The 115031-nt window shown below is 33.2% G+C and overlaps 12 protein-coding genes across 12 annotated transcripts; 7 read left to right on the top strand and 5 right to left on the bottom strand.

The window, feature by feature from the left end:
* Positions 1–13628: 13628 nt before the first annotated feature.
* HELRODRAFT_76196 (hypothetical protein) lies at positions 13629–16901 on the top strand (the record flags this gene model as incomplete). Its single annotated transcript, XM_009015958.1, has 7 exons — positions 13629–13851; positions 14370–14576; positions 14931–15050; positions 15376–15694; positions 15877–16012; positions 16171–16370; positions 16655–16901. 7 exons carry the CDS (start codon positions 13629–13631, stop codon positions 16899–16901), a joined length of 1452 nt encoding a protein of 483 aa, XP_009014206.1.
* Positions 16902–44791: 27890 nt separating this feature from the next.
* Positions 44792–46815, top strand: HELRODRAFT_170141 (hypothetical protein; the record flags this gene model as incomplete). The annotated part of the gene is made up of 2 exons (XM_009015959.1): positions 44792–44946; positions 46668–46815. The coding sequence occupies 2 exons, from the start codon at positions 44792–44794 to the stop codon at positions 46813–46815; spliced, it is 303 nt and encodes a 100-aa protein (XP_009014207.1).
* Positions 46816–48888: 2073 nt separating this feature from the next.
* Positions 48889–50760, top strand: HELRODRAFT_76209 (hypothetical protein; the record flags this gene model as incomplete). The annotated part of the gene is made up of 3 exons (XM_009015960.1): positions 48889–49048; positions 49820–49966; positions 50576–50760. Coding segments are annotated over 3 exons (492 nt in total), but the record flags the coding sequence as incomplete, so codon positions are not given.
* Positions 50761–51747: 987 nt separating this feature from the next.
* HELRODRAFT_170143 (hypothetical protein) lies at positions 51748–55623 on the bottom strand (the record flags this gene model as incomplete). The annotated part of the gene is made up of 10 exons (XM_009015961.1): positions 51748–52107; positions 52212–52376; positions 52989–53181; positions 53277–53362; positions 53451–53661; positions 54002–54207; positions 54432–54605; positions 54792–54937; positions 55155–55241; positions 55590–55623. The coding sequence occupies 10 exons, from the start codon at positions 55621–55623 to the stop codon at positions 51748–51750; spliced, it is 1662 nt and encodes a 553-aa protein (XP_009014209.1).
* Positions 55624–56182: 559 nt separating this feature from the next.
* On the bottom strand, positions 56183–60176 carry HELRODRAFT_170144 (hypothetical protein; the record flags this gene model as incomplete). The annotated part of the gene is made up of 7 exons (XM_009015962.1): positions 56183–56394; positions 57272–57429; positions 58390–58465; positions 58859–59018; positions 59387–59552; positions 59994–60072; positions 60140–60176. The coding sequence occupies 7 exons, from the start codon at positions 60174–60176 to the stop codon at positions 56183–56185; spliced, it is 888 nt and encodes a 295-aa protein (XP_009014210.1).
* A 5174-nt stretch (positions 60177–65350) lies between these two features.
* Positions 65351–67500, bottom strand: HELRODRAFT_75716 (hypothetical protein; the record flags this gene model as incomplete). The annotated part of the gene is made up of 2 exons (XM_009015963.1): positions 65351–65503; positions 67390–67500. Coding segments are annotated over 2 exons (264 nt in total), but the record flags the coding sequence as incomplete, so codon positions are not given.
* On the bottom strand, positions 67363–68610 carry HELRODRAFT_75918 (hypothetical protein; the record flags this gene model as incomplete). Its single annotated transcript, XM_009015964.1, has 4 exons — positions 67363–67499; positions 67635–67689; positions 67904–67983; positions 68511–68610. The coding sequence occupies 4 exons, from the start codon at positions 68608–68610 to the stop codon at positions 67363–67365; spliced, it is 372 nt and encodes a 123-aa protein (XP_009014212.1).
* Positions 68611–75763: 7153 nt separating this feature from the next.
* HELRODRAFT_170146 (hypothetical protein) lies at positions 75764–76765 on the top strand (the record flags this gene model as incomplete). The annotated part of the gene is made up of 2 exons (XM_009015965.1): positions 75764–75966; positions 76543–76765. The coding sequence occupies 2 exons, from the start codon at positions 75764–75766 to the stop codon at positions 76763–76765; spliced, it is 426 nt and encodes a 141-aa protein (XP_009014213.1).
* A 1307-nt stretch (positions 76766–78072) lies between these two features.
* Positions 78073–80670, bottom strand: HELRODRAFT_76151 (hypothetical protein; the record flags this gene model as incomplete). The annotated part of the gene is made up of 5 exons (XM_009015966.1): positions 78073–78263; positions 79206–79345; positions 79563–79728; positions 79887–79997; positions 80061–80670. 5 exons carry the CDS (start codon positions 80668–80670, stop codon positions 78073–78075), a joined length of 1218 nt encoding a protein of 405 aa, XP_009014214.1.
* A 1092-nt stretch (positions 80671–81762) lies between these two features.
* On the top strand, positions 81763–84485 carry HELRODRAFT_190991 (hypothetical protein; the record flags this gene model as incomplete). The annotated part of the gene is made up of 9 exons (XM_009015967.1): positions 81763–81837; positions 82112–82188; positions 82274–82332; positions 82399–82527; positions 83056–83261; positions 83427–83539; positions 83817–83894; positions 84163–84218; positions 84407–84485. Coding segments are annotated over 9 exons (870 nt in total), but the record flags the coding sequence as incomplete, so codon positions are not given.
* A 657-nt stretch (positions 84486–85142) lies between these two features.
* HELRODRAFT_190992 (hypothetical protein) lies at positions 85143–87419 on the top strand (the record flags this gene model as incomplete). Its single annotated transcript, XM_009015968.1, has 5 exons — positions 85143–85229; positions 85298–85475; positions 85769–85889; positions 86465–86504; positions 86591–87419. 5 exons carry the CDS (start codon positions 85143–85145, stop codon positions 86945–86947), a joined length of 783 nt encoding a protein of 260 aa, XP_009014216.1. The 3' UTR covers positions 86948–87419.
* Positions 87420–107936: 20517 nt separating this feature from the next.
* Positions 107937–109288, top strand: HELRODRAFT_110500 (hypothetical protein; the record flags this gene model as incomplete). The annotated part of the gene is made up of 2 exons (XM_009015969.1): positions 107937–108265; positions 109066–109288. The coding sequence occupies 2 exons, from the start codon at positions 107937–107939 to the stop codon at positions 109286–109288; spliced, it is 552 nt and encodes a 183-aa protein (XP_009014217.1).
* Positions 109289–115031: the final 5743 nt, after the last annotated feature.

Here is a 115031-nt window from a genome sequence, read left to right on the forward strand (position 1 = left end):
TCACCTGAAAATATTTTGGAAGAAAATGTTGGTGAAACTGTCGTGAATACTGAGGAACAATGCAGTGTGAAGAATGTGGAGAATGAGTCGCCGATTGATACATCATTCGTTGCTCTTATCAATTTTGAAGTTGCCAGCTCCTCCGATAATGTTTTGGAAGATGGAGTAAATGAAATTGTCACCAATAATGTAGACACCGCAAAAGTGGAAGATTTATCTTACCTCGAAATTAGTTTTGTTTCGAGTGAGATCCCTAATCTAAACGAACACGTAATTGAAGAGGAAACGATTGATAACGTAGAATTCGTTAACGACATGATCGCTGTTTTAACTGATACTGCTCATGTCAATACATTAGACATACACTATCATGTTCTTAATAATGTGGAAAATGTCAATGAGGCTCACGCATCTGATTTGAATGATGTAATTCACGAGCAGTCTCAATGCCGAGATCAATTACCGAATGTTGTCGAGTGTGTTGGCACACAGGAGGCCGTTGCAACGTACCACACCAATGACGGTGATAATCTTGCGGTGTTGCAAGTCCTTCAACTAGGTGAATGTGAAAATACGAATAATATTAATCATGCTCGTCTCAGCAGCTGCCACGTTGATTATAACGATAGTAAGTTCATAAACGTTGAGAATGAAACGAATGAAACAAATGAAGTTGTCGAAGTAGAATCGTTTAATGAGCGCGACGTTGGCGAGGAGATGTTACGTGCGTGCCTTGATGACAACATTTCGATTCCCTTTTCAACTGCAAACTTCATTGAAACAGTTTATAATGTAGAGGAATGTAGCAGCACCATAGAATGCGACGTAGAACAAAACATGCCAAACGTGGAGGAAATTGTTAAGAAGGGGAATTATGATATTGTAGAGGGTAATTTGGACATGAAGGAAGAAGTTGCAGTTGTGAAAGAAGATGTTTTGCTTGTTGAGGAAGAAGTTGCAGTTGTGAAGGAAGATGTTGCATTTGAGAAGGAAGATGTTACAGTTGTGAAGGTAGATTTTGCAGTTGTGAAGAATGATGTGGAAGTTGAGAAGGAAGATGTTGTGTTTGTTGAGCAAGAAGTTGTTTCAATTGCCAAGGAAGATATTGCAGTTTCCAAGGAAGATGTTGTAGTTTCGAAGGGAAATGTTGCAATTGTCAAGGAAGAAGTTGTGTTTGTTGAGGAAGATGTTGCAATTGTGAAGGGAGATGTTGCAACTGTGAAGGAAGATGTTGCAGTTGTGAAGGAAGATGTTGCAATTGCTGTTGTGAAGAAAGAAGTTGTGTTTGTTGAGGAAGAAGTTGCAGTTGTGAAGGAAGATGTTGCAGTTGTGAAGGAAGATGTTGCAGTTGTCAAGAAAGAAATTGTGTTTGTTGAGGAAGAAGTTGCCGTTGTGAAGGAAGATGTTGCAGTTGTGAAGGATGATGTTGAAGTTGAGAAAGAAGATTTCGTGTTTGTTGAGCAAGAAGTTGTTTCAATTGCCAAGGAAGATATTGCAGTTGTCAAGGAAGATGTTGCAGTTGTCAAAGAAGATGTTGCAGTTGTCAAGGAAGATTTTGCTGTTGTAAAGGAAAATGTTGCAGTTGTGAAGGAAGATGTTTCTGTGGTCAAGGCGGATGTTACAGTTGTCATGGAAGAAGTTGCCGTTGTGAAGGAAGATGTTGCAGTTTTAAAGGAAGATGTTGCATTTTTGAAGGAAGATGTTGCAGTTGTGAATGGAGATGTTGCAGCGGTGAAGGAAGATGATGCAGTTGTGAAGGAAGATGTTGCAATTGTCAAAGAAGATGTTTCTGTGATCAAGGAGAATGTTACAGTTGTCATGGAAGATGTTGCAGTTGAGAAGAATGATGTTGCAGTTGTGAAAGAGGATGTTACAGTTGTGAAGGATGATGTTGCAGTTGTAATGGAAGAAGTTGTGGTTCTGAAGGAAGATGTTGCGTTTGTCAAAGAAGATGTTGCTGTTATTGATAAAAAGTTTGCAGTGGAGAAGAAAGATGTAGCAATTTTCAAAAAAGAAGTTGCTCCCAAGTTCTCTCTTTTGTCTCCAAAAGAAAGTTCAGTTGAATTGAATGGATCGTTAACATTACGAGCGTCTGCTACTGGTCATCCTCGTCCAATCATTGAATGGTATGCGAACAATCAACCAATCAGCCAATCATCTGATAAATTTCTACTTAACCGAGTTGCTGAGATGTCCAGCTTAACAATCATGAACATATCACGTCATGATGTTACATCTTCGTACAGGGTTTCAGCTGTCAACAGAGCTGGACTAGTAGAAGAAGTTTTTAAAATGGTGTTCATAGGTTGGTTATGCTTTGTAAGCCGCAATGTACCGGCTGCCCGCCTTGTTCGCTAACATGCATGTTGTTACGTTTAATATTCCAAGTATTTGTCACTCATAATTTTTGAAACATTTTTTTTACAATCGTTAAGAATAAATCTCACGTCTGATCACAACAGATCTGCTTTGTTTTTTTTCTTGTTTTATTAACCAACATATTTATTTTAAAAATAGTGTTTTAATGATGTTTTTGTTCGTCTGTGAACATAAGTCAACTATTCATTTGAAATGTTGTTTCACTTGTTAGATAACATTATTTCTCTGTTAGATTTTGAGAAATTTTTTTATTTCATCAATTTGACGTTAACGCTTTTTTTTATCTCAACACAATCACCGTTCGTTTGTTTTTAAGTTTGTCTTACGTTAACAAGTTATATCAACTTGTGAGATTTCAAAATGGTCGACTGTTTATCATGTTACATCACATTTAATGAATTCGCATGTTTTTGGTTATCATTAATTTTGTTCTTTTCATGAGTGATTGTTTTTGAAAATTTAATATCTCACTGATATAACGACAATCCTAAATTTTCTCTTCATTGAAAAATATGGATGTTTAATATTTCTTAAAATAAAATTCACTACGCTCAGTGTCACAATATTATTTATACAGCATCACACGTATGCAATGCATGCATATACTTTAGTTCACTTATCAAAGTTCTTTTTATCAGTTAAGATAATCAATAATTTTGCGTTAGTTGGTTTCGTTAACTCAATAACTGATCACTGGATGTTGTGAAGTTGTGTTGCATGACCTGGCCACTAACGACTGTTTAGTTCACCTCACTCACAGTAAGTTATGCTTTCAACTTTTAAATGTGTTTAGTTAATGTGGTTTGAAGCTAACGATTGCATGTAGCAATCATTTTATGACTGTGTCTGATTATTACGTTGTTTAAATATTATTTTGTTTAATAATTCATTAAGGTGGTACTAAAGTCTGTGAAGATTCAACAGCAAAAACTGAAGGTTTGAATGAATTTCACATTGACGTAGTTATTAAAAAATATTCATTATCTTTTGATGGGCAAACTGTTATGATTTTGGTTGTTTAGATTACATCTGCGCTTATTTCAGAATCGCTGAGTGCACGCATGCTGTATGCGGAAATAAGATAAGAAAATAGATTTTATATTTTATAGAATTAATATGCATGTGTGCATAGCACGTGAAACTATCAGACTGATAACAAAGAGTTCTTGAATTAGCTTTACTGGAAAGATATATCCTTCGGAGACGTAACGACCAACAAAACATAAATGAATGAGTTTACCCACACAGACACTCACACATATATTTTAATTTTTTTGTTAATCTATATATAAGTTCATAGTTCAAATTGCATTTTATAGATGTTAAAGTCATTATTTCAACGCTCATTTTTGCGCGATATTTCCTAAAATATAATATCTTAGATGTTATTTGAATGAACGCAGGAAACAACATCTTATTTATTGATCGTGGAAGTCATGAGAGCTTTTTCGTTACTTCTAACAATAATCCTGCTTCAAGTTCTAATGTTACTCATTCTTTGAACTTCAAGAAGAGTTTGGTTGTTTCAAAGAAAATGTTTGTAATGAATTTTTCAAAACTAACATGTAATGAAAATAAAAGAAAAATACACATTTTGAAATTGAATCTAATTTCCAGATAGAATTTTTTGCTAGCATTTTAGTTAGATTATCTTCAGTAATATGATATTTATTTTTGTTATTTTTGGACTGAATAGAGTTAATAACACAATAAAATTTTGATACGAAAATCTTGTTGTTTGTTAAACAGTGATTGATAGTTAATAACATGTTTTGTAATTCTCACTTGAAACGCATGCTGCATGTTTTAAATAGAAAAATTATTTTTTCAACGTTTTGTTGTTTTCTGTTTAAAATTAGATTAACTTACAGTAGTTTGTTTTTATTAATAGCATGCGGTTTGTTGATTGCGAAGGTATAGAAGAAAGCTGTAGGTCTGGTAAAAGACTACAGTGTTAATGATAGTAAGGACTCAATTGATCAAGATTAAAAGTTATTTTAGTTGATACACTAAGCTGAAAATGAGGTTTTTTTTGGAACGTCTCTATAATTTTGGCCAGAACTGTATATTTATTAACAAATAAATTTTGTCAATAAATAAATAGAATATACCAGATGTTAACCCACTTGACAAATATTTTGTTGTGAAGTTAATACATTCATAAACTAGGTCTGAGGTTTCTAACATAATGTGTTAACAGAGCAATTATTTCAAAATTCGAAACACTAAAAGACCTTGTTGTGAGCTGGCAGCAACGATTTTGAAATGACTGCATCACTGTTGATTTGTCAAGTAAACCATAATATAAACTATTGCAATAATCCAAACGCGTCCGAATGAACGCGCGCTTTAGAGTTTAATGGTAAAGTAAAATTTTTCAATAAATTTTATTTTACGCAACTATAAAGAACACATTCTCTAGCCCACTTCAATCATTTATAACAACGTTGGAATTATTTATAAAATAGAAAGGTAGATAGATAGTTAGATAGATAGATAGGTAGGTAGGTAGGTAGGTAGGTAGGAAGGTAGGTAGGTAGGTAGGTAGGTTCAACCGGAAAAAATTTAAAAACAAAAAGACCAGACAGAATAGGCAGATCTTTAGTGGTGATCAAACCGGTATTAGACATTTGCGAAAAAAATTTGAATTCATTTGATAGGTAATAGTATTAACGTAAAAATTGTATACGAGATTTGGAGATGAAAAAAGTAATAAAAATGAGACGTCCACGGTAGAAATAATTGCAACGACCCATTCTAAACTCAACTACAAATTTTGGAGACTTGTTTGCCATCTGAAAGGAATAAAAAACAGTTATAACAAATATATAAAATTAAAACATAAAACAATTAACGACAAGCAAAGAATTAATTATTGATTATTTTTTTTAAGTGGAGGTCGATGGACCGGTAAATGAAAAGTCGGACATTGAAAAAGCTTATAGGAAAGAGAAAAAAGATAGTACAGTAGAAAAGGACGATAGTCAAACATCTACCGACTCGTCAGGACTTTTCCAATTCATTCCAGTTGTTGAGGAAAATCACCCGATCGAGAAAATTAGAGATGAGGATGCAGTTTTGGGCTTTCGTGATGGGCTGAAATCAGAAATTTTTCATAAAGAAGGTTTGCTTTACTAACGTCATCAAATTATTTATTACCTGGAACGACTAATTACGTTAAAATTATAAATCTAACCTTGTCAGGTGGGGTATATTCGGGTTTAAGTTTGAAAGGAACATACAGAGATTCGTCTGAAACAAAGTCAACGGAAGTGTACTTAGATGAAAAGTTTGTGGTACGCAAATCCAAAATCAACGAAAATATTCCGGTAAACGTTAAAACTGATGTCACTAACGATCAGCAAATAATAAGAAAACCTAGACAAATTTTATCAACGCAACAATTAATTGGTGAAGTTCAACATGACACCCAACAATTAATTCAAATTGGCAAACAAGAGATCCAACATTTTGAACATCCTTTTGCTTTACAACATCACCCGCAACGAGTTGATCAACAACAAAAAGTTCACCAGCAAGTTGATGAACATCAACATCCAGCTGACGAACAGCAACATTTAATTGATGAACAGCAACATCCAGCTGACAAACAGCAACATCCAGTTGATGAGCAGCAACATCCAGCTGATGAACAGCAACATTTAGTTGATGAACAGCAACATCCAGTTGACAAACAGCAATATCCAGTTGATGAGCAGCAACATCCAGCTGATGAACAGCAACATCCAGTTGACAAACAGCAACATCCAGTTGACAAACAGCAACATCCAGTTGACAAACAGCAACATCCAGTTGACAAACAGCAACATCCAGTTGACAAACAGCAACATCCAGTTGACAAACAGCAACATCCAGTTGACAAACAGCAACATCCAGTTGACGAACAACAACTTCCAGTTGATGAACAACAACTTCCAGAACAACAACTTCCAGTTGAAAGACCGCAACAACGTATCGAACATCAACACTTTGATCAGCAACAAATCACCGAGCTATCACAACCCACCAATTATGAAAATGAACAAAATGAGATGGAAAATAAGTTGCAATCGGTTAAGCTAGCTACCTGTGACACGGCTACCAACACCAACAACACAAACGGATTTCTATTCTGGATGAACGACAGTGATATCTTGAAAGGTGCGTTAGGAACCATTTTTCAAAACTACCATTTGTAGTTTTGTGATTTAATTTTGCTATATAAACTGTTATCAAATTTATTGAAAAATCATTTTTTTACGTAATCATGTTCTACTCGTTTTATCCAATCTACGAACTGCAGTTCTATGCAGACAAACTTCACTGAAACCCTCAGTTCACAAACTATATTTGTTCTATAAACAACTTTATTTGTTCCATAAACAACTTTAATTGTTCCATAAACAACTTTATTTGTTCCATAAACAACCACAACCGTCGTTTATAAACCACGAAACATTGCGGCCTGTCGCGGTTTTGTGGTTTCAAAAGCAGCACAACCACAGTTGCAATATCATACTAATGTGGTTTTTAACAATATTTTTATTTCCATAACCGAAGATTACTTTTAATTTTTTAACGGTTTGAATTTAAATTTTATACAAATTTATTATCTGTTGTTAATTAAATGTTTTGTAAGTTCTGAAAATATTTCAAATTTTTTCGTATTTTCATCTCATGGGTGAAAACCAGTTAGCATGATCTTTCTTAATTATTTTGTGTTGATGATGTCATTTTAAAAAATGGCCGGTGATGGTGTTGAAGGTTTTGCTTAGTAAAATGCATATCAAAGCGAGACCATATAAGACTAAATTAAATCACCTCAAGTATATCGTGGTGGAGACATCGCACGTATGTTGTTTTGGAAAAATCAACGCATATATATTTATAGATATATATATATATATCGCAGTGGAGACGGTAGCCAATTTGTAATTCGTTAGTGCAAACGTAAAACTAGTATTATAAACCGCTGTTCCATCAAGCAATTGTCTGATGGCTTGGTTTGTTTGAACACGAGAATTCAGAGTCAGCCATACGCTCAAGTGCATGCATCTTGTGCAATGTTATTTTGTGTGATTATGTGTAGTGTAAGTTGCTTTTGACTTAATTACATGAACACCAAACCAAACAAATGAATTAACAAAAAAGGTTGGAAAATGACGTGCAAAAAAATTAGCACACCTCCTCTATAAATAAATTATGAGAATGACAGTAGATAAGAATGAAACAGGCAATAAACATAAAACATGCCGGGTGAAGGACAACAATAATGAAAAGTGTTATCGCTGGTTGAACGTTGTTGCATCTCATCTTATTATTGTTCTTCAAACAACTGTTTTATTTCTTTTTTGTAACTGATTTTCCGTTTACTATTTCCCTCTTTCTCTCTCTCCCTCTCTCTCTCTCTCTCTGCACTTTTTGTTTTAATTTTTCTTTTTACCACTGAAACACGAACCATCCTTTTGTCAAATGTTACTTTTTTCTTTACCATCCCATCCTCCTCCTCTTTACAGATTGCTAAATGTTTTAAACTAATCCATTTCGGATGAGTTTTCATTTTGATTCATATTTCTTCGTCAGCTTTTACCATTTATTTCAAACTTTAATGTCATTGTTATTACTACCCAGATTAGATAGATTAAATCTTAAATCAACATTAAATTGTGAACAACAACAACAACAACAACAACAACAAACGCTGATAGATCTGGTGTACAGATCTGCTTATCATCGCACATCATTCTTCAAGATGATTGCATTCCCCGATAAATTGATACAAACATGCAAGCAGGCATCACATGCACTTTTAAAATTTATTACAATTTTCATTTTAACTTTTTGCTGCTGATCAATGAACTGGTTCATCATTCATTTATTTATTCAGTAGCATATTTTTCGTCTGCTAGAGTACCTAACCCCATCGTCAAGTTTTAATGTTTTATCATTGTTGAGTTTGGTCTATATATTTTAACATGTCTTATTATTTCAAATTGCGAACCCGCATTGAATGTACATTGACGTTATGGGATATATAATATATGCAAAATACACACGATACTCTACAATGCATGCACTAATTACTTACTTCTTTATATATATATATTGAATTATGTATGTAAGTATATTATGTGTGTTTGAGTGCGTGCGTATGTGTATATTATATGTTATTCCATATGTTATTACTACATGCGGTGCCATATGCAATGTGCCGCACACAAAAGCACAGACATACAACGGAGAAATCATACAAATGAATGCAAGGTGAAAACATCTCCTAGTCCATAATTCCATCATTCCACTGTTTTTTGTAAACATTTTTTGCTGCTGCATCTCTTAAAAATCCCATCCACCATTGAAACACACATCCTTTTCTCGTTCATTCAGAACTCATCTTTTGCTCATTCGTATTACAAACTTCTCTATAAATATACTTGTACACAATTTATATATACACCTATTATATATGTATCTATTATATATATATATTATATATATATATATATACATACTCATTCATATCTTTTATATACACATTGTATATAATGTACAAGTACATATGATACTTGTATAACTATATATACAAATGTCTGTGTTATATACCGAGATTATTGTTTTAAATTACAATTTGTTTAGTATATTGGGATGACGTTGATGAGTTGTTTTATGTATTTGGGGTATTTATTTAGTACCATCTCAAAACAGGTTACTTAATTAATAAATTTTTATGTATTGTTTAATTTTGGTATGGGCAGTATTTACGTTCGTTTGAGTCCATTATTTCTCGTTATGTTATGTTATACTGTTTTATACTGATGTGTTGAATTTAGTACATTGTTATATCATGTTACGCCATGTTGTGTTCTGCTATTTCAAGGATTATTTTAAGTTGAAATGAATTATTTTTTGAGAAATGAAATGTTTAAAGAATGCTCCTTTTCTTTTTTGGCATTTGAATGATTTATTTTATCACACTGACTTGAATTGGTGAATAGCAAATATTATAGTTTTCACTATTGATTATTCAAATGAACAATTCTCCCAGGTGGGAAGATGAAACATTTGAAAAAGATGGAGGTTTCGTTGATATCGGGATCTTCAACATCCGTCAACGTCCCATTCACGTCGGAATCAACGGTCTCTCCCAGAGTTCAATGGATGAAATTGATTAAAAACCCAAAGTATCATTTACATGCCAACGACATGAGGCCGCAATCAAATGGATGCAAGGGCGTTAATGAGGCGAGCGTTGCTTCGGATCAGAGTGAATACCTGGTGGATAAAAATTTTGTGGTGAGACACGAAACAACAGCCACCTGTACATCCTTGCTGCTGACGAGCGTTGAGCGGCACGTTCATTCTGGACTTTATGTGGCTCAACTGCAAGACGAGTTTGGCAGATGCGAATGTCTTGTGTCTGTTCTCGTTGTCGGTTGGTAATGTTATCGATTGATAGTTTCATTTAAATTTGATTTATTAAACATTAAAGCACTCTGGAATATTTTTTTCGTTTCGTAGATGCCTGTAACTTGGTTTGATAGTGGAATAATAAACATTTTCTTCATTGGTAAATATTAGCGTATATAGTATATATCTTCATAGAATTGTTATGACTAGATGACTGCTTTCATAACTCAGTCAGAGAAAGTAAATTTAGTTTTTCATTTCTTTTGCAGATAAACCTGGTCCTCCTAAACACTTCAAGTTTTCCATCCAGAACACCTCAACCGCTCCCAGAGGGACATGCACAACACCTGGATCAGCCAGCATCCAGCTTAGTTGGGAGTATCCAGATGACGATGGTGGGGATGAAATTGTGAGGTACATGATTGAGAGGCAAGACCCAATGGACGGATCGTGGTCGTTTTGTTGTTCCGTGCCAGCTGAAAGGAGAACTGCTGTTGAGATGAGCGAGCAAGAGAGCGGGAGCAAGGTAGGATGCGATGATATTGCGGCAAAAAAGTTTCACGTCAACTTGACACCGTTGCTCTTCAGTCGATCGGCGTCATTCAGAGTTGCTGCTGAGAATGTGTGTGGTGTCGGCAAGTTTTTGGAGTTGTCTGTAGCTGACGTATCTATGCGACTGACAGGTAGGTGCCAGGAAAATGTTCTGAAATTACAATAATTTTGAAATATGTTGATATATAAACACCGGAAAAAATAACATAATCATTTTAAATTTACACAAACTGAACGTTAGTTCCAGGAGCCGGCAGGCCTTGGTTCATCCGTAAGCTTCCGTTGAAACTTGAAATTGTTGAAGGGAACCCACTGGAACTGTACTGTAGTAACGCGGGCAACATGGGCAGCAAACCACTTTTTGTAAGGAAATTGCCTCAAAAGTTTAAAGTCACCAAGGGAAACGACCTTGAGATTCAGTGCGGGGTTGATTCGATCGTTGATGATGAAGACGACGAAGATGTTAGCATGAAAAGTGGTAAATGGTTTTATAGCAATTACATTTATTTTAAATTATTCATATTTGTATAGAATAATAAATACCACGTTTTTAATACTTAATCACTACTTTAAATTGCTGTGTGAATAATGACTAAAACCTTGCTTAACTGATATTCTCAACACTTGGTTTTTATCTCTAACATTCGTCGTTATGGGCTGCGTCTTTCTTTGTCGTCAGATGTCTCCACAAGTTTTGACATTGGCGAGGAGAATGTTGAGATGTTGAAGTGCAAAATAATGAAAGAAGGCCTAAAATCAGCAGGTAGTTTTTTTTCTTGACAATCCATTCTTTCGATCATTATTTGTTTTTAACAATGGTGAACAATTGTTAAACAGTTGTAAGAATGGAGTTTTCATTGCAGGAGTCCCTTGTGCTCCAACGTCTCTGTCAATAGCTCTGGTTGACAGTTCGGCAGTGCAAGTTTCTTGGAGTCCTCCAAAGGATGCAATTCTCGCTGATTTGACTGGTTACGTGCTCGAGAAGCGAGAGGAGGGCAGCCATGAGTGGCATCTTCTGTCCAAACTTCCCCCGGACGCAAACAGCTGTGAGCTTGCTAACATGTGTCTAGACAAAGGTTATTTCTTAAGAGTCAGTGCTGCCAACTCGTATGGGGTTGGCCCATCAAAGGAACTGGAGGAACCAATCAAAATTCAAAATTTGCTAACATCTGCAGGTCACGTTTTACACGATTTTTTACAATTTTCTTTGGTTGATTTAATCTTTTTTCTATTTATTGAATTCGGAAATTGGATTTTTTTTTAAAGTAAATTTTTTCTTTGTCATGCAAAATCATTTTTACACCATACATAGTGGCTTGCATTGAACAATCGTCAATCACATTCAGTCTTTCCAGAGAAACCAAGCCAACCTTGGGTTAAAGAGTGCAACGAAGGCAATCGATGTTATGTAGTGTGGGAGACGGAGGTAAGCAGCCTTAATGGGGATGCCAATATCAGCACGTCAGAAGAACACAAAACACATAAAGCCGGAGATGATCAACAAGACGATAGCAACTTCCTTATAAACCACTCTGAAATCTTGCATTATATAATCGAGAAGCGCGAAATACGAGGACCACACAGATTAAAAGTTTGCAAAAAGATTGTGAAGAAGCCTCCAGTCTTGATTGAAGAACTTCAGGAAGGTGTGGAGTACGAATTCAGAGTATTTGCACGCAACTCGGCTGGCATCAGTCCTCCGTCTCATATGTCCAAACCTTACTTCTACAAGTCTAAAGGTCAGTTTACTTGGGTTATTTCATTTTATTCGGTTATATTTTATAATTATTTTAGATCAATTATTATCGTTACTCATTCTTTTTATTTCAGTACTTTTTTTATTTAAAAAATCATTGTTTGCATCTAAGTTAAGCTTTAAAGAAATTATGATTCATTGTTGCTTATTTATGAATAATTATTTTGAAAAATAATGCGTAGTTCTTTGTTCGTATGTGTTTTTTGTTATCTTTATAGCAAATTAGAATATTATTATATTATTTAAGTTATTTTTTTTATAGAATTTTGATATATAGAAACGGTTTAGCAGACTCTGTCCACTTAACCTGTTCAATTTTTTAATAATATGACAGATAAGTGATTTTGATGGATATATTATTTTGATAATTGTAAGATTTCAATGAATATATATGGTTTTTACGGATATATGATTTTGATTCTATGCATATATGATTTTACGGAAATATGATTTCAAAAGATACATGATTTTTATGGATATATGATTTCGGTAGATATCAGATTTTGTCGAAAAACTAATTTGATTTGACCTTTCCACCGACCAGAAGAACAACCTGCAAAGTTTGTAAGTAAGTTGAAGGATGTGATCGCAGTGGAAGGACACGAGGCCGTCTTCGAGTGTTCGTACGCTGGCAATCCTCATCCGAAAGTTAGATGGTCAGTTTCTGATTAATCTGCTTATGTAGATTCGTGTAATTGATGTGTTAGGTTGAATGCTTATGATGGGGTATTTTACTTGTGTTAACAATTAACGTTGCACTATTTAAAATTATATGTAAAAATTTCAAGTTTTCACCACGGTGTAAATTGACTACTTTTCAAAAACTGCCCAAACTTAGGTTTAAAAATTTTTGCGAGGTGTTTGACGGACACAAACACAAAATTGAATCTTCGGAAGATGACAGCCACTCCCGCCTGACGATACACGGAGTTGTGGAGGGAGACTGTGGCGAGGTGGAGTGCAGGGTCTTCAACGAGCTGGCCACGACAGCCACCAGGGCATATCTCACCATCCACAGTAAGTTGCTGCTTCGTTTGTTTTTTTCTTATTGTGATGGCTCAAAAAATTTTTTTAATAGGCTTGCTCTTTACATTTTTAGCAACATTTTAAACACTGATGATTTATATTTATTAATACATGTCAGATACCTGTTTTCTGTAAGAAGAGTTTAATTTAAACTACATTACCTAGCCACTTTGGGAATCTAATGTTTACTTTTTTTCTTCTCAAATTTAAGCCAAATGCAAGTTTATTTATTTGGAAATGTGTAATTTTTTATTTGTTAATATCGTTCTCCATTTAAAGCTCAACTTTGAAATGTTTGCATCGCTATAGTTATTTAAACGAATGAAGTTTAGAAATAAGCTATTTACTTATTATTATAAGATCTTCATACGGAAAATGAACTTTTGCGCAATATTTAATAGCGATCTTATGAGTTTCCACTTACTCCAATTCATATGGCGCAGGTTCTGCAAAACTGCGAATGACGCAGAAGACATTTGAGGGCTTGTACTTCACGAGGGGCTCGACGATGAAGGTCAGAGTTCCCATCAACGGCAGACCGAGCCCCGAAGTTCAGTGGATGAAAAATGGTACCTTGGTGGAGGCGAACGAGCGGATATCCTTCGAACAAGATGACACCAGTGCCACGATGTTGGTGAGGAACTGCAGCAGAGGGGATGTGGGCACCTACTGCATTAAGATCAGAAACTACATGGGCTTCGACGAAGCCTCCTTCCCTGTTAATGTTACTGGTTAGCAGTGCTTGTTTATCTGTCTGTTGGCGCTGCTGTGCTGCTGCTGGCGTTGGCGCGTTCTTCACGATGATGGGCTCTTTAGTTTTCAGAAACATTGTCTACTTTTATGATAATTTTGTTTGCAAATATGCTGAAAATTCTCCTAAGTTAGAACAATAATTTTTTTATTTTCATCCTTGCAATGATAACAAAACATAACAACTCATGAAATTATTATTTGCTACATGATAATTAAAATGTTTGGTACAGCAACATTGGAACTCCCACACCATTTACAAATTTTTACTAGTTTACAAATTTCAAAAATTCAAATTATCAAAATAAAAACGAACAATTTATTTATGTAGTATTTTTATTTCTATTGAACGACAGAGACAAAACAACAACAACAACAGCGCTGACATCAACTGAATGTTGTTATGATCAAACTGCAGTATGTCGAGCAACACCTGACTTCAACATAATCAGCATATGACATCGAGATCAACACAAAACCAACGAAATAATTTTCACAGATCGACCAGGTAGTGTTTCCAACAAACCTCAAGTGCTAGATGTCACGGACAGTTCGTGTGTGGTCACTTGGTCGCCTTCTTCCGACGATGGCGGGTCGCCAATTTTGGAGTACATAGTCGAGGAGTGTGAAAAAGTGGCAGGCAGGTGGAAGCTGGCCGGCTCAACTACCTTCAACAGGATCACAGTAACTGGATTGAAGAAAAATAGTTAGATTTTGTTGCTACATTTTTTAGACTAAATTAGAAACAAACACATTTCAAATTTTAATTTTGAGTAAATCTTTTATTAACTTTTACTCTACATTTTTTCAATCATATTCATGATTTCAGAGCATAGTAAACTGGAAACTTTTTAACAATCTTGTTTACTAGTTTTCCAAAACTAATAATTGAATTTTTTAAAAGGTTGTATGCTATCATGTGAACAACTTGATGACGATTTTATTTGCAAAGTTGGAAATGTTATGCAAGATGTAAAGTAAACAGTTGAATAAAGTTATATTAGTTTTGAAGTTGCATGGTCATTCAACGCTAAGCACAGCTATCGTGAACAATTTTTAGGTCAATATGCGTTTCGGGTGAAGGCGCGCAACGTATACGGCACGAGTGAGGAAAGCCAGGCTTCTGATTGGGCGAGGATTAAGATGACGTCGTGCCAGAATTTTGATTACGATAAATTTGGTTAGTTCAGTCGCGAAAGAATGATGGTGGTGGTTGAGATGGTTGTTGTCTTGAAGTAGTAATAGTGATTACTTTACATTATTACATAAAATGTCGGCCCACCAACCACAACAACAGTTACAACGTCTGATGTCGAGTGCTCGAGAATTGATGTGAACAAGTTGAAGTGTGAAACTGCCCTGAACATGAAGTACAAGATATGCGAGGAGATATCCAGGTGGTTCGATCTGATAGGGTTGATGATATCATTTGTGTGGCTGCTGGTGACGCTGGTGGTGCGTGTCGTTGTTGTCGGCTGTTTATGGTGAATTCGATAATGATAAAGGTGGTAATGATAATGATGAGGATGTGGATCATGACCTAGACAAATTGAATGCAACTGACAAAAATGTCGGTAATAATGTTGAATTCAGGGGTCAGTTCGGGATGATGCACCGGGTGATTGAGAAGTCCACGGATCGCAACTACCTCGTCCGATTCTCCATGAGCACGTCGGCTGAGAAGTTGCTGATGAGGAGGGAGGTGGACATTACGAACCTGCTAACGCATCAACACCAGTCTCTGCACCACCGACATCAGTGCGGCATCATCTACCTCCACGATGCTTTCGAAACTGATGGAGAAATTGCTTTCGTTTATGAATTGTTAGAATTAACATTTATAAATGAATTTGTCAATAGGATTTTATTTGTTACGTTAACAAACCATGCTAGATGGATGATGGCACAAATATTAACGCTCCATGGCATCTTATATTATAAATGAATGTTATTAAAATATTGTAGTTGACGAAATTGTATTGTAACCAGCTGTAATTTGATTGCAGTTTGTCAGGACCTGACCTAATTACCAAGCTGTTGAATGTGGGTCACACAGAGGTCAGGATTATCAATTACATGAGACAAATATGTCAAGCTGTCGCTTTCATGCACGTCAACGATATCGTCAACTTGGACATCAGGGTTAGTGAAGATGGTTTTGTTTAAATTTTGTTGTGATTCCAATGACAAAAAGTTGGTAAAAAAAGTTGCCAACAAATGTCAAAAATAAGGTTACCTGTTTGTGATAAAAAAAATAGTTTTTTTATTTTAATTGTAATGACTGATTTTTCAATAACCAGCCAGAAACAATTTTCTTCACAACATCGAAGTCTGAGAATTTGAAACTGACAAACTTCGGAACGTCTCAGAAGCTGGATCCAGATAGGTCGGTTCGTGTCGTTTACCCGTCAATTAGTTTTTGCCCTCCTGAACTCTTGACCTTTGAACCGGTCTCATTTTATTCTGACGTCTGGAATCTTGGAGTGCTGGCCTACTTATTGTAAGTCTCTTTATTTTGATTGTTTTTTTGTTTCCGGCACTCATCGCCATCATTGTCGTTACTATTTTTCCTACTCACTCCAAAGCTATCTCACTACTACATTGGCCACCGTCATCAGTCGTCATCAGTCGTCATCATTTTATCACCATCATCCCTGCCGTAATTATTATCGTCATCACTAATTTAAATGAAAATATTTATCGTCAGCCTTCTTTCTTTCAATTTCATTACAACATGCACATAAATTGAAATCGTCAACCCTACCAACATTATCATCCTGTCAGAGTGTCAGGAACGCAACTTTTCGAGTCAGCTGAGTTGGACGAGGCGTACAACAGAATCACATCACACGATGAGGTGGCCTTCAATGAGGACACCTGGACAGACGTCTCCAACTACTGCCAGAACTGGATCAGCAGGTGTCTTCGCAGGGAGCCCGTCAAGAGGATGAGCATGGTTGAGGCTCTGGCTCACCCCTGGCTCAATGTTCGCTCTACTTTTCTTAGTTTTTTATTTTACGATTTCATTTGAATGGTCATTTGTTAGATGTTTTTCAAGAGTTTTAAAAGTATATAAAACTGCATCAGTAAAAAAAAAAATATCGATTTGTTTCTCCTTCTTTCTCTTGAGTGTTATTTTGTAATAAATTCTCGGGTTTATTTTATTTAAGATATGTTTCTACACCTTATTTTAACAGAAAAAATATTTTGAATTTTTAAATGTTTAAACGTTGGTTGTGGGAGAAATATTGATTATCACTGCCACTATTTCAATCATCCGTAATCAACATTAGCATTGCAATCATCATCCTTATCATCATTGTGAACATCATCATCGTCGTAACCGCCATCATCATTCTTCTCATCACCATCAACAAACAGGGAGAAGCAGAGGCGAAGCTTTCGGCCGCCAACAAAATCTTGAACTCTTCAGATACGCTCATGTCCTACAACAACAAACTCCAACAGGTTGATCAGCGTCATCAGTTTTACGTCATCTTCAACATTTTATTTTCCATGCTTACTTACATTCTTGCTCCGTTATATATTTTCCTCATTTTATATGATTCTTTTGCACGTTTTAACAGTTCTTACGTCTGTCACATTTTTATTTTTTAAAGAATAATAAAAGAAAATTACCACAACGTGACTAATATCATTATTCATTTTACCATGTATCACCGATCATTTTACATGTATCACCGATCATTTTACATGTATCACCGATCATTTTACATGTATCACCGATCATTTTACATGTATCACCATCATTTTACATGTATCACCGATCATTTTACATGTATCACCGATCATTTTACATGTATCATCACCATCATCATCATCGTGATATGATCAGTTGGACCTTCAGCAGTAATTACATCGTTATTTGTGTATATAATCATATTACTCGTATGATTAATCATTCACATTGCCATCCACATCATCATCATTTACATCATCATCGTGATGAACGCCTCCACTATTCAGAAGTACAGAGAGGATGTCCTACCGATAGGCAGACTGGCGTACGAAGGGGCGGCCTTCCTCAGGGTCTCGCAAGATGGCATCGCTCTAGAGAGAGAAATCGTGATGGGTCTGTCTCTGATCTTTGTTTGTTTGTCTGTTTGTCTGTCTGTCTGTCTTTCTATTTGTTTGTTTGTTTGTCTATTTGTTTGTTTGTTCATTATTTGTTTGTTTATGTTTTTTCGTTTGCTTCTTGTATGCATCCAACATCATAATATGTTACCGTCTCTACATTCTAGTTTATCATTTTCATTTTTATATTTCATTTTTCATATTAACTTTTAATATAGGAAAGTAATAAATTCAAATTTATTGTTAACAAAGCTAAAAAAACAATTTTAACTTTGCAGCGTTTATCAGCGGCATCAGTTTTATTCATAATAACATTTCAGTACAACAAATCCATAAAAACAAATGAACGACAACGTTAACAACACCACCAACCTTTCAGAACTACCGGACCATCCACCACAGGTGATAACTGAGTTGAACAACACAGACGCATACGAAGGCACACTGGCCAGGTTCAAGTGCAAGTTCCACGGCAGGCCCGAGCCCACCATCAGATGGTTAGTTAGATGGCCATTTGGTTGGTTGGTTGATTGGTTGGTTGGCTGGTTGGCTGGCTGGTTTGATCAGTCGGTCGGTCGGTTGGTTGGCTAATTTAAGGAATGTGTTCAACCTATTATTTGTTTCTATCGACATATTATCACATCATTCGCGTGATTGTGTATGCGTCCGTCTATTCATCTATCAATCCATGTATACATTCATCCATTTATTCATCCTGCTATTTTTTTCATTCCTTTTTTTTCTTTTTTTCTCATTTCTTTTTTATTTATAAATAATAACATGCATCCACTTATTTAATTGTGAATTCATCCATCCATCCATTTATCTATCCATATATCCATCCATCCATCCATCCATCCATACATCCATCCTTCCATCCATCCATCATCGGAGATATAATTGTTGCATGTTGCATGTTTTCTGGCAGGTTCCATGAAGAGAGGCAGTTGTTGGAGACTGGCTTGATAGGCAAGTACAGTTTCTGGACACGGAACGGCCTGGCCATGTTGAACATCAACAGCGTGCAGGATGAGGATGTTGGGTTGTACGTCTGTGAAGCCAGCAACAAGTTGGGAGCCTGCAGCACCAGGGCTGATCTCAACGTGCAAAGTTGGTTGTTGTCGTTGGATCTTGTCGTTGCCTGTCTTTGTGTGATACGTTTGTGGGATGGGATGATGTTTTTGACGAGTGCTCCGTCTCTACGCTGATGATGTACTTTATATATGAAGAGAAATGCCAAGTGTTCGTATTTAATGGCTTATGTCAATCGATATGAGATAGTATATCACAAAATGAAGTCATACGATGAGATATTATATGATAAGATGGGATTGTGGTGTGGATTGATATGATGTGAGGTATTGTCGGTCTAGGGCACTTAGATAAGATTGGAGTTCATTTGGTTTTATGTGGTATAGATGCATATTGCACTGAAATTAATTCAAGTGGTTCATAAATTTGTTCAAAAACAGAATTCTCGTGGAAGAAAGGAGACACAGCAGCACGGCGGAGGTGCGTGACGCTGATCACTGCCGACAGCTGATCTTTTTGTGGCTCTTGTCGTTGTCAACGTTGTCGTTTGTTCTTGTCGTTGTTGTCATTGATGTGTTGTCATTGTTGCTTGTCATTGTTACTACGTTGTGTTGCTGAAATTAAATCAAGTATTGTTGTTCTGAAGATGTTTCTGAGTGTTTGTAGTCTACGATGTCATCATGTTAGGCTATTATTTTGTTACTTTGGGACGCCGTTATTATGTTTATATGCTATCTGATCGTGTAACTATATTCTGCAACAACATTGCAAAAACTAAACAAACAACATCCAACAACCAACTGCACACACACACACGCACACGCACACGCACGCACGCACACGCACACACACACACAACAGCCTCAGCAGAAACAATGCTTTAACGACCAACTCCTGGTTAGACGATACAAAAAACAACAACAACAAACCAACTGACAACAACAACAACAACAAACCAACTGACAACAACAATAACACAAATTTTGCCCTGAAGACCACACAACAAGCAGCAGAGTCTGCATATGCTGGTGCAGTAAACAATAAGGCAGATGAACGAAATAAAGAGATTCCAGGTAATTTATTATTTCTCGTTTATTCGCTGCAATTCATTGGATAATTTTTACGTGGGTAATTTATTTGAAGCTGTTATGATTCAAGTCGCTTCTTTGTTTAAGCAATCGAAACAGTTTCTGTTGGGTTTGTCGGATATTTTTGTCAGCATCTTTTTACATGCTCTGAAAATATATAGAAAATTTATTTCGTATAAGCATTTATCGGCTTTTAATCCATCAATCAATCTTAATTTGATAGCGGTTCTTATTAATTTTTCACATAATTATCAAATTAAGTTAATCTATAGCATTCACCTTTATAAATTCTGTAAAAATTTATAACCGTGCTCTCGCCCATGCGTTCGTCGCAGAAGCAGAGTAGTTGACATTTCGTTCGCTGGAGTGTCATAAGCGCAATGTAATCTTCGCATTAGATCACACTTAACTCTTAATTCTAATATGAACCATTGAATAAAGTTGCATCGTTTGTAAATAGAAGCAGAAGCTGACGAAGGAGATTCCATATCATCTGCATGTTCCAGCTTCGACCGAGCCAGCATGGAGGGAGGTGATGAGTCCGCCACTGAAATAGATCCACCAACAATCATCCAGAAACATGTGCAGCAAATTGGGAATGATGATGTTGATGCTGGTGGCGGCGGTGGTGGTGGTGATGGTTATGGTGGTGGTGAAAATGCAGTCAACCATAAAGACTCGAAAACTTTGGTCGATTTTGTAGAAAAATTGGAGAACATGAGATGCGTGGTTGGAGATGACGTCACGTTCAAATGTGTCCTACCCAGTGATGTTCGTGTTGTCGACGTCACGTGGTTGGGTTTTTTTTATTCGTTTGATTCTGTTGATGTTACGATCGATGAAATTATGCCTATGAAATTTTCTACATCCAAACAACATCACATCGAAAACGCCACTGCAAAACAAAACTTTCATAATTAATTTGTGTACAATCCAATCAATCTAGGTCAAAAGACGGTCTCATCTTACACAACAGCCCCCCAAGAATGACGTGTGAATCACGTGACAACATACTGACCTTGACCCTGAATGCTGTGACGAAGGTTAATGAAGGGAGGTACAATGTTGAGGTCACGAATGCAGCAAACGACGTCATTTTTTCATCTGCACACCTCTCTGTCAGCACCACCATTTAAATTTTTTATAAATTTTTTTTTATAATTTTTTCACATTAAAATATTACATGCTCTTTGACACTAGCTCATTTGAGCACAATTGACGCTGTGTGCATAATGAACTATATAAATATTTAGTAATAATAATAAGATTCATTATTATATTATTTTTATTTCTATTATTATTACTATTAGTTATTTATTATTATTTATTATAGTAATTATTATAATCATTATTGTCATAAAATTGCTATGATGAATTTATTATAGTAATTATTATAATCAATATTCACATAAAATTGCTATGATATCGCTTTGCTAAAGACTGACATGTCTTTTAGTGTAAGATTGTTTTTTTTATTTCATCATCATTTTTTGCGTTTGACCAACTTTTCTATCCACTTATAAATAAAAATTTTTATTTCATCTACATCTTTCTTGAAACGTGTTCGCCAATTGTTTTTTTTTAAACTTGAAATGATTAGGCCTACTTGTGATGTGGAGATATTGTTACTATTTCTCCAGTTTTCTACAGACTTCTCATTCAATTAATATTGAATTGTATTTTCGCAATGAATTAAAATCATGGTGTGTTAATGTAGGAGTTCGTTGTTTGTTTTTGTTTGTTTGTTTGTTTGTTTGTTTGTTTGTTTGTCTGTTTGTTTGTTTGTTTACTGATTGATTGTTTGTTTGTATGCTCGTTTGCTCATTTTAATTATTCTATAAATTAATTAATTATTAATTAATTATTGATTGATTAATTTATTTATTCATTCATTCATCTTGTATCATTTCGCTGAAGTGTAAATTAGTTTCTAATCTATTGACAATCAGATTTAATTAAATCATTATTTCACATTACGAAGTATTGTTTGATAACTTTTTGTGATATCTAACGACATTTAAATTAAATGATTTAAATAAATACATACAAATCAATCACATGTTTTTTTTCTTTTCAAATGTTCTTGTCCATTTTCTAATAATTAGTTTGGAAATCGCGCAAATTGTTTCGGACAGGTAGAAGTTCCCATTCTTCCAATAAAAATCTAATTATTTTCTTTCTGTAATTTCATTATCTGGTCTGGACGTCTGAGGCCGATTTTTTAGGAGCCCTTTGTTGTGACGAAATATTTTTTCTGCAATGTTAGTTTAGCAGTCAGAGTAATTACTCGAAATGTTCGAATGACTTGAAGTCAGCAGAAATACAAAATTGATTTTTTTTTAATGTCGAACCACGAAGAACATTCTTTCCTGCCATGTGTTTTAATTGTGATGTCATGTCTCTAACACAGAACTATATGTACGCAGCTCTGCGTTTGACAGAGCTGCTTTTGTAAAGAATAAAAAATGTTTTAAACTAGAATTTTTTGTGTTCCTTGTATTTACAAATTATTTTTTTTCAATATATGTGGATGAATATTCAATAAAACATCATCATTTGATTTCACTATAACAGAACCCCTTAGTAAGTCGTAAAAAACCTTATTAATAATTCTTTCTCAGTAGATTATTATGTGTCATTAACGCAAGCACAGCGTATGTGTGTGTGTGCGCTGAATCCACGTCTAATTTGATATTTGATTAGTCTTTTTGCATTTGAACCCAGTCCCTGCAACAGCAGGACCAGGCGCCTTAACCATCAAGCTATCTCGCCATCATATAATTTTTACATACTTGAAATTTGTTATGACTGAATGAACCATCAGCAAGTAGACACCATGCCTCATTACTTACTTACAATACAACTACAACATTATCAACATTGTTATCCATATATTGGCTGATGATTAATAACGTATTGTGCGCCTGTGTCTCCCAACGGTCATTTTAAACCATTGCATGTGATAATGCCTGTCAACAAGCACTTATCTTGAAGTCATCGCCAGTCCACAACACTTATAACTGTCCTGAATACATTTTGCATTTTTCTTATTTACTTAATTTCACAATTCAAAATAGCGTGTTTATCAACTACACGATACGTAGCCTGCAAGATTTTAATTAAATTTTCCATCTTTAGAACAGTTTCTTGACAAGGAAGCACATTAAGGCAGACGTGAACATGCATCTGTCGCAATTAAAGGATTGCAATTAATTTTTTCACTAATTAGCACACGCACTGCAGTTAAAGTAAAATCAATTAAAATAATAGCCAGTCACAGTGCTGATAGCATTTAATGATAGATATATGGTCGTTTCTAATAATTATTTTTAGTTTTGAAATTAAATTTTTTTCAATATATTTTTTTGTCCAAAATAACTTAAATAACGACATTTCAATTCTTAATGTTAATAAAAATTGCGATACAAACACGAGGGTTGTATTTATATAAAAAAAATTCTTAACGGGATAGTATGATGGGATGATATGGAATAGTATGATAGGATAATATGGAATAGTATGATGGGATAATATGGAATAGTATGATGGGATAATATGGGATAGTATGATGAGATAATATAGGATAGTATGACGGGATAATAATGGGATAAGTATTTTTCAAGTACTGGCACTACTTTCCTCGCAAAGATTTCATACTTTTTCATGTTGGTCCTGTCTTAGATGCCATCCTGTCAACGTTTCTTTGATCATGGTCGGTCAGTGTTTTTACGTTTAAACCTCACAGAAAACTCGGCTGAAAGCTCGATAGGTTTTAAATCGAATTGCATAATTGTTGAAATTATATGCTCGGTGTGCAACAAAAATAAATCACAGTTGACAGCACATTTTTTCTTAGAAAGGCCAGGAATGTGGTATGGAAATGAAAAAAAAGGGTAGGAAACGATCCGGCAGTAAACGCAGATTTTGGGAAGAGGCAAAGTTTCTTTGTGTTTATAAGAGAGTTTTTCATGGGAAGAAGAGTAGGAATGATAATGATTTCAGAAAATACGTAAGCCATAAGTTTGACAAAATTGACTGTGTGGAGAGAATATGCAACATAGCCTAGCTATATATATAAATATATATAAATATATATATATATATATATATATATATATATATAGAAAGGTATAAATTTATTTAAAAGTTTTTGGACTAAATTTATAGGAATGTCGGGAGGTTCGCCGTAAGAACTGAAACATTTAAATAAAGGATTCTTCTTACCATGGCTTTCGTTGATTTGGTTCTTTAGAGTTTTTCCTGCTTATTACATAGTCACGCATTCATTTGTACAAGCCTCTCTGTAATTTGAAAACATTCAGACAGAACACGAAATTAAGATATCGATAGCCGATGTTTGATTTGAAAGGAACATAAAATTTAGCAACTTGTTAAACTTTGCATCTTTCACTGTCGTAAACCAACCAACATCCGTGAAACAAACAGATTTAAACAATCCCTGCAAGAATGTTTAATATACACATTATCATTTTATAGTGTTGGTATCTATCCAACACATAATTTTATTTCTTTCAATTTATTTTGTTTCATTTATTCATTTAAAAGTGTCAACACTTCAACCAAACATTAATATAATGTATGTTTAATGTATTTCACGTACAATTTTTTTTGTGGAGTGATTATTGTTTGCATTATTCTTACCATTCAGCTTTCCAGTAAGCACTATGCAAATTTGGTACGTCTGTATATTCATCGTGCGTGTGAAAATATTCACATGTGTTTGTGTGTGTATGTGTGTGTGTGTGTGCGTGTGTGTGTGTATATACATGTATGTGTATGTTAATATGAATGTAGCAGAGTCTCTGTTTTAAGACTTGTTCCAGGAAGCCTTCCGTAGAACGGCCCACATTTCAGTGTTATTCGTATTTTGTATGACAAGGTATATTGTACGGTTAGTTGGAGACCATGATAGTTGGAGGTCTGAATTTCTTAAAAGCTCTTGTGTTTTAACATGCTTTCAAATTTATACCCGCAGCATATTTTCTTAAACAGACACACACACATATTTCTTGATGGAATGTTTATATCGAGTGAAAGCCATTTTCAGTTTGTTTATGTGATAGGTAATGTTTTTAAGTTGCAAAATCACAAATGAATAAACAAATTAAATTAGTGTAAATTGAGCCAGAATGTCAATGTCACATTAAACATTCACCGCCTTTGATCAAATGACATTTGTGTAGTGTTAACTTATCATTCAGGACATAGCTTTTAAAACGTCTTTATGACACGTTAAATTTGTGTCGTCCATCACCTCTAAATGTTTTTATAGGTGCAGTAAATATTTCGCACTTTTAATTAGAAACATGCTCTCTCGTCAACAAAACTTTACATGCATATTTCTAATTAGAACATAGTCATGTTCCAACATTCCATCGCCTTATCGTGCAGTAAGACATATTCAAAGATTGGACAAAGTTGTGTACTGTACAATACATACACGTACACAACACACAACTCCAATTATACAAAATACACACACACAACAAACACAAAATTCAAATGATACAAACTAACACACACAACAAACACATAATTCAGATGATAGCAGATCAACACCACAAGTAATTGCTGCAATTCAGCCGTAAGCTTTATTTATAGAAGACTACTTTAAAGAGCGAGGGAGCGCAGATAGGCATTATAATACATATTGCATATCACAACTTGTAATATAAACTGCAAATTTTTTCACTAAACATAAAAGTCACACACAAACCAGCCACACAAACCAGCCACACAAACCAATCCCACATACCAGCCACACAGACCAGCCACACAAATCAGCCACAAAAACAAGACACACAAACCAGCCACACAAACTGCTAAACAACGCAAACGTACATTTTTTCTCGCATGATTGTGACAAAGGTGAAGATGATGATAGTGAAGAAGAAGAAAATGATGATGTTTAAAATGATGAAGATGATGATTAGGTCAAACTCGGCGTTGGGCTTTGATTATTTTCCTGCACTAGTAAAGAAAACATTCCAGTAGTTAATTTAAATTTTGTTGTAGTGTACTCACATACATAGACACACACAGACACACACAGACACGCACATATATAAATAAGATTAATTTATTTTTTTTCTGATTTCTTAACTTTGATTTCAACAACCAAACATTGTCCAAAAAACAATTTTGTTGGTACATTCAAAAAACGTGAACAGACAATGTTAATTAAGGTCATGTATAGATATTGTATGCCCAATAATGAAATGTGTAAATAATTTACGCTTGAAATACGTTAGATGTAAATTCATAACACATGTGAGAGCATGTTTGCACATGCATGCCATGCATGGTTTATACTGCAGCATGAAACAACCACAATTGCCAGTGTTCACACATCATTCTGAATCCACAAACTGTTTGCTTTGAACCTAATGATGCAAATTATGAATAACTAAAGTTAGAACATGAACGACACCTTTGTAATTCCGGCAACAAAAGTGAACAGTGATGTTTCATTTCATTTCAGTTTTATTTCCACCCACCAAGCCATTCCGATCGGCATTACCACCACCACCACCACCATTGTCGCAATCGTTATCAGTCATCATCATAACCAACACTATCATCATCATAATCAACACTATCATCATCATCATCATCATCAACACTATCACCATTATCAACATCATCATCATCATCTTCATCTTAATCATCATTGTATTTATTATTGTTATTCTCGTCGTAGTCTTCAATGCAATCATCTCAATCATCATCTTAATCGAAATCTGAGTCACCATCTTAATCATCATCTCAATCATCATCTTAATCATCACTATAATCACGATAGTCACCAGATCATTCCCGCTTGTCAAGTCATGCATCGCACTCAAAATTTCACTCTTAATTTTGTAGAAACGTCATCAACATCATCAATCAACCTACCGACATTTTTAGAAACCGCCTAAAGCAAGTTACTCCACTGAACCCCAAAAACAGTAGCAGTTGGTACTTCAACGTCACCTTGTACTATTAGTACAATCTGTATTGTGACTTGTTTGATGGTAAAGCTTCCATTCCCGCATTGCGGTTACCTGGTTCGATTACATATGATCTTTCTTCTTGTGCAGGTCTGAGGCTTGTCCCTTCTTAATCCTGTTAAAATATCGCGCTAGAATTAATGGATTAAAATCAAATGTAGCTTTTACATCGTGTGTCACGGCGGGTATTGAAAATTAAATAAAATAGATCGAATTGTATTGAATCGTATTTAATCGAAGGAATCGTATAGAATCGCATTGAAAACATGCCAACGAAGACTTAGAACGCAACAAATGAACAAGAAATAATTTTTTTTAGCTAATTATACGCTAAAATTTACAATGAAGAAATGCTTCAGCGGTACGTCAGTACATGCAGTGCATACTTTACACATCATGAAACTCCTAACGACAAGTCAGCCGCGACGGGAGTGGCTGATGTTTATTGTTGCTGCCGGTGACCCGCCTCAAATACAGATTCTGCTGCCAAAAAAAGAACAACATAAATTCCGAACGAGTCGTTACAGATTTTGCTGCCTGTCTGTCTGTCTGTTTGTCTGTCTGTCTGTATGCTTACTTGCATGTATTTTTACACTTAGTGGTGTGCAATTTGTAGAGCAAAGTTGAAAGTATGTTTAACTCTCAATAAAGTTGTGTTTGAAGTTTGTGATGTTGGCTGATAAGTGGGTAGGTCTGTGTTGGAAGGTGCGTACATCACTGGCATAATGGGTACCCCAACAATTTTGAATAATAATGATTCCTTGAATATTATTGTTGGGTCCGCTACTTGTAATTGATCGTTACTTCCGCCATACACAGTGTGATCATCATCATCATCTTCATCCTCACAAACATCGCTAACATTACATCACCATTATAGTTGGAGAAGTAAGGCGATGAGGGATGGTAAATGATAAGAGACATCATTTATTAAAAATCTAATTGTTCCACGCGAGTACATTTACTCAGCAGCCGACGAACAAAAGATTGCATGAACACGCGCCGTCATGTGGATCACGCCACACAACAACTTTCTTCCATTTTTGCTCGTTTTGCTTTGTGTGTGTATGTGTATGTATGTGTGTGTGTGTGTGTATGTATGTGTGTGTGTGTGTTGTGTGTGTATCTGTGTGTGTTGATTTTTTTATTATGTGTGTGAATGTGTTTTCTTTTAGTAGCGCCATCTCATTGGGTGGCACAGCTTAAGGTTCGCATGCTATCGCGAAACGATGGTGCTGGTGCAGCCACAGCCATGCAAGGATCTTTCCATCTTTACGAGACATGTCTGCAGAGTTTAAACCGGTATAACGGTAACATATACTCGTCTGCTTTCACCATCAAATCACTCTACCTGAAATTAGTCGGAAGATTAAAAAACTTTATGTGCACACTGCACACACAACCAAATGGTGTCGTCTTTAACGATAATGGGCGAATTAATATCTTGGCTCTTTTTTATTTAATTATTATTTAATTTTGTTTAGTTAATTTAATTAATAATTAATTAATAAAAAGTTATTTTTTGCTTTATTTAATTTTAGTTTAATTGTTTAATTTAAAATAAATTTTAAAATTGCCGAACCTTGCCAAACTGATATATTCTCATGCTAATTGATAACATGTTACTTTTCATCATTTATGCTGTCACACAGTCGCATTCATAAAGTAACGTGATAGCACACACACACACCACACACACACAAAAAAAACACTTTGGTGTCACTATCAAACATTCGCAATGCAGCACTGATGCTAGATGGATATCGCATTCGCCCACAATAACATCATCCGAAATTAAACAACAACATCTTACGTCAAGGGTTAAATTTTGAAATTCAGGCACGATAGAATGTTTGTTGGGTGCATGTGTGGCGTGCGTACATAAGATCACATGCGTGAAAATGGTCTAGCCTTATTGGATGTATGCGTATGCAAATGATGCATGTGCGTCAAAGAAACTACAAAAACACAGTATTTATATCCATGCGATTTCATTGAAGCGAAGCACACGCAAAGCCATTCAGCCAGCCAACCAGCCAGTCATCAATTCAGCCATCCATCCAGCCGGCCATCCAGGCAGCTAGTCATCCAAGGAAACACAATAGCAGCCATAAAAGATCAGATGAATATTTTACTGATACGCCAGGGACCCACGTTGAAAGTTACGAGATGAGTGGCAACACTTTTATGTGGCATTATTCGCTTGCTATTCATTGCCTGCTTTCTTTCTCATTCTTTTATTTATTCTCAAAACACTTGTCCATCTATCATCCAACTCTGTAGTGCCTGACTGTTGCCTGCCTGCCTATACATGTACACTAGCGCTATACATGCATGTACACATTACGCATTAGGAAATTGCGTACAACACGCTTCAAATCAAATACACACACGCACACGCACACACACTTGATGATGGTCATACATACAAGCATTGATGTTTTGTTGTACATGCTGTGTACATCATGCTATGCTGGGAGCTCATCACATCTTGAAGAAGCGATGATATTTTCTGACATTTCAGATGAATAAACTGGACGCGGAAACGAAATTCTAAAAAATATTGATTACTTCGTGACAATAAAAATAAAACTTGCATGTGGCACATCCTACATGTTAGGTCAAATAACTTTTGCAGCTTCAATTAAAACTCTAAAAATATATGAACTAAATTAAACTTAGACTTATAAGTTTTGTATATTTAGTGAAATGCTGGACTAAATTAAGTTTTTTCACATTTGTATCAAACACGTGCACGTGTAACGGGAAAATGTTAACCGAAAAACCTGCAATGATTTTTAGCAAACGTTTATATTTTCATCCGAATTTTCATTTTTGAAAACAGAAAGAATAACTTATACTCGCCAACTTTCATTTCACACTATTTCAAATTAACGCTCAAAAACATGAAAGGGTTTGCATGAGTTTCATTTACATAAATAATAATTTGCCAGGCATGAAATATGTCGTCGTCATCGTGGGTAATGAATGTTGTTTGCAGTATTTTGAAGGCATCCACATTTCTTTTCTCGTTAGTTTTCTGTTGTTGCCTGTGCTGGTTAATGTTTAAACGATTCGTTTTGATCATATAATCTCTGATGTTGTTGTAGGTGATGTTGTTGTTGTTGTTGTTGCTGCTGTTGCTGCTGCAGTTGTTATTGTTGTGGTGTTGTTGTTACTGTTGCTGTTGTTGTTGTTATGATTATTTTGTCATTGTTGCTACCTTTTAGTTATTGTTCTCAACATTATGTCCTTTATATAAAAATACTTTTCTTAATTGAAACATCACACGGGCACGCAATCGTTAGGCTGATCATTAGGACTTTATGGCAAACAATAAAATGTCTCAGATCGATATAAGGCTATTGTGTTGTGGCGTGTTGTGGTGTGTTGTGGCTGATTGTGGTGCGTCGTGGCACGTTGTGGTGTGGTATGTTAGGTTGTGGTAAGCTTAGAGGTGTTGTGCATGGGCTCTGCATAGCAATGTCTTACCTACAGACATCAGTATTTGACGCAAAATAATAAAAAAAATTACGTTAACATCTTTACTAGAATTGTTATATCGTTCTGTATGTTAATTTTAACCTTAAAAATAGACTATTTGAAAAATGTATTACATCCTCCGGATTAAATTTGCTACTATTGTTACCTATCACCAAATGATGGAGTGAAAGTGTAAGAGTGCATGTGAGTGAAAGTGTAGGAGTGCATGTGAGCATTCTAAATGAATGATCGAATAATGATCCATTACACTTTTCTTTTTTATAATTCTTGCTATTGGCTAGTTATAAAAAATGTTAACCATGGTGGTAGTGATATGTTTGATCCCCCATTCATTAAAATGAGCAAAAGGATTTTGGGTGAAAGGAGAAGTTGTAGTAAAAACAGTATGGTCGTAATAATTGTTCACTTGTAATAGTTGCAGTAGTTGTAGTAACAGTTGCAGTAGTTGTAGTAATAGTAATAGTTGCAGTAGTTGTAGTGATAGTAATAGTTGCAGTAGTTGTAGTGATAGTAATAGTTACAGTAGTTGTAGTAATAGTTGTAGAAGTTGAGGTACATTCGACAAAGGAAGATGAATGTGTATGAAAGATGATTAATTTTCCATGTGAGCAGTTTTAATGTTCTACATTAGTCGGACTTTCTTATGCACGTATAAAAAAAACGTTGTACGAATTTACATCAGGGTGTGCCTTTATAATATCAATATATTATACAAAAAATGCATATGAGTGTATGTGTGAGTGTTTGTCTGTCTGTCTGTTTGTTTGTCTGACTATCTGTCTATCTGTTTGTCTGTCTGTCTATACTTGTCTATTATAAAACAAATAACAGCCTTACAAGATAAATGCAAACAGAGGTCTAACAGCACATATTCATACTATACTACTGAGGAGAAATCATTGGGAGAAAATATAAAATCGAAAAAATAAAAAAAGCTGGAAAGTTGGAGGGATAAAGAAAAAAATGTTCTCTATCTGGCACTGGATTTGATGGGGTTGCGTTGGAAGAAATGCATTGAAGATCTCAATGCTCTTCATTAATATTTCATTTCATCTGCTGTAATTCTGTTACGTTGACTTGCAATGCTGTCGAGTGTATCACGTACGCGTCTCACTGACTTCTAAGCAACCAGGTGTATAAACTGCTTTGTATTATGATATGATGTTGTTGCATGCTGTGTGTGTTTTTGAATGTTGTTGTTATCATTGTTGCTGTTTTGTGGTTGTTTTTGTTATTGTTTTCGGTTAAAACGATCGGTCATTAAAGATGACGACGATGATGACGACGACGACGACGAAAACGTTAATGATGGTAGTGGAGTGAATGTTATGAATGACAATAACATATATGATATTATGTAAAGAGCTTAAGTTTAAGTTTAATGGCCTCGAAAAAATGAACAGCAACTACTTTGCAGCATTTCAAGAGTGAATGAACAACAACAACCACAACAACAAAAATATCAGCTCAACTATTGCGTTATAAATAAACGACTTAATGTCTTAGAAATAATTTTAGTATCCTAATGCAATTGTTCAATTTGTTCACAACTGGACCTAACAAATTAAAATTTCAAGCAACCAACTGTGTCTGGTTGCGAGACTGTCTCGTACCTCAACTCAACGTATTTGTTTAATATTATTAAAACTAGATTGTAAACACATTTGTTTATCAAGATATCATAATTTTTTTAATTATTATTCACTCGCAAAATTTAGCTGGTGAATGATTTGTAAAATTGGACTAATGTGATCAATCTGCAATTTCTAATGTCTGGTGTATGATTGATATATGATAAATGCATAACTTTTTCTAAATAGGCGCTAAAAACACCAGAGTAGTCAATATTAAGCTTTCGAATGGATGAACACATGCATCAAAATTTAGTATGAAACCTCATGAAAATTCATCAAATTCACACTAAACATTTTACAAATATTCATACATGGCTGAAGTCGAACAATGCATAAATCATAAAGTTTAATATTCGACCCGACATAAAATTTTCTGTTGAGACCGTTCGCTCGTTCGTTATGCGCTGTTGGAAGGCTGGCAGTGTGAGAACTTCGCGCATGTCTATTCGACTTCATTCTATTGGAATGCAGTGTGATGTCTTTATGGAACACTATGATCTGTGATGTGAATGATTAAAATGAACTGCAGAGATATGATGTGAGTGGTAAGATACCAAGGCTAATATCATACGTAGTTGGTTGCTGGGTGCTTGGTGATTTACGTTGAAGCTGCTGCTGCTGCTAATCATTAACTCCATTCCATATTTGGTGCGTGCATTTTGTACTGTGATTTGTACAAACTGTCCGTAATGCATTTGTGCATAACTGAAATCAAGTTTAATTAATAAGCAGTCATTTTTATTGAATTATTATCTTATTCATTAAACTATTCTTATGCAACATGTGTCAACGCGTTAATTTTTCAAGAAATTTTATCTTTATTTTTTTGTTATTTAAAACCAAAGACAAAAGTTTGTTTGAAAGTTTCTTACTGCAAGCGAACAAACAAATGAGTCATGAATGAACGTTTCTTAGGAGAAAGATTCAGAAATCCAGGAATGATTGATCGAATTGCAGCTGGAACCTCTCACGAAAGTTTAGAAATCAAATCAAAGTAGAGCACCTCTATTTACAAAACTTAATCCTATCTTCGTTCGCAAAATCATTCATTCAATCATTCAAAAATTAAGATTTTTAATTTTCAAAAGCACGAAAACAATGATACTGGCGAAAACATTTTTTTTAGCAGTGACAATTTTCTTGTTATTTTTAAAATGTTGAGGAAAAGTCTTTTAAAACCTACTCGCTCACGTTGGTTTTCTTTCCATATCATTGCACCCTTTCACGAACTCATCTTTGTTATTTATCTTTGAAAGCATTGAAAGCACTTTGCAGATGATTCGACCTTATCGATGAGATGCAGATGCAGATGCCAGAGAAGAAATAGAAGCAGGCAGGCACCCGTAGAAGAAAGAACATTCCTCAGATGTTGGCGCTGTTGGATCTGATGATGAAGAGCACTTCAAAGCTCTTTATCTCCATTGAATATGTTTTGTATTGTTGTTTGTTTGGCTGCTTCTCTTATGAAAAATTGAGCATCTTAAAAATAACTATTATAGGCTATCGCCCACACACACACACACACACACTCACACACACACAAACAGATATTGAATTCGTATACAAACATTAAGAGAACAAACATTTCTAGCTGAAGAAGACTGGAATGTTCAATTTAATTATAATGGAAATGTGAAGTTATCACGTAGTTGTGGCCCATTTGTTCTGTTTGTGTAATGTCATCGTGACGTCATCGTGATGTTATTCGCTGTTTGTCTATCTTTCTTATTGTCTGTCTGTCTAGTTATTTGTTTGTCTGTCTGTTTGCTGGCTAGCTGATTTTGGATGGGTATTTTTAATTAATATATTATTAATATAACAGAACTTCGTTATTTGTTTGTTTGATTGTTTGTAACGAAGTTTTGCAATGTTTTGATTGCATGCGCTTTTATGTACAACTTTGTTTTGTCGCTAGTTTTTGTTTGTTGCTGTTGTTGTTGTTGTCGGTTGTTGTTGTTGATTGGTTGTTGGTTGCTGGATGCTGTTGTTGTTGGTTGATGGTTGTTGGATGCTGTTGGTTGTTGGTTGCTGTGATGCTGTTGTTGTTAGTTGATGGTTCCTGGATGCTGTTGGTTGTTGGTTGTTTTTGTTGGCTGGTTTGTTGTTGGATGTTAGTTGTCGGTCGGTTGGTTGTATTACGTTTTTCATCACTTATTAGTATTCTGTTACTTTTGTTTCTGTTTCTTCAAGGACTCTTCATTGCCTTCTGATGTTGTTTGCATCGTTAATTACCTTCATCTGTTCGTATGTTGCACGCTGTTCTATCATTATATCAATCAGTTATTTCACAATCATTCTTCAGCATGCAACTGACTGACCAAACATCGTAATGGAATTGGTGGAATCGTCCAAATTCGTAACTCTATAATCTTTCTTCTCTTCATTTAATTTATTTCACTGCCTGCATAAATTACAACAACATTTGTATGTATATATAGACAGACCAAAATATAATAAACGAGCAGGACAAAGCAGAATGAAAGCACTTTGCACATAGAGAATTGTAAAACCATGAAATATCTCTAGCGCTGTATATATATATAATATATATATATAATATATATTGTATATATATATATATATAGTATTGTATGAATTCTACCAAATTGTTGGCGGTAATCAATAACAATTTTGTCTTTTCAATATTCCTTACTAGAATTTTTTGGAAATTGTTTAATATATTGAAAGTGGAATTATCCATGAAAATTTAATAAAACTGTTGTTTTCCAAATTCATCCCGCAGATAGGCCTATTTTCAATTTTTCATAAATAATCTTCAGTCCAGCTTTGGTTTTTGTACAATAGTTTCTTTAAACAAAGCAAAGTTATTTTTTTAGCAAAGTGAGTTACTTAGTTAGTGTCGCATTCTTTTGATTTTGTGATAATATGTCCTGTCTTGTTTCACATCATCGTTGGACTTTGCTTGCATTGTTTTCCACTGCACTGTCGTCATGTTGCTTGTGTTGCTTATGAACTGCCCACGTGATTCTATCTTGCCGGCAAGTTGCAGATGTTGACGACGGTTAATTGCAAGTAGTTCGTGTATTGTTGGATGTTGTTTTTGGTTGTTGTATCTGCGTATCTCTTTACTGACCTTGGTGTTGTTGTTTCACCACGTTGCGTTTCTTCGATTATTATTGTTGTTTTGTGCGTGGTAGGAAAAGCAAGTTTGTTGTTGCTGCTGCTGTTGTTGTTGCTGTTGTTGTTGCTGCTGTTGTTGTTAGTTTTTCTGTAAAACACGCTTCAAATGCAACGATGCTACTTTGCGCTTTGTCGCTTCGCCCGTCACAACGTTTTATTTTTTGAAAATTTAATACAAACTATCCAAAAAAAACTAATAGAACACCACCAGTTAAATGCAAACATTAAATGCCATTTGATGCCCCAGAAGCCTGGAAACAACGTTGATACCTGCCTGGTGCACTTTTTAACAGATTGCATGATTGCATGATAGGAGTAGAGCGTAACAAATCTTTTGGCTGATAGCGATGCTAATGTCTTATTGGATTAAAAGAACTCTTTAAAACTTCTTATCATAAGAGGATTAGATAGATGCAATTATTTGAGATGGATTTAATTATTTAGGAATTGGTAGGTAATATGATGTTTGTGTGTGGAATAATTTAGAAGTATCTTCGTTAAGATGACATGAGTGTAATGAAATGGAGCCATTAGTTTTAAACAAGCAAACGCTAAATCGCAATCTTTAAAAGTAAATGTTGTAGCTTCAACGTGAAGCACAGGATGACAACAAATCAATCTCAAACTAAAAAACATTTGAACAATAAAAGACAGCAAAAGTCACATTTTAAAATAATAAATAATAAAAAAAATGTTTGCAAATGTGGAAGAAGTTGCCATGACAGCAAGACAATTACAACAACGCTGATTTATGGTTGGTTCGTGTTCGTTCACGCTTTGTTTGTTTGGTTAGCTGGTTGATTAGTTGGTTGGTGTGTTAATTGGTTGGTTGGTTGGCTGGTTGGTTAATTGGTTGGTTGGTTGGTTAATTGGTTGGTTGATTGGCTGGTTCGCTGATTGAATTGTTCGTCATCTGTACAATTATGGTCTCAGTAATGTCAATGAAATATTGTAGGGATACTGTCGTGATGTTGTTTGCTGTGTGTGACGTTATTGTGATGTCATGGTTTTGTTGGGATGTTGTTAAATGTTGTGGTTTTGTTGTGGTTTTGTTGTTATATAATGTTGAGATACATATTCATGGCGTCTTATGTAATAATATTATTTTACATGCCATTACAACGTTGTTTTGTCGTTGATGTAAAATAAAATGTTACTATAACAGCAACAACAACAGCAACAATAATAATAATAATTATTATAGTAGTTGTAATAATAATCATAAAACATACAGAATAATACAATATTCAATATATAAACTAATAAAAATCCAGTTATTGCTAATAATTAAGCATACGATAAAACCTTATTACTCATTATCACTTGACAAGTGAAACAATAACAATAATAAAATGAAACAAATAAAAACAATAATAATAATAACAATAATAAATCTTTTGTGAACCTTTTGAGAATAAAGTACTTGGTAAAAATGCTTTGTTTAAACGAACTTGAAAACGAACAGATATGAAACACGAACAAATGCAGACGAACAAAATAAACAGTGGCGCATTATTTACGACGCATAAATTTCCTTTGTCATTGTCATTACCCGGAATTGGCCGGCCGACACGGACGCGGCTGTCTTCTCCGTAATGCAGCCCCAACTATCCATCCATTTCTCTATCCATCATCTTAATGTCTTAACCTCCCATCATTTCTTTGTCTACGTCAGTTTTACTATTGTTTTTCTTTTTTTTTCTCACTACTCTTTCCATCTTGTTACTCACTTACTTATTTACTACATAACTTTTTCTTTACTCTTCATACCTCCTTCCTAAATAACTTCTTCATTACTCTTTCTGTAGCAGTACTACTACTGCTATGCCTTTTCAATCCAGTCTTATCTCATCGCTACTTCATTGCTTAATTTGTAATACATCACGGCTCCTATCTTATTGTCATTTTAGTTACTGATACAATATCACTGATACAATATCAATTATATCGTCACTTCTGTATATATTATTTTATTTTAAATATATATATATATATTATAAATATATATAACATAATTATAATTATAACAATAATAACTAAGGTTTGAGAGGTTTGTTTAATTCGCCGAAAAATTTTAGAAAAATGTTAAAGGTCTTGAAAACTGTCCATATTGACCTCTTTTTTTATTCTTCATATTGTTTTCTAGTAGTTTTATTTTTTTCGTAAAGTAAAACTTTATCCAGAGCCAGGTGCAGGTTAGAAAAAATAGAATAAAGTTAATAATATTTTCTCATATAGCACTCAAAAAAATGTTTAAAAAGGTTACAAAAAGAACGAAAAGTCTAAAGAAAATTGGGATAAAAGTCGATGAAGAAGATGAATGGCTGGATGTAGTGTAGATGGAAAAAAGAAACCTGATCTACTGGGAGAATGCAAAGTAGGCAATGATGTTTGTAGAACAAAACTAATTATATATAATAGGTTTATGGTGATGTAAGCATTAAATCTAATTTGCTTTCGATTTAATATGTTTAATAATGATACGATGATTACTGATAGCATTAAACATTTGATCTGATAAATTAATTAATTTAGTAATTTTTCATTAAAACGTTTCAAACCAGTATCAATACCAATAAATTTTTTATACAAGTTTACAACTGAAAAATAAATCCCAACTAAAACGTATGCTTTAAACGTATCAACTGGTGAAATGAATTCATTGCTGGTGTGTTTGTTCTTCACAATATTCTAATTTATTCTTGGTAAAATTAATTTTAACAGTGTTTACGTCCCGACGACTTCTTTTTAAACCTTAGTACCATAAAGCAATTTCTGTATCGTCAGCGTTATCAACATTATGGTGGGAGAAGATTTTGCAAAATTATTTCTGATTTTTTTTTATTATTTTGCAGTTACTTGACTGTAATGCATTCGGCATATTATTATGAGAATGCTGATCAAAATGTTACATATGTTCACGCATTAGATTGGCGAGGTAAACTACCTCTTCTCGAATGACGGTGAATCACAGGAATGAAGGAAGGATCCGCAACATCACGTCAGGTTTTTATTGTATATTTGGTTTAGTTTCTTGAGGTGACTGCATGCAATGAACTCTAGCTATTCCAGCGAAACGTCGTTAGCAAGCGCGTTACGATCGCCATCATTTCAACCACTAACGAGGAAGGCGTTGCAATTTGCATCGCCATCATCATCTCCATCATCATCAACATCATCATCACCATCATCAATAACATCATCAATCAACATCATTACCATTGTAAGAATCATCATTTCTTTGTTTATCAGCACCACCACTATTTTTGTTACCTTAACTACCACCGGTATCATCACTATTGTCACCATCACATCATCATGACCATGACCATCCTCATCACCATCATCATCTTTATCTTCACCACCATCATCATCACCATCATCATCATCACCATCATCATCATCACCACCGTCACCATCATTCCCATCCTAGCAGCAGTACGATGCTACTGAATAAATAAAAAGTTTCTGTCGAAGGTAATTGTAAGTGCGTCTGTTCTCAAAATAATTTCCAGAATAAACTTTTGGAACCCGCGTTAAATAATATTTTTGCAGGAGACAACGTTCAATAGTTAACATTCTCTCTCTCTCTCTCTTTCTGTTTACGTTCCCAAAATGTTTATTGCATTTACTTGTGATTTGTTATTGTGAACGTAAACAATACTCCCAATACTCTTCAATTAAATCCAACTCGCCCAAAATATAATCTTATTGAATTTATAAATTTATTGTACTGCGGAAACCTCTGAAATTGCAGAGAGCAAATAATGGAAAATCTAATAACATGTCCATGCCAGGCAGAAACACGAAACGTTCTCTGAAAAACAACATTGTACAAAAAAAAATGAATGAAAACCAACTAACATCAAAACATCAGCTGCTGATCGTGGTTGCACGAAACGACCGTCGTGTTGCTAGATTCGACGTAACGTGCAACCGTCTCTAGGCAAACAAAAACTTTTTATTTATTCAGTATCATCGAGAAAGATGATGGTGGGGATGATGATGATGGTGACGGTGGTGATTATGATGATGTATCACAAGCAACAAATGCAACACAACTCACGCACATGTCAGCCGGGCCAGGGAAGGCACATTTCCAACTGTTAACGCATTCCAACTTTTGTACATTACAAATTTAAAAGAAGTCAATTGAAAGAGCGTAAAAACAGTTTCAAAAAATAGCCGAACCATCTGGAAGGACAATATCACGTTTCGCAGGGAGTGCACGTTAAACATTCTGCATAATTGAATTTCTTGAATAAAGCTTTTGCTTGCAGTGTTAGAGTTTCAAATAAGATTAGAAACGAAACTGTTCATCTCGTAAACTGCTGATTATTATTATTACATGGCATCACTTCGTGTTACAATTCGGTGATACCAACACCGTAAAGACTTTACTGATTTATTGAACTGATGAGGCAGTTTTACACTTCGTTATGCATCATTGATGGAGCTGCTTTTCGAACACCCATGTACCTCATGCATCTTGTACACAACACCACCGTGACAATCCATCCATAACATCGTCCATTCCATGTTGCAAGTTGTAATGTTTCTTGTGGAGAAGATGAGTATCGCTGAATGCTATCCTTCGCTTTTAGAGCCAAATAAAAGCCAATGGTCCTGTTTATGATTGATAAGGAACATGCATAGGATTTCATCAACTGGTAATCCATCCTAACATCTTCAATTTTTTCAAATTTTTTAAATTTTGGGACGTTGGAATTCCAAATTCAAATAATCCATTTAAAATCAATCAAAATTTCGACAATATAAATCTCGGAAGATTGAGGCTGTTCCACGAAGGCTGAAATATGACTTGCCTCTCATTTTACGTTATTCTCATTTTAGTTTCACACATTTTATTATTTTTAGTCTTTATTTTGAATTGCTTATAGAATTTCAAAAATTATGTCTTATAGTGATAATAATGATAACCACTGCGTTGCAAAAATGAAAAATTCTGAATTCTGAATAAGCGCTTAAACAAATTGATGAAAATAGTTGTTTATAATTTTTTGGCGTAAAATGAATTTTATTTTTTATAAAATGTTGCAATTACAAATGAAATGTTGGAGTGGCTGATGTTATTAATAATTCTATGTGCTGTCCTTGTAGAAGAAGTTATAATTTATCGGTAATTCACGAGAAAACTTATGAAAATAAAAAATTTCAGTTTATTTCAATGGAATCGTTTCGTTTTTTAGGATTTATAACAGAAAGATTTGGATAATGCGGCTTATGAGTGCCTTTGCGTTACTTTTTAATATAAAAAAGTTCAGGGTGTCTTTTTCTAGGGTTTGTCATGGTTCATTTAACAGCTTGGAAATGTTAGCAGGGTATCAGAGTCAAATGAAAAATATCCGAACTGTGACACTTGAATGCCTCAACCATGCTCAGTGATTACACTTGTACAGTCGTTGTCATTGAAGTGCATTCACTTATTATCCATTCATATTTAAACATCAATTAAACAACAATTCTTCTATAGGTACATAATAACCAAGACACTAAAATAACTGAGAAATCAACACAATGTAATATAATTATCCATTGTGAAAAGACTGGCCAACGTAAGAAGAAATAAATAAGCTATCCTAATTGTATTGGTTGGTATGTTAGGTGTGTGTGTGTGTGCGTGTTTGTGTGTGTGTGAGAAGGAGAGAGAGAGAGAGAGAGAGAGAGAGAGAGAGAGAGAGAGAGAGAGCAAAGAGGAGGAGGACGAGTGTGACTGAAAATAAAAAAAACATGAAGATATTTAATAAATCTTTTCATGCAGAACGGCAGACATAATATCAATTAATATTTAATAGTAGTAGAGGTAGTAGTAATAAATTGTAATTATTTTTAAATTTTATGACTATAAATGATAGTAAAAATGATAATAATTTTAATAAGAAATATTATTCATTATTGTTATCGTTATAATTATTCATAATAATTAATAATAAATAATAATATGACTATATTATTATTGTTATTTTTGTTATTATTATTATTATTTGGATTTTTAAATTACAAAAATGGAAAGCCAGCTTTCCTTGACATCAAATTAATTGCTTCGTCACATTCACGCCTTTGCAGTCGATCGCAAAATGATTGAAATGTTTCAGGAAAAAGATTTGTATCCGTTCTGTTTTGTTGTGTTGTGTTGGTGTTTGTTGCTATGTAGCACAAATAATAGTTAATGCCTGTGTATTTCAACAACATTCATATCCTGTCACTTCTAAGCAAATTTTTCTAAAAACTCTAATGTAGTTTCAACAACATCACAACGCACAGCACAGCTCGGCAAAGAACAAACAAACACATCATACATACCATATATTAATAACTTTCCATCACACAAAGGAGTCTGCGGTCTAAGCAGCACATCAATATTTCAGATTTCACCTTGACACATCAGTGCAAACAAAGCAGCCAACTGTACGTGACACCTAACAGCAACAAGCTGCATACTATTTATTACTACTTACTTACAACACACGCACGCACACGCATACGCTAAGCATACACACACATATATACTAACTTGCCCAAAATGTGCACACAATTAAATACAAATTTATTTAGGCCTGCTTAGTTCAAGATGGATCTAGCACACGTTCTTCAACTTAATTAGCATACAACTTTTGTGCATTATTCTGTGAATTGTATTTGTGAGAGAAATGCATGCACAACAAATGTATGTATGTACGGTGGTTTATAAAACACACTTAGGAACTGCTTAGTTGTTGAATAACGAGCTAATGATGTTTGTGTGTGTGTGTGTGTGTGTGTGTGTGTGTGTGTGTGTGTGTGTGTGTGTGTGTGTGTGTGTGTGTGTGTGTGTGTGTGTGTGTGATTGTATGATTAGTATAATTATATATTTCACGTCATATCATATATTTAATGTATATATGCACTTTATTATTGAACTATTTCTTCGCATAAATGTTCACAAAGGAATGAAGGCGATGGTACGATGAGCTAGCATTCATTGGCATGAATTCACGATGAGATCACGATGTTGTTGTTGGGCTATTGCAGGCATTTATTGTTTATGTTTCGTCTAATACTGTTGAAATCATTTTGTAAAAATCTGTTACATAAATATTTGAAAATGTATCTATTAAAACGCAACAACACTCAAACATCTCACTTTAATAAATAATAATCAATTTAATTGCGATTGTTGCATCATAATTTGGGCGGGTCAGAATATGAGCGGGTAACAGACGAGTAGCAGTCCATTCAAGCGAACCTGCAATGAAATGAAACAGTACACAAGCGTCATACAAGCGGACGAACATGCAGACAAAGAGGCAAATAAAGATGAATGCATGCAGACGTGCGTAGATACAACCTCACATCTGCTAATTGTGCACTGCATCAAGGCAGATGTTTCCAACACGTGTAACCTCTAAATCCATCTTTACATCATACACACATATGCGTACGTACGTACTCACACGTACATACACACACACACACACAAATAGTACAATGCACATACATGCAAATAACAACATTGTACTTTCATACGTACGTACCTTACCTACAATGATTCATTCACTCTCGCTATCTTGATTGCTTGCTGGTAACATAAAATATTTCATTTTTACAAACCACTCTACGATATCTAATGTACTATCTTTTTATTTTCACATTCCAATTGACATCAATAGCTTAATGGCATTAGAGCCATGCATGCTCTGCTTCAATGTGAACACTTCATCTCAGGAAGTGCACGATGATGTCAGGATATGATAGGAATCACATGACCAATTGATCACATGATCACATGTTCACATAGTCGGATCAGTTTGAAACATTTTTGAAGGAAGTTTTAATCCATCTTTGTAGCGCTCAACAGACTCTCAAACGTCTCCTAACCCTAGCAGACACTCATCCACATTCCCTTAAAAAATACAGATTAACACGTTTGTTTGTTTGTTTGTTTGTTAATAATCTGTTTGCACATGTTTGTTTATGTTTACACATGTTTGCCCATGGAAATGCACGGTTGCCACTAACACTTCAAGTTAGTGAGAAAATAAAAATGCCCTCCGCCGTGATCGTCGTCCATGTTGAAGTGCCTACGAAGGGCACTCTCAAGCTCTCAACGGTTTTTGATTTTCTCAAATTTTTATGAGACAAATAATTTTATTTCAAAATTTCTTACAGATACTTGTTCAAAACAAAACTGAACATTAATCCCAACATCTTCAGATACACGTTAAAAAAATAAAAAACGCTTAGTCATTTCTTTGTCAAATGTTAATGTTCACCGAACGAACGTTTTTTAACCACTGCTATCTAATTATGCCTTTCAATGACTTTCAACATCTTGCATTGATTTTTAACGAACTGTTCACAACAGCCAGCTTTTTTTGAATCGATGTTATCTTCAGTTGCAAACAGAAGGTTTTAGTTAATTTGAAAGTTAACTAACGACTGGGAGATGTGTATTTCATATAGAATGAATCTGATCTGGCGACATTTAGTTTCATAACCTTTTTCAATTAATATCTTTAAAAATGATAAATTTGGACTATCGCAAAAGTATCTCAACTCTAAAATTAAAAAACTTAATCAAAAAATGAACTTGAAATACCAGCATGTACGTATGTATATATCTGTCTATGAACATACGTGTCATGCACTTGAAACATTTTAATGGACATAGAACTTCATCATAACTTCCTCTTCTAATTGCAAGTTAATAATTATTTCTCTTATCTTATATAAACTTTCCATCATCATCAACATGAGCATCAACATTAATTAATTTTAGCGGTTGTGTTTTTAATTGATAAGAAGCACATTTGCTGCATGTGCGTGCTTGAGATGTTCGAATTCGGTAATAAAGTTGTAGGTTTTAGTTTAAAAAATTACATTTCATTGATCAACGAGAGGAAACATTTCTGAGTTGATCCAGTTTATAATCATTCCAACTTAGCAACATGCCAATAAGTCTTCGTTTGATGTCAATCCATGTAACTGACAAAAATGAGTGACATGTTTTTCAATCAAACAATTATTTGATAACGAGGTAAATAATTTTTTGCTGTTGCGTCCGGGGCCCGCTGATGGTTTGATCCTATCCTAGACGCGCCGGCAATGTATGTTGGATGATGTGTGGCCGTTGTGGGCCTTGCCATCCAAACATAAATGCAATTGATGAGGAAAAAATGGAAATAGAAAATATATTAAGATAATAAGATTTAATTGTCGGTTGGCGATAAATGTAATTCAATTGTAAGCGTACATCAATGCATTCATCTGATCAGTTATGAAGAACAAACATCTCGTTATCGACGACGGACTTTGATGAGCAACAAATACATACATACATACACACACATGCATGCATACATACGTGCATACATACATACATGCATACATACATACATACACGCCCTGCCCTCGATGGAATTCTTGCCAATATGTATCGAGGTTCTCGGCCCGATGGGCCCCAACACCCTTAAATTTCTTAAGGCAATATGTAAAATGATCAGCGTCAGATCAGGCGAGAGCAGGGAACTGTTTTTCGCAACTAACCACATTTCGTGCTTGTTGCAGCGGTTCTTGCGTGTCTGTGTGCTTGAAAATATCTAACTGAATGCCGACATGTGCAATTAAAGACAAATCAAAGTGTTAATCCATTTGTTACTTGATGTTTGACGGTTCAGTGTCACTCATCATGTTTTGGTTTTAACATACATACATACATACATACATAAATACATACATACATACATACAAAGATTTAAACGACAATACGAGAGTTTTTGTTCCGATCTGTGTGGAGACATTTGGCCCAGTGGATAAACAGACACAATTATTTTTTGATAACATTGCTACTAAAATAGTTGAAAAATCTGGTGATCCCAATGATAAAATTTATATAAAGCAAAATATATCGTTGTTGTTACAAAAGTTTAATTCATTTTGTATTTTAGAGGACATTGCTAAGTGCCCTTCTGTGCGAGACCCTGTACACTAATATTATCTGTTGAGCAGGGGCGAAATGATAGTTTTTATGGCTATTGTTTTTAACCAAGGGCTCGCACATACATACATACATACATACATACATACATACATACATACATACATACATACATACATACATACATACATACATACATACATGAAGTCAGTACAAGAAGTCCAGATTTCTTTTTTGATTTCCAGATCATTTCCTTTCATTGATTTCATTTTTCTGATTTCATTGTTTGATTTGATGAAATAAAATGTCAAATGTCAAAAAAATGTCAAATACATACATACATACATACATACATACATACATACATACATACATACATACATACATACATACATACATACATACATACATACATACATACATACATACATACATACATACATAAATACATACGTACTACACACACACATACATACATACGTACTACACACACACATACATACATAAACACATCTACATACATACATCTTTCCAAAGTTTCTCAACATTTTCAACTTTCATGAGCACAGAGGTAGCGTACAGTCTGTTTAGTTTTTTTTTGACTTGAGATGAAAAAGTTTTCAAATGAAGATTTTCCAAGCCTACGGATAGAGATATCTTAATAATTTTTAAGTGGATCTGCAAGTACTACTTCAAAAGTTATCTAATTATACAAAACCCGAAAAAATGAAATAGTGCAAAACAGTAAACACAGGCACGCAAAATACGTCGTAAAAAGATGATCAAAGTGCAACTGCAAATTTCAACCATCAGTTGAACGATATTTAATCTGTCTGTCTGTCTTTTTGTACGTTTGTCTGTCTGTCTGTCTATCTGTCTGTCTGTCTCTCTGTCTGTTTGTCTCTCTGTCTACTTGCTGTGATTTGTACGATTATTTTTCTGTTCCATTTAGATGATAAGCAGCCGGCATATTTTTAGAATAATTTATGTTTGGTGGACGAAAAGATGACTGCTTTGCTGTAGAAACAGGATATTTGTGGAAGTAAAGAAACGAAAATGACAAACAAATATGACGAGCAAACATGACGAAAAAACATGCGTTATGGGTGAAGGTTCAACATAACACAATAAAGAACATGGTGCACACATATAAACACAGACAAACAAATTCGTTTGCATGCACTGAAACAGAAGAATTGGTTTGATTGTTTTAATTGGGTGGATGAATGGATGTTTTTTTTCTATGCAATGCATTTGCACCCACACAACACACACACACACACACACACACACTTACACACACACCACACACACGTACATGTTGTTTATACAAATACTATTCCACCACACTAGTGCACCTAAAACATTGGCATTCATGCCGTACAAAAATGTGGAAATGTACAATCGTGTAGTACAATGCAAACATGCTGTACACTACAGTACAGCACAGTACAGACATGAGGTACAGTACAAACATGAGGTACAGCACATGAACCCGTAAGATACAGTTATGGTAATTAAAAGATGATTAATCAGTTGCATCCTTTAAAATAATACAAATATGTGATGTGAGGTTGAAAACAATCGAATGGAATGAACGTGTGGGGATGTAACAGCGCGTACTTTAGAAACACTCTACTGCACACTCCGAAACCATTATGTGTTTATAATAGATCTATATAGTTAATGGTTTTTTCTATGTGTATATTTGTGTGTGTGTGTATGTTTGTGTGTGTATGTGTGTGTGTGTGTGTGTGTGTGTGTGTGTGTGTGTGTGTGTGTGTGTGTGTGTGTGTGTGTGTGGAATAATTTGTATTACACGGATGGCAATTTGTTTTCAAGACTGCTTGCGGTTGGAATTAATTTCCATCATGTTGGATGTATCGTGTGAATCAGGTAGCACCACGTAGCTGTAGACAAAGATTTCAGGCACAAGAACGCACTGTACACAAGTGTGTACAATACAGATGATGTTTGTACATACATAGTGTAGTAACCATTTACATACACATTTTGTTTTTTATGGGTCTAAGGTGATATGAGTATTTTTCTCAAAATCATCCACGCGTCTTTTTAGTAAGTATTCATCCGTAACGTATTTCTTTCAGTCGGACGTTTAGAGCAAAAGACATTGTGCGTGTATTTTTGGTTTATAAATTTGTATCTTAATAAATATATTGCATGTACATATGTATGTATGTATGTATGTATGTATGTGTGTATGTATGTATGTATGTATGTATGTATGTGTGTGTGTGTGTGTGTATGTATGTATGTATGTATGTATGTATGTATGTATGTATGTATGTATGTATGTTAAAACCAAAACATGATGAGTGACACTGAACCGTCAAACATCAAGTATGTATTTATGTATGTATGTATGTTTGTATGTATGTATGTATGTATGTATGTATGTATGTATGTATGTATGTATGTATGTATGTATGTATGTATGTATGTAAGTATGTATGTATGTATGTATGTATGTATGTATGTATGTATGTATGTATGTATGTATGTATGTATGTATGTATGTATATATGCATGTATGTATGTATTTATGTATGTATTTATGTATTTATGCACAACTAGTTAAGGTGGTCAGCACATGCTTTCGTATATATGATCCTCCTGTTTCTTTTCGAATAAAATTCTGGAAAAAAAAAATTTATGTATGTATGTATATATGTATATGTATATATATATATATATATACATGTACGCGTGTAAGTAAAATATATATATATATATTACATATATGTATGACATTACTCAATACTGAACAATATTATTGTACAAATTGTATGGAAGTATGTAGAGCGCCGAACTGGTATACGATATACACAAGTACATACATACGTACACACACGGCATGTGTGTTTGTATCTGCACTATGTATGTATGAAAGTGGTGTTTGTATGAAATCGTATGAGCAATTTGTATGCCAACATATGCTGTACGCCAGGCTGGTTGTGTGTACATATATGAAGTGTGCGTAAGGTTTTTATCTCTTAGTTTCCTTATATAAATTTTTGTTGCGGTGTGATTTTCTTACATCTGCGTTAGAGAAAAATTATTTTAATCAGGGAATTGTCAAATATCTTGAATAGTTAACAAAAGAGCAGTTTTAATTTTAATTTTTCCTAACACTGCTTTCTGTATTTTACATTATTATGATTACGAATTACGTGATACTGGAATAAAAAATTAGTTTGAATTAATTTAATATTTTAAAAGCTGATAGTTGATAAAATAAAATTTTTTTTAATTTTAAATAAAATGTTCAAGTTTAATTCAATATTATCAAAAGTTGTTAATTTTTAAAATTTCGAGTTTGTTTAATACTTTGGTGTGATATTCATTATAAATTTTGAAAATTAAATAAAAATCTACATTCACCTTAAACTTAAAAAACTTAAAATAATGAAAAACGACATTTTTATTTAAAAAAACAAGTTGGATAAATATTCAAAATAATTAACCATTAACGAGAATGAACAAGAAAACGTTGAAACTCGTGATGCTGGTCATGGTGAAGAGCCTTTTGTTGTCCACCATCTTGTCCATCATAATGACGGTAGATGGCACTCTCCACAAGTTCCCCTGCCCTGAAAACTGCCACTGCAACAAACAAAAGTTCATGGTCGTCTGCTCCAATGAAAAATTAACAAAAATTCCCAAACTTTCGCCCCTGACAAGAATTTTAAACTTGGATATCAACAGTCTGGATAGTTTAGATTTCGAATGGGTTGCTGAGCTGAAACTTCATCAGCACGGCAGCAGCGAAAGTGACGTTGAATTAAAATTGGATATCGTTGAATTGAGCGTCCGTAGAAATAACATCAGCTCGTCCAGTTTAAGTTCAAACACGTTTTCAAAATTTTTACAGTTGAGATACCTTCATTTGGATTTCAACAAAATTGATAGATTACCAGCAGATCTATTTTTCAATAATTTGCATCTAGAACGGCTGACTCTGTCCAACAATCCAATAATCATTAGCGACGAAGCATGCATTTCGGCGTTACTTCAACCATCGTTATTCACGACTTTGAAGCTTTTGGATCTGAGCAAAACAATCTTCCATTCTAACGCCTCAACTCTACCTTCGTACATAAGCAACTTTGCAAATTTGGAAGGATTCGCGTTCAGTTCCATGTCCATCAAAAACTTCACTGAAGAGTTCCTAATGCCGCTAACTTCCTTGAAATACTTGAGGCACGTTGATGTTTCTGATTGCTCAATTTCAGATGCAGATGGCAGTGCATTTAGAGATTCCGAAAATTTAACTGATCTCGATTTTACAGGAGTCAACATTTCCTTAGCAACGTTCGAAAATATTTTGCGCGGTTTAAACAATAGTAATGTAGAAGTTTTAAATTTGGAGCGAATATTCGTGAACGACGTTTCAAGTGAACGGCTGACACACGATTCATTCCGTCATTTAAATTTTTCTCAACTTAAAACATTGAACATGGACGGGAATTTTATGGCTTTCCGAGGTCGATTGCCAGATAAAATTTTCAATTCCTTCCAGCATTTGACAAAACTGTACATCGAATATTGTGATATATCTTCATTACCACTAAATGCTTTCCAGGGTCTACACGCGTTAGAGAAGTTGTCATTAAAAAATAACATTATAAAGTGTGCTCGTGGATCTAATTGCCAGTTTTTTCATGGAGCTACTATGAAACGTTTGAAATATTTCGATTTCTCTAACAATCGTTTGTCAAACACTGAAAACTCGATTAATTTTAATGATCACACATTTCCTAATTTAGAAGTGTTAGATTTAAAATATAACCAGCTGACGAGTATCAGTACAAGCATGTTTCAATCGCTAAAAAAGCTGCACCAGTTGGATCTTTCTCATAACCCAATTGAAGAAATTGAGGCTGATTCCTTTTTGCATTTGAGCGCATTAACAACATTGTATATTGAAGAATGCAAACACCTGTTTCGCTTGAAGCAAGGAGTTTTCAATGGACTAACCTCTCTACGCATTTTGAATCTACGCGATTCAAACATCATTCACATTCATCATTCTGTTTTTAATCATCTAAACGATTTGGAAGAATTGTATTTACGCAATAACAAATTGGGTGATAGTGATGGTCAAACAGCAAAAATTTTTTTAACAAAATCATTTTTGAAAGTTTTAGATTTAGGCGAGAATAATTTAGAATATATACCAGGTGGCTTAGTTCACAAAACGTACGACCTGCACACATTTTATTTTGATGGAAATCGCCTAGACGACTGCGATGAGTTGAATAAATTGCAGTACCTCCACAATTTGGAAATGCTTGATCTTGCTAACAATCATTTTGTTGACATTAATTCTCAATGTTTTTCATCACTCAGCAGTCTGAAGTCGCTGGATGTTTCAGGTAACCCCTTCTATTGCTCATGTTCTCTCCCGGATTTTGCCTTATGGTTAATAACTTCTGGTTTTGTAGACGAAAACAAAAATTTTCACAAATGTGCGGGACCTAGTAACTACATAGGTACATCGATATTTGCATTTGATCCGTCCAGCTTAGAATGTCCTGCGTTTAGAGAAGCATTGTTGTTGGCGTGCTTATCATTATCCTTCGCCGTCGTTTTATTTCTTTCCATTGCGTTATGCTGCGTTTATCAGGGAAGAAAATCGAAACTATCTGCTGGTAGTAGTCCTCCGAAGCGCACAACAAAAAATAATACAACGTCCAGGTACAGCCCTCTTGAGGAAGATGAATCTTCCAGAAACGTTAACGCGTTTGACGAAACAACAACTGACCATCAAACTTTTTCCGATGTAGAAAATTCGTACTTCAACGATGATTGTCTTAATGAAACATCAAGTTATGTTGGCCGTGAAAATGAAAAAAGCAGAAAAATTTACAAAAATGGTGTTAGAAATATTTTCAAAAAAAGTCCAAAAACTAATCCTGCCAAAGGTTTCCCAGCCACTAAATTAGAAAAGCAAAAAAACAGAACTCCGTATGGTCTTCAGGCTTCAGAAGCAAGTCGAGCTTTGACGATTCTGCCAGAGGGATCGGAGTCCTCATCATCCCTCCCTGAATCGGAACTGGGAATTATTGACAGAAGTCGATTGTCTTTCCAAATCACACCAGTACTAAATTCATTAGAATGTGATATTCATGTCCAAGATTCAGTTTTATAATTTAAATAAATAAAAAAATTTTACTTTTTAATATGTTTATTTAAATATTATCAACAAACAAAACATGATGCTAACAAATAATTTCATTTTTTATATAAATTATTTTGACTGTCGCTTTACAAAATTGGCAAGTGTTTCGATTTTAAAATTTTGTATTTATATAGTAAACAGAGCAAAAGGTGTTTAAAAGTTTGTTGTTGTTTGTATTATAAAGAACCAAATAAACTATACAACAATAAAGAACATGATCTTCAAAATAGTTCACCACACTAGGCCCAACTTTTTGTCGTTTGCAATGCTTCCATTTTGGTATCTTTTTGTGTCATCTGTCACGTGATTTTGAAATTTGGGCAAAAAGTTGCCTTTCAAATCTGAACTTTTATAATAGTGTTTTTCGTTAATTTGGCCGATCAGACGATTATTATCATCGATAATGTTGCCTTCTTTAGCCAGCATATTCTTTAAAAGCTTCGTGCTTCTTCCTTTATTTTCGCAATCTGCTATAACCAGAGTTGCGTACTCTTGAAAGTTCTTTTCCCTTTCCACGTTCAGTTGCATATTTTTTCTCTCCTCTTCATACTCTCGATCACGTTTCAATTTTTCTAAAGCCAAGCGCTCGTTCTGAAATAAATCATTAATCCATATTTCTTCAAACAATTTAAACTGATAGCTTTAAACTTAATTTGTTTATATAATATTTCAAATGTAAAACTAAATTTATATACCACTTGGCTTTTGTGAAAGTTTTTTAATTGAATCGCTTTCTCCTGTTGCAGCTGTTTTTTTCTGGTTTCATTTCGCAGTTTAATTTCGTCGTTTTCAGCCTCCAATCTCAAAAATGCAAGTTCTTCTTCCTTTTTTCTCAAATTTTCAGCTAGCTTTACTTTTTCCTGCCGACAAATGTAATTAAATGTGGTTTCATTTTACAGTTACTGTTTATTTTACTCAAAAGAATTATTTCAAATTCAATCAACATTTATTCCTGTTTTGATGTTGTACGTTACTTATCAAAAACCATAATAAAAATACATAATAAAAAGCCTGGCGTTCTCGTCGTACAACATTTGGAAGCTTGTAAGAAAGTGGCCAAGAAAGTGGTTTGCGTTGGTATTCACTTGTACGCGTTGAACCATAGGCAGTGAAGCATACATGCTAATGAGGTTTGCTGAATGTGGCGCCTACCCATCTCACGATTGCGTAATTAACATGCGAGTATGTATACGAATATGTGCCTCTTAGTATTTGTTTGTGGGTGCTCGCGTATAGATGAACATGCGTGTGTACTTGTATGTGTATACCTAACATAATCATGCAGAATGCCTAAACAAAACGTAAGTGCACGTTTGAATGCTCGTAAGCATCTACATTCGTTCAACGTGGGAGCGTACATACTAACCAACCAAACAAACGAACGAACTAACCAATAAACCAATCAAACAAATAACAAACAAACCAACCAAAAAACAACAAACCGACCAAACAAACGAGCAAACTGAGTGAACCTGTTCTACTCGGTGCTTTTCAATGGATTCCTTAATTTGCAATTGTTTTTCTTTCACTTCACTTTCCCTCAATTGAACTTTGCGTTCTTCCTCTTGAAGGACCCTCTTTATATGCTCCTCGTCATCTTCCGCCTTCATTTTTTGATGCTCAGTCATGTGCTCTATTATCTTCTCCAGATTTTCTTGTTTTTCTCTTTAATAACGTAATGAAAATACTCTGAAATAATCGGCACCACGCTGACTAAATTATTATGCACTGTAAGGTAGGTAGGTATTGGCAAAACAAACCTGCGTAGCTGTATTTCTTTTTCAGCTCTTGTTCTCATTATTTTTTGCTTTGTAATAGCAAAATTTCTTAAATTTTCATTTTCTTTCTGTATCAGATAAGAAAAGAATTTCCCAATTTTAGATAAATCTCATAAAAGTTATTTTTATTATTGAAACAATTATACAGTTACGCACCTCGTCCCGTTCCAACTCTTTCAAAAGTTTTTCTTTATTTAATTCCATTTGTTTCAAATTATCACGTTTTTGTTGTTCAGATGTTAATCTCTTCATTTCCTTAATTTTTTTAATTTGCTTGTTGAATGTTTCTGTTACTTGCTGCAGTTCATTCGCTTCCTTTTCCAACTCCTTCTTCTCCTCTTCAATTTTCTTCAATTTTTCTCCCATCCTTCATACAACATGGCGTAAAAAATAATTTAATATATTCACACATTTTTACTTTTTTAATTTTTATTATTAAAAAATTTCTGTTAAAGTATTTTGAATGGGTCCAAAATACAAAACTAATCTGCGCTTGCTGATCGTAAATGATGAAATTTCAAACATTAAAATTCTTAACAGAACATATGAATTCTTTGGAAGGCGTCAACGAAGTTACATTTAGTAGTGAACTTTGTAATCACTAATGAATGTAATTGCTCAGCAAATGTTTCTCATTACGAAACTTCGGAATGTTGTTCGGAATAATGTGCAACTTGGTTACATAAAATAAAATGAATTTTTCTTACTGTAACTTTTGTATTTCAAAGGTTTCTTTATTTATTTGACGCTGTAGCGTGAACTTGCTTTTTTCATTCTCCATAAATTCTTCGTATTCCTTACGCATCTGTTCGGCGCTAACCTGTTCGTGATGTTTCACATAGCAATCGAGGTTTCGTTTTATTTCTATCTGATTCTCCCTTTCTTTCAAAACTTCAGTTAGTAGTAAAGCACTCTGAAAAATTTTCGATGACATCTTTAAGTTTAATTTATAAAGAAAAATGTGAAAAATGCACAAAAAATAATAAAAATGACACAACCTTGATAGGGGGTTCTCTTCCCACAACACACGCATACACACACATACACATACACACACATACACACACACACACATACACACATACATACATACACACACACACACACAAACTCATATACACAAGAAACGCAACCTACATGTAACTTTTTGACTTTATCCGTATGGAAGAATTGTTCTTTCTTCGCTTTTTCAATAGTAATTTTTCTTTGCTGGGCTTGATACTTGGCCTCCTCTGCATCCACCTGTCTTCTTTCCCTTTCCTCATCTTCTTCTCTTTGTTTGCGAGCTTCCAATTTCTTCTGTCGCAGGCCCTAAAGTTGTTTTTTTATTTCATTTATTAAACTATCTCTCATTCAACTAAATTTTCACAAACATTTTTTGTCATTAAATTGAAACAAATTTTAAAAAACGTTTATCGAATAAAAAAACTATCAAAAGATAGAAAATTAAAAAATTTTCAGAGCTGTTACCAGGACTGTGTCTGTCCATTTGCTGACTTGTTGCAGTGATAGCTCATGTAATCTTTGCCTCTCTTCCAACTGCTTTCTTGTTTTTTCTAGCGCAACATTTTTCATGTTAAGCTGCTTCTCTAAGCGTCCTAAATCATTTTTCGTCAGCACTAGCGATCTCTCTTTCAATTGATCTTGCAGATAAACATGATGATAACTTTTATTTTATTTATCCACAAAACATCAACAACTAAAGATTATAATTTAAAAAAGATTCCATCAATGTAGCAATGTGTAAATTTGGCTAATAAAGATAAACTGAAACTCAACAATTAACATTAGACTCACTTTTGTTGTTCATAATGGCAATTTCTTCATAATGTTTCTCTCTTTGATGATATTGCCACTAACGTCGTTTGGCATTTGTTGCTAAGCAACAACTCAGGTGTAAAACCAGGTGCCAGCTGTCAAGTTTAATTATACTTTTGTTAAATTTTCCTAAACAGTTAAAAAATTAATGAAAAACAGTGATGGTTGTATCATCAAGCAATTTATGACATGAAAAAACAAATACGTTTTTGTTTGTGACACAATGAATGACAAAAACACGTAAACATCTTTAAAAACACTAATCAACAGATTTAACATTGTCACACTCCATTGCAGCATAAAGTCACTACAAAACCGCAACATAACATTTAAAACTAGGCCTGCCAACGACTCGTTGCAGAGCCGTTGACCAGCGTAGCCAAACCAGACAGCTGCCTAGGGTCTTTGGACTTTAAAGAAAGTAGAAAAAAATTGGCAACTTGGATCCACAAGTAGTAAAAAGGTGAATTAACTAACCATTAACCTTAACCATCCTAACCATTCTTTCCATCTTCTAACGAGTGGTCAAAGCAGATGGCCTCAGAAGATGCCTAATTTTCTGGAAGGTTACATGAACACGAAAAAAGTAGTTTCAAGAGATGCAGACGAAAGTAACAATTACGACTTCAATTGGAAAGATTAAGATCATCTTTAATAATCATTAAGGAGCGTGTTTACTTTACCGTAATTGAAATAATTCAATTATTGAAATTTTTCAAAAAAAAACACGCTGAAACAACAATGGTTAGATTTTATATTATTCAGTTAAAAACAAAACACGGAAACGATAAGTTAAACACGACAATGTTACAAACTGTAAATCTAACACAGTCGAAAAATTTTGAGTCAAATCAAGTTCAATTTTGCTCTAACAATTTGCTTTAAGTTAGGAGTTTTCTGTTGAATAATTATTCTCTCTATGTTGACACGTGAACTGCATTACATGCTTAATTTTATTGAAACGAAATTTAACAAATAGTCCAATTCGCTGACATGTAATTAATTTAATAATTTAACTGATTGGATTTAACGTTCTGCAATAATACTAACAATTCATGTACTGCGAATATTTACAAAAATTCATCAAAATTTTGTTCCAACTTTAAGCATAAACTAAAATTTAATGTAAACACAAATGTACAATTGAACCAGACGCACAATGAAAACGAATTAGAATGACAGAGTTGCGACGATGAAATAAGTGTTGTTGGCGATGAGACGAGCACGAGGGTACAGCACGGAACAGCAATACCTGAGTTGAGATTTATGAGATTGTCAATGCCTGTGCACAAACACATCATTCATTATATATATATATATATATATATATATATATATATATATATATGTTGGTAATAGACCATAATTTTTACAATATTCTATAAATTCTAATCGTAATATATATATATATATATATATATATATATATATATATATGATTCATATTAACTCTAAAATTACTTATTTAAAACATGCACAGAATAGAATCAATCAAATTAGCCTATATTGAAATAACACAAAAAAATAAAAGTTACCAACGCAATAAATTTGACATCCGTCCAAAAAGCGTTCATGCATTAAATAGTGAGAACATCAAAACACATAAAAATGATGAAACTCGTCAAAACATATTAAAATTTAAGTAGCGTGAACTTCTTACATTCCCGAACAAATAACGTAATGACATTTTTATATTTTCGGATCTTGAAAATTTTAAATAAAAATCTTCTGTTCTGGAAAATAACGCAGAATACGTTCAATAGGTGCAAATGTTTCAATTTGGAAGGATGAAGTGGGTTGGCTGTTAATTGAGCCACGTTCAAAAGCCCACAAACGCTTTCAAATCAATACTTACTTATCAACGAGCGCATGGATGCAATGTATTGAGGAAAATGTAATAACATTTAACCAAAAAGCAAAACAATAATTATATACATACATACATACATATATATACTATATAGATAAATATATAAATGCTAGTCCATTCATATATATATATATATATAAATACATATATATAAATATATATTATATACATATATATATATATAGTGTTTGTGTGCGTGTGGAGACGTATGTGTAAGAGAGGCGGGAGAAAACGCAACAAAAGGAAAATGAATGGATAGATACAATTCAAAACATTTTTATGAACGTACATACGACGTGCCCTCGACTAGCAGATAGCAAACCATGTAATTCACCAGCACCAACACATGCAACGACTTCCGCTAATGAAGACACGACCAAGCAGCCCATAACAACTGCAGCACCAGTGCCGCGAGAATCAACCAGTCGACCCGTAAATACAAATACACTCAACAATAGATTCGAGGGTAATTTTCAGATAAATGAAAAAACAGCGAATAATTAAATTCAGAAAATAAAATACAAACAAGTACAAGAGACGCAGAATTGGAGAGAGAAGAATGAACGTGAATTTTGACAGATCTCTAGATTGGTGGGTTATGATGTTGTGTTATATTTCCAGATTTAAATCACCACAAACTTTACAACTTACAAAGAAGTTAATCAAATCAGCATACACACTAGTACATAAAAAATTAAAACATTATTCTTATGATCCTATTCGCTGCAAGTAGAAAATTTACGAACTTTAATTTCTTTGACCTCATATATTGCAGTTTGGTGCCAAGAAATGATGAACCGCGTCTGTTACATAGCATAAAAACAAACATTGACAAACTAAAATACAATATTGAAGACATTAAAAAAAAATTAAAGACGAGAAAAATATATAAAAAATATTGACCAATCAGCAAGCACACAGCGTGGGTAAACGAACAACATTCTAAAAATACATCCGTCCGTGTGTGAGCGCGCTATCAGTGCTTGCAGAAAAGGTTGAGTGAAATACAAATGTAACGAAGTATATTAATTTAGTTATTATTTTAAAAATAAATTATAAAATTATTATCTTTCGGTTTGAAAAATAAAGTTTCGATTAAAAAACAAATTGTAAATAACTTTACGCGTACACGCACGCACACACAGACCACACACACACACACACCTCACCACACACATGCACAACACACACACACACAGACACAAATATATGTGCATAATACACGTCCAAGTACATATGCACACGTACAGTATATATTCATATGTACAAATTCATATTATACTTACATATCCATATGTATCATACACGTGTGTTCGTTTGCTTTTGTATGAATATTCATTCATACGTATATATCCACATTTCCACATGCATTCATTTCATACTCATATTCGTGTTCGCGTTCATTACTTGTCCTTCAATGACTTGGATGAATGTTGTTGCTGCTGTTGCTTCTTTGACGGAGATGTCGAAGGAATGGTGTAGCCTGCAGGAATGAAAAAAAAATATTTAAACCAACGGCAACATAACAAAACGACTGCATAACGTAAACGACATTTCCACAAAGCTGAAACAACATGATTGCAGATTTTAAAGAGAGAGAGAAAAAGAGAGAGAGAGAGAGAAAAAAACATATAGTAGACACGAGAGTGGCAAACCAGCAACAAGACACAAAGTCGATATACAACAGCAAAATCAACACAACAACACAACTATTATTATTAAAGGGCGCTATATGATTCTCTAATAATGGTAATAATAATAAAAATAATAATAATAATAAATAATAATAATAATAACTGGACAATAGTGATAAAACACGAAGACAGAAATAAAACAATGAGACAGAGAGCAGAAGCGAGGAGTGAAGACTACTGACCTGACGACGAGTGCTCAGTTAGGTGGATTGGTTGGCCAAATAGTTGGGGTGGTAGTGTGGGGAGGATGAATGGAAGGGGCACCGGAGGGACATCCCTGCCTCTTGATAACGATTGTTGTTTTTGTTGTTGTAAAACGAGTTGTTGCTGTTGTTGCTGTATCTGCAACAAGTAAGTTTGTTGCTCCTGAATTGAGTTCATATTTATCAGCTCAACAGATTCCCACGTAAGAACTTAGTTTAAATAATTACATCTCATCAAAGACATTTTATAAATGCAAAAAGGTTTGGTAAATAGAGATTAATTAATTTATGAAACTATGAACATTTTAATACAAATTTGCAGTATAAAACAACGCCATAACATACTGTAAACTCCTGAAGTTTAACAACAACAACAACACCAACATCAATACTTATGATGACATTACTATAAATCACAACAACAACAGCAACATCATCGGTACTAGCAACACATCAACAACAACAAAAACAACAGCAACAACAACAACCACAACAACAATAACTAACGACGGTGAAGTGTCTCGGGATAGGAAAGAGTGGATGCCTGGTCATGAGCATGGATTTATCCAGCATGGCCGCCATGGGAATTGGAGATGGCGTCGACTGGTGACTTGCAACTGGAGAAGGAGACCCATGATCAATTGCTGAGTTGCTGCCGTTGATGTTAATATTGCTGTTGTTGTTGTTGTTGACGATAACGTTGTTGTTGTTGTTGTGAGTTGTTACATTAAGTTTTGACGATGGATAAAGTTGTTGGCTCGACTGCAACTGTTTGACTGCAGAAAGGGATGACTTTTTGTTCTGCTGCTTTTGTTGTTGGGATTGTGGTTGGTTTTGTAGCAGTTGTGGTTGGTTTTGTTGCAGTGGTTGTTGCGGGAAGAGAGGCAAGCCTAGAGGCATAGGCGCTGATAATGTTGCAAAAACAAATAGGTAAGATTATATTAAACAGTATTTTTTAGAAACAACTAAACACAATAATAAAAATTTTAAATTTAATTTTAATACTTTAAATCTCTACTTTGAATATTTACAGAAGAGCTTAAAATAATTTTAAAAAGTAGACAGAAAAAAATAAATTATTTAAAGTGACTAATTGGAATGAAGAAGCACTGACGAGATGCCACGTTGACCAATCCATTGGAGATGAACGAGTAGGTTGGTTGCAGAGGTTTCGAAGACGGGCTGGAATGATGCTGAGTGGATGAGTGAGAAAGAGTTGTTGACGATGATGACGATGGAAACATTAATGATGACGATGACGTTGATGAATGTAGTGCTTTAGAATCCATGAGACCATGTTGGTGGTGTTGGTCCAAGGTTGGAGATGAAGAACAGGGTGCTACTTCCTGGGCCTGCTGAAGTTTTGCAATGATGAAAAGTTCAATATACTTATATTTATATATATAATATACTTCAATATATTATAATATATAATATAATATAACAATATACTTCAGTATATATATAATATATATATATATATAATACATATAATATATATATAATACATATAATAACTGCAATATATATATATATTCAATATATAAGCCCAATATATCCACGTTAACTAAAACCATCCAATCACATTCCAACATTTATCCCACACTAATTTTTCATAGAGACTCACTGATCAATCACATTTCAGCATTCAACCCACATTAATTATTTGTAAGATCATCCAATCACATTTAAGTATTCATCCACATTATATAATCATAGAAACTGACACAATCAAATGTTTTTCTCTTCTTGCCAGCAGAAACATTCTTTGTGGCATTCCTAGCAACTGATTTGTCAGCATTTGGTGTCAAGATGGTTGGAGACATGTGATTGGTAGTTGGCTGAGTGTTGATCGACTCATGTTTCATATGATTGGCCAGTGATGGATTTATTCGAGAGTTGATTCGTAGCAAATAGTTCCTTCTCGTTGTCAGCTCGTCGATCTTGGCTTCCATCTGCTGATTCTCCACGCGTAGTTTGTACAGATGGGACAGGAAAGAGGAAACTTTGGTGCACATTCAAATTAATTTATGTCCTTTCATTAATAAACTAATTATTTTTTTACATAATAATTACTGACATTGAAAGTTGTGTCCAAAATGTGGTCGTCATGTGAATTTGAACTATGAGCTTTACATTAAAAAGCAAATTTGGCATTGAATTTATAAGATTTATTTGATTTATAATATTTATTTATTCTATTTTGATAAATAAAAAACATTTGATAAGAAAACTGGTGACCAGTGGATTATATCCAACTTCAACTACATTCAACAATACAACTGTGCAATTTTGTGCATCAATTCAATTGACTTCTAATGACATCATTTGCATTAAGGTGTGCACCTTGATTTTATTTACCCTCATCTTATTGAAGCATTTACTAACCTTCATCTTGAATGCACAGAAGGCAGACATAATTTACATGAATTATAGACTTATGAGTTGTTTGCAAGTGCGTAAGAAGTGTGCGTGCGTGCGTGTGTGTGTGTGTATGTGTGTGTGTCTAAAAAAGAGGTGTGCACAAATAGCAGAAGAACGTGCAAAGAATGAACTGACTGTCCATATTTTGAGCTTGTTGCATGAGGAACTGAGATCCAAGGTGCCACTGGGACTCCAGCAACTGCTCCATCGTTGTTGCCGATGAATTCCTGATTTTAATTAATGCAACAGTTTGGAAAAAATAAAATAACTCAACTATGAATGCAAATGAATGAAATTCATTTGTTTGAGCAGTGCAAAATTTTGCAATAAAGTTGAGCATACAATTACGATAAGAAAAATCAAAATAATTATCACAATAGCGGTGAAGATGTCAAATGAACAAACACAAGAAAAAAGTTTGAAGTCAAAATTTTTGATAAAAAAGAATATAAAAATCAAAAGCTTACAAAAGCTAGACAAAAGCTTACAGTGAAAGAGAATCCAAGTTATCCAATGAGAATGTGGGTATGTAACTGGATGATGAGGTTGATGAAGTCGCTGATGGGAAAGGTATGAAAGGCAGTTGTTGCTGCTGATGTGGAGACCTAACGCTGTTGTGAAGATTAGATGAATGTTGATGTTGTTGTTGGAAGTAGGTGGATGCCTGGTGTTGAGGCTTCGGTTGTTGCTTGCGTTGTTTGTTAGCAGATTTGTTGTTGTTGTTGGTGGTGGTGGTGGTGATGCAAGTCTCTTCACTTTCAACTTCATTGAGAAAAATTTATTTAATAATTAACAGAGAATAATTTCAAAATCAATCCCACACTCACTAACCACTAAAATCACCGATGTTAGAGACAGTTTCCTTCGAAAGATCCTGGACCTCTTTGGCTTTGCGCCCTCTGCCCGCTGCTTTCTTCTCAGCTGGCTGTTTTCGCTTGCCTGCTTTCTGTTGCTTGCTTGTGAACGTTGGAGCTGCTTCTATTGCTGACGGTAGCTCTGTCGAACTGTTTAGAGATTTATAAAAAAAGTATTTGTTGATTTGATCTCATTGACACACTTGAACACCTAAAATAAAATTTGATCAAACATCACCTTGTTAAATATACGCCACAAGAACTAAAAAATGGTTGTATACGATGAAATTATTACAGTAACCATAACTAGGTGCGCCCAGATGTCACATTTTAAAGTTACAAAAGTGGCACACAACACTGTCAAACGTTTAGAGATACTAGTAACAATTTGTGAAAGTGAGAACATAAAATAAAATGTCACATCAATGAAAGAACAATATGATCCAACTTTTTGCAGCCATCATTCAGATTATTAAAGCTGTTGATAATGATGTTGTTTTTGTTGTTGTTGTTTTTGTTGTATCTAGGATCCCATACATCAGTAAGGATTTGCGGAAATGCCATCTGGCCAAATGATGGATGAGACAATAAGGAGGATGATGACGACGAGAAATCGGAGACTGGTTGGTTGACGAGAGATTTGTAGCAGTGGTTGTCAGTCGACATCATCGATGATGAAGAAGACGGTGACATGCCCAATGGCTTGTTGCATTGTTTAATTTTAAAAATTGAACTCTTATCGTCGACATCATGTTGAGTTTCATCGTCTTCCTCATTATCAACATCCATGTTCATAGAAGATTTAGTCGACTTGTTGGGGAATGAATCTTCGTAGTTGTGTCTACTCAAATTATTCCATGACACCGTATGTGACTTTCTGCTTGAAATATTGCACTTTTTTTCCTTAGCACAGGCCACCTCATCGTTACAGTTACCAGAAATGCTGCTGCTGCAGCTGTCGACAGCAGAGTAACTGGGACGTTGAAATTCACTTTTTACGTCGATGTCGTTGAGGAGAACACAAGAGGCGGGAATCTCAACAAAACTTGCAGGACTCTCCTCAATCGTTGTCTCAATGAAATTTGCCGTTGTGAATTTCCCCAACGACTTTGGCGGGTCAACATTTGGGCGGAGATGGTCATGTGACTTTTCTTTGTTGTTGTTTTCTATGTTGTTGTTATTGTTGTCAGCTGCATTTATAATTGGCTTGATGGCGGGTAATGTTTCAGAATCAATGTTTTCAGAGTTCCCATTTGTAACATGCGTTGGCTCCTGTGATGTCTGCAATTATGCAGTCATACAAATTTTGATTATTTGATTCATCAGTCAAGTTGTTAATTGCAAGTAATGTAACAAGATATAAATATGTATCAATGACAATTGAGTAGCAGCAGTTCAAACCTCAGATTTAATTGAGTGGTGGCCATCATCAGATGCCTGGTCAGATAACTGTGGATACCAAATTAACACATGTCATTCCAATCATATCATCATCATCATCCTAATCATCATTCTACACCATTACACTAATGACATTCTGCTTATCGTTTCATCTATTCTTCTCAATATCGAACTCACATGCTTATCAATATTGAATAAGAAGTGGCTACTTGATATTAATGTTATGCATCATTCTGCAGAAATACAATGCTAAACGTTCACAAACGCACAAACGTGATAGATTGGCACACATCACACACCACACACACACACACACACACACACACACACACACACACACACACACACACACACACAGAGAGAGAATAGATCTGGTGAAAATTCTTTTTTGTCAATTTATTATTCTTCAACCAGAACATAAAATATTTTGTATCGGTTTTTGCCATGATTCCGGCAACAACAACTTTCAAACTTTTGAATGACTAACAGTCAGTTAGTTATCAACTACTAATAAAATCACAAACCAGCCATCAATCCACAAACCATCAAACCAATTTCAACTATAAACTGTCCGACTTACCATCTATGTAGCCTGCTAAATGTGTATGTGTAGAGGCTAACTATAAAGCATAATGTAGAAATTAGAAATGTGCACATAGAATCATTTGGGTGTAAAATAAAATCTTGGTTTTTCATTAGCGTTAATTAAGTTTTGGCACTGGTGATCATATTCCACAGCTCTCATTTAAGCCTCTAACTCACTTGTAAGATCTAAAACGGAGAAACAGAGCAGATTGAATTTCATCATAACTGACTTACAACTGACTAACCAATCAGCTAACTAAGCTACAACTATTCTGTTAGTTTCTACAGAATAGGACAAGCAGTTTAAAGAGCCACCAGTCAATTTTAATCATGGATACCTTAGATTTTTCTAATTTTTTCTCCATTGTCAGTTCATGTTCAACATTTCTGTTCTGCTTTAGGAGGGTTTGTTCCTTCTTTTGCTGCATGCTCACCTGGAATCGAGAATGGGTTTTAATTTGAAGAGATCCTCATCGTTAATTTATATGGCAAACAGCATATACACATGAACATATTTACATATAATAAATGATAGTGCAACATTATTAAATTATTGAATGGCGCTATTAAATTCTGGCTCAAAACGAATATTGTAATAAAAATTTAATGAAATCAGCAGTGAACATTAAAAAATGAGCTAACAATTTTTTTGAAGTGGTATGCACAGTATCCACAGTAGGATACCTTCTTCTTTGTTCCTGACTCTTCTCTCAGCTGTCCAACTGACTGAGCACTGAACAATTAGATAACAATAACATCTAAATAATGTCATTGACAACATTAAAAGTATGTCACTCAGACACAAAATCCAGCCACTAATACATATAATCAACAACAAATAACAACGCATCAAACAAGAAAGTAACACACAACTCAATGATCATAACAGAACCCAGCATTATCAAATAGTGTAGAAAGATGAAGTGTTCATGTGCATCTGGACATGTCATGTTTTTTGTATTGGAGCTATTTCATAAATTTTTTTTAATAAACCATATGAACATTTCACCACATTCATCATCACTAAACATTCATTCCTCTCTCAGTCATTATTACCGAACATCAGGAAGAAAAAAAACATAGAAGTATAGAAGAAAAGAAAAACAGAGACACACATATTGGACAAAATAATTAGGCAAACTTAATGAACACAATGATTAGACCAACATGATGATCACAATCATATGAAGTTATTAAATATTAAACTTCAGTTTAGTTTATAATGATTGGATGAACACGCAAAACAGACAGACCAGGTGACATGGAAGTGTTGCTTGCATCCAGATTTGTAGTTGCACTGCATGCAGGCACCTGATGTTGCTTTGTTGGCTCTTCCTTGCTCCTCGCATATGTAACACAACTGAGCGGAGTACCACCATACATATTATTATCATTATTCAAACGGTTATCAATGAATTAGTTATAGTTATAAATAATAACACTGACATACATAATTTTTCTTTCCCATAAAACATTAAATATTTCTATATAATTTTTTCACACTGATTTCAAGTCTAAAAACCTTTTTGCTCTATTACATTGCATTCCAAAGAAAAACGTTCATAACCGTTTTTGAAAAATACGCAGTAGCAGAGTCTTAGGTCACAAATAAAACAATGAAATTTATTAACTCCTGGTGCAAAAATATGAAACTTTCGGTACAGATACTGTAAACTTATGCAATACTTTACATCAGATGATAAATAATATGTGTTACTAAAATGATATCAACAATATCATGGCCCATCTCAGTCCTTAGCATGAAGTCAAGAACTGGTGCCTCTTCCTCAATGCGTAAAAAACGAGTTTAGGATATAAAAATTTATTGCCATCCAGTTGGCTATTACACACAGTTGAAATAAACTTATGACAAAATCAGTAATGTTTTACTAAAAATTAGATATAATGATTAAAATAAGAAAATTTTTGTAGACGTAAAAGTCGCTGCAACCCTCCAGGGTCTACAAGTCGGTAGCACAAAGTTCCGCATATTTTGCATGAGTCACTGGTTTTCACGAAGACATCATATACTAGTAAGAATTTGTTACAAATCAAGTTGAGTCTAATAAAAAATTTTCTAAAACGTTGAATGAGATGAATGTTCTGTACCTTGTTCCTGCAAACCAGTGATGCTAAAGTAAAAGAAGATATGTTGGTAGGCCCTCTCATCCAAAAACTAATAAGTGATAAAAGTTGTCAAGACCTACTAAAATGAAAAAGATTTTAAATCATTGGTAGTGTTCAAGTCTTTTGTTGCCAATTTCTCGTGAAATAATAAGTATAGTAACTACAAAAGTTGTTGAACTTGCCTTCCTATACATTTCAGAATACGGATGTAACATTTTTCTTTAAATTCATCCTCTTGATTCACTTTTTGACTTTTCCTTGAAAGTCTTGTCAAGTTCAGTGATGAATATGAAAAACATTTAAACAGGAAATTGCTATAATGGAATCACGCCAAGAGGAACAAGGGAGTAGGGATATGCTTGCAGATTACTGCTGATTGCTGAAGCATGACTGATGTCACAAAAGTTAAACTGTCGAAAGTCTGTTTGCAAAACACTTGAGCCTCTTCCATCAGCTTTATGTGCAATTTCAATTAACATGTTTTCTTCAATGAGCAATAACAACTTTTTTAAATATAACTTGCTATTCATTTTCAATGAAATGACATTTCTTGAATAACAAAAATCTTGATAGAATTTTTTTCAAAGTTTAATGACCAGATAATGAAATAACTGTAATGATAATTGATGAAAACTTCAATAGAAGTTTTCTCAAAAATTTAATGTGATACAAAAAATACCTTACAGATTTGAAATCAGTGTGCTAAAATCAACCAGAAATACATCAACTTACTAGAGAAATTAAAAAAAATTTTTTCTGTAATGCCAGTGTAATTGGTAATGCAATTAATGAAAGCTAAATTCATTTTATTAGCTATTTGAATATATTTCAACATGCCAAAATTTTGTCTGAAGTGCATGTTAACTTACACCATATAAATGAATAAATAAAAAGAAATAAATGAATGGACATCATCAGCATTTACACTAATTTGAAAAACCGAAATGTTAAATCTCATTCCTAGGTAACCCAATTTAGGCCTGCCTTTTGACATAAAATGTACATATCAATCAATAAGTTTATATATTTACTAGTTGACATTGTTTATTTTACACTTTGTCAAACTAACATAAATGTGAAATGAATAAAATGTTAATTTGAAATGATGAATACGAAAACCTTGTTGTATCTGTCTTGGGGGACTTTTTTCAAGATGATTGGTTCCATAGAGTTAATGGAGCCAAATGAAACCTCGGGAATGTACAAAGCACATACAACATGACACCAGCCTTAAGGCAATTTAGAATTGTAGTAACATTAATAAACGTGTCCTATAAATAAAATCAAACCCAAACTGATGTAAAAAAAAAGAAAAATCAAATTAGAATTAGAAACCATAAATAATTTCTGTTTATGGAAATAACCTCCAGCATCAGTTCTTTTCAATGCTCCTTCCTTGTGTGGGCACAACTCACATCTCTGAAAATCATCATGTATTTCAATGAATAAATAAAGCAAACATAATGTAGTTTTTCAAGCCATTTAAAAATCAAATCATTTGAAAATTAAAACATTTAAAAATTTCAGATCAGCATTTATAATGTGTGTATATATATATATATATATATATATATATATATATATATATATATATATATATATATATATAACCAGTGTTGTAAATCTAACTAACCACTCTTGCAGCTCTTTCCTGAGATTCACATTTCCTGCAGAACCATGGTCCGCTGGGCACTGTGATGATTCCATAACAAGCTTCAACAAAAATAAGTTGTAATTGCTTACAACATTCAAAAATAGGTAATAAAATAAAGCACTTTTTAATCAATGAACTGGCAAATGAACCACAAATCTCAGTACACAACACAATATAAAACATGACTATTGACAAATCTTATGATGAAAATTATAAAAACAAAATAAGAATACAATACAATAATACATGAAACTTTTATATTAATTTTAATTCAATTCATTCAATAACAATTATTATTATATATATATAATAAAACATAATAATAATATACATTTTAAGTGATTTTTAAAATTTTTGTTATAGGGAGTGAACTGTTGTTGTGCAGTACGTTGTAGTACACTAGTACACATTACAATACAAACACATACAAAATAAATACATAGATTGACAACAACGCAAACCAAGAAAACTTCATTGACAAATGTAGTGTGGAAATATTGAATTTCAAAGTTTGGTTCATTACACATACATCATACACATTACAATACAAACACAACCCAACAGCAAACAAATCCAAATTTGGAACCTTGGTGAACTGCAACATTGCATCCATGTCCATCACAGTAAACGATGGGATTCTCATCGTAACCTCGATCGTCGGAGCACACGCAGCAGCCTCCGATCATTTCCTTCATTTTCATCAAATGTCAGTTCGAATCATGCAAAACATCGTTCATTAATCGCCTGCAATTCAAATTTTTTAAACGATAAATGGAACATTTATAATTTTTTAGTTAAAAACAGTCCAAAGACATCAAAGTAGAAAATGCTTAAGCGCAAATTTTTGTATAGATTTGGTATACACTGTATATAGAATAAGTTATATTCTATATGTATGGGTATACACACATAACTAGAATATAGGGTATACACATATATATATATATTTTTTTATTATTATTCTTTAAAAATCAGGAACCATGGAATTATATAACTGGAAGCGCCCTACCAGCGTTTTAACATTGAAAATTTTTTTCAACGGGCAAGTTACCTCTGGAAGCAAGTTCCTAAAAATTAATTATTCATGAGCATTTTGATTTATTTTTAGAAAAATCTGAGATATAATTAGAAAAAATCTTGGCCTTCCCGAAGTTATGTTAATGATTCTTTGCCGATCTACATTCAGCTCGTTTGTTAAAATTTATTTCGTTTTCAACATTCCGTGAAGTTTTAGGTTTTATAATGTGCCGTATTTAATCGTTAAATTAAATAGATATTGCCATTTTATTGATGCATCGGAAAAATCGAAGATTTGTAATAAGTTCGTTAGCGATCCTCATTTTTCTGAAATAAAGATTTAATCAACTAATAATTTTTAAATTAAGGTGTAATTCCTGTGCATATGTCCTAAACTAGAATCTTTCAACACCCCAAAGCTTACAATACAAAGGAATATTTGCTTTCAACATAACATACCCAAACCAAATTTAATCACAGAAGAGGTTTTTAAAATTTCTTTTGGTAGTAAAAGCAAACAATCTTTTTTTTCTGTTTTAACTTTAAATGCTATGATTTATATATAATTTATTAATATATTAAATTAATTATATAATAATTTGTTAAAATCAAATTCTTTAACTTAACTATTTCAACTGTAATTGACATTAATATATTAAAAAAATAATAGTTTAATTAATATTAAGCTAACATGAAACTCATTATGCTATTGATTTAATTAAATTTTATAAAACTGTTGATTTTTAATAGAATAGGTATGGAATGTTTAATAATTTTTAGTTTAACATTACTATTTATAAAATAACCCTGAAGGTGCTAGGTCATGAACATGTATACTTTTATATTTATGTGTAAATTGTTATATTTCTTGCTTGTTGATTATAAAACATCTATCTTGCTATAATTAGTAATTAACTTAACTCGTAGTTAGATCAGTCTTACTTTTTTTATTTCTGGATTTCGGTTTTGTTTATTTGTTGTATAACTGCAAAATGTTTGATTTACATAATTATAAATTTATCTTTCAACTATCTTGAAAAGTGAAATATATATATTGAATTGAATTTTATTTGGCAAATATATATATATATATATATATATATATATAAAGATAAAACTAAGGTTGTAGAATTTGCTTCTGATGTAATCTATTAGAAGCACTGTACAAATTCAATAAAACAATTGATTTAATAAATTTAAATAGTATAATTTTCGTTGCATTTTTTTATTTAATTTACTTTTATTAAAACTGCATGTTGATAGAAAACCCTTTAGTTAAGTTAAAACGTCTTAATGTTGTATATGATGATTTTTTTTATTTATTCATAATAGTGGTTTGCATTCTGTACATCATTGAAATGATTTTCCATGTTAAATAAATCTTCGTTGACACATTGTGGGAGTATGTTGCTTTCAATTACAAGTTTTTTCTTAAAACAATAATTATTTATTTTTAATAATCTTTCTGATTCTTGGCAGATCTGAAAATCATTAATATTTATTGTTTTTCCAGAAAATAAATAAATGTATCATTTTACTTTTAATACTCCTTTTGAGGGATATGTCAATTGTCCAAGCCATTTTTCTGAAATTATTTGTAATTAAGTTTTAGTTTAGATATTGAGATATATAAAAAAAAAACCTTGAGTTTTGTAAATGTAACACCATCTAAATTTTTCAAACTTAGTAAGTAGGCTTTCATTTCATAAAGCTTATCTATAGTGGCTGTCAGGTTGCTCTTTGTAATGTATTGCTTCCATTCTCTATCCAGTATCAGTTTGCTGTTCAATATATGGAAAAGATCATTGATGTTTTTCACAAAAGCTATTGTTTCAGAAACGTCAGAAAAAAACATAAAATCCGTTTAAGAGTTCCAATGATTTAGCCGCAGAGCAACTAAAGACTCAAGATGCATATTTAACTTTCATCTTATGCTTTTCAAATTTACACGATTTTTGGTTAATTTATTTTTTAGTTTCATTTTGATTTTTTGCTGATAATTAACTAAGTTTACGATATGATTCCATTTGATTGGATTATTATTATAAAATATCATATAAGAATGAAACATATTCCTCATTAATTTCAGCATGTGGCATGCATCAAATATGATATATATTTTCTGGCCGGTTGTTGGGGACAAGAAACTTGTTTGCATGTTTGGAAATGTGAAAGAGCATCCAAGCAATCCACATGCCGAAACATTAGTGGCCAACCCATCCATTACCAGTGAAACAACCCTAAAAAATAAATATAATGTATAAAAATTTTAACATATCTTTAAGAAAAACAAATGTTGTTTACCCTAACTCCAGCATTATGTAACTTATCAATGGCTTTCTCTATAAAATCTTTCAACTTGTGAGATAATAACTTATTTGTATAAAAATAAGCTATTGAATGCCTCCAAGCTTCTCTCAAACTAACAACATAAAAAATCAACATCTCTGAAGCAACTATGTCTTCATTCCCATCTCCATAGTTAACATATCCAATAAAGTCATCTTCACAAATAAACAATGCGTTTGATAATTTATGCTTAACATTTAGCATCAATAAAATTAAATAAATTGAAAACAAATGTTTATGATGAAATGGGAAACAAAAAAAAATCAAGAAATAAATAAAATACACAAGGAATAAACTAGCATATGCTACCAAAATATGCTATATTTTAAACTCACAATTTTACAAACAAAATATATTTTAAAAAACCTACCAATTTTCTTATTATACGTTATTTGAGGCTTTATTGATATCGAATCAAGGATTAAAGAGCATTTGCAATATTTTATTTGCTGTACATATTTCTTTATATAGCAATATTAGTTTACAGAATATCATTATTAACAAAATTTTACTTGTTCAATGTTCTCGAGTGTGGCAGTGTTAGTCCACTTTTTCTTAAAAATTGGTATGCATGAGGACCATGAAAATGCAGCTGCATATAAAAGGTCTTGTAACTATCATTATATATACTTTGTTAACTCTTTTTAAATGGTATGAGTTTTTTATCTAGAAGCAAAAAAAAACAAAAAATTAATCAAAATTTCAATTCATTTTGCTATGGTTACATAACATAAAACCTTTGTATGTAGCTAATTCATTTTTTAATTTATTACATTCATTCATAAGTTTTCTTATTTGTGCCTGCAGCATTGTGATTCTGGACTTGTAATACTTTGATTGCCTTTGCTGTTGCTTGATGAGATGTGCATCCATTAAGCAAAACGTCTAAATATGATTTAAGTTTGAAAGTAAATAGCTGCATTTAAAATTTTTCATCATACATATATATATATATAGTATATATATATATATATAATATATATATATATAGTATATAAGAGTTTCTTTATTTTAATTTATTGTGTATATATTATATACACAATAAATTAAAATAAAGAAACTCTTTGTATTCTGTATTTCTTATGACAAAAAGCCATTTTACAAGGGCATCCTAATAATAATAATAAACCCATAATATTATAACAATCTAAAAAATATTTGAACATTAATTAACGATAGTTAAAAAAATAAAAAGTCAAAAATTTTAAATAAAAATACAAAAAAGCAAAGCCTTTTTTCTTCTACTAGTCTGGGCCTAGTGTCTCCTGGCACAATGTAACATTTTTAAAACTTTTAAACAAATAAACTTTATAAAATCAAAATTGATCAAATAATAAATGATTCCAAAAATTTTACATAATTCAGTTAAATTATTAAGTTAAAAATCGATTAAAACTGCCGTAGAATGATTTTAGCAGCAAAAAACGTTTACAAGAATGCCGCCGGTGGCACATTAACAGGGAAGAAGCTAAATATAGATTGGAAAACGGAAAAACCCATTGACAATTTGGTGCTAAAAAAGTTTGCTTCCAAGTTTCCTGACCTTGAGATGAAGGTCAACACTATAAAGCCATTCTTACATATAATTCAATGTCAGGAACTGACAGACGCAGAAACTGTAACAACATGCAAAGTAGTAAAACAAAATTAAACAAATAAGTGACAAAATAAATACAAAAAGTGAGGAAGAGAAATGAAAAATAAAATATGTTAGAATAAAATAAATAATAATAAAAAGAAAAATAAAAGAAAAGTAATTGACGATGGAATATAAAATGAAGTAACGGCAAATTGATAGACTAGATGATGACTTAGTGGGTTAGTGAGGTGATCGATAGATAAAGGCTAGGCCTGTGTGTGAAAAAGTTTTAATGAGTATTAATATGTTTGATTAATATGTTTGATTAATAGACTAAATGATGACTTAGTGAGTTAGTGAGGTGATCGATAAAAGTGAGGTGATCAATAAATAAAAACTAGTTCAGTAATGATAAAGTTTTCTTAAGTGCTAATATGTTTGAGGTGTCTTGTGATGAAGGTCTTTTCCTGGTATGTAGATTGGGCGACGACTTGATAGTTATGTTTGCGCTGACGAAGGTTGTGTGTTGTAGTTTTAATTGGTGGTAGTAGAGGATGGATGACGTGGTTGTTGTTATTTTCTATTCTCTTGAACAGCCTTGAATCGAGTGTGTTGAATATCTGGGTGACGGTAGGATATGAAGCAGGTAGGTAGTTGAAGCGAATTAGTTTTTTGATGAGAGATTGTAGCTGCTGAAGTTGTTGTTGCGTGGCAAAACCAGATCAGGAGGGACCTGCATATTTGATGCGTGAGATGAGTGATTCGGTGTTTTCGAATAATTTGATGCCTCTGAGACCATGTGAACGGAGTGTTTTGAGAGCGTGAAATGTTTGAAAGCCTTTTGTGATGATGTAATTGATATGAGGTGCTATATTGAGTGTGGAGGTGAATGTGATGGCTAATATTTTTAGCTGATTTGTGCGAGTGATTGATGGTTGTTCAGGAAGAGAATTTATTTTATTGTTTATTTTTCACACACAGGCCTAATTATATATTATTTCAATTTATTAAAACTTAATACGTATGATCATTTTTTAATTAGAAAAGATCAAGTCAAGGACAGGAGCAACTAACAAGTAAAAAAGCTTAAGCTAAAAAACAATGAGTACAAAAAACAAGCGAGAAGTTAATGAAAAATGATAAGATGGAGCTTGTAGAAAAAACAAATAACGTCAGAATAGTTGAAAGTTTATAAGTGTTTAATTTAAACGTGTTCAATTTAACATCAGGAGAGTAGCAAACGGGGAAGCAGGTAAATTTTAAATTATTTGAAACTTGATTGGTCCAAACATAGAAGCGTAGGCATAGGGGCCTTACGCATATCGAAAAAATTTTCAAGGGCTGGCTGGGAGAGTTAAGGTTAAATTTAACGAAATATGTATATAAATTTATGAAAATTTGTACTGAAAAAAACCATTTCAGTACACTCACACTAATAAAACCAAGTTAAATTTTGAAAAAATCCATATATTTTTTTGGCATAATTTGTTAAAAATTGCGTGATAAGCAAAATAAAAGGTCGTCGTTAGTTTGAAGAAAATTGTTGATCCATGCTAAAAAGATGTTAACGAGAGGCCACAATACAATAAATATATTCTGCATTGGTTGGTTGGTTGGTCGGTCGGTCTGTCGGTCGGTCGGTTGGTTGGTTGGTAAATAACTGCGCCATGCATGCACCCAGCCAAGTAATCCTCATCCATCCAAACGCGTCTTCCTGTACGCTCATTGTTTTGCTTCGTAAGAACTTTTAAACTTCACAAACAATACAACACAAGTTTGCATGTTATACAATTCATACGCCAGCGAACTGTTCATATAAAAAAAGTCTTGTTTAGCCATATCTTTATTAAGTATATCTATATGGATATATTATAGAATATATTGAGTATATGTATGGCTTGGTGTAGCGTAGCACGTACAACAGTAAAAGTTTTAGTTTGTTAAATGTTAGGTTTTCATATTTATTTCAAATTATTATACCTTGAACAAATATATTAAACAAATATTGTTTGAACAAATATATTCACAACGTATTGATATTCCAAACATATTTGCTAAATTTGCTTTAGTAATCAACATTCTGGGTTTCATCGCTTGTGGACATTGTCAATATTGCACGTTAGTTTCTTAGGTATGCTGTGGCATGCTGTTAATGAAGATTGTGTTGATGGTGATCATGATTATGTTCATAATGATGATGACAATGCAAATTTCAGGCTTTTAAGCTTATTTCAATGTCATGTTGTTACAATGACCTAACCACATTTATTACGTTCAAAAACGTATAGTTTTATATTTTTCTAGTTTGCATTGATTTTGATTATCGTTCCAAATTAAATACAAAAATTTAACGGCCCTTTTCAACATCCAATAATAAAACACACAACGCGTGCATGGAACTGAACTGTATTGTTGAAATATGTGTCGTGCATAAATTGTTATAAATAATATTTTCCGCTCGAGGTGATGTGTGACTGGTGACATTTTGGCCTCCTGAGCCATATCATTATTATTTTATTTCGTTTCAAATGTATTCGGGTGAATTTTGTTTTTTAAACATAACGGTTTAATTTTTAAATGAGATAGCGTGTCGGTTCGAGTATTTTTTGCAACGCATTGTAGGATTTCAGATTTAGCTTGATCAGGTTCAATGAAAAGGAAAAGTTAGTAGCTAACTGCCAAGCCACGTTGTTCCCGCAAAACAAAATTGCAATTTTTTTAATGTTAGAATATGTGAATTTTGTGGAGCTGGCATGAATACTTTTATCAATTTTATCGGGCAATAAGCACAAATCTTGTTAGTAAAATTTTGACCAGCTCTATTAACAAATGGAATTTTAAAATAACTTAAAAATTATTAGCTAAAATTGTCTACTGTTGACATAAACTATTCAATGTCACATCTCAGTAAAGAAAAATGTTCTGATTATCCTGATGGTTTGAGCGTCGTTAGCACAATAAAACTCAATGACGGAGTCGACATGCCCTTATTTGGATTAGGATTATATTTGTCGAGGCCTGGAGGGGAAGCGGAGGAAGCCACATACATAGCACTCAAATCCGGATACAGATTACTTGATACGGCTCAAATTTACGGGTATAATTTTATATTGATGATTTGTGTTTGAATAAATATCACATGAATGAAAAAGGAATGAGGAAGATGTTGGACGGGGATTTAGAAGATCGGGAGTTCCACGTGAGCAAGTTTTTGTTGTCAGTTAAGTATTCACAGATGCACACGGCTATGATGCCACCATTGCTTCTGTCCGCGATAGTCTGCAAAGGTGATAACTGACCTGAATGCCATTATTTTTCTAAAAAAAATTGACAATTGTTTTAAATTTTAAAATCAAAAATTTGTATTAACTTGTATTAACTAAAAAATTGAAATAATTCTGAATCTCTCTATTAAAAACAGATTGCAGATGGAATACGTGGATTTATTTTTGATCCATTCACCATTTGGGGGCAAAAATGTCGAAACCTACTAAGCTTTGTTAGACTTAAAGAAAGAAGGACTAATAAGGTACTACGTATTTCCGTTATTTAAAGTCAAAAATAGAATTTTAGTAAATGGCCTTACAATAATGTACTGAACCGCTATTCAAAATTATTATTAGTTATTCGAAATTAATTTTATATTTTTTTAAATTCAAAATGTCATTTAAAGATCGGTTGGTGTTTCCAACTTTGAAGTTCAGCACCTGAAAGGATTGAAGAGGTCAGGTCTGCCAGTCCCATCTGTCAATCAAATCGAATTGCATATTTTTCAAAGAAGGGAATATTTGGTGGATTATTGTAGAAATAACAAGATTGCCGTCATGGGATATTCGCCATTAGCACGGGGCTTTCTACTCGATAATCCAGTTGTCGTTGAAAAGGCACAAAAGTAATTCAGATTTAATTGTTGCTTAGAAAACTTGTAAATTATCATTGTCAGATCATTAGAAACTCTAACACATTAATAAATGGGTATCATTCAACCATATATGCATTCAACTAATTGGTCGACAGATACAAAAAACATCTGCTCAGATAATGATTAGATGGAGCTTGCAAAAAGGTTACATAACAATTCCTAAGTCGGTCAATGAAGAGAGAATTATTGAAAACTCAGAAGTATTCGATTTCACAATAGAAGAAGACATGGCAATTCTTGTTAGAAACAATTAATTCTTCCTTTTGTATCCCTACTTAGAATAAAAATTAACTAATCATGTGTCTGCTGTGTGATAACTGTATATCGAATCTCGGTTTATCGAATTCTACATTTATTTGTAATTATACGTTAATAATTTTGGCAGGACCATACAGAACAATATATTTACGGATGGGACAGTTCCAGTTACCAATGGGACGAATGAAGACAAATCCACTTCAACAAATTTCAGAAAGATAATTTATAGTGACTGTAAATCAATTAAAAAGTTAGATGTAATTGGTTAACAAAAAAGTTAACTATGAAATTTTCAGTTGATAATTAAAATATCGTTACCGGTGTGTGTTTCATTAGATGGAGTGGAACGATCTATGAAATATTTACATAATTACAATTTAATTATATATTAAACGTTACTTTTTGTATGTCACGCTGGACTAGACCCGTTCAAACATTATATAATAATTATAATTATATGCATAATTAAATGTGTGTGATGTGCGTGCGTACATACACGTAAACATTATTTATGCGACATTTTCGTAATAATTTGTTTTGTTAACAAAATTACAAGTATAAATTTACAAAACTAACAAAAAAATATATAAATGATAAGGAGGTGGAGAAGAATAACTAAAAATATAAATAAGGCCAGACAGCAGCATAGTTGCGATATTGCTTATATGTACAACCGCAGAAATTATTGACAAAACTGTGAAAAATAAATAATAAATAAATAAAAAAGATTGTCAAGTGAAAAACTTTAAGACGTTTTATTAAGAACATTTAAAAAACGAGTGCAATCACATTTAAACAAAAATTACGTACCCTAGAATGTATTTGATGAATGATACAGAAGCTTATTGATGAAATGAGTGAAATGCAGGTATAAACCAGAGTTATTATAACTTATCGAAAAATATAAAAATTACCGCACTTTTGGTTAAATAACTATGCAGAGTAACAAGCAAGCCCAACGATATAAATAAACAATAGCAACACAGATGGCTTCATCGCGTTATACGACGTGAGATTCAGTCTTCACTCAGCACGGTACAAATTCACTAAATTGATTTCTGATTGACTGAACATTCTCATAGGAACGCCCCAATAAACTGCACCTTGTGTTACGTAGACCTGTGCCCCTTTGTACCTGTACAAACCCGAGAAGAAAGGATTTCCGAGGTATATCATGATGGACATTGGAAACAACTGACCTCCGTGCGTGTGACCTGTCGTGTCATCAGCAAATAAATTTTTAAATATTTTACATTATGATGTCATTAACAAATAAGCTGTGTTAATAATAAGTTACGGCTGTAATGCCCTCAACAAAAATTAACTAGAATGGGCTGTGGGGCGATTAAATTAACAGGCAAGTTGCTACTAATTACTGATCGCATAGACTACAGATGCCTAATTAGACTCACAAATCAGCGATTATTAATAATTTAGAATAAATATAGTTTCCTAAAATGCTACTCAGCTGCAGACAACAAACAACAATATTAAGAATTTTAGGATTATTTGTTAAAAAAGGCGCGTCATCTAGATTATTATCTTACTTATATAAAAGGAAAAAGAGATATTTCTTGAATATTTAGTAAAGTTCAGATAGCAGCATTGAACTTGCAAACAGTACACATAGACCTATAAATATATTAACACAAATGCATTCAGGTCTCAGCATTGAGTTCCTACTCAAAATTATGTTGAATGTTATTACAAGAAAGACCACATGTCAATATGCCAACTGTTATCAATGTTATTGCAAACTGTTGAAAAGCAAAAACATTTCAGCTTCTGATTTGCAGCCATTGAGAAAAAAATGAAACTCTGGCATATTTTTTCCAACCATTCCATTATACAACAATAGGCCATAAAAGTTGTACATATGCAATATAAAATCATTGGATTGATTAACAAGGATGCAAAATATCATGGAATAAAATAAAAGATTGGCATACGACTATATAAATCATTAGACCATCGACATGAAGTAACATCACAGAAGCCGATTGCTAACATGAATGAGATTATAATGTTGGCAGCGTTTTTGCAAGATTTTAGATTATGAGATTGTTTAGTATGTTAACGTAATCAAAACATGTTTTGAAATGAACATTAAAAACATGCAAGCGCTAGTGTCTGTTATGTAATATTTAACATATAACCTGATAAAACAAGATCTATTTCATCAAAGTCATCTAGTGCCCACTTAGCAGCTTTCGGCTGATGGGCCAACATAATGATGGAATGATTTTTGAGACACCCATCAAGTGCCCTTCTCACATCCATTCCATGTCCCTCCACACTAGAAAGGTAGGCAAGTTAAGTTTTATTTTTTTTAAATTTTGACTTGTAAATTTTTTAATAACTATTCAACTATGACAATAGTGTCACAGAAAATATAATGATGCATAAATATATCCATGAGGCAAATAATATAAAACCAAATTTGTGGCCAAAAACAAAGCTTCAAAAATTTCATTGATTAAGAAACAAAAGAACAAATTTTTAATTGAGCAGACTTGAATCTGGAAGCTTCTACATCATCAATTCCAGCCAAATAAAAAAATTCTTCTGCACCATTCTTGGTAATCTTTACATTCATATTATTAAGCACTGTGAAGTTCAGTTGGTGTTCCAAGTAACTCATCCAATTAAGAACATCCCCAGTATAGTAGTCATGGTTTCCTTTTAAATTAAAAGTAATTTTCCAGAAAATACAAAAAATGAAATAAATAAATAATGCTTAGTCTCATATTTGCTTTTTTTGTAGAATTCTTAAAATTACTTTATATTTTCAAATATTTAACAATATCAGTTAAATACTTGCATGTAAACCAACCTACCAGTGACAAAAAATTTCCCATACTTCGGTTTCATGAATTTTAGCGGTTCAACCACTTCTTTAGAGTGAGAAATTGGAAGGTCAGTCAAATCACCAACCACTGCTAACAAATCTAGAGAAATTTTTTTCGTTAACATTCATCAGTTAATAAAAATAAATTAAAAAAATTCAATACCATAATCAATATGCTTAGTTGATTCCACAACTTTTTCAACATGATTTTTTGTGACAACTATTCCAATGTGGATATCAGAAATAAGTAAAATTTTGAATCCATTCATTGCTCTTGGAAAGTTTTTCAATTCTAATCTGACAGTTTCTAAAACCGGTGGCCTATTTGCGGCAATGAGACCATATATGCTCAATGCTAATGCCAGAGCAAATGAAACAATATATGTGATATTACTTATATATAGAGAAATCTGTTTAGCATGTTCGGTTTTTTTTGCTAAATAAATGAGATACAAAACTGCCTGACAGAATGTATTGGCAACAAGGTGATAGAAAATGAATTGAAAAAAGAAACCCAAACAAGTGAATGAAACAAGAGCCAACACAGGTGCATTAACAACAAAAAATAGATTAAAATACAGAAAACTCACATTTGAAAATATGAAGATAAAAATAAGCGTTAACCAAAAAAGATTGACACAACAAGACGAACAAAAACTGGTTTTTGTAGGTCTTGTGTCAACTAGTCTTTTCGTTATCAGCCAAGTGTAATAGACAGAGAGTATGAATAACGTTTGGCCAATAAAAAACAGGGCTAGCTTTATAATCCACATTCGATATGATGGATCCAAGCTTGAAACAACAGATAATATGCTACAAAATAATATGAAGACGCTCAAAATTATAAAAGTATGCCTGGTTTTCATTTCATCGTTTGATTTTTTTTTTTTTATGCCATAGTTTAATAATATTTTTAATTTATTTTATAGTTTATAGTTTATACTTCATAGTTAGTACCTTTCCTAAACAAACAATTTTTCAATTTAATGTTTAATAATCTATCTGTGTTTCTGTTTTATTTATCGTTTATCCTGTAATGGTAATCTGTAATGTAATGTAATCAGCGTAATTGTAATTATAATAAATAACTATATATATATATATATATCCATATATATATATATATATACAGATAATATAGATATATAGATAATATATATATATAATATATATATATAGATTATAGATATTTGATATTATATAGAATAGATAGATATTTGATGTACTATGATATGACATTCTGTAGAATGTTAGATTGGAACCACATCGCTATTGTTTACAAAATGGCATTTAAATTTGGGGAGAAGCGTAATAAGAATGATAATAAAAAATATCAATACCATAAATAAGTCCATAAGTCCATTATGTCATAATCATAACCATAAACATCAGTTGGGAAAAACTGATTAAAAAATCGAGTAACAATAAAAAGTAAATGACAAAACAAAAAATGTAACCAAAGTTTGACCAAAGTTCTAAAATCTGATTACTGATTACAGTGATATTTTCATTATATTATGATCAGTGATCTACCTACTAATTTAAGACATATAAGACCACTAGCAACCATAGTTCGATAACCACGGAGCAGTGCACGATAATATTCGAAATCGAAAATAATCGCTTGGAAAATTTGAATCGATTTCTGAAATTTTATGATAGCGAGGCCATATTAGGTGTGGCTATGCTTTATTACAACATCTTTGGCATATTTATTATTTATTATCTTTGGCATTATTACATGTAGATATATGATACATATATGTACATATTTATTCGCATATATATAATAGAATATGCATGTGCTTCTTAATTGAAAGTTAGGTTTACTTTTCGTATTAAAATTTTAAAAGTAAACTTTTATGATGATCACACCGTACTTCAGGATAACGCAAGATGCGTCCTTCGTTGAGGTTCTGATAAAGGCGAGACACGTGAAGGTTGGTTGTGTTAATATTCGCGATTTTGTTGTTTTCTAATATTAAAATTAAAGAATCAGCAAAGAATGTCGAATATAATTATATAAATAAAGATAAACTGACTATCACAACATGTCATGTTTTTAATTTTTAGACAGTGTATTTTTTTGTGCTGATGCCACAATGAGATCATACTTAGGATCTCAAAATAATTTGTAAAAAAAATTTCAAAATTTTATGTAATTTATTTATTAATTTTATTAAATGATTTTGCTTTTTTTTATGTGTAAACTAGATTACAGCTGATTCAGAACCTGAGATATGCATAGATGGGCATGAGTTCAAATTTTATTGCAAGCCTTATTATTTGAGGTAGTTATTTCTTATGATCTATTTCAATTGAATTTTCAATTTATTAAATGACTTGCTTTTAAATTTAAATAATTCTTGTTTTTAGGCTCAACTTTTCCCATGAATTAATTGAAGATGGAAGAGAAACAGCTGCTTATGATGATGGTAGTTGGAAATATTCTTTAAACCAGATCAATTTTGTTTTTAATTTTTATTCCAATTGCATTTCAGGTTATTTTAGGATCAAAGTTCCAAAAGCGAACCCTGGTGAAGAGTTTCTTGATTTAGATCTGCTAACCAAACTTTTAACTGTCAGAGGTAAAACTGAAGCCAAACCTCCCTCCATTGAAATAATAACAGGTCTGTTTCTTTTTTTTCATGCTGATGATAATTTTGTAACTTATAATGGCAAAAAATTGTTATGTTTGAAGCTTAAAGCAGCCATAAAAATGTTGAATAAGTTTTTAATACTTTCAATTTTAAAAAATGTAACATAATTTATATAGTGTCGGTAAATTTCAGACGCTAATATTTTACACAAAAATGATGTTCATGTATGCATATAAAAATATTAAGAATGAACCAATTTATAAGTGAAAGCATGCTATAAAATTTGAACTTTCATCTTTCTGGTATGTTCTCGTAAATTAAACAGCCAATGATTTTGAGGATCAATAATTCACTTGGATATTACATTAAAGTGTTCATTGCTTGTAAAACTTTAATACATCAAGGCCTTATTTCTGTTATTTACAGAAATAAAAAGAACTTTGAAAACTTATATGTGGCATGTTGAATTTTATTTTGCTTATAACAATAGAGGAATATATATTTTTTTTTAAAACCTTCCTACAACAACAAATTCTGTTTTTTTTCCTGTTATGGCAGATAAGTTAAACGGTCTGTCAACAAATTCTGGTAACTTGGAAGATGAAGAAAATGAGGTGTTGGAAGATGACGAAATTGACTGGCACATAGATCAGCAACCTGTCACTCACGACGGCGATGAAGATGACGACCCTACCAACGTTTCTATCAAAAAACCCATGTATGGATTCGGGCATCTGAGGAGTGGAGTCTTCAAGACGTTAAAAGTGCTGGCTCTTTTTCAAATTAATCTTTTTGAGTAATTCAAACATTTTTTAGAAGGATTATTTATTCAAAGAACTATATATTAAAAAGACTGTTTACATATTAAGTGTATTTCTATTGGTTTATAACCCCACCTTACTGACCTATTTAAATGTTCCATATTGAAGGAGGAGTTGGATGATGTGGTTGACTTGAAAAATGTTGATGGTGTGGATGAAGAGATGAGGAGGAAGATGAGGACGGATGTTGAGGATGCTGCTTTCGATGAGGAACATTACCTGTCAGTAACCCTTCATCAGTTTATACAAATTTATTATTTTAACCTAATTTCACAAGACGTTATTTGCATGTGTAATGTTCAGTTAGTAAACTGAACATTATGGTAAAACTAAAATGTATTAAACTTATATTATTATATTAAATTAAATTAATTATATTAAACTAAAATGTAATATGGCTAGTTTAAAGAGAGTTTTGCTTAATTTTGTTGATCAGTAAGTAAGTTTTTGTGATAGACCAACTGGTTGTTTTTAATTAAAATTTAAATCTTTTATCAGGGCAGATTTGTATGAGAGAGGGGCCATTGATGAACTCATAGCATTTGCTCCAGACTGGCTGTCAAACGATTCTCAAAAGGGTAACAACGATTTCTATACATTAATAAATAACAATAATGTGATTTGTAGTGTCAGTGCAAACGACTGAGGCACGCTCGCTATAATTGTCATCGAGCCGAACAAAGGAAAAAATAAATAAAAATAAATGTTGTAATTCTAATAAAAAGTTATGCAAACTGATGTAGTTTTATTGCATTGTGATGTAGATCACCATCATTTCTTCATAATGGATGTCATTGTTTTTTTCATTTCAAATGCACGTTAATCTTACGTATTAATTTTGTCAAGTTGAGTTCACAGATGATGAGAAGGAAGTGATGATGAAACTTCCACATCGGGATTATATCCTTTGTTAATGTTTGGCTCTGTAGTTGAAACTATCCCATACACACATTAAAATTCATCTGAATTTTCCTACAATTACACGATTAATAATAATTTTTTGTGTTGTTTTTTTTAAATATTAATTCCATTAGTTTAATTAACGAGTGACAGTTGAGTATAGTATGTTTCTTAACGTTCGGCTGAACATTTGCTGAGTGAGGCAGACTTGCGGCACACGTACCTGGGACTCGTTGATATTCTGTACGCCTATGCCTACGACCACAGGACTACTCAAGCTGAAAACACCGTTAGCAGTTTTTCTTCCATGTTTCCCTACTTCCGTATCATTTAGCATTACAATCAAACTGCAGTTGGAAAACTTTTAATTTGAGTTAAAACTTAACGTTTGAATTGTAACTGTTGCAAAAATGCGTGGATCAAGTAAATTGGTAGTGGAAGGAACTTCTGCTATCAAGGTGCGTAAATTTATGAAAATGAATGAATGAATAAATAAATAGATAAATTAAATAATTATTGAATGAATTATTAATTAAATAATTAAATGTTAGTTCCTCGTTAGAAAATGATTTATATAGATTCAAGTTGGTTTTATAATTTTGGTCGCATACTGATGAGTCAACAGCATTTTGACATTTTCATTAGCATCAGAGCACCAGCATTCAAATAGGGATAGCATTTGTAGATGGTTGACGCACGGGACAGGCGGGTAATTATGAATTGAATGAGAAGTTAGTTCGACGCCAGTGTTCAGTAGTGACATCAAGAACGTCAATGAAACAAATGATCTACGATAAATAATATCATTCAAATTAGAAAAGCCTGGTAGTTAATACGATACAGTTTGTTCTGAATGCTTCGTGTGTTAGATTTAAAAAGTTGGGCGGGGATTCCCAGATTCTCAATTAAGAGCAGAAATAGAAAATGATTAGAGTTGTCTTATGCAGCATGTTTGTGGGGTTTGGTGCGAAAATCATTCAATTATGTTTGGAAGAAAGCCTGATGTACAACGTCAAAATGTTTAAACGGATAGGCTCTTATCTGCTTTAACAGCATTTATTTCAATTTTAACCTTAAAGGTCGAATCGGGGTGGACGATATGCAAATTGAGCAGCACGCTGTCATGGTTTGATAGGTTCATGAATATTAATGAAGTCATAACTTCGTGCATAAGGAGGAGTCTGATATATCCTCTCTATAGGAACTATGAACTGTCCGTTGCTGTCCTCACAGATGTCAGCTGTATTCTCAAGAGAGGTACCATGATGACGATAATGATGGTGATGATGGTAATCTTAGATGATGATGATGGTTATCTTAGACGATGATGGTGATGATGATGATAGTGGTGATGATACTGGTTTCATTAATAAGAATGATGATGAGAATTATGTATGACAATCACTACTGTGATGATGACACCGGCGTCTTTGATGTCGTCTCTGAAATTCTCAAATAGCTGATCAGATTTCAAATAGTACACTTGTTCATAAGAATATAAAATGTATTGGATAAAATTGTTCATGTTCGTTGCATACGACGCTTGAAAGGTAGGAAGTACGTTCTTCGCTGTCTGCTGAAGATTCGAAAGTTGCTGCTGGACGCCGATGACCACTACCTCCTCAACGACCTCTACATCGACGACTACTGCTCCTGGATACAACACGCCAAGTTTGTTTTCTTCTTCTTTCTTTTTTTTATTTTCTTTATTTCATTTTGTCGTGTTCCTTTCTGTTTAGTAGTGATTGTTGTTTTTTTTTGCAGTTTTGTTGTGTGATTGTGCTGACGGCGATTGTGCATATTTTATTTTCGTTACAGTCAGTGCGATTGTTTGCCGAGCGTTCTTTGCAGGTCGTCATGCAAGTGATGTGTGAGCATGCCGTAAGCAATGGATAACTAGTTGTCTTTCATTCATTTCAATTTTTGAAATTTTCTGTAATAAATTTGTTGGTTCATGATTCTGATGTCCAAAGTTGTAAAATAAACAACGAAATTCACTACCATGTTGAAAAATTAAACCAACAGTTGCCAACAAAAACGTTTTTAATATTTGTAAAGTTGTAAACATACGCTCACCCACTCTCCAAATGAATATACTTTCTAATTTATTGTGCTTTGATTGCACTCTTACAATGATTACACTCTTACAATGATTGAAAAAAGTGCCATCATCATTGTTAGCGTCTGTCGTGGTACTTCGTTCATTCTCTTAACTTCATTTAATTGTTGCTATTTGTTATCTTTAGGACCAGCATCCTGAAAGGCCTGGCCTCTGAAATCGGCAAGGTACTTCAAGTTTTCAATTTAAGAGTTGGTTTTCGTTTTAAAGCAACTTGCTAATAAATTTGCTTATTTTGTCTGTTGTTTATCAGTTGGATTTGAAGAAAAGTGACCTTGGTCTCGATGTTGACCTTCTGGAGAGGGCAGCTGACCTCGTCGTGAAGGATGGAGAGGCGGGTGAAGCACGTAATCAACTCGTCAACATCGTTCCTGCAAGTGGCTCTGACAGCGATGATGATGACGACGATGACGATGATGATAGTTGCGAGACTGATGACGGAGATGATGATGATGATGACGGAGATGATGTTGACACGGATGATGAAGGTAATGTCGAAGATGACGACAACAATGTGGACGGAAATAATGGCAGCAGCGACAACCACAGAGGCGACGATGACGGTGGTCATGTTAAAAAGGATGTCTTAAAAAATGAAAAAAATTTCTAAACGAAAATGGAAAAAGTTGATTAAAAGCTGATACGGACCTCTCTGACTACATGACTCCATGGTGACTGCCCTGTGGTATGTTTATAATTATGACTGTATCGGTTTGATTTCTTCACCTGTAAATTTTATGACCTTTTCAAACTTTTGTCTAAATAAACGCAATCATAAATTTTTTTCGTTATAAACGATGTAAAAGCAGGATGACATTTATGAAAAATGGTGAACGACTTAAGAATTGTACGTGCCGTAAGAGTCGAAGGCATAAAATGGGTCGTTTTATTTTCCATTTAAATTGTATTTTACGAGCTCCATTCGTTTCTTCATGATGTGAATACGGTATGCTCGCGCTCTTATTTGAATTTATGCGGCTTCGTATTGTTTATGCTTTTTAAGCTAGTCGTCTGTGATGCTGCCAATTTTCATTATGTTTTTTTGTTAATTTAAATGAAATGGTATAAAACGCATTTCTTAAATTTGTTAGCTTCTTGTAAATTATTTGAATCGAAAAAAAAATTAGGAGTTTGATGCTACCGTTATATTTTTATTGTACATTTTAGAATGATAATAATCGTTAGATCGTTCTATTCACTTCTGAAGGTTGGTGACTTGGTTGCGGGTGTGAGTGTGCTACTTTTTTTTACGCTTGTGTGGCAGTCCGTTTCGATACACGTAGGATGGCGCACATATACCTATATCACATGGCGCGCAGAGTGAAATGTAATCTTGGAGCTAAATACGGAATACTGGAAAAATATTTTATGACAACCGATCTATTCCTCACATTTAATTCGATTCAGTGCGCCGACTTTCTAAGTTCGAGGCAAATCGGAGAAGATGCATTTCAAAAGATTTAAACGATCATGCTGTTTATTTTTGTATTTGTGCTGAATGAATTGAATTCACTGCTTCAATAAGAGAGGCACGCGTGTGTGCACTGAGCGATGTGTGTAGGTGCAGTGAACAAACTCGACTTTGATGTTATAAAGTTGTTGTCGTTGGTTCCCCCTTTTAAGGTTCCTTCTCCTTCTTGCCTGTCAGTTTCTTTCTAAATGATGCGATTTATCATTTATGGCAGAAGCCAGCATATCTAAAAATATATACTCTAAAACATTGATCGAATGCAGCTCATATATCTTGAATTTATATCTTGGATCAACATATACGGGGCAGCTCAACCAAATCTGATGACCGATATGTACCGCACAAGCAATGATATGATGATATATTAATTTCTGAACTATTTTTGTCTCTATATGTGAATTTTTCTGCATGTTTTAGAACGTATTGAAAGTAAATAAATTGACTGACTAGAATGTTATCACGAAGATGTTTCCATGCAAGAGAAACCTGCCGATCATTTGCAGTTATTTACGTGGCATGCATGCAACGCGGGCAGGCAAGCAGGACAAGTGCATGTTCTCCTTATGCACTTGAGACTTTCTACTCCAGAGACTCATTCCAACATTATTTTATGCTTTCCATTCACGTTTTTGCATTTCCATACATGCACGCATGCGTGGTTGCGTGTACGTGCCTGTATAGGATGCGTCCGTGTGTACCTGCCGTGCATATTTATGTTCAATTATTAAGGATAAATGTTTTTTTTATTTTAAAAAAATCAAACCGACAAACGCAGAATTTGTTGCAACATACGAAATGACAAATGAATATGCAATACAATGAAAACAAATGGAATTATGTAATGTTATGTAATGATAATTGCTATATTTGTGCTCAATTATTATGTAAGCATAAACATGAACACGCATTTTCATTTGCGTAGGTGTAAGTGTTGCATATTTTTACATGTTGCGTGTGTGTGGTTGAGAATATACGCGAAAAATAATATGTTTAAGTACTTTCAAGTACACCTACAAATGTATGCTTATTGCTTTTATTATCTCTATGCATTCGTTCGCGCGGTTGTTCATTTACAGAACTGAAGCGCAAAAACGTTTGTGATAATTATCTCTTTTAATTATCTCTACTTCTTCAGTTTTCTTGTTGCTGGTTTTAAGGCACATCGTTTTTGTTTTTGTTGTTTTGCACATACATTGTTCAATTTTGTTCTAGAAGTTTCTGGAAGTGATCGGGCTGGGCCGCCATGACGAAATTTAAAAAGATCGATAATAAAATGATCACACATTTTATGCAACGGAGTATCAACTTTAGGTATTAAAAACTATTGAATGGTTTGGGCGCAACAAACAAAGCAGCTATATGTGAATCGGAACAGTGTTTTTAAATTTTTCATTAAAAAATAAGTAGCCCTTATAACTACCTATAAATTTTAAAAAAATAACAAGAGGAAAAAACTAATAAACGTATTAGAAAAACATTATGGAGCCGATCTATTGATAAATATATACATAGCTAACGAGAAACATGAAATTATGAATTACTCTACAACGACGCGATTTGATCTATGTTTTATAACTTTTTGACGAATGAGTCAGATCAGAAGGTAGGTGATTTAAGATATCTTGGATGCTACGTAATATCTTAATCCTATGCTGTTGCGTGATGTGTTGTGGTCAGTGTTGGGTGCTGTTGTATGAAGTTTTGCACGCTGTTGTGTACAACTTACGTTGCGCGCTGTTGGGATGCGATATGTGGTGTTTGTTGTGTGCTGTTTTGTCCTGTGTTGTTGAATGCTGTTGTGTTTTGTGGGGCTGTCTTCTGTGGTACTATGTGACTTGATCTGCTGTGTTGCAGGGCAGATTGTTTTGTTGTTATGTTTGTGCTCGTGGAAATGAACATGGAGTGATTGATTGTGGCTAAAAACGTGAGATGCGTTAAAGTCATTTCAATGAAAAAGTCATTCTCTAAAATTTAAGATCGTAAGGATGTTTCGGTGAGTGCTTGGTCCAGATTTTTATCCCTTCTGGAGGTTGTGTGTGCGTGTTGTGTTGTTTTTTCGTGTACAAATGATGGTGTTTCCTTTTATGCAGATGGTTATTGTAATTTATAATTGCTGTTGATGATGCCAACTTGGTCTCTTACATTCGTGGATGTTATTTTGATGAATCTCTTACTTTACCCTTGAAAGATTTTAATTATTTTCGTTGCTGTTCAATGGTTGATAAATTGTTATATTTTGCAGTAATTAGCCGTTGAAAAGTGTTTTGTAATGTTTCACGTTAAAGATGTCTTTTTGTATTCGATACACAATTCAATGTTAGTTTATTGGGTCTATTGCGAATTCAAGCAAACTTTGGTTTGGTTGTGTCTGTCCGCAAAGCAGTGATTGGTTGGTTGCGTTCTAACAAATCACGCAATTTAACCATTGTAAGAAGAAATGGAAAATAAAATGAACCGTTTTGAAAACATTTTGTAAATAGTTTGGGACATTTAAGAATTTATTTAAGAAAATATTGTAACAAATGAACAAGATGGAACGAATTGAAGGTTTTGTTACTATCTATTGAGATCTTTCAAGATAACATCGCTGTGCAGTTGTTGCCAATGGTAACAAAATAAAAAGACAAACAAACGAGTTAGGATTTAATGCATCTTCCTAATTAAAACTCTTCCACTTGGAAGCAATGAATGTACGCACGGTCTGAACATGTTATTGCGGATGTTCATTGTATGGTTAGAGATGAAAATATCTTTACATGAGATGTGATGCGTTCATTTGAAGAGCCTTACATGGTATTTGCATTTTGAGGGATGCAATTCAATCAGATTCAATTATAAATGTTATAACACTTTTAAACACATTTAGATGCAATTTTATCTGTATTACAAGCATCTAACTCGATAACGTTATAGGTGGTACAGTGAATGAAATATTTTTTAAAGTTGATGGTTGATCGAATTATACAACTAACAACGTTTTTGGAATTGCTGTATAGTTTACGAAATTGATAAACATCTTGCCTCATTCTGTTCAGTTATCAAGATTACTCTCAACAAATTTTTTATAAAATTTTTCATAAGTTTTTCATTCTGATAATAATATTGTAAATTTTATAATTCTTATCAAAAATATGAATCTTGAACATTCTATAATTTTTTGAAACTTTTTAAAACACTTGTAAGTTTAGAAAAACGTCTTTGAAACTTTTGGAAATTTCTGGGACCTTTATTAAAGATAGGATCGAAAGATGGGATCATTTGTTAAAAGCTGATTATTGCGTTATTATTGTCGTGTTGTTGAATGACTAGGGTTTTAAGAACTTATGCTGAAAAGCAAAAGAATAGAAGTTAGAAGAGTTAGATCTACCCTAACCAGGAAGTTAATGTTTTGAAGAAATAACACCGTTTTCGATATTTAAAATCAATGAAAGAGAATCGAGATGCCTGTTGCAAGCACTACGAAAATGAATGTTGAATGTTAACGGAAAAGTTGGCTCTATCATTCATTTTCCAGAGGCGGTTGTTAAAAGGAAACTTGTAGAACCATTCCTTGCAGGTGGCAACATCATTCAACTGACTGACTGAAAATAAAATGAAATGAAATACAAGAAGCTTTTTAAAACTCTTCAATAGTCACACATACACACCAAACACACAACACACACATATACAATAATGTAACTCAGTTTAAGGTGATGTGATGTGACACAACTAGACGCAATAAAGCAACACGCAACGCACCTTCGTTCTAATTAAACAACCAAATAGACTGTAAACGAGCGTTTATATTAATTCTTTGCGGTCGTAAGAAAGTAGCTTGTGAAGGAAGAAATAAATAAAATGAGATGTCTGCGGTACTGCATTCGTTTTATAAATTAATTCCATTTTATTCCATAAAAATTAGCATACAAACAACATGCAGACAACATTTAAACAAGATACATACAACATAAAAACAACATAGGCACAAATAACATACAAACGGCATACAAACATCATACAAACAATATACAAACAAGCAACATGTAAACAACGTAAAAATAGCAATCAAACAACATACAAACAAACGACAAGAGAGACGTAATAAAAGCGTAAATATAATGCCTGAATTCAATCAGATTAGGACAATGAAGGAGTTGTTTTGAAACATTTTAAGGACAATCTTGCATGACGATCGCTGGAAGTGGTCTGGTCCTTTAAAAAAAGACTAAAAAGGCTTAAAAGCTCAAAATTGGTGATTTGTTTAGTGACATTTTGAAGTTATTTGAACTGTTTCATGCTTATCCCTCAACGGTTATTAGAACAAATTTTAACAGACGAGTTTTTGTTGTGACGTCGAATTAAAAAAAAACAAGACGATGAGTGATGAAGAAAAATTACATCCGTTTTACAACTAATTAATTTAGTGATATAAGGGTTGGGAACTAAAATATTTTAGAATATCATAAAAGATTATACAAAATAACGCTCATGTCATCATTCCTTTATCGATATTGTCCACTATTGCGTTGGAAAATAGTTGACAACTTTTTTAAGGCCCGTCCAATTATTTTTGCGCAATTCATTTGCGTTTATTGCAATTTTTTTTATAATTAACGTCGTGATTTTGTATTCAATGCTAATTACGATAGATGTTTATCAGCATGTTATAAGAGGCAGTAGAAATTAAAAAAATTGTGCTTGTTGGATATTCGTTATCAACATAAATGTTAACAGCTTTTAACAAACCATCTTCCATAATCTCAATGGTTTTTAAGTGAAATGAGACCATAGCAACTACACTAACACTGCTGCTGTGTTCGTTTGTGTGTGTGTGTGTGTGTTGTTGTGTATGTATGTGTATGATAAACATTATGTTAGTTATGTGTCTCTATGTTTATGTATTAATATATATGTGCATAAATGCGTTAAGCAAACGTCGTTAATATTTCTAAAACTCGTTCTCCCGAGTTGCCAGTGAAATGAATAGAAGGCTAGAACATAGAAGCTCACAATTGTAAGCTGTCTTCATACTTATACATCGAGATTTATAAAAATTTTTTAGTAGTAAACATTAAAATTTAATTCTCCTTCATCGTCTTAATGATTTAAATATTCGATAAAACCATTGCAGCTATTAATATCCCCTACTGCCTAGCACAACTATATTTTTTTCTTATTAAGTAAATCGTGTTTGTCCTTTCAAATTTTTGTGCCGACAAATGCAAACTTTGAAGCAACATGCAGGTGAGAAAGAATTGAAACTTCAAAAATAAAAAAATTGAGATTTGAAAAAACAAAAAACAACAAATTATTCTTGTTAAAGTGAACCCGAAGCAAGTGTTCAACCTGAGCAAAAATAAAATGCTATGTATTGAATCAATTTCGAATAGAAAATAGATGAGTACATTAATTTGTAGTATTCATCGATTGATCATTGTCATGTTAGAAACAAAAAAATAAAGAATGCTCCACTTAATAAAATAATGGTTATATCGTTGGTAGTTGTTTAATACAAATAATTCCAGAAATTTGAACTCCGATGGAGGTGAAGTTAGAATATTCAAGGCGAGACTTCAAACGTTCAATAACGAAATAAGTAAAAATATTGAAAAATCTTTACCCTAATAAATATTTTCAAAATTTGATAGAATCTAACTGACCTTGAATATGCATCGAAGGTCACGGGGTCATTAGTCCTTACCGACCGGAACAATATGCATCATTACAATTCTACACAAATACGTGTTCTTTTAACTACAATGATTAGCCTTCCCAAATTAGTTGTCATCATCATCATCATTATTGTCATAATTTATGTCCTCAGCATTGCTGTCATCGTCATCAATGCCATCATCATCGTCGTCGTCATCATCGTCATCAGCGTTGTTGTCATCTTAATCATTTTCACTATCGTCATCACTTTGTCGTAGGATTTCATCACTTCGCCCAAGTTGTGCATACCCGCTACAGGGCTTAGTTTCAAACCCTCAAAAAGTGGCTGGTCTTTATCACTAGTTGGACTTTCAATATCTTACTTGTAATCATTGACCTCATCATTGCCACCATCATCACCAACGAAAACAACACAATCAAATCATTAGCATCAACTGAAAAACAAATGGAGCCAGTGTACGATGGTACGGCGTAAATCTACTGATAGAAGGAACATGTCGGTGTTCTTTCTTGCTGGATAATAAATGCAGGTCCCCAATTCCTTTTTGTTCAACCGATGTTGCCCCATTTGTCATGTTGCCCAACATCACCTACATTTTCATTTTAATTTGTAACAATTTTCCTGGATAGGCCACAATAGATCCGATGGCCACAAGCAGAGACACTTCAACATCATCGTTATAAGGGTTTCAACTACTAACAATTTTGTAATTTGTATCTTTCTGAATTTTTCTATCATCAAACCTGTATCTTTCTGTTTTTTCATCAAAGTAAAAAACAGCTTTATTTCTTTTTATAAATAGGCAATTTATTGACCATAATACATAAAAAATTCTGAAAATAATGTACACAATGCTTAAAAATTATTTTTTCAGTGTGTGCGTGTTTGTATGTGTGTGTGTTTGTTTGTGTGTGTGTGTGCGTTGTGTGGGTGTAGTCGCAACCATTGCAGCCACTTGCAAAATCATCTCTATATAATGGATTTATTTTCCGATTGGCTGTTAATAGAAATACAGCAGCCCACATTAGCGGTGACAGAAGCTTGCGTTATATTACGCACGATAATTTTAAACAGGTCTGCCGTACCTGTAACTGTATGTGGAAGTACATAAAATTAAACTGTGTAAAAATATGAAATAAATTAGAAATAAACCATTCAAAAGATATTTTATTCACTACTTTTTTCAACAGAATTTTTTGCTTGTAATTTAATTAGAGGACCCACGAGCAAGAATATAATTTATCTGAGGGCTGCTGTCGCCAGCAGACTATTTTGTTTCATACCTGCACCTCCTTAATTTAAACGCATGTAATTTACGTATCTTTTTTTAAAATAAATTCTATTTTATTATTTATTATCTATACTAATTTAATAAATTATAAATTATCAAACGATTAGAGAATAACAAATTGAAAAAATTTTTTCTTGATGAGTAAGTACTCAGTAGCAGCAGCAGAAACAGTAGTAGAAGTAGTAGTTGTTCTACTGTATTACTAATAGTATTAGCAGTTGCCGTAGTAGTAATGTACAAAACTTTTACAATTAATCATCTCGGCGTCATTATAATTTATTATTTATTACTTGGATATACTCGAAATGAATGAAATTTTAAGACGCAGTACGAATAACGAGGACTAACTAACTGACGACTAACTAATGATGTTGAATCACCAAAAACAACAACAACAACACTAACTAATGACAATCAATAATAATACCATCAATGTAACTTTTTTGATATGCAAAATACGCAACAATTATTTGAAACAATAACATTATAATTATTAATATTATTGATGCAATTTTATTTATTTTCCTGCTTGTTGTTGTTATTGTTGCTGTTGTTGCTATTGCTTTTGAAATAATTTGTATTCAACTATTGTTTTAATACTAATTATAATCGTAATGTTTTTATTGCTATCTGTATTATGTTAGTAGTAGTACTAGAAGTAGTAGTAGTAGTAGTAGTAGTAGTAGTAGTAGTAGTAGTAGTAGTAGTAGTAGTAGTAGTAGTAGTAGTAATAGTGGTAGTAGAAGCAGCAGCAGTAGTATTAGTAGTAGCAGCGGTAGTTGAGGTCGTATTAATAGACATTGTGGTAGTAATTGTTGAAGTGCCTTTAAAACAGCAGCAGTGTATTGCACTGCAGTAGTAATAAAAAGGAGCACAGCAGTACAGAAAAATATTAATGGCACCTATATTACAGAACGAATGCTCATTGACGTCGCACGCAGAGATGTTCACAAGAATCGTGCAATTAAATTTTACTGCTTCGTGTTGCTCGTTTTAATATGGGAACATTTAATGAAATGAATCGTCAATCAGAAGTTACTGATGAATGTTGAGTTGGTGTAAAGTTAAATAACGAAGAATTGTCAGTATTGGTTGAAATATCTCCGGCAATTAAATAAAAAAATATGAAACATGTTATGAAAAAAAAAAAATTAACACAGCATCGCGTGTTTAGATTGTGAACAGACAGGATATTGAAACAATGACGACCATATTATAAAATAAAATACTACTACTACTTCTACTACTACTACTACTACTACTACTACTACTATTACTACTACTACTACTACTACTACTACTACTACTAATACTACTACTTCTAGTACTACTACTACTACTACTACTACTACTAATACTACTAATCAAATCAAATTTTATTAATTCAATCCAAATTAATAATAATTAGGTAATGATTAGGAGACCAAAGCTAAAAGAAAACAAAATTCTTGTGTCGCAGGCCACCGTTCACAAATTGTTCATTCTAGCACAATTTTTAAGTAAATTTATAATTCATGACAAAATTAACATAATGCACAATTTACATGATTCTAATTAAATAAAAATTGTACTTTTTTTCAATAAATATTTCTTTATTTTGTTTTTAAACAAATGCAAGGAATTTGTAGCCTTTATATCAACAGGAAGTTTCTCCCAGATTCCGGGACCGGTATGTTTTAAACTTCCACCAAGCAGTGTTATTCTTGCAGGTGGTTTATAGAGCAGAGGAGAATGTCGAGTGAACTTTGACTGCACAGCATTTCCGAATTCGAAGAAGTCATTAAAAGATGTTGGTAATTGATAATGTAGGAACTTGAACACAAAGATAGAAACATGATAATTATACAAATTTTTTATGTTTAAAATTTTCAGTTCGGGATAATAACAGCTGACATGACTATATGGATGTAGATTTAATAGAATTTTGATGAAACGATTTTGACATCTGGTTATTTGCTTCAAGTGAACTTCAGGACTGTTTCCCCAGATTGCAGTATATTAGATGTGGATAGATTAATGAATAATAAAAATCTATAATTATTGGTTTATTCAATCTTACTTTAATTTTATTAATTAAGCCTATGGTTTTATTAATTTTTTTCGATAACGAGTCTATATGCATATCCCACGAGAGGTTGTCCTTGATTATCACTCCGAGAAATTTTGTGCTGGATGTACGCGGGATGCTATGGTTATTCATTTTTATATCTAAATTAGGTATTGTGTTGGTCAATATTTTTGGACCGAATAGAATGTAGTTGCAAAGATGTAGTTTTAAAATAAATAAAATTGCATCAATAATATTAATAATTATAATGTTATTGTTTCAAATAATTGTTGCGTATTTTGCATATCAAAAAAGTTACATTGATGGTATTATTATTGATTGTCATTAGTTAGTGTTGTTGTTGTTGTTTTTGGTGATTCAACATCATTAGTTAGTCGTCAGTTAGTTAGTCCTCGTTATTCGTACTGCGTCTTACAATTTCATTCATTTCGAGTATATCCAAGTAATAAATAATAAATTATAATGACACCGAGATGATTAATGTAAAAGTTTTGTACATTACTACTACGGCAACTGCTAATACTATTAGTAATACAGTAGAACAACTACTACTTCTACTACTGTTTCTGCTGCTGTATATTCATGTAGTAATAATAAATTATAAAGACGCCGGGATGATTAACTTGGAATCTTGTAAAAGTTTTGTACATTTCAATTCAAATGTACCTATGCTCATTCATTCGTTTGTCCATTAATTCATTCTCTCATTTATTCGTTTGTTTATTCATCCATGCGTTTATTTCTTTAATTATTCGTTCGTTTATTCATTCGTTCGTTCGTTCTTTCGATCATTCCTTCATTCATTCGATCGTTTGTTTGTTCAATCGTTCGTTCGTTCATTCATTCGTTCGTTCGTTCATTCATTCATTCATTTGTTTGTTCATTCCTTCGTTCATTCATTAGTTAGTTGGTTGGTTAATAAATTGACGTATCAAATTATGTTTTTATAAAAATTATAATATACAAAAATTATTAATCACTGTATTTCCTTCTACCAGAGCAATCGTGTATCCGCCGATAAGAGTATGCTATCAAAATGAATGAACAAATGAACAAACTGATTCATTCATTCATCCATTTACGCATTTATTTCATTCATTTATTGAAATTAATTCATTCTTTCATTCATTTGAATAACATAAAGATGTAATTATTCATTTAAATAGCAGATGGTATATATATGTATATATATACACACACGCACACACACACACACACACACACACACACACACACACACACACACACACACACACACACATATATATATATATATATATATATATATATATATATATATATATATACATATATATTCATTTATGCATTCATTTATTTTATCCATCTGTTTAATTTTATTTAGTATATTTATTGATTTACTTTCTTACCTCATGTCCCTCATTTGATTTTTTTTCATATTTTTAACGTGTCGCCAGTCAACATTGTAGGCCGCCCATCTCACTCTATCAATTTAACAACAACGTTTAAAAATTTTATTTCTATAAATAACAAGCAAACTTTTAAACTTCTGAATGGATGGTGTTTTCTTGAAATAAATACTTTAAAATAAGTGAAATAGAATAAAATTGTCAGGCAACAAACACTTCGATAGCACACACCGACCTGACGATAAAGTTATGTGTGCTGGTATGCGATTGTCATATTATTTTACATCAACTTTTTTATCAAAAATATATTAATTAATATTTTTCCATCTGCCATTTGCACGTCAGCTCGTTTCATCAACTTAGTCGTTATTTCAATCTTACGATCGTCATCAACTTCATTGCAGGAGAATAAAATAGCATTTCATTTGTTATTATAAAACATTACGATCGTATAATAAGACGGAACAAACAAAAGAATAAAAACAAACAAGGAATCAAACGAACCTGGAACGAACGAACAAACAAACAAACAAACGACCAAACGAACGAACGAACGAACAAATAAGAACATTAGATCAACCAAAACACTGCGCAGTGCACTGAACATTACGTCAAATTGAAAACAGCAATGAATGCTTGAAGCCGCCATTCATGCAACAAGCGCCGCGCTGCAGAGATTAGAGACAATGGACGTTTGACATTTTCACATGGAGATTAATGAATAATATGCTGCAAGATGTCTCATCATTGAGTTCATCAAAATATTTCTTATACTTTATTTGGTTCATTCTTAGAGAGCAGCGACGAACAGCATTAAAATGCCTCTACACAGCCGGCAATCAATCGGCCAAACATTTAAAATGAATTCTGTTTTTCACTACAAATTTTAAAATTAATTTGCCAAACATTTACAAACTTAATGAAATTCAGGTTCAGCCGTGCGCGTGATGTGAACAAATCTGGCGAACCTTCCGACACAACATCCATCCATCCATCCCCCTCCTCTCATTTATTCTTCCGTGTTCTGTCCTTCCTGATCTCTTGTTGATTTTTCATCTTTTTTGTTGTTGTTCCTTGATTGAAATTTGTTGTCACCACTACAAATATGTTTATTAATTAGTTATTTTAACCATTGTCGCCACGATGGGGTTAACTATAACCATTACCCCCACACAACAACAACAGCAACAATGCCACAACAAGACAACAACCACAAAAATGACACAACAACAACAACAACAATCCAAACGACAAAAGAAACAGCCAGAACGACTGATGTTTGTTTGAATGTGTCGAACGTTTGTTTAAAAAATCAATCTTTAATTCAGACGATAAGTCGATGATTCCATCATTCATCCGCTCCCACGTCCGCCAAACATTTCATTCATCCATTTCATTATTATTTCATCAATCAATTATTAACTGACTGATAAAAAACTTCATTCATTCATTTATTCATTCATTCATCCTTCCGTCCATCTATTCTTTATACTTATCAAGCATCACTCATTATTTAATCAATTGCTACTCTTCCTCATTCATTTCTTTAATTTGCTTATTTTAATTATTCATTCATTCATTTATTTATTCATTCATTTCTTTATTTCAATCACTTATTTATTCATTCTTTCATCTGTTCATTTTTTTGTTTATTTTTGTTTGTTAAATTTATTTTCATCTGTTTGTTTGAAAAACGAACAGTTCAATTAATTTCTTTAGTAATTTTCAATCTTCTTAGATTTTTGATTTTTTTATATTTTAAAAATTCATTTATATTAAGAAGCTCATTTATGTTTAAACTTTGCATCATTTGCTTTTTTTGTACATTTGTAGGTTTATTTGCTTGCTTAATAAGTTTCCAGTTGCGATCATTCAGTGGAGGAGATTATTTCTTCATTTTGGCAACCTCTTGTTGATTGGAAAGCTATCGAACCAGGCAGCATTCGGCCAGCCTCATAACATATTGAATGCTGAACTATGGAAATAAACATTCATTTTGTATCAAGTCAGCCAGCTAGTTAGTGAGCAGTGCTACGAACAAACCGCGCTAAACACTAAGAACAGCGTGAAATTTGCAAGCATACCTACCCACTAAATGGTACAATTATGCATACATGTAGTAAGATATATGTGTCTGTATATGTACGTGTTTGTTGACATACTCGTGTATGAAACTACCAACATGTGCATGCATGAAAGTGCTTGCATATTTGTATGTTTGAATGTATGTTTATTGTATCTATGTATGTATGTATGTATGTATGTTTGTTTGTTTATGTATGCTCATCTGATAGTCAAGGAAATGCAATAACTAGCTATTATTAAAAGTTCAATGCCAAACGAACAACACTAAATTTTCAGCAACATGTTTCGTTTGCATGGCTGTCACCATATCGCTGGTCAGATTGCAATAGGAGTATGCGACGAAATTATACATAAGAGCTTGAAAGTAAATATTCTTCTAATAACTTCACTCACTCACTCACTCACTCACTCACTCACTCACTCACTCACTCACTCACTCACTCACTCACTCACTCACTCACTCACTCACTCACTCACTCACTCACTCACTCACTCACTCACTCACTCACTCACTCACTCACTCACTCACTCACTCACTCACTAACTCTCACACACAGACTCTCTCTTTCTCTCTCTCACACACACATAAACACACACACACACACTCATAAACAAGCACGTTCGCTAAATTATCATCAGACATACAATTAACTCATTGAAGGTTTGAGACATTAATTCAGCTTGTGACAGCTTTGATACAAACATTCTTATGTGGAGAATTTCATTTTCTGATTTATTGGAGACAATTCGTCTGGTTCTAATTTTAACTTTCGTTCAGACAATCGCTTTGTATTTTATTTCAATTAAATCATAAAAAATAAATTATTTATATGTCAAATTTTTAAGCAGTTATGCAGCTTTAATAGAAGCACAATGTTTTATTTGGACTATTAAAAATTATATAAAATTTTTTTAACTTTTTGGAGTATCTCCATCTTTCATTTGAAATTTCAAAAATAAACTTTAAATTTGAGGTGCTAAGGATTTAGAAAGTACAAGGGAATGAAGTAGAAGTGAGGATAGCGTTGCAGAGATTGAATGAAGTGTTTCTCGTTTGTGTTCAGCACCAACTGCATCTGTCAGATTCGTCAATTTAGGATGTTTAAAAATCTAATTGATAGTTTATGTCATTCATCAGTTTCAAATAAGTTAATGTACACTTTTTATTTAAATGCATTTTGCGAAAATTCGAGTAAACATTTCTTTATGAAAGTCCTTAGTGCTAACATAAAGAGGGTAGTTGCATTACGTGTGTGCTTGTTTATGCGTGTAATAGATTATGATGAAACTTCCCGTAGAAACTTGCATCATCATGTAATCACACAAAATATATTACCGCCATTGTCTCACTGTTTGAACATGATGCCAGCAATGTGCGTATTGATTTCTTCATCATTAACTGCCATCAAAGAATCATGATGAATATCTATAACGAGCGTTATTTAGAATTCATCATCTTCCTCCTACCTCTCATCATCATCCTCATCATCGCCGTCGTCGTCATCGCCATCCTTATTACTAGCTGATATGTTCTGCATGTTTGTTTTGACGTTTTAGTCACCGAGTTGGCTCGGCCAGTAGAAGTGCTATTACGCGATGGCATGGTTCGAATACTGTCTGTTCGAAACTCAAAAACCATCATACACGTATAATGCGGTGCTTGCGCGCGTGCATACGCAATGTGTATGTGCGTCATGTGGGGTGGATAGTGTACAGCCTTTGTGACACGAAAGTTTGGTTATAACTATAGAATAACATGTAAGCAGCTCTGCGTTTGATAGAGTTGCATTGTAAAAAAATAAAAAAAGTTCATGTTCATATTCATATTAGATTCGTGTTCATAAATAAATCACTTGTCAACGCACGTTTATTCATACCACTTCTGTAGTCTTTAACGATACGTCGTGACTTTATACGTCGTGACTATACGTCGATGTTATCTACTTAAACTTATGATTTCACTTACGTTCTTCTAGACATTCATTACTCTGTAAATGTTCACACAAAGACATACAGATGTAACCATATTTGCAAAAGACAGATGGGAAACACATAACTTTACTTGCCTATGATTAATAAGGTGAATCATTGCAAAAAAATAGTTACACGTCCATGTATGTTGATATCTTGAAGCATTTAATAGTGAACGTTTTAAATGAATGTATCAACCAGCATGATCATCTCGTGTTGTGAGTTGAGGTCTGAGTTGTGTCACACACCTACCTACACACGCATACACACACATACACACAAACACACACAACATATACAACATATTATATGAGTGTTTGTTCGTATATGTACAACAATGGGAAATGATGACTAAAATTTGTAAACTTATACTTCAGCAATTTTTTAACATTTCAAATCAGCTGATTTATTAAAAAAAGGTTTGTGGCACTGGTAAAAAACCTTACATGGCAAAGAGTAAAAGGAAATTTGACTTATTTCATATTTTGAGCTGATTCACGGCATTATTTTATTTTTTATTTTAAAATTAAAAGTTTTATCTTAGTTCGTTTTCTGTTTTTTAATTTTAAAAATAATATTGTTTTTTTTTTTGTAGAAAAACAATTCCTCATTTTCACTTTGTGATTTCTAAAAATATATGTTACGTTAATATGTGACACATCATGACATCACATTATGACATCACATCATGACATCACATCATGACATCACATCATGACATCACATCTCATGAAATAGCATTACGATTAGTGATTTAAACAGCATTAATAAAAATCATGGTAAAATACAAACCAACGAACTTCGTTTCAGAGTCTCATTAAATTTTAAATGCTCTCTGCTTTTTTTTGTTTTGTGAATGCGTCCTCGGGTACTCAAAAAGTGTTTAAAACGTTGCCAATCCAAATAGAATATCCGCAACTTTCTGAATTACAATGGAGTTTTTCTCTTGCTTATTTAATAGTATAATATAATAAATTTGCAGTGTTGGCAAAGCCTCTTGCCATCATAATGTAAATAGTTTTTAAGAACAAATAACTCAATAATTAAAATGTTTGGTTGAAAATGCTAAGTTTAACTTTACATCCTTTGGTTTGACATCTTTACTTCCAGATATAAAATTTATCCAAGACTATCTTGAAGATAATAATGTTGGCTGATTTGACCACATTTTCAGGTAAGCCATTTTAGTCGTTTACTATTTACTGTTGGTGAAGTAGTATTTTTTTACATCCTTTCTGCAAGTCCACTTAGTCAACTTAATACCATTTCCTCTTGTCACTATTGAAGGTGCATAGTCTGGTTTGATATCGACATCTAGCGGTCCATCAAGAAATTGATAAGTTGATATTGTGTTTCCTCTTCTGCGTCTCTAAACCAGTTAAGACCACCCTAATAACTTTAACCTGTTCTCTTATTTTAATCCTCTGCTTTGGAGTGGTATTCTGGATGTTCGTTTCTGAACTCTTTCTAAGTGTTGAATTTGGTATTTTCTAAAAAGGTACCATACAACCACACAATACACCAGAATTGACTTAACCATAGATTTATAAAGAACCGAAAAGAAAAAGCCGCTATGGGTCATTTTTAAAATTTCGTTTTAGCAAACCAACCATTCTGTTTGCTTTTATAGCAGTCTGAAAAACAGGATCGTTGAAAATCAGCTTGGAGTTTGTAAGTGTGCGAAGATCCATAGTTTTTTTTGTCTCAGTTAGAGACATCTCTACTCCTCCTTGCCCCATTAAGGCATATGTCCAAAACTGGAAGCATTTACTTTTAACCTACATTTCACGAACCATTCACATGCATCTTTTAAGGTCTCCTGCAATAATCGACAGTCTTCTACAGTTTGAATTACGTTAAAGAGTTTAGTATTATCTGCATAAAGTAGGATGTTTTCACAAACATCTGCAGCATCATTGATGTTAATGATAAATAAGAGTGGACCAAGCAGGCTACCTTGAGGCACTCCGCTAGTTGTCTTAATTGGCTGGGATAATGCATCCCTACTTTTTACCCAGAATGTTCGATTGGTCAATAAACGTTTGATCAACCGAATAATGTTTGTGTTAACCCCGTAACTTGACAATTTTGATATTGTTAATATCTACTTCTTTGATCAGATCCATTGCTTTTGTAACACTATTTAGGAAATATATAACAGAAGTTGTGTATCAGCAAATCTGCCTGGGAGGAATTCAACCGGCTTTTTAGAGAAAAGATTGTTATTTTTTAAATGATCCAGTAAGTAATCTGTGACAATTACTTCAATTAAAATGCAGGTTATCAATAATAAAGAGATTGGTCTGCAGTTCCTTACATCAGATTTTTAGCCTTTTTAATAAATCGGGATGACCGTACTTATAGATTTCAGTGACAAGTTGAATACGCTGCACACGTATGCTGACAAAGATGTTTTAAATTCCTTGAAGATACGAGGGTGTGTTCCATCTGGTCCTGACTTTTTATTATTTTCCAGGTTTTTCAGTTTGTTTTCAACATCTTGGATGGTAATCACAGGCATTTTCATCTCGTCAACATTTTTTCTCACGTAAAACAATTTTTCTGCGTCTACACCGGGCAGAAAAACTTATCCAAAAAACTTTGCTAATTCATTAGCTTTATTGACACCTTCTGCCAAGATTTGACTATCGACTTGTAGGACTCCAACTTTTTTATAGTTGCATGTTAGTATGTTCACGTGTTGCCAAAAAAGTTTGTGACTTTTTTTTATGTTGCAAGGAATCTAAACTGCTTTTTAGAGAAAAGATTGTTACATTGAAAATGATCCAATAAGTAATCTTTGACAAATGCTTCCATTAATTTGCAAGGTATCGATGTTAAAGTGGTGGTCTTTAGTTTCTTACACCAGATTTTGTTCTAGATGGTGTATTTCTGCAGTTCTAGTTCTTAATTTGAACATTCTTGCTTACTACTTTGCACTCCTGATTAGCATTTAAATAACCAGTTTTCTAACAATTTTTTAAAGTTTAAATTTTTTCTGGAGAAATATATTCATGCAATACATTAAAATTATATTTTTTTTTTGGTTTTCATTGGACAAATATTTTGCTCATTACTACAAACACACCTCAAACTTTTTACATGTAACTTCAAATGTTTTAATTAAAATTAATTAAAATTGACAATCAAATATACATTGTTTAACCGACCAATCGATTACTGATACTTCGTAGACTCATTGAAGTGTCTAACTATGTCCAACAGCGCTTTGAAACTTTTGACAGCCACACAACTCACATACACGCACAAAATCTGTATCAAACACTTCAGCACATGATGGGGTGTTTGCACCTGGATCAGATGAGTAGAACACGGGGAGGACCAATTGCCTTACGGTTGAATCACATTGTTTTAATTGTATATTGGGAGGAATAAAATTGGTACAAGTTAGTTAAAAGCATTCTAGAAAGTTATTTTAAATTAATTGTGAATTTGTTGTGGGCATCGATTGAAAAAAGAATATAACAAGGAGTATGGCGATGAATTTTAAGAAATAGATGCAATTAGTATAATAATTTCATTAGATTATTCAGCAAAACTAACTTTAAATTCGATTCTTGAAAGATAACTTCTTACATGTTTGACTACCTTTATATAGCAATCTATTAATAGACTGATTTCTGATTGGCTGAGCAGCAAAGGCAGGTATTGTTAAGTTCTATTGAAATAATCTCAAACTTTTCATAACAAATCATTTCGCAAATTTTCATTTCTGTTTAGTTTCGTTTATTTATTTTTTAAATTTTTAATTCGTTATTTTTTTATTTCGATGCCACAAAGAAGCCCAACATAATAAATTAGAACATTTTCATAATCTCAAAAAAAATTTGCCGTAGTAATAAGACAACTTTGATAACATATTATATATAGTTAATCAATTTTAGTTTGACATTTTATTTATTTGTTGTTATCATTTCGAATTCGAAAAGATTTCGAAAAAGGAGAAATGTTTGAAGATCAGGTAATTTATTATTGTTAACATTATTTTTCTAATTAATGCTAAAAAAATTACATTAATTAACAGATCGATAAACAATGCATAAACTCTAACTTAATCCGTTTTTTCACAAAATTTAAAATCACAGCTTTTATACAATTTAGTAAAATGGTCTCAATTCATCAACGAAATTCATATTTATAACGAATTTTATAAATATTTTTCAAATTTAAAACAGAGTTTAGAGAAGTTCAGCCCGTTTAATAGCGTGTGTGCTAGCAACCACTACTACCCGCAGCGACAACAAAAGCAACATCACAGCGACAGCCACCAACAGGAGATCTCACAACACGGCGCTCGCTACATCACACGAGATGAGCATCAACTTCAGGAAGATGCTTACGATCCATTCTTCAGTAGAACATCAAACAAGTCCTCTCTCTATCCGATCAACAAAAACAGCAACATCATCCAAAACAATAACAACAACACCAACAACATCAACAACAACATCGAAACCCAAGATGACATCAATAACTGGCTAACACCTCCAACTTCACCAGAGTTTATTGATGATGATTATTTTCAAGAATTGGAATCACTGCTGTCAGAACTAAAAAACGACGATCAAAGCATTTACCAGAAAGAAAATAGAGGCTCCAACGTCAAAGAGCGCAACATGCAAGAAGCGTTGAACTCATTGCATGTGGAATGCGATAAAGACATTCAGATCAAAATTAAAGAAGAACCATTGAATGATTACGAGACGATTATCAACAAAAACAATGATTACATTAACAGCAACAACAACAATGACTACATTAACAACAACAATGATCACATTAACAACAACAACAATAATTACAGCAATGCCGTTGACAGAAAAATAGCAGAAAGACAAAACAGTTTTTTTGATTTAATTAATTCATTTTCAGAGAAGACCGAAAATGAATGGATGGACAACCCGCCAGACATTTCACAGTACAACTTCGTAGACAGCCTACTTAATAACATTGAGCAACAAAAAACGCAGCAGCAACATCTACTATCACAATCTCAACAACCAGAAAATCGTCAGCCAAAAACCCAACATCAAAAGCAGCAAAAACCAAAACAGATTCAAAATTTCCGCCATCCAATGAAACAAACCCCGGAAGCAGCTAACCAAATGCCAGCGAACTATCCGCAACAACTGTTCAACATGCAACAGTTCCATCATCAGCTGTTGAAAAATTTAAAATATAACTCTCAACAGTACGAGCAACAGTTACAACAATTCTTTTCGCAACAATATTTTTCGCAGTCTCAACTAAAAATGTTTCAACAACATCAACAAAAACCAATCAGAAAACAAACACTAATTGCGCAAGCTGAAATCAAGCAAGAAATACTTCCAATTGAAAATGCCTTATTGACCCAAAGTCCCAAACTGCAGCATAAACAGCAAGAAACAATTCAGATAGGTGAGTTCAACATCAGAAGACAGTACTTTCAATACGAGACAGAGCCTGCAACGACACAGCTTCAAAAAACACCGCTACTTCCTGCAAAACAACTGGAGCAGCAGCAGCAACAACAACAACAAACTTCTCAGTTCCTTCCTCTCCCAACACCGCCAATATCTCCTCAATATCCACCTCTCGAACTCTCTTCCAAACAGAATTTCATACCAACACTTCAATCTATCCAACACAGTCAATCACACAATTTCATGCATCTTCATGAGCAGCAGCAACTTCAACTGCAACAAAATCAGCAACATCAACAGCATTTGTCCCAGCAACAACTTCAACTACAACAAAATCTGCAACATCAACAGCATTTGTCTCAGCAACAACTTCAACTCTTCTTACTGCACCAAAATCAACAACTGCAACAAAACATCATCAATCAAACCTCAGCGCAGCAACAAGTAAGCGAGACACAAGCTGTTAAGAGACGTGGAAAAAGGCGAAATTTAACGTCGAAAGCCAATCCGGCTTTTCATGTCTGTCCGTATGATGGCTGTGAAAAAACTTACACCAAGACATCTCATTTGAGGTCGGTCTCATTTTAAAATGTCTATCTGTATGTGTGTTTTTGTTGTTTCATCTGTCTCAATGTACAATATATATCTGTTTAGTAATGCATTAATATAAAAAAATGTACGAATAATTCTTTGAATCTTGAACAAAACCGGGAATTTTTCGATATCGAGTTTTTCCTTTTTCAGTAACCGATAACGACATAATGGTACCGAATTTTTGTTCGAAATCTGAATCAACCTTTTGAAGTACTCTTAATACTGAAAAGTTTTTTGTCTTGCTTAGCTGCAAAGAATACACTAGTTATATTCTTCCCGTTATAAATTTTTTCGGAAGTAACGATTATTTTTATAACTGTCAACTTTCTGCGTTAACTTCAATTGAAATCGTTTCATTAGTCGGCAAGTGAATTAGTTTTACTATTTCTCGTTCACTCCGATGTGCCTCTATTGAAAATTTCGTTTCAAAGTTTTCAATCCACATTTCATATCAACCGTCGCGCGTCTAAGATATTTTTAATCCTTGTTCACAAAGTTAATTGTACAAAATGTAATACATATGTTATACGCATTTCTGTGATGATGCAACAAATTTTTCTCTAACTTTAAAATAATTTAATTTGCAAACTTGTTAAACCTTTCCATGTACGTACAGTACGTGTTTAAAATTTCAACATACCCACAAATATTTGAATGACTGAATTAGGCAACGACACGAACGACAGCATGAATGACTGATAAAACTAAATAACCATACAAACGATAACATGACTGATCGAATGAAGTAACCACACTTACCACTACCACCAAACGATAGGGCTCACGTGAGGACACACACAGGAGAGAAACCCTTCCACTGCAACTGGATTGGATGTGGTTGGAAGTTCGCGCGGTCGGACGAACTGACCCGTCACTACCGCAAGCACACAGGTCTCCGGCCGTTCCAATGCTCCATATGCACCAGAGCCTTCGCCAGGAGTGATCACCTGTCACTGCATATGAAAAGACACGATGCTCCTACGCCTGTGAAAATCAACTGATTCTGTGATTGATTCTGATTATGGGGTGGTGGCGTTGTAATGATGTCATTGTGGTGATGTTGAAGGGATGATTATGTAACTGTGGTTAAGTTGTTACGATGTTCTGATTGTTGTCCTATGTCGTTGAAATGTCGTTGTCTGCTGATTGTCAAAAATAATGCTAGAATTATGATGAAGCGTCAGTTCGATGGTCACAATTTTGTGAAAATAAAACAAACATGTTAGCAATGAAACGCCAGTGAAACGATGAAAATTGTGACTATGATAGCGATGAATGCAGATGGCCCGATAAAAATGGGGCAGAACCAATATATACTGCTTGGTGATGATGATGAAGAAGAAGACAATGAGGAGGAGGAGGAAGAGGTTGTTGTTGATGACGATGATGGTGATGATGGTAGTTGTTAACAGTCGTATACATTTTACGATGGAGATGATAACAACCACATGAAGTGTGGTTTAGTGGCATCTAGTTAGGTAATTAGATAGACTAATGTAGTTGAGCTAAAATGACATAACCTAACTTTGGGGTTTCCTTTGTTGCAGAGCATTTGTTGCATTACAAACTGAAATTGTTGCATTTCATTGAATTTGTGTGACATTAAATTTTACTTTGGACTAATTTTTTTACTTCAGCAAATTTAATTTTCATTAATTTTGTTTTGTTTCATTAATCAAGCAACATTTTGCATTATCTAATTATTTTTTTTACTTAAATTTTACTCATAACTTAATTATTATTATAACTTCAAAGTTTCTGTGATCAGTTTTGCATTAATTTGTTTAATATTTAATTGGATCTGCCAATTTCAACTCGGTTTAACTTGAGATTTTAAACCAATTTTGTTATTGAACTGTCAGGATTGAAACTTTAAAAAAAATTTCTAAAATAATTAATTGACGACATTGTAAAATTATTAATTTATAATTTTCAACAATGACAAATAAAAAGCAAATTAAGTCAGAATGTTATTATCGCCTGATACAGATAACTCTTACTTAATCTGTTTTTTCACAAAATTTTAAAATTTTTACTTATTACTGAACCGAAATAAACTCAGGTCTTTATTAAACATTCCTTTTAAGTTTAAACAATGAAATAATGTGTGTGTGTGTGTGTGTGTGTTGTGGACATAATAATTATTTAATGGGTGTTGTGATTGCAGCGGACAATGAAATGAACAACATTGGGCTTCAAGATAAATAACAAAAATGAAAATCCTAAAAATAGACAAACGCGCTGTAAGTATTCGGCTGACACGAACGCTTACGTAAAAATGCGAGTACGTGCAAAGAGAGAATCGGACAATTTTTCAATTAATATGAGATATGAAGTTCCGGAATCTAGGTTGGATGGAACAAGTGCAAGTGCTTCCTCCTCAGCTTTTCTCCGAACGGCTGCTCTTATTATTATTATTTCGACTGTTCTTGTTATTCACTTTTTCACAATTTTATCTTTTTTGTTATTTTGTTATGGACGAAATTTTTGAACTGTTTTTCAGTTTTAAGCCGTTAAACAAATATGATTTCGATTGGTCGTTGTTTTTTACCAAATTTGTTTGAACTTTGTGTTGTGGGCTAATAACATTTATACAATAATAATAATCATAATGGTAACATCCTAAAATAATAATGGCAAAATGGTCATTAATTCAAAATGGAGTATCATCAAAGGTTATGTACTTTTCAAAACCAATACAACACCGTGGTTGTAAGTGCAATTTACATGAAAAAACTGGCAAATTTTTTTTTAAAACATTATAAAAATACGTAGCATAGAAGCCTAATTATAAGTTAAAATGTAACGTAAATAAAAACATAATTACGTTTGCGTCAGTGTGGAAATGTCTACAAGGAGTTGAACATACGAAGTGTAAAGCAAAAATTGAAAAATATTGTGAAAGGTGTATTCAACAAAAAACCTGATGACGTCAGAGTAAGAAATCATGACGTTAGAGCAAAAAATTATAATAACAACAATGACAAACAGCAACAACAACAACAAAAGATATGATGATGTCATAGAAAAGAAGACAGCAGCAACGAAGGATATGATGAAATCAATGCAAGAAGTGATGGCCACCAAAAAGGAAAGCATGACGTCACCGCAAAAATAACAACAATAAGAAAATAACAATAAGAGATTTGAGTTGAGTGATCGTTTGGTAGGACAGCCTTGAACCAATCAGCTTGGAGGATGATTGATACGTCATCAATCACGTGATACTGCCAACAAGTTGCCAGTGCTAAGAAGGGCTGCATAATTCATAATTCACAGTCTCGTGTGAATGAGCAGGCTGTCGGCAGGTTGCTGTTACAATCCACCAAGGACCTCCTCAGTATTTCTAACATTTTTCAATTTTTGAAAATTTCTGAAAAAATCTGTTAATAAATAAATTAAGGTTTGTTTGATTTACAAAATGAACAAAATACAAGCGTGTGTGTTCTTTGCGCATGTTGATGTTGGTGGTAGATGCAGGGATATAAATGTATTGAGTTATTTGGTGAAATGGGATTTAGTGCGGTAATGCTGTGTGGTGATGCTGTGTGGTGATGCTATGAGGTTATGTTACGTGAATAATATTATGAAATATGAAAACATTTGTGAACCAGTTCAAATTTGAAGGCTTAAAAAGTTTAAAATATACAAATTGATACATCAATATGCCAATATATATAGAGAAAGACTGGTAAATTTATAAGTTTGAACATACAAACATGAAAATATACAAACCTACAGAGCATACAAGCAAACAAAAAATACAGACAAGATCAAACACACCAACAAATAAATAAGAAACAAACGAGAGATATGACACGGCAAGAAGATATGCAAGCAATGAAAGGTCTGCTCAATGGAGACATGTGCATATTGATTGAAGAGTTGTCAATTTGCTTAAAAAATCACTTTTCTTGAAAGTTTTTCGGCAGAAAAAATTAAAAAAGCCGTCGGCACGAACAAATTGGACAAATTTGTTCAAGTGTCAGTAATGTGAAGATGATGATGATGATGAAGAAGATGGTGATGATGAAGATGATGAGAATGAAGATGATGAGGATGATGAAGATGATGATGAAAATGATGAGGATGAAGATGATGATGAAGACGATGATGAAGATAATGATGTGGGCGAGGCCTGCTTTGCTGATGTTAAGGTTGGAGTTGGATGAATATGATGCAATGTTCACGGAAAAAATTTCATTGAAAATTAGTTTAACTGAATTCGAGTGGTAATGGCAAAATGAAACCATTATGGTTGTATAAACTTTTTCAAGTAAAAAGTAAAAATTGAAATAAGTAAGTTTCCTCCCATCATTATCACCAACAAACATCACACAGCATGGTCGCCACTTTTTATTCCACTGGATGGCTAGATTACCTACTACCATGATGTTCAGCTGTTATCGTGTTTACACTTTTTTACGCGCGCGCGCACACACACACATACATTACAGGGCACACACACACACACACAGGGCACACACACACATACACACAAAAATTTCTCATTCATGCAGTAAAATATAAAAACGAAGATATTTATTGTAAATGCTGGATCACTTTCTGAGATTTGCATCTCTTGTTTATCTCCTGTTAGAGCTCTTTAACTTTTTAATGCTTCTGGTGCTTTTTGTACAAATGAAGTAAATCTACTTGCTGGGCAATCCAGTTTTATTGCGTTGTTTTTATTATATCTTAAAACTGATACTTTCCAACAAAATTTAATTGATATTTTGAAATGATAAATTCCCCACATTAATGAAAATGATGATCCATGTAAATGTAGTTTACCACTTAATCTCATTTTCAATTTTTGAGTAGATTGTTGATCAGATCAAACCAAATGATGATCATAAAAAATGCACGTTAAAGTTTAACCCGATGTCAGTGTGAATTAATTCTGGCGAAATTTCATTCATGGGAATATTTTAGTCTTTTTTCCTATAAATAAAAATAACTACGTTTAAAACTTCCTGCTGATTTTATAATTATTTCTAATCAAATTCTGACTTTAGCATGTTTAATCATCTTAAGCTGTTTTTAACATCAATTCGATATATATATATATATTTAAAAATTTAATAAAATACAAAAACGTGCAAAAGACATATTAATTTAATACAAAGATACAAAGTAATATGAAATCAAAGAATAAATTGATGGTAAGCACCTAAATGGACATTCGTGGAACTTACTGGCATGGCTCAAACCGTATAACGTTCATTAACGTTCATTAAATATATTTTGATCGACCAAATTGCTTGTACTAGAATTTTCCGACTTAATGAAAAATTGTTATATTTTCGGATTTGTGTTTCAAATATAAACTTGTAGTTAAGTTTTTTCATTTGTTGGCAAGTTTTTTCATTTGTTGGCAAAAAAGTAGTTTACATGATTCTTATATAGTAGGATGAAAGTCCCAACGTGCCATGCCACGAGACGCGGATGATTATCGCTGGCAAGCAAGTAGAGGAAACTTCTCTATTTTAAAATAATGCGACTGGATTGGTGAATAAATTTTAAACTTTTATTTTGAAGTTAAGTTTTAGATTTTTTTTAAGTTAATTTTTAAAAGTCAGCTATTTATTTGTTTAGCTGAATAATAAGAATTGGTAGTTTATTTACAAAATAAAAAAATTTGTAATAATCTATTTATTTTGCAATAAGTTTTAAGAAAATTTTTCCACAGCAACAAATGTTAACTTAACATTGTTAAAAAATAAAATAATTTCTCGCACTTTTCAAGTAATAAATAACCGCGCAAAGTGGCACATAAATAATAATTCGATTTAAAAACAACGTCAGACTGCCATTTAACAAAATTCAATGAAAAATATTTGATGAATGTCGCAGTTACTTCGCATCTCCTTCTATAGATCTCTGCACGGTTTCAACAAACGCTCCATCTTATTATTGCTATTATTATCATCATCATCATTATTCTTCTTCTTCGTCTTCGTTATTATTATTACTGTTACTAGTAGTAGTAGCAGTAGTAGTAATAGTAGCAGTAGTAGTAGTAGTAGTAGTAGCAGCAGTAGTAGTAGTAGTAATAGTAGTAGCAGTAGTAGCAGTAGTAGTAGTATTATTAGTAGTAGTAGTAGCAGCAGCAGTAGTAGTAGTAGCAGCAGTAGTAGTAGTAGTAGTAGCAGCAGTAATAGTAATAGTAGTAGTAGTAGTAGCAGCAGCAGTAGTAGTAGTAATAATGTAGTCTCAGTAGAGCTAGCAGCAACGATGTTAGTTTTTTTCCTTTATTATCACTACCATCAGCGTTCACAAAACTGTTATTACATTAAATAGTTTGTGATTTCATTTGTCAGACTGATGTTAAAAGTTGTGAATTGTAAATGGAAACGTATACTATTGACGACTTTAAGAAAACACGAGCAACATTATTAATTTAGCAGCCGATTAGATAGGAAAAGACAGCAGTAGCAGCAGTATTAGCGTTGTAATTGAAGAAGTTCCGTGTGGATGGACTTCCATTGCACGAGGTCAGCCAGCTTTGAAAGGAGATTTACTCTTCTCAGATAATTTAATTATATCTTCATTCATCCGGTTGCACATTTGTTTGTTGTTATAATTACTTTTATATATATACACTACACATGTATATATATATATATATATATATTATATATATATATATATATATATATATATATATATATATTCAACACTACTTTCAACATTGTTCAACTTTTTTATATTTCTTTTTAATTTATTAATTTCAGAGAAANT

The sequence above is a fragment of the Helobdella robusta genome (assembly GCF_000326865.2).
Source record: "Helobdella robusta unplaced genomic scaffold HELROscaffold_17, whole genome shotgun sequence".
NCBI lineage: Eukaryota > Metazoa > Annelida > Clitellata > Rhynchobdellida > Glossiphoniidae > Helobdella > Helobdella robusta.